The following is a 142585-nucleotide window of genomic DNA, read 5'->3' on the forward strand; positions in this document are numbered from 1 at the left end:
ATGATCTGAGACACCTGGATCTGGTTCCTGAGGCAGAGTACTGAAGTTCTGTGTGGCCATTATGTTTGTGGAAAGGGATTTCAGGAGCGCTGGTGCTGCAGCACATGTTGCTGGAGACGGGGTCTGCCCAGGGTGCTGCTAACTGCAACCAATATCTCAGGTATTCAGCAGAACTGGGAGCAGAGCAGATTCCCTGACAGTTTTTTCCCTGTAGTGTGAGCCCATGGTGAAGAGCAGCTTACAGAAGCCCTCCCAGTAGCAATTTAATTGTCTGTAATCAAACTTTCTTTAGAAGTTTATCATCCCCATTTCAGAGGTTTTACTTAAGGCAGAGTTCTGCTTGACCAGACAGGCAGTGTCTGAAAGCCCAAAAGCCACATAAAAGTGACACAAAAGGGACAGCGATGTCTGATAGCCCTGGTACCAAACACACCCGTGGCTGTAGCTGAGTTTTGAGTATACTGGCATTGCTTAAAAACTGCGCTCAGGCCAGGCTCTCCTTGATTAGGAGCAACCAGATGGACACCATAAATCAGTTGGAAAACCCTGGGCCAAACTCCACACTCAGACTGATTCAAACAGCTCCGTTTAATGTCACAAATGGGATTTGTGCAAAATGGAGCCCAGAGCAGAATTTGGCTTTTCATGTTTGTTTAGATTAAGAAATTTGGACAGTAAAAGCCTGCTTATATTCTGGCTAGCAGGCTAAGTATTACAGCACTTGAATAGTGGGAAGCCCAGACAGATGGTTGCATGAATCACAGGGAGGCAGGTCTGATTATCTTGATATTTTTCATGTGATAAAGTGAAGGGATGTGGTGCCATATGGTGGAATACGGCTGAGGGACCCTCGGCAGCTGGGTGGGATGTGAGCTCTTTCCAAGGCAAGTGGCAGAGTGCAACACTCGCTCCTGCAATGAGGGGGATGGACGAGGAAGGGGCAGCTTTCTGGGACAGTCAGAGATGCTGAACCATTAGCAGCATCCTGATGGGAGGATGGAAAGTAAAACGGGATGGGTTGGTCAGGTCACTCAGTGCAAAAGCACCTCAGGATGCAGGGAAACAGGGAGGGGAAAGGTAAATATGTGTGATGGTGAAAAATGGAGCAAAGAAGTTTTGCCTGGAGGGGGAGGGAAGCCAACAGCTCCTGTGGGACTGAGTGTCTACAGAAAGGGCAAAGGGAACAGAAGAGTGATGCTGCTGATGGGGAACAAGTCTGCTTTCTGTTTCCAAAGGCTGCTGTTGTTTTGCTGGGTCTCATAGTTATTTCTTACAGGCTACGCTGGAGTTGAAACAACCTATGGTTTGCTGCTCTGTCTTATCCTGAGTGAGGGCTGCAGAAAAAAGGAAATTGCTTAAAGGAGTGGATTTCCACAGTCGTCTGAGAGCTATTTCTGAAAGTGAACTTGTGTACAGAGATCATTTAGAGCCACTTCACTTTCATAACCTGTTGGCTCCATTTGCTAGTCTGAGGCTTTCCATTTTGCATCTCACAAATCTATTTGCAGAATATCACATTTTAAAAAAATATGCTGTGTAAAAGAAAGGAAATCTACCCTTCTAAACTGATCAAACGTGTAGTGGGTTTATTCTTTTGAACCCAAATGACAAGAGCTCCCAGTCAGATGGTGCCCAGGGCCAGTGGTGCACCAGGGCAGTGGGTGCTGATCACATGGAGAACATCAAAAAGATACCACAGTGCCATGGGACCCACCAGAAATAGCTCTGCTCTCACATTGACAGTGAATCCAGAGCACAGTGTTAACGAACACATTCAGCAGTTAAAAAATATTTCAGCAGTGACTCGTTAGTTAACCAAGGAAGCAAGGGACTGCTCACCAGGGCCTGGGCACCCAAGATGGGCCATGAGGGCACATGGTGCAGAGAGATGAGCAGTGTGCAACCTCACATGACTAAATTGGGGAAGTGTTGTAGATGTTCTTTGGGTCTGGTCAGGGAAATGAGGAATGAGTTTTCTTTTGTTTGGGTTCTGCGGTTCGCTTGCTGAAGTCAATGGCTGGCTTTATATTTAGCAGACCTCAAAAATAAGGCTAGATACATCAACGAGCAAGTGGAAAAGTACTGGGGAAAAAGCATGCGAGGGCTGCCTAAGAGATACCATGTGGGCCGGCTGGACTGCAGAGCAGGCACACCAGAGCTCGTGCCTTGTGGTGCTGGATCTGGCCACGGACACAAACCCCATGGGATGGAGTGTGTGAGCCCTGGTGACACCATGTCGGTGGCCCTCCATCTCCAGGCCATCCACCACTGGGAGCCAGCCCAGCCTGGCATGACTAACTGGAAAGGCAGCATTGGAAACCACTTCAGGGGGCAAAGTATCTACAACCTGAGCTGTAAGGAAACCACAGAGCACGTGACTCTATCCGGAAGTAACTGGGACAAACAGTTTCAAACCAGGTGCCTAACTTTACACACCCATGTAATCTGGCATGCAGGTAGCTGCTCTGATTTATTACCATTAACCGATGTCCAGCAGCACAACTCCAGAGTGAAGCCATAATTCTCACCTTTTTTTAACTGTAGGCATCTCTAAAAGCTGCTGGGAGCACACACGCAGACAGTGCAGGGACAATTCTTATTATTTTCAGAGTGGAGTTACACATTGTTGTTTCATTCTAAGAACAGGAGAGGACTGTACTTTATTGTTGTAAAGTCATTACCTCATAAAAGAGCTACTTGCCTCCTGCACACTGAGGAAATAGCAAGTGTCTCTTTTTTTTTGCTGTTAGATCAGATGGACAGATTGCACAACAGAGGAACTGGGTGCTTTGCATGGAGAAATAGCTGTGTGCAGTAAGTGATGGCCTTTCGAGTCAGCAGATGTCTTTGTCAAGAAATACAGGGTACATTTGCAGGGATGTGAAAATGCCAGCGCTTGGCTAACCTCTTACCAGAGACAGATAATAAGAGAGGCCCAAGGGAATGGCAGTGGTGAGGAGCAACCTCATCGTGCTCCCGAGGTGCAGCTCCTGTCACGGCACACGGCGTGGAAGGTAGGAATGATTAACTATAGTTGCCAAAAAAATCAGGATTTAGGGTGAGAAAAGGGAATTGATATCAGATTTAGTGTCTGAGCCATTTCACAGAACGACTCTGGCAATTTGTTAGCCAGATCAACACATGATTTCTTACTTAGAGAAGAAAAGTTCATCTCTGTTCAACATGCCAATGTGGGGATGTGTGTTAGTGGAGACAAGAAAAAGCACCGGTTTGCCTCATCTGGGCTACTTTCGCAAACATCTTCACTGTCAGTAGTTTATCACTTCCATCTTCTCCACATAATTCATAAATACCTCCAGATAAACCCCAAATTCAGAGGCCAAGCCACAAAATCACATACCAGCAGTGATCCGGCACACGGCAGAGCCAAGAAGCGGTGGCCGGTCCTCTGTGATTGCCACCACCAGCAAAGGCCATTAAGAGGCAGAGGTCACCTCCCAGAGCTCCTCTGAGCGCTCAAGTGACTTTTGCAACTTTTACCTGCACAGCTGAATTTTATGAATTAAACTGTGTTTTAGTAAGTTTCTTAACTAAAGTGATCTTCAGCATCCAAAACATTTTAAAATTTTACCTGCTTGGGCTGTTTCTTTTTATTTTTAATAATGGGCTTAGTAAGAGAGACTTCCCTCAGACTTAAGCCTGATTTTCCCCAAATACTTCCCCTCCCCTGGACATCACCCTTTCATTTTCATCCAGGTACGACTGTTTCCCATCCTGCTGCTTCTGACTGTATCACTGTGAGCTGAACTCATTTATCTGAGTGTTATGATTTCAGAACAGAAAACAGTTCTGAGATAATTTAGTGCCTGAGTCAGCAGTTTTCCAGAGGATAATTGAATTTAGAGACAGGATGCGAATTCTCCATCCCCAAGGTATCGAAAAGTCACAACCCTCTCATGGGTGACTCACTGCATGTCCCAGAGATGCCCAAAGTTTGCCCACCTGGGCCCGTGGGATGGTGATCACTGTGACATTCAGCCTCTCTGCAAGTGCAACAGACTCAGTGGAAAACATTTCTGGGCCAAACTTACAAAACCACTGAACTGCAGACAGCTGCTGTCCTTGCCCACAGGACAACTGATATAAAATACTGGTTTATCACAGACTTGCCTGTAGTGAAAATCCCACAATGAGGAAAATAAACTAACTGTTCCTGTCCTGATGTCCGATTATTGCCGCGGTGCTCTACGGCGCGGCTCTTGCCTCTCCTTGTCAAGTGGATGCCACAAACTCTAAATCAAGTAACACTATCACTGACATCTTGGCTATTATAGTACCAGTTCAAAAGATTTATATCTTGCTCAAGATAAAATAGTTACAGCTTGTCTCTGCTGAGGAAAAAGTCACAAGTGGAATTCGATGTCATTAAAAAAAAATCTTTCTCCTTAAATCAAACCCTGTTCATTATGGTGATTTAATTCAACCTATCTCCTGTCCTTACCACCAGCTGCTCAGAGATGCCTACTCAGCTTTCAGCTAGTAAAATAAATCACTCTAGCAAATCCCACCAGTGTTTTCATGTTGTCAAAGCAAAAATAGAGACTCTATTTGAAGAAATTCAACTTCAGACATATCAGAAATACGAGCCACCCCCTTCCAAACAACCAGTTCATTTTTACATTATATACTGAATATACATCTTTCATCTCCTCAATCAAACATGTTTGTAAGATTTCCAAGGACAAAATGTGTATACATATATATATGCCCCCAGGCTCATAGATATATGAAACTATAATGTATTTACTTGTCCCACTCATTTCTCTGTTAGGTATATATGAGTTTATTTCCAAGTCTGCTCTCCTTGCACTCAGTAGTAAACTATGTAGAAATAGCTGAGTATGCCCAAAGTGATCAAAAACTATGCAAAGGGAAAATTCTGGAGTGGAGATAATATATTTAAATCTCAAAAACCTCAATGTTTATGTCAACATCCAAAAGTTTTCTGATTGTCACCTTTTTTCTCCTTGCTGGGAATCTGTGATAATAATGTAAAGAATGGAAGTAAATGGAAGTAAATAGAAAATCTAACAGAAACCAGTGCAGCAAATCTCTTTCCCAAATCTGTCCCCCTCCTTCTCCTTCCTCCCCCCACCTCCCCTGGCCCAAGCACTGTGTTTTCAAATTGGCCGAGACTTGTTTTACTGATTAAAAGCAACGACTCTCTGCTAAATTGTGGTAAGCTGTGGTGTGGTGGTAAACCACAGCTCTGCATATAGAAAGCTCTTGAAACCATTACTGTGTTGGCATCTCTTATGCATTTTACAAGTATTAGATCTGCAATGCAAGTTATGAGAGAAATCTTTTTTGGTTTGCAAAAGTAATAAACATCTGGGGGAAAGGATGACCTTATCTCTGAGAATTAATGATAAAATAAACAAACAGCCTAAACCACATGGAAAAATAACATAGCTCCCTTGCATATGTGCTTTGCATTATAAGACGTGTAAATGCATAAAAAACAATTGGTCAGGTATGAAACAAATGTGTTTGTCCCCCACCTTCCCTCCACATTAATATAACATTAAGATTGAAAGTATAATCAGGAGACATCAAGAGAGTGGTGGAATTATGTGCAATAAGCCACATATGTTTCTAAATAAAAGACCTTGCCAGACAGTCTTGATTACATTTTATGATGGAGTTTTACCATTAGTGGACAAAGGCAATGACGTAAAGGAAATATTCTGGGATTTTAGTAAAGCAAATGATAGGGTATCTCACACCAAAGAATAATAATCAAAATTGGCCTGGAAATGAACACTGTCACAGGGACTGAAAACTAGCTGGAGAGCTACAAACAAAGCGCTATGAAGGATAACAAAACATCTAGTCGAGAAGCCTCATGAGGGACCTGAGAGACCAGCCTTTGATTCAGTCTTACAGAAAAACTGGGTCTAACAGCCAAGACCGGGAGTAGCCAACCTGCAGACTAGGGCAATACGCTGCTCAGAACAAAGCGTCTGGCCTACAGCCTCCTCTCTGGTGCCAGCTGTCCCCAAAGTCCCCCAGGCACAGGCAGGACATGAGCACCACTGAGAATAAATGACTAATGCTAGCGGCTATTCAGAAGGATGAACAAACAATAAATAAGGATGAAACGAGGAAAAATATTGGTTTTTAATGCCTGGAAAAACATTCCTTGCTGTAGGTAACAGCAGAAAGCAAAGAGGAGGAAGTGATTATGTGAAAAGAAAACTTTAACTTTGGAATCAAGCAAAAGCAAAGTTCTCAGAGGTTTTTGGCTACCACCATCCCTGTTGTGCCTCATGCAGGGCAGCTAAGAGACCAGTGACTTTATATCAGCCACAATTATTACACTGAGCTGCACTTCAATTTTCATTTTATATTTATCACCATCCTGTGAAACTTTCTAGAGTATTGTGACAATACGAGCTTTTACTCCAATAACCCTTCAGTACCACTCAGAAATGAACTGGTCATGTTACTGGTCATCATGAAAATGTGCATTGCAGGTGATACAATGCTACAGTCTGGGATCTGTACATTTATAATGCCTTATGAAGGGAGCTGAGTGGCTTTTGAGCCAAGAAAGCTTCTGGTTGGGATCATTCTCACTTGACAACAGCAACAACTAGCAGACAATATGATACCTGCTCCACATTGATCAATATATAGACCAGAAAGAAAATCAGTTTTATAATGGAAATCCTTCCTTGATGTCATTGAGGTATTAAATTAGCCATAGAATACTATTATTCCCTAACATGGCATTTATTTTGCTGCCACACTTCATTGTCTTCAAAGCCCTGAGTAAAAGAAGTAGCTTTCAGTAATCAGCCCACTCTGATTGCTAGCCTTTTGCTACAACTCTCTGTTGTTATCCCCATTACTATGCACATAATTCATTAGCCACTGCTCATATGCCAATTACACATCAATTCATATATGCCAATTAAGCAATAAAGCAATCAGAGCCACAGGCTGGCAAGTCAAGCTCACCTTCTTTCCCACAATCTCTAAGACATGGAGGTTAAAGAAATATCTTTTGGGGCTGGGCAGGAGATGAAAGCAGAGATGAAGATACTTGTCCCCTCGCTGATCACAGTTTTGTCCATAGTGAGTGGCAACTTCTCCAAAACCCAGGGTGGCCAACCCAGACTAGAGGGGATGGACACAAGGGGAGATGGGGACAGAGCATGCTGGTATCGTGGGGTGGTCAGGGATGGCTGGGGGAGTGAGACACCACCAGCAGATCTCTTTTTCAGGAGGTTTGAAAGCGGGGAGAGATGGGCAAAAGCTGCGATACTTCAGCATATCTTGGTTATTCAGCAGGTTATTGAGTCTACAAATGACCTTGATCTGTTGGACAGTGTGAGAAACTGGGGTTTAAGAGATGGACTTTCACCTCACACCTTGGAGAGTTGACATTAATCCTTCAGGTCAGGACTTATGAGCTGCAGGAGCAGCTCCTGTGTCCTGCAAACCACCACATCACCTAGGAAGCACCCACCAGCCTTCCCCACAAAGTCTTGCAAGGCTGCAGCACAGCTTTGCATCTGCACTCTGGCCTCTTCCCACTCACCCAGCACTGGAAAGGGGTTTTAAATGAAAAGCACCTTTCCTCAGCCCTTCACGCGGCTGGAGAGGTCTGAAGGGCCTGGCAGCTGATGGAAGCAGCACGGCTGCTGTGCTTTGGGACCCATGTGGTGGAGCAGCCAGAGCTCTGGAATTTGCAGTGTAAACTATACATGAGATGTGATGGGGATTTTTTTAATATCCTGCCAATAGAAATTTTTGAACTAAAGAGAACGGGGAAGCTCTTGCACTGATGTAACTCAGAGGGTTTCCACTGATAACACTGGAGATACACAACCATATATCAACCTCCTTTCTGGCGCTGGTTCCTGCTCAAACACAGTGTTACCCCAGAGTCCTCATTAACATCAGATTTTAAACCCCTGTTAAAGAAACGTGATTTATGAGCATCTTGCATGTGAATGCAGAGGTGGAAGTTTCCTGGACTATTTTTAATGGGTTTGCATTCAGATGGAGGAGAAGGCAAGGGGAGCAAGGAAAGGCCTGGGCTGCTGATGACTTCATGTGTGAAATAAACTTTGTCTGGCAGCTTTTTACTTTTCCTCATCGATCCAGTGAGGTAAATGCAAAATTATGGCATCCAAATAACATTGCAAAGCATTAAATAAAACACAAGGCCAGAATATGTTGTAAAATAAGTGGATAATGTGACATCAGTGTCAGCTCGACCTTTTGAAACCAGCAGAAATGTTCTGAAGACATAAAAATATGTGCCATTATGTCATACTGCAAAGCATTAAAAAATCCTGCAAAACCTAGACTGTACATTTATATGTATTTTAATTTCATTTCATTGAAATGGATTTTTTGCTGCCTTGGTTACCAAAATTGGCCTGGTAAGCATATGACTTGGCCAAAACCCATAATTCACTCGTTTTTCTTGACAGGCCTCTCAGGATCAACAGTTTCCATTGACCCGTAAGTTTTAGAGGCAACAGCAAACCTCTTCAGTCTAGAAGTAAGCTGTGAACCTTGAATGGCAGCAGAATCAATATGATAGTCCTGTGATTACCACTTCAGGGTTCTCTTAAAGAAATGCACAGTGCTCTTCTTGACAGTAATTTTAGCCTGTTTTTTAATTTAATTTTATTTCATTTTGTTTTTTTGTGGTCAAGTACACATCTCCACAGCCAACTATGCTTTGACAACTGCAAATCCATAAGATGTGAAGCTGGTAGGCTTGCATGCTGTCCTGAAAAGACACCAGGGCATCTAATAGTGATTATCTATACTACATTTTATTTCTCCTCATGCCTGCCATTAGCTTATATCCCATTTAGATTAAACTAACTGTAAGGTGTTCTTGTGTTCAAGTTGTGTGCAAAGTATTGTAATGTATGGTAATGCTATAGTGCTGATGCTATACTTTATGGTGACCATCTCTCCAACCCCACGCCTGAGTGAGAGGCCTCCAGAGAGAAAGCTCCCCTGAGAACTGGGTTGTCTAAGCATAATATTTAAAAGCATCTGGCAGGGAAAAAAGAAAAGTCATGCTCCTTTAAGAAAAAAGCATGGCTTTCATTTGAACATGCCTCACATTAATTAGTTGGTGGGTTTTTTTTTCCACACCCTACCCTTGTAACAGTTATAATTAATGCATGCACACTATTTATGTCGCTATTTTTGGGTTGAGGGAAGATCCAGTTGTTCCTTTGCCAAGCTGATGCTGCTCACTGCGGGGAGCAGGCAAAGCCGCACGGGGGTGTCCCATCCTCCCCATCCAGGTCACTGACCCACTGTGTGCCACAACAGTCTCTGTGACAGCCGTTCAGCAAAGCCCATGCTGCTGCTGAGGGTTCTCTGGGCTATGCCTGTGATGTCCTTGACGTCTCCTTGTCCCTTCTTGCTGCACATGGATTTCTTGACTTGGCAGCACCACGCTGCCAGCTCCGCAGCTCCTCTGCCCCCGCAATCTCCTTCCCACCCCTTCTCTCACTTCAGGTCCTCTCCTGCTGCTTCATTGCCCAATATGCTGAGCATTCATGGCAATGAGCATTTTCACTCTTCCAGCATCCTGAAGGAATTTTTTTTCCAAAATAGGTTAGCCATTTTTTTTTTAGATTACTTTTTCCCTGATTTGTGATCTAAAAAAAATTATTTTTTAACAAAGTTAACAAAACAGTTTTTGTTTTGAATGGTCTGGGAGTTATTACACCAACAATCCCTTTTTTTTTTCTTAAGCTTGAATCCTAAAATAATTCAAGCCTACCATTACTGTACAGCTTAGATTTCCATCCAAATGTATGCACTTCAGTAGTGACCACCTTTCTGTTATTTTAAAAGCAATAACCATTTAGGTTTGCTTGCTAACCAGGGCCTATATCCTGCTGATTCAGGAGAAATGCTGGGTCACAGCTTTCATACTGAGAAAAAAGTGATAGGAATATCTGCTGATATCTTATCTAAACTTACTCTATCACTTAAGGAAATGTAAAACTAATACATTCTTCCTTGCTAAATGGCTTTCTGCATCATGGGGAATAACAAACGTTTTTGTAAACTATTACGGATGGAACGTCAACCTCCCCACGGTTACACCTTTGGTTAATAAAAAAGCAGAGAAACCTTTGTTTTGGAGGTGGGGTGTGAAAGGAAGAGAAACGTGCACATCATCCTTACAAACAAAATGTATTCCGCTTTGGAAATGATGATTTAGAATGAAAATGTAACAAATGGAAAGAATTCAGAGAACAAGACTGATTGGAGGACCAGGAATCATCAGCTGCAAGGAAAAGCTGAAGGATTTGGTATTGTTTAGTCTGTAAAAGAGGACTGTGAGGACACAGAGTCCAAATATGTAGAAGGTAACTCTCAGGAGGAAAGAATAAACTCTTTTCATATCCCCTCAGCTTAAGACAAGTTGTCATAGCCTTAATTGAGGAGGAGGCGGTTTCAGGCACCAGGGAAAATAGTTCCCAGTTGTGGGGACAATGCAGGGACAGGCTCACAGGAGGCCGCACATCCCCATCGCCACTCTTTTCTATTAAGAAGTTACCCAGGAAGCCTTTAGGAGAGACACAGCTAATGCTGCTTGATGACAACATCAGATGATCTTCTGAGGTCCTTCCTAGACCTGCTTCTTACAATCATTGTGTAGGAGTAAGGAACAGCTCGGATACACCGCAAACCCATCATCAGAGGGGATGATGGAAGTAGCACTTGGGAGGTGTAGGGGTAACAGTGGGAGCCTGGCAGGGACCATGGGCGCTCCTCTGACCAGCTCTTGCTGCTTGCCCCTTTCCAGCAATTAAACCTTGTTGCAAAAAGCCAAACTCCATTTGCAGGTTGACAGTCCTGATTTGCTCGCATCCAGGAATTTCAGCCCTTGTATAACAGACCATTTAACCTGTAAACCCACTAGCCATGCAGTCAGAGACTGAGACAGGCAGGAGAGCCAAGTCCATGCTTGATGGAGTACAGCGAAGTTTGGGCTCCCACCTGGGCTTACAGAAGCTGAAGATATGTACATTAAGTTATATTGAGTAATTCAACACTGCGTGCAAGAAAAACAGAGCAGTTTTCGCTCGGAGCCCCAGTCAGCAGGAGGATGTCTAGCTCATTTTTTATTAATCTGAGTCAGTTCTGAAAGCATCCCACTCTTGCAGTGAAAAAATTTGCAGTGTGTTATGAAAGGACAACTAAAAATCTTGCCCATAATTTTTCTTAATGTCTGTCATTCACAGCTTGACAGTCCCACAAGTTGTTAGGAAAAGAGAGTTCTCTTGGTAAATGGAAAATAGTAAATCCGAGGGGGGATCAGAAGTGCAATACAATCCATCAGTGTGTTAAAAACACAAACTGACAAAATATATGGCCCTCTGGGTTCTTACACACACTTGCAGTAAAAACTGTCTAGGTTGTGAATTAGCGAGAGAGAAAGTGATGCCTGATACAAAGCCAGAACGAGGATGATAATGTGATAACTTCTATGGATGAGTGCATGTTACACTTGAAAGGGTCCCCTGTTCATGGGAGTTTCCTTCATTTTTCCTAAAGAGCCAATGTCAACAGCCCACTTTCCACTTGCAATAAATTTAAGTCCCATCAGCCATAAAACATAGATACCCTATTCTTAATGCAACCCCAATAACTTCCCATTCTAGTTAACTATAAATGTTCCTGTCATGAATGTATAAATTCTCACTGGGCACATATATGCCAACCTGACTCATGTTACCTAATTTATCGCTCTGTGCCTCAGCCCACTGAAATGGGAATATGGCTGTCTATGTGGCCAGTGCTTTGTGGAGCTCCAGGGAGTCTGTCAGCAACACCTGGCTACAACACAAAAAATAGTACAGGTTATTTATGAGCTGTATGCTGATAACCATGCTTCTCAATCGTATTTTTGAGGCAAACATCTGAAAACACACTCTCATCAAATTTTAGGTGATAAGATGTCTTTTCTCAAGAATATGTTGATGAATAGAAACAAACCCCCGTGCTCAGCATCACTGTGAGTGCTGTGGACTGTGGGTTTTCCAGGATTCAAGTCGGTGTGATGGGTACAGTGAGATCCAAGAAAGTTCAAGGTTGTACTAAAGAGATGTGTGCCCTGCACATACCTGAACACTTAGGTGGTGTTTCCTAAAGTCCACCTCTCTTCTCCTAATGGCACCTGCATTTTGCACTTGGGATTTCATTGCAGACTCAGTTCTGTGTGTTTCTGTTACTACCCACCTAGCTGAGAGCAAAGTTAAACAGCTCCAGCTGCAAGTGCTCAGATTTATTTCAGAAATGTTGCTCACAAAGGGAAGAGATTAGGCCTTATCTTAAATGAAATGCCATCCTTTCATGTCTAATACTTAGCTCCTATGCAAGGTCTCTCCTGGATGAATATCCAGTTACTGACTTTTAGCTTTGCCTTGCAAATTGCAATTGAAAGGTTAAACTCGGGATAATGACTGTAAGAAAATCTTCAGTGCCGAGAAACCAAAAATAAACAATCTTATGAGCATATTAATGTGAGCAAAGGAAATAATGCCTAAAACTTGGAAGTAAGATATAGGAAAAACAGGGAAAATGTGAATGGTAGGAAAATCCAAATGTCACTCGCCTATGGACAGTGTTGCTATCAGTCCATATGCATGTTGAGGTGCTTACACCAGCTGTATTTGCTCACAAGAATCATATTGGTTTAACTACACTGATTATAAAATCAAGTTTAATTAAATCAGAGCAATGTTTGCATGCAGGAAGCATGCAACCCTTCAAAGGCAAACTTCCCTTTGATGCGCTGGACTGGATTTCACACGGCATATGTAATAAGGCTGAAAGGGATATTAAGAATTGGTAGGTTTCTTGGTAGTTTTCTCTGTACAGCTGGGTCATGACAGTCTTTCCTCACATCTGGGCAGCAGGTAAGAGCAGGGGTCTCCACAGAGCATTGCAGAATGGAAATACCTGCACATAGCGGCGATATCATGTGGGGCACCTATCACCCTGACTCCCCAGCACTTGCACTGTGCCCATTTCCACAGCAGAGTTCTCAGCTGGAATGCCTATTCAATGTGCACACTTGTCCCTGCTGCTGGAAAAATGCCAGGTGCTGCAGACTCGGACTCCACATTCGCGTGGGGCCACCTTGTAGTTTTGGAGCAGAAAGAGCAGGTAGCTCCTTGTTTATCTGACAAGCTTTGGCAGAACTACCCAAGTGAGGTGTTTCTCAGCATTGATGGGGTCTCCGAGGCAGGGATGCCGGCACAAAAGACCCTGCAAACTTCAGAGCATGGGAAACAACAGAACAGGGTATTTCTTGTCCATGTGATGCTATCTGCACAAAACCTTAATAACTGCTGTGGCTTGAATCCCCGGACGTTCAAGAATCCCACTTAGCGATTACTCACATAGTATTTAACAATTTTATTATCAAGCTGTTATAAAAAGAGAATGCAGAGCTCAGTATCTGGACTTTCTTCTGTGCAGACCCTCCAGGACCACAGAGCACGGAGGATGCTCTCAGCTTACCACAACCTTTTTGGCACGGAGCAGCAGCAAATACTGCGAAGATGAGCAATGAGGGAGTTACACTGTAAGTAAATACCTGCTGCTAAAGCTCCTGTGCTGAATTCCAGGGAAGAAAAACCAGGAGGCATTCTAGTCAGCATTCCCAAGGGATGCTCTAATTTACACTAGGAAACAGCTAGATAACTGCAAGTTGAGGGTGATGTGGGGCTGCTAAGTCAACCATCCTGTTCTCCAGCTTTTCCTTTCAACACAGCTTTTCTCCATCTGAGTAGCTCTGATCTGCCCAGGACATGGCCCTATTTCTAGCTGCTTACAACGTATGAGCAGCATGAGATTCCAGGTATTGGGATAAACCAGAGAGTTGTTCCACCAGATCTCATTGAAATACAACTGCCTCTGGAGCTTCCACTTTGGACCTAGTGCATGGGTTTAATTGCATGAGGCACTTGTGAGATTCATAAAATTAGTGTTCAGGTAAATGTACCCTTTGGGGGCAGATTTGGTAGAATCACATCTATTCGTTGCAAATTAAGCACAGCTCACTTGTTTTTAGCCTCACATAGTTCCTTGGATATCATGATTTTCTTGGAAGGGAATGTCTGCTAGTGCTAACGTGTTTGGAAAGCTCATAAAAACTGGAGGTAGCCGCAGCCTGTGTATCCAGCATTTGCTAACAGTGCACTGTGGGTTTCCCTAATGTGGCAGATTTACAGGGGTCATATTTCCATCTGGATGGGTTTGCCCATGAATAATTCTCCAGTGTCTTGTGCACAAACGTGATTTTCCTACAACACCCGTATATTTCTTTGTCCCAATTCCCTCTCTGTCTCCCCAGTATTTTTCTTCACACAACACTGTGGCCAAGGCAACAGAAAAAAAATATCTTTCTATGAACATGCATGTTATTTTCTGAGTCTTGTATGTCTGTTTTTTAGGGCAGGGCTCAAGCAGGATTTTAGCTGGTGATGATGATAGTGCAGTTTGGTGATTTGGAGTGGTTACACACCTCAGCTTTTCATTGTTCAGCCTGACACGGGTCAGAAATACCCAGGATGATGTCAAAACCCCAGCAGGCCCCCCATGGGCTGGCACATGTCCGAGTGTGCACTGCGGGGTGGCATGGACCAAGGCTGTCTGCGTGGCGGCTGCCCCATCCCCATGGCTGGCTCCACACCAGCCCATGGAGGAGTTTCTGCATCCAGTGTTTTTTCCATCAGGAATCTCCACACAGACGGGTAATGGTTGGGCAGAAGCAGCACTGGGGATGCTGCATAGGCTGTGATTGCATCCTGTCCCTAGCCTCCATCACGACACCAATTTTCAAGTGTCTCTCAAAATCCAAACTAAAATCAATGAACAAAGTCCTGATCTGCCAGAAAGAAACTGGGGGTTAAGCTCTGAACAGTCCTTCAGGAAAACCTATTTTTCCTGTTTCCCGGTTTGGGCAGATCGTAGAGGCTTTGTTTATTTTTACTCTTTGAGATTAATCACTGTAAGGCACAGGACCTGCTCACTGCCAGCACCATCCCAGAGGTGTTTTTCACAGGCAGGGTGCTCCAGGCTGCCTGTACGTCACTGCTATACCCCCTGTGCTCCCTGTCTCCACTGTCCAGCCACCACACTGTTCATGCCGCAGCAAGGGGAAGACTTGTAGAGTCCTGCTGCCGCCCAGTCCCTCCTGCCAGCTCACATCTCCAGCACTAACCTTCCCCTCCGCTTTTCTACCCTAAAGAAAGGTATGGGAAAGTTAGCACCAGGGAAGTACTGCAGCTAACAAAAACTTAATGGTTGTATGTTCACATATGCACACAAACATATTTGTGCTAACGCAGAGAAGAAAGCTGCTTCTCCAGTCTTGCCTACCAAATGGCAATATTTTAATCTATTTATCTCAGTGAGTAGGTGAAAGAGTCAGTATTCAATGAAGAGTGTAGGAAATGTGCCCATGGTACTAGATAAAAGAACACCTCTAAGCATGTGCGAGCATTTTGGAAAGCTTATGTAATATTTCCTTTGCAAAATAAACATATACTTACAGCCCCATTTCCAAAATGTCACTAAGAATATCATCACTTGCAAATGTTTCTGGGAAGGAGGTTGCCAAATTGCTAAATACATTCCAGGCTTCAAATAGACATTTTGTACCTTTTCTTTCTATCCTGATAAATCCTTTCTTAGCCCTCTCACAGAAGCTCGGAGACCTGCCTGGGGATGGCATCCCACTGGGTTGGGTGTCATGCAGTAGTAATCAGAAACTTGCCTCCTGATTTTATAGATGTGGGCGCTGTGCCAGGGGAAGCCCATGACTGTTTTTTCTCTACTTGCCACTAACCCCACCAGGACCAGCACCATGATGGAAGGAGGGGAAACAGGGACACGACCGAGGGGACAGGAGCAGAGGGATGGGAGAACCTGCAAGAGCACCAGGACAAGGTCTGCATGGCATGTGGGGCGGCCACTTGCCACCCAGCCTGGCACGTAGCTTGCGCCAAGGCTCAGAGGTGCAAAAATTAGCTGACATCATGATTTTCAGAGACTCATGCTCCAAAAATTCAGGAGGTTTTTTAATATGCTGGGTTTGCCTTAGTGATGTATGGCCATCTGTCTATAAATTAGCGCAGACACCAAGAATGCATCATTTCAAGGTTTTTACACTTCAGCTGAAAGACCATACAAATTCAGTGAAGAGGAAATGGTGCAACTCATGACACGTTAACATACATAATGCATATGAACTTCTGCCATGACCATCCATTTATCTTTCCCAAGGATATCAGGGGCAGCCTGGTGGTCTTTCTGAAACCAGACATACTGGCATGGTGTCATCCAAGAGCCATCTCCTGGTGGCCTAATGGTCACAGATAAAAAGTTAACAGCAGAAGAGGAAAAATTAACAGTTGGTTCCAGTAAAATTCAGTCCTTCTGCACGAGGAGGCAGAAGCACTCAGACTGCATCCCAGGCTTTAATATTTAATCTTTCCTTTACTTACACTTACGTGACTCCACTGACTTGCAGAAATGAGGGTTCAAGGAGAAGGCAGGTGCCCACATCAATCTCAACAAGGAGATCACTGAAGCGCTATTGCAAGGACACACTGGGCCATAATAACCTATCCAGGTGGCCACATAACATGGAACCAAATTCATAATTTACTGCAATTTCAGTCATATATGGCAAGGGCAGCTGCCATCAAGTTATGGAAGCAACACCATACATTTCCGCATCCAGGAGAACCAGCCTGGGTTCTCCAAATGAAAAGTCACCTTATAAGAGCTGGATCAATTCTCAATCCAGTTCATCACAGGGATGTAAAATCTCTTCTTCTGGCAGGAGAAAAGTGGTAGATAGAAAAAGCTGCACATGAGATGGCAGGATCTTTTTCTGCTTTTTTTGTGATCAACACCAAAGAAAACGCATGTGGAGCCTGTGACAGCTGGGAAGGCTGGAGATAAAAATATCTCTCGCAAAGTATAGAAAAGACAGGATTAGAAAGAACCTCCTGGGTGATCAGCAGTAGACCCTTGCTGTTGAAGACACTATACTTAATGAAGTTACACAATAATGTACAAACACGACAGCTGTACCAAACCACCACCATTCACGGAGATGTGCCTTTTGCTCCTGGCTGGCAGGCTCCTCCACAACCTCCTCTCCTTACAACGGATACAATCAGTAAGTATGCTTCCTTCGCTTCTCCAGATGAGATTTATTTGTAGCCGTTTTACACCCATTTCTTCTTGAGCCAATGCCATCCGTTAGCTTAACTAGTGGGTCCTCCTCCTTACCATTCACAGCCTTCTGGAGCACAATGGCGTCCCCTCAGCATCCCCTGCGCTGCCCTGGTGGACTTGGAAAGCGTGCTACCGTGGCCGCCTGTTCCTCGTACCTGACCCCACACACACCTGCACTCACCTGCTGCTGGTCCTCAAACGGGGACCATTCCTTGGGAGAGCCCTGAAGAGGACCACGTCTTGCACTGACTTGCCTTCTGCAGGGACCTGGGCGGGGAGGATAATTCTGGGGCAGCATGACACCCAGGCCCCTGAAACACCCGCCCCAGCTCTGGGACTCTGGACCACCCACCTCGATCCAGGGACTCCGCAACAGTGACCCCAATCCTGGGACCCTGAAACACCCACCCCGGTCCTGGGACCTGCAGCAGTGCGCCCAACCCCGGACTCTGGAACCCCCACCCCAGCTCTGGGACCTGCAGCAGTGACCCCAACCCCGGACTCTGGAACCCCCACCCCAGCTCTGGGACCTGCAGCAGCGACCCCAACCCTGCACTCCGGACCCCCCCCCCGGGCCCGGGACCCCCCCCCCCTTCTCTGCAGCGCGCGCAGGCGCAGGGGCAGGGCGCGCGCGCCCCCTCCCCGCACGAGCGCACTACCCTCCCACCGCCCCTCGACTCCGGCTGCGGCGCATGCGCGTCGCGCTTCTCCCCCACCTGCCTCCGCACCCGTCCCCACAGAGCGGGGCGCGAACCTGCTGGGGGCGTGGTCTAGTGAGGGGCGTGTCACAACGGGGCGTGTCCCAATGGGGCGTGTCCCGCTGCAGGGGCGTGGCCGCGGGGGGCGTGGCGCGGCGCGGAGCGCCCTGTCCATGGTGCGGGCGGCGGCGGCGCGGGTGTCCCCGCGGCGGGAGGGCGGTGGCGCGGGGCTGCATGGACGCGATGTCCCCGCAACAGGAGCACCTCGGGCCGGGCCGCTCGTCCTCGGTGAGCGGCGAGACCAGAGGCTTCGCTGCCGCCGACAACAAGAAGGTGAGGCCGCCCCCGGGAGACCCCGCGGGAACGCGCCCCCTGGTCCCCGCCCCGGTCGCGGAGCCCCCCGCGGGCCACCGCAGGTCAGCGCGGCCCCACGGGGCACCCCGCGACCCACTCTCCCCGGGTCCTGAGCCGCCGCCGCCGGAGCAGCGGTCTGGGCGGCACGGCGCATCGGGACAGGGGTCGGGGGAGCTGCCGGGGGAGCTGGGGTTGCGGCGGGAAGGGCTTGCTGCACGGGAGCCCTGAGGAGCTGGGGTGCGGCGGTGCCCGCTGGAGCTGAAGGGTCTTTGACGGGTAGATAACCCCGGGGAGCTGGCGGGGGTTCCTGCACGGATGTCCCGGGAGCACAGGGAGGCTGCTGCCTTGGTGCCCGGGGTAGGTAAGGAGCACTGCTGCATAGGTGACCTGGGCAGACAGGGAAGGGTTTGCTGGGTGGTGGTGGTCGGTGGAGCCGAGGGGCTTTGCTGTGTGGATTTCCTGGTGAGCTGGGGCGGTGTGTGCTGCATGGATGTGCTGGGGAGACCTAAGGGGAGGCTTTGCTGGATGGATGTCTGGAGGTTTTGCTGGGTGGGTATCACAGAGGGCTGGGGGGAGGTTTACAGAAAGGCTATCCAGGGGAACCAAGAGGGATCTGCTGTATGTGTGTCTGGGGAGAGCAAGGGGAGGATTTGCTAGAGCTGAGGGGTTTTGCTGGCTGCTCTCGCACGTGCTTTGTGCAAGAGAAATGTAAGAGCAGCTTCCCAAAGAAGCGCCTTGTGCTGAGTGTATTATAACTGATAGCAGAAGAGCATCATCTCGTCTTCAAAACTGGTTGTAAAATCTGCTCGGTATCTTGAATTGCTTTTCAGCATCTGACACGATCAAGTGCAAAATGCTCACTTCTGCATACAGCCAAGTACTTGTTTCTGCCTTATACTTGGCAGTAACAAGTGAACTGTAATAACCACATTCTTCCCACTGTGTAAAACAAGAACTCTTTTTTTTTCTCCTTGCTTTAGCAAGTGCTCTAGTGTTTTTCTGCCTAAAGTAGAGCTGGTACCTTCTTGCCTTACCAATTTTGCCTCTCAGGGACATTTGAATCTGTGCACTGCCTTGTCTGTAGAGGTGCACAATACTACTGACTGCCAATTAGGCTGGCAGGATTAGAATGACTGGCCAGGTTACAGTGTCCTTTACTAAATCTGTCCACCTGGTGACATGAATTTAGGATGCGTGGTAGTAGAGGCTGAGCTTGTGTCCACTCCTGCTGCTGAGCAGTGGCCGGGGCTTTGCTGGCCATGGCACAGTGTTGTGGAGGGGAGTCTTGGGCCCTCTCCTCCTGCCGAAGCACCTCTTCTGGCTGGGGAACAATGCTTTTCATTTTCATGGGATGTGTCCATGTGTGCCATGTCCCACCAAGGCAGGTAGCACTCCAGCCTCACCACAGCTCTGGAGACCTCTTCTCAGGGCAGCTGCTGCCAACAGTGAAATGGTTGCCTGGAGAGTGTTTGGCCAAGATGTGTTTCTGAAGAGGGGGTGTGATACACCTACACAAAGTGGTGGAGAACCTTCTGCTGCCTGGCTGGACAAACTGATGAAGCAGATGCCCTCTCCAAGTACTGCGATCTAATTTGAGATGGCTAAATGTGCAGCTTTGATTTTCCTTCTATAATTTCTTTCATTTTTGCTGAAGACAGAGTACCGTGTACTTTCCAACCTGTCAGAGCCCTGACGCCAGGCACCTGTCTGAAATGAGAAAAGATGCATACGTACTGTGAAGATGAACATTTTTTCGTACAAGTTCTACTTCATGATTCCACATGCTGAGGACAAATATTAATGGTAGTACTTGTGTTACCTATTCCTGCTCCATAGACGCCACAGCCAAAGGAACTCAGACCTTGTTTTTGCCAGCGCTGACAAGGGAACGGGAATATTACTTTTTATGGATCTTGGCAGGCCTTTTGGAATTCCTCAATGTGGAGGCACATGCGATGGGGGTACAGATGGAGATCCTCCTGTAGAGAAGCAGCTTGAGACCCTGGCTGTGCCATGCAGTGTGTGGCAGCTTTGCACGCCCTGTGCAGCCAGCACAGGCGACCACCAGCACCCAGCTGCTTGTCCACAGCCACTCTGCTCCCCTGAGACCACCAGCACACCATCTTTCTGTGCCTGTCTGTGGAAGAAGATTCCTACTTTTATGCATGTGCAGCAGTGCACTAGTCCTAATTTTGCCTGAAGCTGGATCTCAGTGACAGTTTGAATATTTTTATTTTACTACTTGGGTCATGTGGACTCTCTATATACCTCTGTTTTGTCTTCCACTCAGTGCCAAAGCATCATATTTTTTTACAATTTAGAAAGTCTTTCTTATTACTATGGAGATTACACTGCTTGTATTGGTTATGTACAGTTAAATGGAAGAATGTGCTGGCAAGAAACCAGTTTTGATACTGGTGACACAACATGTGAAATTGAACAATTTTTTTGCAAATATGTGTTTAACATAAGTTATTTTACTTTCTGGCATGAATGCCTCCAAATATGCGATGCTAAGAGATCACTGAACCTTTCTCCCTTTTTATTATTGTGACTATACCTTTCTCAAATTAGCTGAGATTTGCTACATTGTTCTGTGGTTGTCCGAACTTCATCTTTCACTCGTCTGTCAAAACAAAGCTGAAGGATCACCTGCTTGATCACATCACAGGACCAAGAGACAGAAAATGTCTAGGACTTTTTAAATGTATTTTGTGTGACCATTTAAACTATTTTCCCGGAAACATTTCCATTTCTCGACATGCAAAGTGGTTTGAACTGCCAACCTGCCTCACAGACAGTGGCAGTTTCTCTCTTTGAAATGCGTACAAAGCGTTGGAGACACCCTGCTAAAAGGTGACATTGAGGTGCAGTGTTTTAGTTGATACTTTTGGAGAATTCTGGGCCAGATTCCCTCACTTGCTGGACTTACCGAAGTCACTGGACTATGTGTGGTTGACCTACAGAGAAGTTTTGTACCAAATGTTTAGTTTAGTAACCAATACCAGTAAATTGATGCAACTCTGAAGTGGATTGAAGTAACATGAGTACGAGTGATTATACTGATAGAGCTTATTTCTACAAATTTATCAAAACAAACTATTCAGCAGAGACATCTTTTATGCCAGTGTAACTATGTCAGCACTAGCAGCTGCGGTCATTTAGCCGTATTTATAAGTTCCTGGTGATTCACTTCTCTCTTCTTAAAGGGGCTAGATTCCAACCAACCCTGAATATTTTACACAAGACAATATTTGGTAACATAAGAATTCACTCTTAGGATTTTTTGCTGCCTCCTTGAAGTTTTCAAGTGACTACTTATAATTTTTTTGAGCCTCAGCAATTTTTTATATTTACTCATACAATGTGTGCAAACAATTAATCATTTTGCACACTAAGCAAAATCAGGTTTGTGGTTTGAGACTTGAAATATGGTATCCCATCACCGTAAAAATGTGTTTCTTTGTGATTCTGATCACTAATACAGCAACAGTTTACTGGTAGGGAAAGAAGAGCTATAGTGTTCCACAACAGTGTACTAAATGGATAAAATTGAAGCAAATTAACGGCATTGGAAGAGTAAAGGTAGTAATACATAATATTCATCCCCCCACTTATCTTGCCCTGAAAAGATGAAACAAGTATGTGTTTGCCGTTGTACCTGATGATACCTTGATCTGATGCCCTTGTATATGCGTTTTTTAACATAACGGTCCTTAAGCAGAGATTTCTTCTTCGTGCGAGTCTCTGTCCTGCTCACTGCAATCCTGGCTGAGGATTTGGGGAGTTGCTGTCAAAATCACACCTGGCAGTGCCAAGAAACTTGCCTGTCCAGGAACACTTCTGGCACTGTTTAGTGAAGCGATGAGCAATTCCTGTCACCCTGCAGACATATCCCGTAGCAATTTTATCTCTGATGAAGATGGAAGAAGACCCTAATTTAATGAAGTTAACCATGTAGTTGTTGCTTAGGTTGAAATCACCTTGGCAGGCTGTGCTGGTATATGATAAATTACTGTTTTGATGTGCCTCCTGATGCTGCTTTAATTATGAACTAGCATTAGCAATCCTTTATCTGTCCATGAGAGAAATTGAAGAAGAAAGATAAAAGAATGTGTTCTAGTTCTTCAGTTTCCTAGTCTTGGTTTGGTTTTTTTTGTCCCTCATGGTGGCAGTAGGAAAGAAAGGGACTTAGCAGATCATGTGGGATCTAATATCCAAGAACTGCATATATCAAATGATTGCCTGTTTACTTAATGCTGCTTGAAGTATCCATGTGGAATCTCCTCCCTCTGTCCTCTGTAAACTGCTCCTGAGAAAGCCTTGCTGTATAGACACTAGGACAGAATTGTGTCCATGTGTGAATCTTCCTGCTTGGACTTGAAAGGAAACTTTAAGCTTCATCAGAGGCACCAAAACCAGAGGTGCTGGTCTGAGCACTGTGGGCACAGTGCAGCTGGCAGTAGGACCCATGGGAGAAATATTTAGTGCTCCCCTCCTCCACATTTTTAGTAGTCTTACACATCTCCATCTTCTGATGTAAATGGGTGAGATCTTTTTAACACATCCATATCAGATATCCTTTGGGAGGCAGTTGGTAGAACATATTTTGCTGTTAGTTTCTTCCATCTATTTTCTTTCTATTCTGAGATGGCCTTTAGTCCCCGCTTTGCTGTGCTGTCCAACAGCTGCTCTTCCATTATTCTGTGCTTTTGCTTCCACTGTGTTGGTAGCTCTTTCCTCTTGTGCCCATGCAATTGTTTTCTCCTCAGTTATCCATCCAAAATAGCTTTCTTTTTAGGAAGGTCCTTGTAAGTAAAAGTATTCTGCCAGCATAAACAAAAGCACATAGTTTTGTCACCTGCTCTGCCTTTTTGGTAAATGGTCTCTCTATGAGACCTAGGCATCTCTGCTGCCTGAGCCAGCAGTCATCTTCTCACCCTGTTTGTAAGGACTTGGGGTTGCTATAGGTCAGTACAGGGCCATTTCTCGCTCTACTAAGGTACAAGAGATTCTTATTATTTCTGGTATTTTTAGATAACCCTACACTGTAAGCATAACAAATACGGGATTATACTATGTAGGAAAAAACAATTTATTGCCTCTTGTAAGTGGCCTGGTGATACAGGGGAAAGAGTGATGCCCAGTCGTCCTGGAAAATTAACTGCTGGGTGCTGAGGATTGTTTTGATTTTTTGATTGTCAGGCAGTTAGTTGAACTTTCACTTACAGTTTTTGGTAAAGATTTGTGTTCTGTGCTTTGGTTCCTGTTTAGCTAAACCAGAAATGCGTGCCACAGATATGTTTTGTTGCTCAGACAACAAGAGCAGAGTTTGCATGGGTGAAATCCCTCACGCTTATTAACTTAGATACTTTTAAAGAGTAGGCTTTGTTAAAATCAGACTTCCTTTTGTTAGAAGTATAAAGCAGTGAGAGGGAGAGCTTAGCCACTTGAGTGCAATCCTCAGCTCAAGGTATTGGCACATCTGAGGGTTGTCCCTGTCACCCAGTTAAATGACCCAGGCAGATGTCCCAGCCTTGACCCACTTCTGGAGTGAGCCTGTAAATCAGGAGCCTGAAATCCTTTCGTGTCTGAGGCAGCTTTTGCAAGGGTGTCTGCACATTGCTGAGGAGGCATTTCTGCTGCCTTCACCTGTCAGTCAGGAACTGAACACATTTTTCAGCTATTTTGTATACACCCAGTAATATAATTTTCTCGTCCTAAGCCCAAAATGCTCTCTGAGAAGACAATTGTTCCCCATGTTACTGAGCTCACAAACATGTCTGTTCCCTGTCCTTTGCTCGGATATTATAGCAAGGAGAGGATTGAGCTGATAATTCAATTTTCTTGGCCACCTTAGTTTTCTAAGAGTTTTCTTAGGTTTATTAGTCAGTGGAGGAAAACAGCATTTCTAGGACAAGAGGAAGTGTGTGCTGATTTTTTCCTTTTCCCTCTGTTGACTACAAAGGGAGCACAGGGCAAACAGCTCAGGTGTGCAAGCCAGAGGTTGCTCTGGCCTCCTACACCTTTGCGGTAGCTGCAGCAGGGTATCTGCTTGTTGCATAGATTTTCACTTCTCTAGTACTTGTAAAATATTACAGACACTGTATATCTGTTACCTAAGTTACTTGTCATCACAAGATAAATAGTAAGGACCATGATTTTTTTCATGCATTCTTTATTTAATTCATGCTCTGCTATTGTCTTTCCAAACTTGATATAGTTAAGGGATATACACAAAGTACAAGAGAGTGCTTTATCTTCGGTTCCATTTTTGTTAAGACATCATGCAGATGCTGCTATATGTTACCTTTTTCACAGAACGGGGCTTAATATCATAACTCAACAACATATTAGTTTACATAAATTCCCTATAATACCATTATCCAGTTCAACTGTGAGGCAAAATCAGTTGAATACTGGCAGTCGGGAACACATTTTTCCCCCAGACAATGACTTGTGAGATACTCGTGAAAGTTTTACCGTAATCCATAGGAGTCCTGATTCCTGAGGAGAGACAGCGTATTTTCGGTGGTGGTTTGCGAGGTCACTGTCCTCAGCATGGTGGGCTGATCGGCTCATAAACCACCTACCATCACAGTTTACAAAACAGTGTTTCAGAGCATAGATCTGATCGTTATCTGGTGTAAATTCATTCTTTTGAAATCTGTAGGCCTATGTCTGTTTATAATAGATGAGAAACTGGCCAAACACTGACACATACCACCAGTCCAACAACTGAAAAAGCAAAACTTTTTGTTTCTGTTGAAAAAAGCAGTCAAGACAACAAGCACCAGAAATTTAGAAAGTATGAAGCTAAACCTGAATCGGAGGGGAGGGGGGCGGGAGCTGAAGCTTTTGGATGTGAGGAAGGCAAAAATAACTCTAGTTTGTCCTGACTGGTACAAGATTACCATCTTTGCATCTGGCACACCATAAACATTCATTATGGATACTGATTTTATGATACATTTCACATGGGTGTGACTCAGCCAACAAGTATGAGGCTTTCTCTCTGTGTTGACCTTTCTAATGAAAAAATAGGAGGTTATGATGTGGGACACATGTTTGAAAATGCTTCTCTGTGTCCCACACTTAGATTATTGGTCATTGCATCTCCTTTTGCTCCCAAACATCTGCTCTCACTACAGCTGTCCAGGATGTATCTCCTCCACATTGCCAGGGTGACATCTTTGCACATATAAACGCAGTGAAACTGAGGAGAGCAGGCATCCGGGTCCAACTTAGTCAAAAAAGAATTTGTCCGCTTCCTTCTCAAAGTAAATCAATTCAAGTTATCATGATGGTCGCTTATTTTCTCTTCCCAAGCTCTGTACATAGCAAAATAAAAACAAAACCCCCCTTTCTGTCTGTAGTCAATGTCTCTGTGTAACATTTTTATTTGCATACAGCTGACCTGACTCACTTCACTTTTGCTGTGAAAATTTTCCTTTTCCAAATCTCATCAGTGATCTTTTTATGTTTTAAGGCTCTTTTTTTTTGTCAAGCTTTGCTTAAGAGCTGTATTAAGAGGCTGCCCGGAGAATCTGTGGAATCTTGTCTGCGGAGGTGACACAGACCTGGACTGGGGGTGACCCAGAGCCCTCAGCAGGTCCAGAGGGGCTGGGCCACAGTCCTCCTGGGATCCCCTCCAACCTGAGCTATTCTGTGCCTCTCTGACAGTTATTTAAGCTCTTATTAAACTTGCTGTAATCCTAATCTTTACCTTGGTCCTCATATATTTAAGTCAAGACTAGAATCTTACTGCCACAGGCACTATTCTCCACTGCTAACCCAAGCATGACCAAAATTACCATAACAGACAGAGATTTTTAAATGCCGCTTTTTTTTTTTTTTTTTGGTGGCTTCCTATTCAGACCTGAGAAGTCAAAGGGGTTAAGATCTCTTTGAAAACATAACCAAACCTCCACTGCATTTGCAGGAGCTGAGATGCTCTGGTTTTAACCACCCCCTGAAAGCCACCTGCCCAATAATGAAACTTGCAATAAATTTCCAATTGGGAGTTGATTCTATATATAAACTCCTAAAATCTGCTGGTTGCATGAGGTCTGTGGCTTGTCTTCCATAGGATGTTAGATTGCATTGTTACACAGGTCTCTTTTTGCCTTCATATTTGTAGATATGCTACTTTTGAAACTGCTAACAGCTTTTCAGCTTTGCTAGCAGTAAGACAAACTGATTTCATTCACTAGAAAAAAATAGCAAAGTATTCCTTTTTTTCTCAAAACCACCAAAAATGGGCATCTATTTTGATACTAATCTAGTAAGTTATTATCCAGTTATAGTCCTATCAAAGACAGCTAAATGTTCCCAGGCTTAGTTTATCAGTCTTGAGAAGGTTATTATTTGATAAAAGAAAGAGGAAAGTGGGATAATTTTGAAAGGTGAATTGGACTTACACAGTTGAATTTATAACAGTTGCTGTGCAATAGCTGTAACTGAGTATCTGACAAAACAAACAAGCATGCTCTACATAAATAAAGGGGGAACAAAAGAATGTCACAATAACAAATGCACTGCGATGAGTAAAAGAAATGCATTTGTTACAAGCGAGTAAAACACGTAGTACTGCCAAGTTTAATTTTTCTGAGGGGAGCACGCTGTGCACCCACCCAAAAGACATATGTGCCACATCCAGCACATACGTTGGCACAAGAATCAGTTGTTCCCTAACATACCTGTTCCTGGCAGTCAGTGGTTATTTTTAGTATGAAGGGAGAAAGTCTCGCTTTGCGATTAGCTGAGAACAGAGACTCCATGGCTGTCAAAGGTTCAGCTGTTGGTGTGTCCTCAGCGGTTACCGTGGTGTGCGGGACTGCTCCAGCACTGGAGACTGTCCTGCCGGGGTCTCAGGAGGAGTTCAACCCCAGTCCTTTTGTTCACCACTTTATTCTGAAAAATATTTGATCTAAATAAGGTAACAACCACCCTTCTGGCGGAGGGTCGGTGAGAGCAGGGGTCATGCGCCCTGGCCGCAGGCTGCACAACCGGTTCTAGAGAGCAGCTCCGAAGTGAGGGCCGGGACTCCCGAGTCCTGCTTCTGGCTGCAGGAGGGAGAGGATGCGGTGGTGAATACATTTGTGTGCAGGGAAATGTGTGGTTTTGTCTCCTGTGGGTGCTTTTGAAAATCTCTGCCTCTGGGAAAGAGTGTTGTTTATTTGCACAGTATTTTGACTGTAGTATTCAGCTGCACTCAATGGGAATCCGTGCTCCCTTGATAGCTGCTGACATTTTAATTTCTTTTTCCCGCTGCGTTCTCTATGTTTGAGTGTCTCCTTCTTCCCATTCCTTGCCTGGTTCTGTGCTAAGAGCTGCCCTGCCTCTCACTTTTCCTATTTTGTTCCATACATAATCAGGAATGAAAAAAATGTCGTAATTGTCTACTGAGAGACATGACGTAATGCTCCAGCTATATTAGTAGGGAAGGAAAATGCCCTCATCTCTAAGGATTTGGAAGAAAAAGCCCAATGTATTAATAGCATATAAGGTTAGGTAGGCAGGATCCACACCTTAATTTATAGTAAATGTCAGACCTGACACAAAAATTTATCAAGCATTTGAAATTTGAACCACCACCACCTGGATATTTGATTAATTTAAAGTACAATAGATTATTAAGGGACAAAAAGTGGTTGAGGACAAGCTCTAGGGGTTTAGTTCATGTGTGCAATGTGCCTCAGGTATCTACCTATAGACACTAATCATCAGCTTTTCTTTATCACTGTCTTTCTGGCTGTGCTCCTGTTTTTGTCAATATGTAATGTTTTACAAAGACTTTCCCCCTCCAGGTTTACTGATGACAATAACTCAGCCCTTTTCCTATGGTTTGAAATTGGAGTCAGGCTGCGAAAACCCTGAATGCATGCAATTACTGTTCTGAATCTCACCTGTGATTTCATTTTGTTTCTCTTTCCAATCAGAAAATGAAGAGTTTGGCCCAAAGACGTCAGTCTGCACCATCTTTGATCTTTGTCAAAGCACTTAACAGATCTCGATCAGTCTCAAGGTGAGTCAGTGCGCTTTGCTGGCTGTACTGTTTTGCACTTTCTCAGCCCAAAACTTGAAATGTTTTTGAGCTATTGTCCACACCTGGTTGTCAACCACAATTTAGGCTGCTCGGTAGCTGCACAACTCTAAAGCCTGCTGAAAGATCTGATAGACCCAGCCCAGATGCCGGCTGATCCCCTGAAGGGGATTTCCTCGGTGCTGCCACACTAAGCTGTTTACACCCAACTGGGCAAGCAGAGCTGCTCCCCAGTGTGTGACCGGGCACGCAACACTTGGGCTGCTCAGTTCTAATTAATTTGTGGCTGGCAGAAGAAGATGAACATTTCCTACTTTCTGCTTTGTACACTTAGGAGTCGTTCTTGTGGGACTGTACAGTTTAATTCGAGCTGTGTTTCTGTTGTGGACCACTGCATGGTACAGGCGCTCCAGGGCTCTAGAAGCACCTGCTAGTTTAGGACAAAGCTGTGGGCCAGGATCTGGTGGTCACAGCCTTCTCCCATCCAGCACTGGCAGCTTGCAGGGCTGTGTATGTGGGTGCCTGTGGTTGTGAAGCACTCAGCATTTTTTGGTCTCATCTTCTGCCAGGATCAGCCTTTCCTCCTCTCTCCCTGCCCTTACGTAAATCTACCATAGGAATGGGCACTTCTGTGGAGCTTGTCCAGTGTCCAGCCACAGCCCCTGACCTGCCATTTGAACCACACTGCATATATAACTTTTGTCTTCCTGCACTGCAGTTCATTAGACTTTAAACTTACAAAACGTAAGTGTTTATCAAGAAGGGAACCATCTGGTAGGCTGTTAACGCTTCCAGCTGTGTAGAGCTCTTTACGAAGAAACATTATTGAGGAAAATTAAAGTATGGCTTTTTAAGGATATTTTTTCCTCCTCTGTGGTGTGTTAAGTAATCAGTATGTGAGCTTTGGAAAGCTTTTTGTGTTTGATCTAACTAGTACCTGGTTTCATATTTGTCATCATGGAGAATTCCATGGTATTTCAGAAAGCTGTGAAAGTATTCTGGGAAAACATCAGAGTTACAAAATAGGAAAGGAAAATGAGTTGAAACTACTTGCAGGTCTTTTTGCTGGCTATGACATAAAAGAGGAAACTTAGAAATGAATTCCTAGAGGTGTTTGCATCTTTTTTGTGTAGTCTAGTGGCCTGAGCCTAGGGCTGAGAGCCAGCAACATGTATTCTGGTTCTGTCTGTAAAATTTCTTCTGTGTCCTCTCTCTGACTTTGATTCCAGGTCTTCAAAGTAACATGAATGGGTATTTTGTAACCCCTTCATAAGAATACTGAATTTGTTTAGATTGTCGGTATTACCTTATTTATTCTTCATTTGCTACTATGTCTTCATTGACATAGTATTTGTAGCTACGTTCATAATTGTGATACCACCTTTTGGGCATTGATGACAAGTTCATAACTGAGGCTGTGAAATTAGAGGTGGACTATTACTATGGGGAGTAATCGTAAATGGAGAATACAGGGAACAAAGATGGGATCTCTCAGCCCTTGGACTTTAGTCTTTCCTGAAGTTTATACACGTCTCCATAATGTCTTCCTTTTAAGCTGTCTTAATACGTGCTCCTTGATATTAAGAGAATGAACTATATTTGATGCTTATATTTCAGTCTTCTGTCATTTGCCTGCTAGGGTTCAGACATGAACATTTTTCTTCAATTCCACTTCTGTTTTTTGTTTGTTTGTTTTATTGCATGCTCTGTAAGTGTCAGAAATTGGTCACAGATGGAGGGACAGTGAGTGGGATAATACTCCGCATGTGTATTTTCACCTAAGAATTCTATGCTTTCTTAAGTGTAAGTATGTCTTGCTTGTATAGCTCAGATCAGAATTATTTCCAGGTCTGGCATGTGGGAGGATTTTTTTGGAAGGCCACTTGGCAGAAACTTTGTGGTGGAGGGGACTGAAGAGGGGAGAACGTTGCCTTGTTCTGCAGCAAGGGCAATGCTTTGCCTCCCTGACAGACCCTGCCAATTCCACGACTGATGGATGTTGCTTCAGCCATGTCTGTCCTCTGCCAGTGGCATGAAGCAATTTAGCTGCTCCTGTTCTGAAGTCTATGGCCATAGTGAGAGCTATTGGATGAAGTCTGAGTACTCCGGAGCCAAAGCAGGTGATTTTGTAGCTTCAAAATCTATCAGGTAGAGGGTAACACTTTGGATGGTGTTTACTATTGCTCACAGGAGAAGTAATTCTCACCTATGCCTGACTTCCTTGTTTGGCTGTACAAAACACATTCCTCTTCATCACCAAACTGATGGATGAGTTTGAACTTTCCACTTGGTTTGTTGTGTAAATGCTTAACTCTTGTGAAGTTCTTTCTCTTAAGGCAAGCTGAAGAACAACAAAATTGCTTCGTATGTTTTCTAATCTACTCCAAATGTTCTATCTCAGACCTGCCTTAGCTCTTAGATCCCTTTCTTGTAGACACAGCCAGCCTGCAAAATCCATTATTCTCCTCTGGCAGTGAACCTTAATACTAGGACTCCGTAACACTTACTTGTTAATGGTTGATTAATGACTTGTAGATAATAAAGCCCCTATCTGAAGTTAGCAAACATCTGTGAGGGATTTATATGAATCTTCTCACCTCAGCAGCTGGCTCACCTCAATATTTGTTGAAATTAATGAACAAGTGCAAAGTTTAAAAGGGCAGGAAATACTTAGAAGCACAAGTCAGTTTGTATTTTTATACTGCTTTATATGTCAGGTTTCCTTGGTTTATATACAGGGCACTTTCATAAAATGTGGTGGCACTCACTTTGGACAGACTTAATTTGGGGCATTTTAAAGTTTATTAATTGTATTTATTCAAAGAAACCATTGTGACATCTGGAGATGGCTATTTAGCATTCAGGGGATTAAGGTTTTTAATGGCAGCGTTGCTGTAGCTGTGACGGCGTGAGGTTATGAGGCAAGATGATCTAACTGGAAAAAGCAGTCACTTGTTTGTGCCATTGTTCTCTTCTTCAGTCCTCAAAGAAAAGGATATCTGAAAGTTTTGTGTGCTTAAAAGCTTATCTTCTTTTTCTCTAGCTATATCATTTGGTTTAACAAAAGTTAAGCCTTCCTTACAAATCTTGCCTTGCCATGTGAGTCGTATAAAAGGAGTTACAAGATATTTGTCCTACTGAAGAACTCTGGGATGGCTGTATGGCACAGTGGTGCACAGATGTGCAGCCATGCTGTAATCCCTGCCTCGCTCGACTCTAACTCCAGGCAGCAGAGGAACATAGTAAACAGTACAGATATTATGGTGGAATTTGGGCATTTACCTCCAAGATACGAAAATATGCAGACTATTCACTACTTCCTGTTCTTGCTCCTCTTCCTTTTTTCTGCACAGTTTCTCTTTCCTCACAAAATATGATGAATAGGCATGTAAGGACTGTTTCACATCATCAGATGTCCTCTTTGGAAGCACTTTGAGCAAAGTTATTCTAGAAATACTTTGGAAAAGTAAGCTTTTGATATTTTTCTTGGCTGATACTCAGATGCAGGAAAAATAAGTTTGATTGTAACTTCATGAATGTGTATGAAATCAGTGAAGGATTTGGGTTAGTTATATTTGGCCCTGGACCTGTTTCGCAGTCGTAATTTTCCTCTTACTTTTTCTAGGTGTCCTTTAATGAAAACCACAAAAATTACTTAACGATGTACTTCAGGGCAACACAAATTATGGGCTTGAAACAGAAATTTCTGAGGCCTGTATTTAAGCATCAGGTCTTGTCATCTCAAAATAATCAATATAGAATAATGAAGACTTGTTTCAAGCCAAATTTTCAGCCTTTGTTCTTCTTTCCCTCAAAACAATTTTCACATGCGACAAAACCCAGGCTACCAAGTTTCTGCTCTGCGTCGGTGGACTTCTGCTCACATCTCAGATATTTCACAGGGACAGCCAAATTCTGGGCTGCAGTTGCTGGCAGCTTCCCCTTTCCTAATGTGTGCCTCACCAGATCTTTGAAAGTGATGTTTTTACATACTGAAACTTATTAAGATAATTTCACAATTTCTGAGTCTGCGTGACCATTTATAGTTATGTGTCTCTACACACTAAAGGTGTTAAAATATTGGTAATGCAACTACTCTTTATTACAGTGTGAAGTGTGTTTATGATGTTACTTTGGTGTAAGTTAGAAGCAGGGGTTGGTTTTTATTAAAAAAACCCATAATTTTAAAAAGGCTTTATGAACAAATCTTTGAAGATCCTGAAAAGGAAGTACCTAAAGAGTCATCCCCACCTGATTTTATTATTTCATTTTATGGCCAAAGAAGTTACAGGTAAAACTGAGGATTTCAGAAATTTCCAAGGTGTTTTTTCCCTTCTATACACAGAAGCAGTATTATGCCATTCATAAAGAGGCTGCTTTTCCTTCTACTAACTCACAGTAAGTAATTCTGGCATGTTATCTTCTAGGGGTCCTGTGCCAAATGCTAAATATCCCAGATAACGAAGATCATATGTGTAATCTAGTAATACATTCCACTTGGCGCTCGTCAAATACAGAGTGTTCCCAAAGTCTTGGACATTGTGTTTTCAGGGTTTTAGTCAGAAGATATGTGGATGATCCAAGCTATGTGACTAGATGAAGATGAAAATAGAGACTTTAATAAATGCAAATTGCCAGGAGGCCTTAACTGTCTCTTTTGCACAGGGAAGATGAGTATTTGGTGTTTCAGGCAAATCTGATTGCAGGGAGGAAGGGAATAAAAGTTCTTTGCAAGTAACTAACTTGTTAAGTAGGTATTTCAGTTGTAATCATTTTGCTTATTCTTAACTTGTTTCCATGGTAGCAAATAATTTCGCCTAGCAAGTTAATCTGCACAAGGCATGTTTGGTTGGTGAGGCTCAGCACCTCAGTATGGTACGGGGGCATCGCAAGGGAGCGCCTGCCACCCTGTTGTGCCACACAGCATTTTATTTACTAGCATTTTATTTACAGCATTTTATTTACCTCACAGGGCGAGGCCTTTATGTGCAGGTATGGACCCCTTGGCCATCCAGGCGGAGGCAGGTGTTGCTCTCACACAGCCCCCTGGGCACCATGGCAGCATTTGCTGGAAGTGTGAAGCGGGGACGGTACCCACCCAGCTGAGGGCCACCCTGTTGCCAGGGTGTCTGTCCCCATCGGTCTCGACAGCAGAACCTGTCAGGAAGAGGAGTGGGACCCATGGCTGGGGCCACCATAGCCTGGGCCATCGATGGTGCCATTGCTGGTGGCACATGGGGCATGGCGTGGGGCCACCCTGCTGCAGGGCACAGCCCTGGGATGGTGTGAGAGAGGTGGCACCTTGTGGCTGAATTTGAGGGTCTTTGAGAGACACAGGCTGCTATATTGTGCCTGTGCCCATTCCTGTGTGTGCCTTGCACGTATCACAGCATGGGGTTTTGGCTCCAAAGCAGTTACACACCACCAGCAGAAAGAGAGAAAGAGAGAGAGAAAGAGAGAGAGAAAGAGAGAGAGAAAGAGAGAGAGAGAGAGAGAAAGAGAGAGAGAAAGAGAGAGAGAGAAAGAAAGAGAGAAAGAAAGAGAGAAAGAAAGAGAGAAAGAGAGAAAGAAAGAGAGAAAGAAAGAGAGAAAGAAAGAGAGAAAGAGAGAAAGAAAGAGAGAAAGAGAGAAAGAAAGAGAGAAAGAGAGAAAGAAAGAGAGAAAGAAAGAGAGAAAGAGAGAAAGAAAGAGAGAAAGAAAGAGAGAAAGAGAGAAAGAAAGAGAGAAAGAAAGAGAAAGAGAGAAAGAAAGAGAGAAAGAAAGAGAGAAAGAGAGAAAGAAAGAGAGAAAGAAAGAGAGAAAGAAAGAGAGAAAGAAAGAGAGAAAGAGAGAAAGAAAGAGAGAAAGAGAGAAAGAAAGAGAGAAAGAAAGAGAGAAAGAAAGAGAGAAAGAAAGAGAGAAAGAAAGAGAGAAAGAAAGAAAGAAAAAGAAAGAAAGAAAGAAAGAAAGAAAGAAAGAAAGAAAGAAAGAAAGAGAGAAAGAAAGAAAGAAAGAAAAAGAAAGAAAGAAAGAAAGAAAGAAAGAAAGAAAGAAAGAAAGAAAGAAAGAAAGAAAGAAAGAAAGAAAGAAAGAAAGAAAGAAAGAAAGAAAGAAAAAAGATTAATTACAGGCACCATTCATTTTATCTTGACTTGTGGTATTTCATAGCTTTTTCCATAAAGCTCCTTCTCCAGGAGTCATGTGGTTATAAAAATCACCGTTTCATTGGAAATTAAGTTTCTAGTCACCAGGATGTAGGGAAAATCCTGTTCCTAAAGACTCAGTTAACAAAGTAAATGAAGAGTTGTTTGCTTCTGGGTTTGGTTTTTAGGTTTAATTCAGCCTCACAACAGGATTATTTTCTGAGATTTTCTATTTTATTAGAAGTTTTCATACTTTAACATTTTATACTTAATTTGAATGGGCAGAAATTTCTGTTTGAGAATTTCCCCCCATTTTTCCCCTCAGTATGTCACGTTTCCCTATGTAAGGTAAGGATACATAAAAAAACCCAAACCCACTATTTTGTATCAAATTGCTCTTATTTTTTAAAAGAGCTGCACATAATTAAAATAACCTGTAATGATATTGTACAAGTTGCCATTTTTATAGTATTTCTAATTCATGCTTGATTTAAGCTAATTATGACACTGGAGTATTGTTTCCTTAAACAATGTGCTTGAGCACAAAAGTTATTTTAATGTAGTAATAGCTGAGGATAAAATTTTATTAACTGTTAACAAGGAACAAAGTGAACTTTCTGAGGCCTCAAATGGCCTTTTAACTCAGAGATTGGCATTCCTGTCCCCCTGCTGTGTTATTTCTGTTTTGTTTTGTGTGTGAGCATGTGTGTGTATGTGTGCTTATGTTTGTTTTTGATAAAACCCATCAGTTCTTCATTTATGACATACAAACTGGCTTAAAGTGATGTTTGTACATCTGGAGATGGAAATGAGCTGCGGCTCTCAGAGATATGCTGCCTTTTTTATTAAAAGAAAAGGACTAGAGGTAACAAGAAGGAAGGCTTGGAAGCAGGGTTTTGGAGGGATTGGAGTTTAAATGAGGGATTAATTTTACAATAAAGGACTAATAGTTTAACACTAGTGCTTTAAGCCGATTCCCCTTTGGATAGAATTGTGACAGTTTTAGGACGAAGACAGCGAGGGGCACTGCTCATCGGGATGAGCGCAGGGCTCTGCTTGTCCAGATGTCTCACTGTCCACATGTGCTTTTGGCTGCAGCCCATTTTGGGGGCTTTTTGGATTAGGCCTTGAGGTCTGGCAGAATGCAGCTGTTGTCCAGCCATTGTAAATCCCTGATTTTAGACAATAAAATCTCTGCCAAATGAGAGTCTGGCCAAGCAGTTTGGGCAGTGGCATACCTGAGGAAATCACAGACCGACTTGCTCAGACTGCTTTGCGATCGTTTATCTTGTGTAAACAAACAGAAAGCTTCTAATGATGTGCAGGCTGATGTGCAGCCTCTGGTGCTCTCACCTCTGACAAGGGCCAGCATTAAATATGCATTGAACTCTCCTCCTGGCTGACACAACATTGCATCTCTTAGTCCAGTTGCTTCCTCGTGGTGTACAAAACTACTGAATAGGAATTTTTAATTGTCATGGGGGTTAACAGTCTGCCCTTAGGCTTCTTCTGTGCCCATGTATTAAGTGTTTGAGGACTGGAGGCTACATCCAATAAATGGTATAAGCCTCAAGGGGAAGACATGGGAATAATTTCAGTACCTGCATGTAAACCCATGACTTAAAAAACATCCTCTCAGTGGCTTCTTGCCCTTCCAAGTGCTTCTGTTCTCCAGGCACTCTCCTACTGACCAGAGAGCTCCCCAAACACCTAAGAGTTGTGCTCTTGCACATCCCAGTACAGCACGACTGTTGGCAGCACTGAACAGCTCTGTGGCAGAGAACTAAGTGCTGCTCCATCCAGTAGTCCACAGACCCTATTTAACCCACCCGGGCAAGAGCAAGGCCCTCACAAAACCAGTTGCAAATGTTGCTCTCTTTTAGACCTCTGAGTCCACTTTTCTTGAGTGTTTTTTAATAATTGCTTAAGGCAGTGGTGTCCAAACATGCAATATCAGGGCTGAAATGGGAAGGAGTCTGGCTCATCGGGAATTTTGGCAGGGAGAGGCCATAGTCTGTGTCGCAACCAAGGTTTGCACCATCTAGCAAATTTAGTGTAAGCTATGGTAGGTGTTTCTAGCCCATTCCTTATGCAGGTCTCTACAGACCACCACTGCTCTTTGCAAAACTCCTGGCCTCGAAGTCGGTGCACTTTCAATGGAAATTAAGCACCCACGTTCAGCTCTCTGCCTCCTTAGACAATTCATCTTCTGCTTCCCAGAAGAGTGATGTAACTATGAAGGGAGGGTATTCGGAGTGAGTGGAGACTTCCCTTCGCCCTCCCACAGTTGAAGCTGGGCCACTGTGCAGGAGGACACGCAATGCTCCTAGGACCAGAAATTTTCTGTTCACAGGAGTGAGCTTGGCTACACAGATGAATGGTAAAAGCACTTACCTGGGAGGGGAAAGGCCTGTGTCTCTTCCCAGGATTATTTTTGCATGTCACCCACTGACACATCCATGTTCAGCCTGCCCTGTGCCCTGGCTGTAAGTGGTTGTGAGCACTGAGATGAGTGTGCTGGTTTGGATCCTTGTGTGCTCTATAGGGATACCTAAGTATATCTAGATATGCCCTAGGCCTTCATAGCAGGATTATTCAGAAAATGCAGAAGATAACGGTAAAGACCTTCACCTCAATGAATAAGCGGAGCTGAGGTGTTTTCATCCACTTTCCTTCCCTCTCTTTCCTCTGCATGTTCTGGTAGCAAAACTGTACCCAATATTTTGCAAGGCGTCTCACTTTATCAGAGCTCCTCTGGAAACACATTTGGTTGCTGAGCCCCTCGGACTAAGCATCCTCACACTCATTCTCCTCAGTTTTGATGTCCAAGGGCAGGACAGGTTTCCCAGTGGCTGGTGTGTCAAGCATGTCATGCGTTTCAGCAAGGAGGTCACTAATCAGACATGGGCAAGCTCTTCTGTCAAAGGCTCAAATAAATCATGGGGAAAAACATAATCATGTGAAAGGCTCTTGTGTTTCCCCCTCCTCCAGGCTGCTGTTCTTTGCAGGTAACTAGCCTGTGCCTGCTTCTCCCTTATGTAATTACCATCAGTGCAGGCATGTGGGGAATCCTCTAACAGCTTTTCTCCCCAGCTCAGATCACTGGTGGAATAGAAACCTCTGACTAACCTGCCTGAGTAGCTATGCAAAAAACTTATTGACTATGCAGGCAGTTTGTTATAGGAGAGCAAACAGGTGCATGTGGTTGCAACTAATTTGTCTGCTGGCTGTTCATAAGGAATCTGGGTCATTACACTTGCAATAGCTGGCAGCGACAGGCATATCAGGTAATCTCTTCAGTGTAATAGGATAATTCCTGTGTTGTAGTACTAGTATCAAAATATGGTTTAAAGCCCTTGAGGCAAACCAAAGCCAGATTTGTTCTGTTACAGCTGGGACAGGTGCACTGAAGTGACAATCCCGACTTCCATGCAGCACTTGTGTTGGTCATCCCTGGTAGGGAAGTGGTTCTTAACAACTTAAGCCAGTACAAGGGCTGGGCAGATCCTCCCTTTCACATCTGCAGTGGAGCTTTGTGGAGTTTACCCCACATTGCCCCACAGCTGTGGGGACACCGGCAGGGCTGGGCAGCAGCGGCTGCAATGAGAGCTGCAGCTTGTGGCAGGATAAAGTGTGGTGAAGGGGCTTATCTTTTAAAGGCAGTACTTGTGGCTATTTATAGGTCACTTTGGATGTGATTACTTTGTTTATAATCAGTGAATATTCTCTTGAAAAAGAGCAATCAGGGAACAGCAGCTAGTGGGTTCCAGGTTTGCTTTACCTGGCCATATATTTGAAGTCTTACCCTGTTTTGAATGCATTTGTTTTTCTTAAAACTCCTTTTGCTTAACTGTACACTCTACCTAGGTGGCATGAGCCAAGGAGGAAAAGAATCTAGCTGAATTACTTCTTGAAGAATGGGAAAATCAGAGGCTAAAGGGGGGTGACTGTTGAGCAATGATACCTTGAGAGGCCATGAGCTGCCCCTTGGTATTACCTGATAACTGAGGTGACTGACAGGCAATAAACTTACGCAGTCAGCTAGAAAATACTGTTTCCATGTTAAAAAGACATGGTCACACAAGAGCCTTTTTCTTGCCTGTCTACAGCCCTTATAACATGTAGCTGCAGAGGACAGGGCAGGCAGAAGCACGCAGGCTCACTAACAGCCATACCTGAAGGTCCAGAACAGATTTCTGAAGATCCACATGCAAATCTTTTTACCTCATGTGTGCTTCAGCTCAAAATCACCTGTTTCTACACAGGTTTCTGCAGCATGTCCTGGGTATTTTTGGCAGCCCAGAATTCCTGATATTACATGACCTGTACTAAACTCTCGTAATACAGTTTGCAAGAAGATATTTGAAACCCCCTTTTGAAGAAAGGTTAGTTTTGTCCGTGAATTAACTCAAAATCAATGGAGTTGAGCTAGGCTTTTAAATGTCCTAGTTGTGATTAAGTGGGATTAAATGTCTCAACTGTGACTGCTGCTTCCCCCCCAAAAAAATGAAGGTAGGACAGAAACCTTATCCCTTCAGGCTACTGAGATAATACTGGAACCTTCTAGGAGGACATGGGTGAAACTGAGATCCCAGAGTTCTCCCTGTATAGCTGCTTGGAATGGGTAGAAAGGAACCGGGGTGGAAGTGGCAGAGGTAGCCTGTGCCTCCAGACTTCTTGTAGGCCATGGGAAGCTCCAAAAAGCTTAGACAACCATGGTGCAGAGCTGCAGTGCTGGGGTGTTAAGTTCTGGCTTTTTTTTTTTTTCCTCTCTGTTCATCCTACCTTTTTTCTGACTTTTTTTTTTTTTGTCTGAACAACAACATCTTTGTTGGGGTAGACAATGCCTGGAATGACATTTCCCTGTTGTGACTGGAACAGGAGAGTAACTCAAGGTGGTGCTGCTCTGTCACCCAGTAAAAATTATGGGGAACTGCAGTGGGGAACAGAGGATCGATTCTTCCAAAGGCCAGAAAAGGTTTTATTGACTTCTACATGTGAATATGTAGAAGCTCCCCCAAAGCTCACCCCTGCTCAGGGGGTCTTGGACCAAAACCCCTTGGGCTTGTTGTTTGCTAGCAGAGCTGTATAGCAGGTCTGGAGGACACCCACATTACAAGAACTTTTCAATAGGATTTAAATAACTTGCACTAAATTATTTTCTGGTGAAAATAGGCAAAATATGACCGAAATGTGTGGTACTAATTTATACCAATAAAGAATTTTGCCCTTGTGCTAGATTTTCAGAGTAAACACCTTGTGGCTGTTTGTGAAAATAAAACAAAAAACCTTGGAAGCAAACCAAACCACAAGCATGTTTCCTGTCTCCAGCCACCACACTGTAGTACATATTTGCTCTGCAGAGAATATTGTCCTTTTGGCTATGTAGAAATGACTTAAGTGCAGCTTGTTTTCAGTTAAGCTGCCAAGCTTCCATCCTGAAATGTGTGAGGATTTTTTTTAATGATGCATTTTACCCTACAGCTATGTGATATTTTACTGCAAGTCTTAATCATTTACTCATTTTTGGAAGACTACAGAAAAATAGTACAGTTATGTGCCTCAACACCTTGAACATTCAGTGTAAACCATGCTATTAGTCATTATAGTTTTAATAGTTTTAATAAGAGTTTGACATCATGTAAAGATTATTTCAGATATTTACAAACCAGTTTTTAGAATTCTAGAATAATTCTAGTCGTATGGGGCTCTCAGCAACCTGATTGAGTTGAAGATGTCCCTGCTGATTGCAGGGGGGGTGGATTAGATGACCTTTGAAGGTCTTTTCCAACCCAAACTATTCTGTGATTTTTTCAGTGTATTTTGAATTTAAATGTGTACACTGAGTTTTAGAGGCAGAGGACTGATACCTAACTTCCTACATATAAGTGACAGACCTGATTTCTGCCCTAACATGTGAATTTATCTCTATATCTGAGCAAAACTTGCTCCCAATCACTATCGATATTAATCTTCCTTCCATTTGCCTGGCTTGTTCTTGCCCTGCGTATGCTGGAGAGGGGCTTGCAGTGCGTTTTGACCTGAGGGCTCTGTGCCCGCTCTGGGACTCGCTGTTGGACTGAGGTGCAGTGGTTTTGGGCGCAGCGTGCTGGGGTGCAGGCACTGCCAGGGGCAGGGCAGGACAGCCCCGGGCACATTCTGTCAGGGAAAACACAGGGCTGCGAAGGGACTGCCTCAGGTTTGTTCAAATATGTCACTCCTAAAAAAGGAATTGCAAACAGTAAAGCACAATTATAAAGCAGGAGCAGGCATTTTAATACTTTGTAGCTAACGCCCTTTGAAAAACTGGGCAGATCTCACTTGTTTTGTTGTAGAAAAGCTACTGTACGCGATGGTGATGGCCTAAGGGACTTTAACCGAGTGCTGCAGAAAATAGACTTGCTATTTCTGGAATGCTGTGCTGTTTTCACAAAGTGCTGCTTCAACTGTATAAGATTTTCCATAGATAACAGCAAGCAAACATGCCCAGCATCCTTAGAAAGAAGCTCCCTTAGCATAGCAGGGATCAAGTTGACAGCAGATTTTCAGAAATGGGTTGGCAGCCCATGTGATTAAAGGAGTTTTTTGCTTTTCTATCCAAGTTCCTTCTATAAATAGTCAGTGTAAGATTACAACAGCATTACTAACTTTGTGTCAGCCCATATCTTACCTACCACCTTCCTGGAAAACATGCCCACCCTCCAGGCTGATGCTTTTTGTGCTTACTTTCACTCTCCAGGTATAATTATTATTTATTAGAATAAAGTGCCATACAAACTTAGATGAAATGCATGTTCAAATCATGAGGAGTGGATGTGGGAAGATCCTGAGCATGTGGGTGACTCGCCGAGGGCACTGGTCGTGGCTGGAAAGCGGTAACAGTAGGGAGTAGTTAGCACCTTAAAATGCAGAGGATTTTATATTTATACATATATATATATAAAATCTGCCTGTCTAAATAGGGCTCTGAGCTGCAGATTGCTCCGTGTGGGTGAGCCCTGTCTGCGTGGAGCCTCGTTCATGGTGAAAGGAGCTGCAGGTGGCAGCCCTGAAGCCAGCAGGTCTTTGCATGGCCGTGCCAAACAGGTGGTGGGGACAGGGCAGGCTGGGCTGAGCAAGTCATGGGAACCGGGCACAGCTTCTGGCATCCCTGTTTTCAGCTCCTTACTCTGTCTATACATGGTTTGTGAGTTTGTGCCAAGCCAGAAGCCATGTCACAAGCACATCTCCACTTAGATAGCGTTAATGTGCAGAACCATGTAGTGTCTCCCAGTTTCTGCCCCCTTGCCTCTGCAGCTGATTTAAGCAAATGATCAAGCATCTACCTTGGGCTTTGCTTGTTCTACAACTGTTCTTTAAAGACAAAGTCTCTTGCTGATAAATTTCAGAAGCAGATCTGCTGTGTGTAAAGCAGTGGTAGCCTCCTTGCTGTCCCCAGCCTTTCTGGCATGGGGAGTGACTCTTCAAGCCTTGTGCTTTAACAACCTGTCATCATGATAGAGGCATCATGAACAGGACCATCTCTGTCATCTTGTGTTCAGTCCCAAGCATGGGTATTTGGTTTCAGTGTTCAAGAAATGCTCTTCTTTCACTCTGTTTTTCACTGTTCTCTGTTTGAATACAGATTATGGTGATCTGTTATCATGATTTTGAGTTTGCTAAGATACCAGTACCAGTCACGTCCAAACTATCATTTATGATGAAATTATATATTTATTGAAGTCCTGAAATGTTAATATTGCACTTGAGTGCACTATAAGCAAGGCAGATCAGTACTCACTGCTGTGTTACAGGTTTGGGGTTTTTTTGCCACCTTATCTCGCGGGAGACAAGGAGTTCTTGCACACCAAACTGGAGCTCTTTTCTTTTGGTTCATTAAAGAATTGTTCTCAATACTGTATTAAGTTAATTATCTTGAATACAAAATACCTTCTAGCCACACAATATGGGTAATATGTCTAATGTGTTAAAGGATTTCCAGAAGTAAAACATCTTGGCTTCTAAGCTCCAGTTAGCAGGGCCTGCCTCATTAGTAAAATATGAAACAAGCATCTATTAAGCTGCTGTTGAAGTTCTTTCTCACAGGATTTTTTAGGAGCTTAAGGGTCTGAGTAGGAGGCACAGAAAAAAAGTGCAAATATTGTACCTGATTTCCAATATAAGCTCTATTAAGAAAATGAAGGAACTTGTAGATCAGGGTTGCTTTTGGGGGTATGTCTGCTGGCCACAAATCACATGTCCTCCCTGGCTGATAAATCCATTTTGGCAAAAATCTGTAATGTGGGCTGTGCTGTAGACATTTCTTACTGTGCAGACAGCTGCTGTTTTCACTACCCTTGAAAGGATGTGAGTAGCTCCTGCTTCTCTCAGCGGGTTGCTCTAGGCCAATGCTGTGACTCAGTCATGGTAAATACTTTACTGGGAGGCACTGAAGTTGAAAATTCCTGGGCTTGATTTTTCCTAAAAGATAAATTGCTGGTTCCTTAGAGCCATCCAAAACTGGCCTTTGAGATATACAAAATCAGTGTGTTGTCTCTGAACACCATGAGGGAGGTTGTCAGGTGCTCTGCTTGGTGGCCTCTCCAGCCTGTAGCCAAAACAAGGTTAGGTTTATGCTGCAAGCTCTACATGTGTAGGCTCGAAACTGGAAAGAGCTTCCGGTCCTCACCTGGGCTTCAGCACTGGCATGAACACACAGGCAGTATTTTTGGTTATGGTACCCATGTGTGAAATTATATAGGCTAAGCTGTTCACTCTCAGAGGAATCTGGAAAGGTATGATGTGTGTTTGACAGGCCATGTGCAGCCTCTCACAGGGCTGGGCCGACTCAGATTTCAGCCTTTTGAACAGCCACTGCTTTACTGCTCTGCTAATGAAAAGATGCATTTCTCACCTACCTCTTGCAAAGGACTTCAGAGGCTAAAGAGCAAAATGATGGTTTATTTCAGTAGGTATCAGTCGTGCAGAGAGCAGTTGTGCTGCATCATTAGAGGAAATCAATTTCTGTGGCTGCAGAGATACCATTGGTGGCGAGAAGTTCTGGCAGAGGACAATAACCAACACGACAGAGTGAGATTTAGGATGGAGCATGAGCAGTCTGTGAGAGGGATGTCGGAGAGCTGAGACACCTGTAATAGCTCATTCCAGCTTGGGTACCTTGGAACAGATTGTTCCCCTGAGGCGTCTCATAGCTTAATCTAAATCACAGATAGTCTGAAGTCATCATTGACTGAAATCAAGGGAAAGCTTTTGGATCATGGATTTAGTGACCACTTACCATGTGCTGTTACACTCTCCTTTGGAAAGTATGATTTCTTGCATTGTTTTCACTACAAATAGGGAATAAAGCTGACATCTCTATATACCAGGGATAAACTTTTGGGAGTCATGCCATTCAGATATCAGTTTTACTGAGAAAACCCAAGAAAGCTCTGGAAGGGGAGGAAGAAGTGTTTTTTGTGCTTTTGTGGTTTCTGGTAAATACAGGATTGATGAAGTGAGCAGTGATGTGTTTGCTTTCACACTGAATGCAACGGGGATGTATTTTTCAGTGTTTGGCTGACTTCTTTGGATTTCAACTTCATATGTTACACCGGAAAAATTGAAGAGTTCTTTTAAATCATTGTGTCTTTTAAATAGGCACAAAAAGCCTGTTTTGATTAGCTTGAAAAAATAATAGGTGTAAAAATTTAGGCTCTGGAAATGCAAGAGAAAAAGCTTCAATTATCTTTCTAAGAATTTCAGCCAGAACAGTGATTTTATTCTTTTCCTGAATAACTCAAGAATATCTCTGTATATATCCTCAAATTACGGAATTTACTCAATGGAAATTTCAGACCCCCAAAATAGTACTTTTAGGAAGAAATGTCCACTTGATACTAGGGAGTTATGATGGCAATGCTGTCTAAAGATCAGTATCAGCCTTGCTTCTACCAAAGTGGAACATGGCTGACTGCTGACTCTGCAGGATATCCCCAGCTTTTGGAAATCAGCTCACATTTTTTTCTTAACAGACCCAGATGATGGCTTTTCTTCTGTCCAACTAGAAAGATGTTACTTGGTGGGATTTTTACATGTATTAATCGTAGAGTGACTTTTAGAGTAACACAGAGAAGGCCCTAAATCACTTTTACTTTTTAAATTGTATGAGAAATCACATTGACTTAAGTACTGAATTTTGCATAAGTCTATTAAAAGGAATTTTCAAAGAGTCAGTATTTGAGTGCTTAGCACTTTTTCAAAATTAGACCCATTTAATGCTAAGAAAAATCAGTGAGCCATTAAAAACTGAACTCCAGAAATACCTCTCACATAAATCCCTGTGCCTGAGGGTATAGTTGATCTGCATTTTCTTCAATGTAACAAAACTTGGGCTTCATTCATGTCTTGTAACAATGGAACATTAATTGAGAGCATCAAAAGCGTGCTTTCCAAAAGCCATTTTTGTCGCTACTGGTGAATTTCCTCCATTTTCCTTCATCCTGGGGCTTTGGAAGGTTCTGGTTGAATTAATGGCTTTGATATTTTTCTGGTTTGTTTCAAAGGAAGAAAATGTTTTCACTTTTTTTTTTTGATCAGGCTTATCAGGTAAACTCTATTAAAGTATGTGAGAATGCTTGTTAGAGCTCAGATCACAGAGAAGCTTGAAAGGCATTGGGTGAAAAGGCAGATTTTGTTAAAATAACTGATTTCTGTTATTGCATTTTCCTGTTCTAAAATCAAGTAAATTTGCTTGACCCTGCTGGCATTACCAAACCTACTGCACCTTCGTTTGCTTACCTGCATGACAAAGATTTTGCTTAGTTTAATTTGAGAGGTTCCTGTGCTTACAAATCAGGATGTAGAAAATGTACAAATGGGAATAATCAAATAGAGTTGGCTATATGGAGACCCAAGAGTCTGACCCTACAGGAATGTCAGTAAGGGAACGCACTTCAATACAATTTTGTGAATGTTTCTGCTGATTTAATTATAGCAGTGTGACATGAAAGGTTTTTTTCTAACTATTGTTGTTACTGTGTTAAAATATATTTCCCTGACTTCACCTTTGAGGTAAAGGCCATGCACGGCTTTCACACAGGTGGACCGGTCATCATTCCTGATTTCTGCTAAATTTCTGTGCCCAGTGCTGCGAGGGTGTTTATGAAATTGAGTCCCAGTAACCTATCAGTCGCTGAGAAGCTGGTGAATTCCCAGTCCCACGGAAGCGGCAGGGTAGGAGAGATGCTTGCTGTTCCCGACTCCCATTGCTGGCCACACAGTGTGTGTCACTGTTGAGCTGGACCAAAACCCCCCTCTCTGCTTTAACCTCCACACTCCTGGATACCCTTTCTGCTTAGGAATGATCAGGGAACTTCAGGTTTGCATTATTCATTCTGAAAGTCCTTCTTCTTTCTGTCTTCCCTGAAGAGGTAGGTAATGAAAGACAAGATTAAGACAGAGTTTAAGACAACTTAAGTTGAGGAATTCTTTCACAAACTCAGGCTCCCAGCCTGAGTTCCCCCAGAAAGGGGAAACCAAGGCCAAACAGGGCTCTCCCCAGCAAGTAGAGATCCTCACCGGCTCCTTACAGATCAGTGAAAGTGTGTCCTGCTAATGTAGGCCAATCTCAGAGCTTATCCTTTCTCTCCCAGCTGTCAGGATTTCCTAAATAATTTCCTGAGTAATCCAGCCACAGGCATCAAGGAGAGGAGGGGCGAGAATCATCCAGGCTCTAAGAGAGGTACAAGAGGGTTTATGACCTTCTTTGTAGGTTTTATTTGTTCCCTCTTCTCTCATATCTATCCCATTTGTTTTGTGACTTTCACATATAAGGTCCATTTATTTTCCCAGCAAAGTCCTGAGGTGTTTGTCATCCATTCCAGCAGGACCAGGAATAAACTATAATTGCAAAGCTGCTCACTTCAGCCTTTCCTTGCCAAGCTGATCCTGCCAGGTTTTAGCTTATTTTTTTCTTTTTATTTCTTTTTTTTTTTTTAACAAGAAAAAAACAAGTAAATACATTTGAATAAAAATTGAACTGATTAATTCAACCAAAGGGAAATGGTTCATTTGAAGTCATCTCTAGGGAAAGCAAATAATTGAAAAGCTGCATTTAAAAATAATGAGTAAAGATTCTGATGTGTCCTGGTTTTAATCCAGAAATTCATTATTTAAGGTACATGGGGTTGTAGGAGACCCAGGTTCAGTTCTTTCACCTGCCTGAGAGAATTTGAAGCCATGTCTCTGGCTTTCCAAGGGAGAGCCTGACCTGCAACCTGCTTTTAGAGATCCCTAGAGGAGCATGTCCCCCTCAGACCCTCGCGTTCTTTCAGTTCAGCTCCATATAAATAGACATTTGTTAGGGCAAGACTCAGAAACTGGGGATATCCTGTCCAGGTGAGTGAGCTGAATATTGTGCTTGAGAAACTCTCATTTCTGCTTTGATGACTATTCAACTACTATATGTCATGCAGAACAGTTAGATCAGGATGGGCTGAGGTCGTCATGTCTCCACCATCAGTAACCTCAGATGGCAACCTACTCAATACCTCCTTAGGAAAGATCAGTGTCTTCCAGAAGGGAGCCTGGTCTGCCCTCCATGGACCTGGATTTTGATTATCCAGCAGCGTCTGCACAGCACGGCCACAGACCAGCAGAGCCGAGCTCCAGTCACATAAGCAGACCCTGCAATGGGAACTTACTGCAGTGTGGGTCATGTGCTGGGGACAGAGGCTGAGCTGCCTCTTCTCGTGCTGCGTCTGGCACACAGTCTGTCTCTAGCAAGGTTCAGTTGTACCTTATGTTTGTCATTGCTTCTGAATAATTTCTATAAATTGCTCTTGACCTCAAATATGAGTCTCCTGATTAAGGCATATGTGCATTTACCCTTTTGTCATGTATATGTGTCCGCTCTCTTTATGGAGAGCCTACAGAAGGTGTGGTATTTTCTCTAAGATTTCAACACAAAGGGAGACAAATACAAATAGACAAAAAGAAGAGGGCTGTATTTCTAAACTCTATCCATGTGTTTGGGTTGTAAAAGGTTCAGTGAGGACAGACCTTAACAGATTTTGTCTTGGAATCAGACTGCTGAGTTATCTTCATTGTCCCTCTCGCCTTTCACCGAAATGTAGTCAAATAAAGTGCCTTTTGGCAGCAGGTGTGGGAAGTCGCTGCCCTGTTCTCGCTCACAGGCAATCGGCTGATTCACTTTCCTTTATCCCCTTTATTTCCTTTCGCAGGGAAGGCTGCTTCTCCCCCATCAGCCCAGAGGCATGTCCCCTTGTGCAGTCGTTCATGTGCCACAACCGAACGTTCATCCTGGATGGCCACGTGCAGCTGAAGACGGGTCTGCAAACCCAGGAGCGACACCTTTTCCTCTTCACAGACCTTCTGGTTGTTGCCAAGTCCAAGTGAGTATGGCACCTCCGGCACTGCTCCTGCAGAGCAGCCCCTTTTTGTCAGCAGAGTTAAGATGGATTTCCATGGTGCTTTTTTAGTAGCAAGTCTTCCCTAAATCATAGGGAAGCTTTTTATTTGGGGAATGGAAGTTAGGTGCCTGAAGTGAGGCACCTTTCAAGTTCCCATAGCCATAGAGGAATTCCAGGATGCAGCATTTTAAAGGAGTGGCAGATGTTCTTGAATATATTGCTTGCAATGTATCATCTTCCCTGCTCTTGGAGCTCAGTGTCTCAGAAAAAACTAATGGGTGTTCAACTGTGTCCATTGCGCTGCCTTGAACTCACTGTTGTGTTTTAGAAAGGTCATCTTCATTCCTGTGGTGTCTGCTTAACACTGGTGGCTGTGTCACAGAGGGGTTACAGGTCTTAACGCTCACCTGGAAGCTGCTTTGATACACACCAGGGATGAGCAGATGTATGAAAACAGAGATTGCAGGCGGCCTCACAGTCTGTCTCTGTAGGCTGTGCTGTGCCAGGAGGAGTGTGGGCAAGGGGAAGGAGAAAGGAAGCGATGCTGAGCAGTCTGGGTAGTGTTCATGTGTAATCAGGCTTGCTGCTGAGCTCTGATTATTCACTCTACCATTCACAATTAAATCAGATTTACAAGCTGTGTCTAGCATGCCAGCTTCGTACAGCATTTGTGGTTTAAGGCAATGTTAGAGGATGCTTTCACTTGCTGTTAAGGGTTATGAGGAAAGAATAATAAAAAATCATGATGCAGCTTCGTTCTGTGTTAGGCACTGTGTTTGTGGTTTCACAGGGTGGTAATCTCAATGTGAATCCTGGGCTTTTGAAATGTGTCTTTTCACTTAAGCAATTATTTCAGAGGCTGCTGGGAAAAGCCAGAACACATCTGTGTTTTCTGTAGAAATCTGAGCTGTGTCCGTTTGAATCACACATAGTAAATGTAACCCCCCAGAGCTGAACTCCTTCACTTGATGTAGTGTGACAACACAGAAGATATTTTATCCAAAACATATTCTAGTACGGGTGGGTGGTGAACATAAGGATATTTAGGGGAAATCTTGCTATTCTACCAGCAGTAGCAGTAATAGCATTGTTACTGTATTTACGTATGTTTCTGTCACCTAATTCAAGCTTTCAAATGTTAGATATTTGCAGCTTACCTAGGCTTCTAGGCTCCTTTTATAGGCACTGATGGAAAACCAGCACCTTCTTTCAGCAGACTCAACTGAAAGAATGGTGTCAGTGGGTGAGGGGAGTCATGTTCCTGGGGGGTCTCTCACTCTGTCCCCAGGCTATTCAGTGGGCATAGTCTTACTAGCTTAGATCTAAGATCCTGAACTGTAGAAGGCAAAAGTCAGGTGAGATGAATCCCTCCTTGCCTGGTGAACAGGCTGAGCACAGGCAATGTTAAACCCTGGGCTGAGCCACACATTACTGCAGGTTTGGCTGTGTCCCACTGGGACTGTTTGCATAGTAGAGCACTACTCTGTGTAGCCACTCCAAAATCTGGTCCCCAGTGAGCAGTAACGGCTCTTGCAGCATTTGATTTAGTGTGGTAAAGAATCTGCAATATTTGGAGAAGGTGCTTCTGCATATGAAAAAGAGCGAGGGGAATCAAGTATTTTACAGAAATGGTAAAAATAGTATTTTGAGTGATGTTACTTCATGTATTTTAAAGAACTACTTGCGATATTCTCTCTACAGCTGCCCTGTCAGCAATTAAAACATTGGAATTGTCACTAATGTATACTACTTAAAAATCAGCATTTTTAACGATATCTCACACTAAAATGCAAGTGCTGATTCCTAGAGGGAAAACCTGAGTGGTGTGTGTTTCTATGCAGCTGTGACTATTGATTGTTATTGACTTTTTAATAGCTGATGCAGAGTCAAGACAGCAGGTCCCCAGGACAGAATTAATGATACAGTTGAATCTGACTTAACTTTAGCATTGCTCCTTGTGAAGATGCTCAATATTTGTAATACTCTTTTGTGTTAAGTAGTTTTTCAGCTTGGAGCATATGAACACCTGAGATATTTTAGGTACAGCCTGCTGCTGTGCTGGTGTCAGCTCAGCTGCAGGTAGGCAGGCACTGAACAAAGGGAACTCGAGCATAATTAGACATTGTATGATCAGTAAATGGGTACAAGTTTTTCCTAAAGAGAGCAACAAGTATCTTGTGTCTGCTGAGCTTGCTGAGTGAACTCCTGGACTCCTGCTTAAAGGCAGCGACTTGGCATTGCTCCCATGGAAATTTGTGGAGTTTAATTCCTCTCTACAACCCGTCTGTGTATGACTTTGGACAAGGTGCCTGTAGATTTGTTTTCTGCTACTTTCAAATGATTTTTGAAATGTAGACTATTATCTTTTCAAACCACGCATTAGCCCAGCTTATAAAAAATAAGAATAATATGTATATGCTGTGCTTCTCTGTCTGCTCTCCCACGTCTTACTGCCTTCATGTGAGGAACAAGTCATAAATTTGTTGAAAGAATTTTTCTCACTAAATCAATGTTAAGTGTGTAAAATCTTTGCTATATATTGATTAGATTTCTTACAGAGATCATGTGTTTAAATTTGACAGAGTAAGTATTTCAAGGATCTGTCAGTTCAAGGATCAAGATTTTTTACATAATTTTTGTGTGAGAGGCACAGAGAGGTGGCTTCATCTCTCTCCTTTGTAAGACATAGATGCATATACGCACATATATTTTAAGGTTATTTTCCCAATGTGTCTGGCCATAGAATTTGATGGTTGAGTGCATACATGGAATTACGGTAGCAATCTCACAGTAGATCCATTAATGCTTTTGTCAGAGGGTCCTATTAAGGAGATTAGCAAATCTAGTGAGAAGTTAATCTTCCATCTGTTAACGGCTGCAAAGTGTCCAATTGCCACTTACAGAAAGCAACAGGAGCTGAGTTTACGCTGCAGAGGTGGCACAATTTGGGGTGTGTCAATGCTTACACCACTGATGTTCACAATTTTTCTGTTGATTTCAGTGGACTCTGGATCTGCCTGATATTTACCATGTACCATTTGCAAGGGGACTTGCTTCCTTAAAAAATAAATAAAATCTTAGATTGCTACTCTTTCTGTTTTTCACATGTTCAGTCATGCTGCTTCCTTAGTCAGCGATGATATATTCATTTCCAGAGGTAATGCTTTGGCACTTAAATAGAAGACCCACATTTTACAAATGCTGAGAACCCATGGATTGCATAAAGGACATGGCAGTTAGCGATAAAATTATACTTCAGGCTCTTTAGATGTTAATGGAGGCTACTGTTTCAGCGCCTCTGGAAACCAGGCCACTTGAATACTGATAATAGCTGAGAGCTGTGACTAGGCATGGCAAACGGGGTAAGAATATACATCAAGCATGACTGGAGAACATCTTAGTCCGTCTGCCAACACCCTGCTGACACCTGCTACTGGCACTGTAGGGGTCTGGCTTTATGAACTGTAAGTGTTAAAAAAGTGAAACAGCATGTAGAGAGTTCACAGTACTGGCTAATGTGAAAAAGAAATTGAGGAGAAAAGGAGGGTCAACAGATTGATTCGGTGGAGGCAGACCAGGCATCCATTTATTTACATCTACATTAGAATTCACAGCTGTGTGTTTTCGTAAATCTACCTTTTCACAGTTCATTCTGTGGTCAGTCAGTTACAGTTATTTCTATATTCTTGACAGATCTTACTTTCCGCATCATAAACTGATTTGTTGATGAGTGTGTTGAAATGTTCTCCTGTGCTTCGAGTTTCTCTTTGATGGTGTAATAAAACTTGATAAAGAGAGGTGAAAGCTACAGCTGACCAGGAAACACCATGGTATAGTTTAAAAAATACATTAACTGGAGATGGTATTTTACAGTATCTAATTGAAGTGCACTTTTTTGCCAGGTGTTATATGTACTAATGGTCCCTTCTTGCCCACCACTGTAAACGCTGCTGGGTTATTAATGTTGCTCTACCCCACTACACCTGTTTGCACAATGTCAGCTGGAAACCTTTGACCACTCAGAGCACTGCAGGTTCACCTACGTCCTCTTTAAAGCCGCAAGGTTCAAGTACTTTCATGTTTCAGACTGTATTAGTTCAGTCTGTCCCGAATCAAATACCTTATAAATGAGACTAATCTCAGAGAAGGTAGTCCATGTGTATCAAAGCTCTAAGAAACTGCTTACCTAGCATATTTGTTTATAGAGCACTAATCATCCTGGTGCCTGGCACTGTCCCCATCCACATTTGTAATGTGGTGATGAGCTGACATGCTCTTGCTTGCAGTCCTTGGATTAGGAGGGCACAATGTTTTCAGGGAGGAGACGCTTTTCCCCGCTGGCCCAGGAGAACCGTAGCTCAGGTAATTCCATCTGCAAGGCCTGTCCCGCAGTGAGTGGCTGTTGCATTGCTACGGAGCTGGACTGACTCTGTGAGATTTCACTTGTTGCTCACATAGCACTGGTGCCCACCCATCCTACAAAGGAAGGAGACTGATCATGAGAAATTAAGTGGAAGTAAAGAGTTGAAATAAAAGAGTGAAAGTCTGTAAGCTTGACTTTCACTGTACTCTAATGTTTAGTAAGATAAAATACAGGAAAGGCCAATTTTTTTTTAAAATGGGGAACTTATGTGTCTTCCTTGTAGATGAGTAGATATTTTGAGAATGCACCAAGTCCTGGCTCATTCTCCAAGGGGTGTGGGCCTAAAGGTACCTTGCAGCCAGTTCTTAGAGTCTGGATGTGACCTGTGCTGTAGTTAACACAAACGGCAGTTTTCTGCTTGTTCTTTCTTCAGAATTGCTTCATTTGCTCTGGCCTAGTTGTCACTGCTGAAACTCACCACAGTTGTTGACCCTGGAGCTAAGAAATCTAGCTATGCTGTGGACTCCTCAATGGCATTAAAGTCCTTGAAAGAAATGTCCAACACAAGTGGCAATCTTGGCCTCCTGGTGAAATTTGGAGGGGGCTCTAGACATTTGCAGTTCTCATGCGAGAAGGGTGATGTCCAGAGATGCCACAAGCAACCTATTTATCCCACATAAGATATCCATTGATGCCATTTAGATGAAAAATTGATATATTTTTATACGCAACCCAAATAAAACGTTATTTTCTTTAATTAAAGTGGCAGTGCTTCTGACACCAGTTCCAATGCAAGCTTCACATGTGCCTGAAGGAAGAAACTGAGATGTTTAACCTGCCTTGCTATCCATTCGTGTGTGTGACATACCTGTGAATTTCTGCCCGCAGGTCACACTCTCATTTCAAACTGAAGTGCCAAGCACGTCTCTGTGAGATGTGGACAGCATTTTGTACAGAAGAAGTCTGTGAAGGCAGCACAGACCCAGAGAGGTCCTTTGTTTTGGGCTGGCCCACCACAAACTGTGTGGCAAATTTCAGGTAAGAACTGAGATATGTTTTATTTAACAAGTTACTTAAATGTTTTTAGTCTGATAGGTAACAAGTCTATGGTGGATTCATTTCAGCACCAGTGAATGTGGGAAGCAGGAACTTGCTGATTCTTAAACCAAGTCCTGCTGCTGCTGTGAGCAAGTCACCCTCATGCCTCATCTTCTATCTCTCTGCAAATATGGCAGTGATACTCACTTATCACTTAAAAATTTGCAAAAATATGTGATTTAGCAAAGCACTGTGTGTGCTGCAAACTTGCCTAGTGGAAATTCTTTCTTTTTTTTTGGGGGGGTATAACTTGACAAACACCTTGGCTAATTAATAAGATGAACTACAAATAGCAAACAGCCCAGCTAATGAGGGGATCAAAGAGACTCTCGTAGGACACTTTTAAACAGAAGAGCTTGTAGTCGTAGTAGCAGGAAACATACAGTGAAATACCGACCTTGTCCTGTTTCTCTTTTCAGTTTAGTTGAGCCAGAGAAAATGTCAAAATTCCTCTTAAAGCAGAATCTCTGAATTTTAATAGAGAGAAGGATTTTTGGTCTGTCTTTGCAGCATTGACTGTAGGACACATAAGGGCTAATTTCAGTGATTAGGCTAATTTTAGTCTCAGCAGGAGGGCTCTGTCGTCACTTTGGAGAAGGGAGGGCACCGCCCCCCTGAAATCCCAGCTGCTCAGCCACAGTGATTTGGCTGGGTCTTGGAAAATGCATTTTCCTCTTTACCAACAGAGAGCAAAAGCTGATACATGCAGCTAAATTTGTATGTCACATTGTCTGTATCCAAAGAGAATGCTGCATACAAACTGCTCTCTATTGAGCTGGTTGTCCTGTGTATGTTTTTTTTTCAGTTAATAGTCCAGAAACAAAGCTGAAATTTTCTATTGATTTTCAATTGAACTCTTACCAATAAACACGAGCTTTGATCTAGAGACAGTATGTGATCCTTTATAGCTATCAGAAAGCAGCTGGATAGGAAAACTATTGCTTCAATCAAAACAGAGTCAGAGATTTTATAGAAGGGAAATTACTTTGCCTGGAGAGATACAGAAAAATCTAAAACACCACGCATGAATCCGCAGATTCATATCTGATAGAACTGAAGCAGCCAAAGCAGAATCATGTTATTAATGTTTATAAAGTACATTCCCCTCACAACATCTTTCCGTAGGTTTCTAGCTCCCTAAATGCCTGCTCTGAAAATTTGAAGAATTTGATTTAGAGAAGAAGCAGTGGGAAAAGCAGTGACTCCATCTGGGACAGGATTTAAATAGAGGAATTTGAAGAAAAATTATGGTAGATTCCTTCCTTGCACTATCCTTTTATTAATTACATTCAACTGGACAGTTTTGTATACTTGAAAGAGATAAAGATAAATGAGATAAGCCTTAAAATGTCCAAAGTTAAACCCTACTAAGTACAATGGGACATTTTTTCATTGTGGTTTATGTGTACTTTGTGATGTGGTGATAAACCAAGTAATAAATAAGAAGAGAATTAGAACAGTGAAAGCGGAAAGAAGTCTATATACCTGAGGAAATACTTCAAACTGTTGAATTAAGCTCTTATTTTAAAGTGTCCGCCACTTCTGTTTGGACATCTGTGACAAAAACTGGTAACTGGGACTTTTGTTCTCTGTGACAGGCTTTTCAGCTGATTTTACAGGGAAACAGATTTTTCATTTAAATCTGGAAAAACCTTTTTGTTTTTGCTGGTATTTATGGAAATTGTGACCAAGAAGCAGTCCGTTCCACCGTGGTTTGTACAAGGGCATTAGAATGATGGCTGATTTGTCCCTGTTTTTCTATAATTCTTGCAGGTCTGCAGAGCAAAAGGAAACATGGTTGTCTTTTTTGCAAAGGTACTTTACTATACAATCTTTGAAGACACTGAAAAAAGTCCCAGTCATCTAGAGCAGTGATTCCCAAGCTGTGGTGCCGATGCCATTGTGATAGATAAGCTCTTTCAAAGTAATATTAAGAAAAAAAAAATCTCATGTCTTCTCCCTACAGAAGATGTATGTGCCACGATCACTACGCAAGGAGGGAAACACTTCCCTGTGCCTGAACGTGGCTCAGCACAAAATTGGAGCAATTCGTATCACACGTAGTCCCTTCCCCGCAAAGTTATAGGAGCCTCTGCCACCATTGCTCTAGTTGAGCCTGCGGCTCTTTCCATAGTGATGGCATCTAAGCAAGCCCGGCTCAGGAACCTCTGCTCTAACCACTCTGCTGCTCATGGCTGGCTGTATTTTGGTCTTACAAAATGTACTCCAAGCTGGAGGGTATGGTGGGAGGGTTTGTGTAAATAGAGCTGTCTTATTTCAGTCAGTGTTCAGACAGAAAACTACTAGTGGTGGTTTTGTTTTCTGGTTACCTACTTCTGCTGGCTGAGGTTCGTGTCTTCATCTGATTCTTCAGAGTTCCTGGGGTTGTTTAAATCATCTTTGTTGTGGATAATTTCTCATTCTTTCTTCTGTTCAGCCCTTTGAATGGGTCTGTACAATGGGATGCAATGGATTCCAGTAAGAGCCTGTAGTGCAGACTGAGGCATCACAATGATGGGGAGTTTTAGCTTGAGTTTTTAAATCCAGTTTCTCTGCTGCTTACACTGATTCCTACAATGAACTTTTAATACAACAGGGCATTACTGGGAGCTGCAGTCAGCATCCCTTTCAGATACTGCTGGATGCTTTCTTGTCCTCGGAGATCTTTCTACTGCAGTACTTCTGCAAACAATCTGCTTCTTATCCAATTACCACTTGATTGCTATTTAAATCTCCTTCTTGCTATTTACGTTGGTGATATTAAAAATTTACTTGTTTTGTACTTGTTTTGTCAGTCGAATAAGAGAAGAGAAAGAAAAAGACTATCCTAAAAGCATTCCTCTGAAGATAATTGCAAAGGACGTGGGAACATGTGCATATGTAAGTGCTCTTGAGCTAAACGGGCGTCTAAATCCACATCACCTATGCATGCTAGTCACCTGTCAATCCTTTGGATATTGGGAGGGTTCCTTTGGTTTGCAGCCTTCTGTAAGTATACAGCCCTTTTAAAAGACTTGGCATATGCAGCCCCGGAATGTTTGTTTCCTGTGTTTAATACATGAGTTCCTTTTTAAAGACAGTGTGCTTGGTAAGAAATACTGGTTCTGGCACGCAATCTAAAGACTGTACAGTGTGAAGTCCCAAGAAACACCTCTAGCGGAACTTATGCATAAGCATCTTCAGAAATGCCCAGTACAATGTACCCTTTTTTGCTTGTAAATCTGATCTAAACCCACAGCTGCCTTCATTCAATTCTGTAAAGCTGCAATGTGTTTTATTGTTTATAATGATCGTAAGTCAGTAAAGCTGTGTATATGAACACCCTGAAATTGCCTTAAGCATGTTTTTCATCAGCTAGCCGATGCTGGTAAATTTATAGGCAGAAGGTAAATTGCCAAAGAAAGGTCATCTACAGGGTGATTTGCACCTTTTTTACTAAGTCCTTTTTTAACCAATTTTAACTAAATTCTTGTATGTAGCCAGTTCCCTAGGGATACCCTAAGAGTCAGTGATAATCCATCCATTCTTCCCCTGCTTCTCATGTATTTGTCCTTTCTTTCTAGCTGTGCTTGTAAGATCTGTATTTCATGCTCAGAAGCCTAAAGAGTATTTGCAAGGACACGATAAATTTTCGCAGAAGTTAGACTTCATTGGAGGTCTTTTCTCAACAGTGAATCTACACTTAGAATTCTGGTTTTGCATAGATGTAAGCATAAAGTAGTCTGCCTTTTTTCGGAAAATAGTTTTTAAGGTAAACAATAATAGTTAAAATTGCCAGGTTGCTAAGACAAATGTTAATAAACAATGATTGTGATAGTTCAAATGCAGAACTGCAGATCAAAGTGTGCTCAGATGTAGATGTCTATAAATCATTTACGTGCTCAGGTGTTGCACTCCTGTACCAGGGTTTGTTGTTCTGTCGTTGTTTGTTTGTTTGTTTAATGTATTTTCTCCTTAGCTATAATTAGCTCGTGTGCCAAATGTAGTTTCTTGATCTTGACAGTCCTAGAAACAGCACATTGTAGTCTAGCTATTATCAGTAATACAGCAGAGGAGGAGCAGATGGAAACTTTGTGATGCAAATAGTTCTTATGGCACTGTGGTCCTTGTGCTACAGCAGCTGGAGATGTCCAAGAATTATTTCATTTTTGGAGGGTAGGAAGGCTGAACACAAGGCATGCACCATTTTATTATATTCTAGCCAAGAGCAAAACTTATGCAAATGTGCTGACCTACTCCTGAGAGCCAGATGTCATTGCTTCAGGCAAATGTTAAATTTTTTATGGTGTGAGCATTCAGATATGTCCTGAAGCAAGATAATACAGTATTCTCACTACTTTCCTTTGATTGCCATGGCAGCTTGTTATCGTCAGGGACTTATACAAACGTACAGCTCAGATCTTTTCTAAATGCAGAATGTCAGGGGGTTGTTTCACCTGAACATCCTATAGCCAGTATAAAACTGATACGCTACACAGGGCAGCAGGTTATATAGCAAACTGTCTTGGGACTGGCAATGAACATTTACGTCCCAGCTCTGCCACCTTCCCTTCTTTGGGCCATTGGATACGCCTGGGCGGTTTATTGCAGCGGGCACGCATTTGTTCTGCCAGGGCTTTCGGCTGGCCACGAACCAGCTGCAATCCGAAAGCTGTGTAGTCTTGTTAGCAGAGCCAAACTAGCATGCCTCTGAAGAGGGCTGAGTAACCCGTGCTTGATGTGTGGGAGCTGCCTGTCGGCTTGGAAGTGAGACCAGCATGGGTGTGATGGTGCAAGCAAAAGCCACTCTGGACACGCTCTCCCCACTTGTTTTTGCCTCTGCAAGGTGATGGCAGCAGTGCTGCCGCATCCCAGCGGGGCTGGGGATGGAGTCATTAATCCTGGTGTGTTTGGTATGTGCTGCCCTGCATAAGAGCAAGCCATAGTGCAGAGGTACAGAGCATCGCCCAGCTCTGCAGGAGTGATGCTGGAGTCTCACTGCGAAAGGGCTGCCTTGCGGAGAGCCACGCTGCCTCCAACACAAAGCTCGGCACTTCGTGTTGCTCACCGTAGCTATTTATAAAGTGGTGTTTCTGCAGAACCATACTTCTCCATACCGCTGATCAGCAGGTTCTGGAGGATGCCGGAGAGGTAGCATTTTAACTGGATGAAAGATTACTGACAGGAAGCGGTTCTGGTATTAAGCCAAATCTAGCTTTGAGAAGTCTATACAGAAAGTGGCAAAGGATATAGAGATGAACAGCCTGTGTATAGTATTTCCTTACCAGTTAAATCTTCAATAGACAGGACAGAAATTATTAACAAGGGGAATGAGAACCTCTTACTGAAAAGCTCAATTTTTTCAAAGGAAACTTGTATGCTTTTAAATTAATAAAGCCATTGTTTCCCTCCTGCGGTGTCTAAAGTGCAGTTAGTGGTTGTGTCCTTTTTCATATTTTAATGTGGAGGTCTTGTTCCCAGTAGTCAGGGCACTCTTCCGTCTGATGGAGCTGTTGGGGAAGTGGGGAGCAAAACCAGAAAGTGTGTGATGAAGCAGAGGAGTCAAACCTTCGTCTCAGCTGGGTCTTTATTTGTGTACTATAACTAACTCATCAAGTAAAATTTTAACATTATTTTTCAACAATGACTTATGCAGAGCTGTTGTACTTCAGATACTCTTTGCAAATCCAGATTTTTAATCCTACTTTCTCCTTTCCTTTTTTTCTGTTCACAGTCAAAAACCCTAAGTGTAAGCAATGTTGATACAGCAAACGATGTAATTCTCATGGCCCTGCAGCAGCTGGGAATTAACGTAAGTCCTTGCACCAGTTCTAATGAGTCTTTTTGTAGTCATTTTAATAATCAAATCTTCTCTTGCACTTTTTCCAAGTTTGAGGATATGAACATTAATTAAATACTTTATCATAGCAATTGAGTGTTCGTGAAATGAAGCAACAGTGCTTAGTTAATATATAGACCTCCAGAGATCATCAAGTGCCTTAAAAGTTTTGAATAAAGTCTGTTGTCCCTGTAAGGGATCCATCATGTTTGAAACTCTTTTTAAAATCCGTTTTCCTCATGCCTAAGAGGAGATACCTTGACACAAGAAGTGAGAGTTTGAGACAGCTCCTATTGCATACTTCACTGTGAACAGGAAACCTACTGACATGCTTGTTAGTTGGTTTCAAAATGTGCAAACATGCCCAGTCAGCTGTGTCCCAAGATTACAAATACAAGCACTGCTCTCAGGTGTCCAGATCAGACACTCTAAATATCTATGGACTTTTAGTGTCATGTGAGATATGAATGTAACTGAGTGATTGCACAGAATCTGAATGCACCCAATTTAAGCAATGTCCTGAAACTGTTTTGGAAAAAGACTTTACAGGACTTACGATAATGCAGGATAGTGCAGCAAGTAAATGCAGCGATTCCTAGTAGACCAAGTACTGCCTGAACTGGCTCCCTTTGCTCTAAACTGGACAAGGTAGTACCTCAGGTGTGTTAATGAATCAGTGCAAGGGACAAGAATTCTGGGTCCCATATTCTGCTTTTCTCATTGTATCACAATGTGGCTCCAACAAACACCCATGGTCACAGAAGCTCCTGAATGACAGCTTTTTAACTGGCCTGTCAGTCTGCTGCATGAGTAACAAGATTTTTTTAAAATGTCTTAGTCTTGATGTATATACTGATCTCATTGTGTGGAATCTGACAAGTCTCTTTGTACCACAGCCTTCATTATGAAGAGTCAAATATGACCAAATGCCCCTTCAGAATTGGCCTTCCCTAGCATTCATTATCTCTAATTTATACAGGCTTTTAATGGATCCAGGGGCCTATTCTGCTAGTTTGGTATTTCCTAGGTACAGTAATTTCTGTCTGTCTTGTTATGACTCAGACATCCTATTTACACCAAGGCTATGGCTTGGGCCTGAGCTCAGAATCCAGCAGTTTATATATATATATATATATATATATATATATATATAAAGTGGCTCTGGAGTTGATAGAAGAAGAACTGTAAGGTGGAGAAGTTAGGATGTAAGTTACAATCCATCTCATTATCTACTACAGTCTTCACCAAAAATCGAGAGATTGTGCTATATTACAATTGCAAGTCTTTACTATTATGTGTTTCATTTTTAACCATTTTACCATAGTTTGAGTTTGAGTTTGAGTTGGAAGGGACCTTAGAGATCATACAGTTCCAACCCCTCTTCCATGGGCAGGGACACCTTCCACTAGACCAGGTTGCTCAAAGCCTCATCCAACCCAGTCTTGAACACTCCCAGGGATGGGGCATCCACAGCTTCTCTGAGCAGCCTGTTCCAGTGCCTCACCACCCTCATGGGGAAGAATTTCTTCCTTATATAATATCTAATCTAAATCTCCCCTCTTTCAGTTTAAAGCTATTACCCTTTGTTCTATCACCACATGCCCTTGTAAAAAGTCCTTCTCCAGCTTTCTTTTAGGTACTAGAATGCTGCTGTAAGGTCTACCTGGAGCCTTCTCCAGGCTGAACAAGCCCAACTCAGCCTGCCATCACAGGAGAGGTGCCCCAGCCCTCTGGCCATCTTTGTGGCCCTCTTCCTCTACTGTCTTCAATAGGTTCATGTCCTTTTATGTGTGTCATTTGCACTTCCTCATTTTGTGTGCAGAAAAAACAGGAAAATGGTATTGTTGGAAGAGAATATTTTGTCTGACATGAGCAGAAGAGGAGCTGATTAGGTTTTTGCTTTGTGTTCTTTTGTATGTATGACAATCAACACTTTCCTCAACTTTACATTTTCATTTTTAGTGGAAAACAAATGAAAGCCATCTGAAAGATGTAAAATCTTGCCTGCAGAATTATTTTCCACATTTTTTCACCGCATCTTCATAGAATAAAGCCTTTTTCATTAGAGGCATATCATAAGAGGAGCAATAAAATCAAACAAGCTAAATAAATTAAGCTGTAGCCAACCCCCTCTTAGGATTGTTCTGACTGTGAGGAAGCTTTGCTTTATACGCTGTCTCAAGGTTTTTATTTATGTCCAGAAAGAACCACTTGAAAGGACCTCTATGACTTTTCAATGGCAATTATAGAAACTACATTTCACATGTTGTGTGATTAATGGGGCTATTACTTTGGCTGAGTTCACTCTGGTTTAACGCATCAGAGTTTTTCCCTCTGTGGTTTGTCTGGTAAAATGACAACTAGTTCGTGCAAAACGGCATTGATCATCTGTTCCAAATTACCAAGTGGGGCAGAAAGAAGGGCCTTGGGTTTCGCAGCTCTGTAAGCACACTTGCTGATTTTTCTGGGACAGTCACATTTATACTGACAAATGGCCTCATAAAGCCCATAAAGGGCAACATTTGCAATCGAGAGATGAGCGGTCTGCCTCCTGAAACTGTGCTTGCTAGCTCTTCCCTTTCCCCTGCTTCCCCTTCACAGCAACGAACCCTTTCATATATATATTTAAAAGGAAAAGTAAATAGCCTTTCTTGTGCTCCTCAGCTGTATTTATTTGCTCCTGGCTGCTTGCCCTAAGGCACCAGGGATGTCTCCAAAGCCTATTTATTTTCCTTCTGGCCCCTGCTAGCTGACTTAACAGCAGTGCTAATATGGGCCAGAAAGCTCTGTCAGTCAGAGAGCAAACTGCGAAGGCTTTATTGGGTGTATCAGCATTACACCAGCTGCGTGCAGCAAGTAGAAAGAGTTTCAAGAGCTTTGGAAACACTGGATGAAGGTCCAGACAATGCAGGGTAGTAGGCAAATCTGCTTAAAAAAAGAGTAGGATTTCATTTTAAAGCCAAATAAATACTATCATGAGGTATTTATCACCTTTTGTAGCCACAAAACTTTGAGACTTTCATTATCCTGATTAGTAGTGTCACTGAAAAGGGATTTAAGGTATAACAGATTGCTTTTCATACGGTGTATTATCCTTGCTATTGCTATTACCTCTTGTCCTGAGAGTGGTTTATATTAAATGTCATTCTTTTTATCTCTGTTGTCTCACCGTCATATCTGAAAAAAATGTACTGTTCTTCAGCTAAACTGCAATATTGACATGTATATTTATGCTAAAGGCAATATTTAGAATTTGCTTTCAAATCAGCAGTTTTACACAGCTTTTCCCAAAGATGTTCACGTTCTCCAATCCTCTGGAAATTGTCTCCTTTGATGTAAATTTATCCTCTCCACTGTCAATTTTAAAAAAACGCTCAGCAGTCTTAAAGTACTATCCGGTTCTCCCAAGCCCTTCCACACAAAAGAGCTGCACAAAAGGGCCAACAACAGCCCTATGAGGAGATTTTGGGGCAGCGCTGAGTGCCAGGAGCCCCTTGGGTGCCATCCTCACCTTGGCATCATCAGTATGGGCTCAGGTCTCAGGCGAATCAGATCTCTTGAGGGCAGTTCTATTTAATGTCTTTATCAGTGATCTGGATAAGGGAGTCGAGTGCACCCTCAGTAAGTTTGCAGATGACATCAAGTTGGATGGGAGTGTTGATCTGCTGGAGGGTAGGAAGGCCATAAAGAGGGATCTGGACCAGCTGGATCATTGGGCTGAGGTCAATTGTATGAGATTCAACAAGGCCAAGAGCCCGGTCCTACACTTGGGTCACAACAACCCCAGGCACCGCTACAGGCTCGGGGAAGAGTAGCTGGAAAGTGCCTGGTGGAAAAAGATCTGGGAATGTTGGTCAACAACTGGCTGAACATGAACCAGCAGTGTGCCCAGGTGGCCAAAAAGGCCAACAAGCATCCTGGCTTGTATCAGGAATAGTGTGGCCAACACAACCAGGGCAGTGATTGTCCCCTTGTACTCGGCACTGGTGAGGCTGCACCTCGAATCCTGTGTTCAGTTTTGGGCCCCTCACTACAGGAAAGACATTGGGGTGCTGGAGGGAGTTCAGAGAAGGGCAACGAAGCTGGTGAGGGGTCTGGAGCACAAGTGTGATGAGAAGCAGCTGAGGGAACTGGGGCTGTTCAGCCTGGAGAAAAGGAGGCTGAAGGGAGACCTTATTGCTGTCTACAACTACCTGAAAGGAGGTTGTAGCGTGGAGGGTGTTCGTCTCTTCTCCCAAGTAACAAGTGATAGGACAAGGGGAAATGGCCTCAAGTTGTGCCAGGGGAGGTTTAGATTGGATATTAGAACCAGTTTCTTCATGGAAAGGGTTGTCAGGTGTTGGAACAGGCTGCCCAGGGAAGTGGTTGAGTCACCATCCCTGGATGTGCTTAAAAGACACGTAGATGAGGTTCTTAGGGACATGGGTTAGAGGTGGACTTGGTAGTGCTAGGATAATAGTTGGACTTGATGATCTCAAAGGTCTTTTCCAACCAAAACAGTTCTGTGGTACTATGATTCTATGAAGGTGCTCCTGCCTGGCTCTCCAGCTCAGGGCATGGGATACTGTCGGCTGGTGAGCCTGAGCTCCATAGGTGGTGAGATGGTGGAGCAGATATCTCAGGTGTGAGGCTGAGGTTGCCTGTGCTGCCAGAGCATGTCCCAGAGGATGCGATTACCCTGGTACTCAGGACGGAGCTGAAGGGTCACCTTTGCTTGCACCAACTGCCCGCCGTCTGCCACATGCTCTGCCCACGGCCTCCACTTCGCGCTGCTTACCTGTGATCTCTCTATGGGATCAGACCTGTCTCTCTGTGGGACTGGGTGCTGCTCAGCACCATTGGGGAGAAGCGGGACACAGACATTCTGGGGGCCAGGAGCAGCATCTGGGGCTGGAGGTCCCTTCCAATCTGGGGGCTGCCTCATGTCCGTCCTCCTGCGAGTGGGAGGCACGCAGGCCAGGGATTGACTCAGCCACATGGCGAGGCTGTCTGTCATGGGTAGCATCTTGGTTTGACCCCAAAAGCAATTCTGAGTCCTGGCAGACTGTAACCTCCATCCCTCTGCTTCCAGGAGCAGTGAAAGAACTGGGGTAAATCTCCTTTTCCTTCAGAAATGACAGGCTCCAGCCCCTCTCATAGCTCAGAGCTGGACCCTGGTCACACAAACCACATTGCACATGACAGACACACAGAATCACAGAATCACAGAATGTTAGGGATTGGAAGGGACCTCGAAAGATCATCTAGTCCAATCCCCCTGCCAGAGCAGGAACACCCAGATGAGGTTACACAGGAAGGTGTCCAGGCAGGTTTTGAATGTCTCCAGAGTAGGAGGCTCCACAACCCCCCTGGGCAGCCTGTTCCAGTGTCTGTCACCCTCACTGAGAAGAAGTTTCTTCTCATATTTAAGTGGAACCTCCTGTGTTCCAGTTTGTACTTACTGTCCCTTGTCTTACCATTGGTTGTCACAGAGAAGAGCCTGGCTCCATCCTCGTGACACTCACCCTTTACATATTTATAAACATCAGTGGGGTCACCCCTCAGCCTCCTCCAAGCTAAAGAGACCCAGTTCCCTCAGCCTTTCCTCATACGGGAGATGCTCCACTCCCTTAGAAGCTTTCCTGGTGGCAAATTTGTGCACTGCAGAAGTAAAGGCAAGGTGCAGATTATCCATATATTGTGAGAAGCCTAACATGAACCTGTTCTTAATGGCTGGCAAGCTTATTCTTAATTTTGGTTTTAAAGGGCTCTGAGAAAGACTACAAGCTGTGGGTGATTTCAGGAAGAGAAGATGCTCCTTACCCTCTTATTGGTAAGTTCTTGACATTTTTTGTTTTTCAACATTCACTCAGTCTTTAATGCTGAAGGAAGCAAGAAATACAGAGAAGTCTAAAATGCAGTTTCCTCTTTTGTTTTGGTTTGGTTTTTCCTGTTTTTTTTTTCTCTTACTTCCCTGTCACGCAAGTTTGCTTATTTGGGGAGCTAGTCAGATGCTGATCCTTTGTTTTGAAGAGCAATTGTTTGTTTGTATCACAAAGAGGTTGGAAAACACTCATTTATTTCTGCCCCAATTTTGCTGCATGAGCCTCAGTCTTTCTACAGTCAGCCTCTCCACTCACCTCCTCTCCTGGAGCTGGTCCAGCTTTACCGTATTTCTTCCATAGCATTGTTTACTGCCCCCTCAGCAAAACTCAGCAGAGTTTTGAGAAATGTTCTGTTCTTCCACAACACAGTTAACTGATTCAAGAGGTCCTTTACAATCCTGTGTTTCTCTTGCTGGCTGACAGCTCCCCTCTGATTACGAGCAAATTATTGCTTATTCACTTTCTGAAGTGCTTTTTGAAACATTTCATCCCCAGGAATCAACCCAAAGCTCAGAAGTGATTGGATGGAGTGATTTGATTTTGGCCCATGATTCACTGAGAACAAATCCCTCTCTGTTATTAAGAACCTTTCCCTGTAGAAGTCCAGCATTACTTGTGCTATATGAGTTCACAGATTATTAGAACAAGAAAAATTTGTGGATTTTCTGTTTTCCTTCTGCAAATCTAACCACAGTAAATCTTAGCATTCCTTCTTAAAGCAGCCTTAGCTAAAAATGCTTTGCTGGAGTCAGATAACATTAATATTTATAAAATGTCTAAATTGTGCACCTTATAGACAGAGCAAACTCCTTTGTCTTTGAAACACACCAGACTTTGTCTTTGCAACTCTCCATGTGGTTTCTTCAGATAAAATCATAGCCATGGCTTTAAACATAGAACCGGAGAATTCAGAAATGGGAAAGGCCTTTCTAATTGACACTCCCTCACTGTAAATTCAAGTTGCAATCCTTAGAAAAGAAGAATCTGATATAAAACTGTTGCTGTTCTTCATATTTATGCCAGGGTTTATTAGATGAAGCCAACTTTTATCATAGGTAGACATCGGAAGCAGAGTTCAATGGTGCTTCAGCTTCACACTGCCTATAATCTCAAATAACATCTCTTCCACTATCATTGTTCAAGTCTAAGTGCAAGCTAAGTAAAATGTCTTAACATTGCACCCATATTAAGTATATTTCAACTGCCAGGTCTTCAGATAAGTCCAAAAAATATCTTCCAGGTGGCATTTTTGAAAGCTCCTCCAGAAATGAATTGCCTCTGTGTAGTCCCCAAAGATGCTGGTTAATGCCGAGCATAGCTCATTTGCATTAGCCCTGTGATTAATGTTTCCTTCCTGTTTCAGCCTCAGACAGGAACTGTGATTGTGTCTTGTTTGACTGAGCTGATGGCTGTTGCATGGAGAGGGAGGGAAGGTCACTTTCACACTGTATTTTTCAGTTTTGCATGCTCAGCAAAAATTTGATAGGTGACTGCTCACAAAATCTCGTTTCTTACCAGAACCATATGACCAGCTGATGCCTAAACATCCAGTGTCACAAGAAGAGCAGAAAACATTGAATTTAGAAATTGTAACTTGTTCTTTTTCTGATGGGCTTTTATGCAATGCAGCTGTAGTAGGCCTGATTTTACTTTCATGTCTCTTTAACTACACTGAACATAGTAACTCCATATCTTCCAGTGTATGATTTGTGCTGGTATAAATATGCAGAAAAGCATCAATTCTGAGATTACTGAGAGAGAAAGTGCTGCAGGCCAGCATGCAAAATCTGGTTTTCCTCCAAGGCAGATGGAGTTTTGCAAGTCTCCAGTCAATCCAACACAGATTATGATGATTTCTCTTTGAACAGGACATGAATATCCCTTTGGAATTAAAATGAGCCACATTCGTGACGCGATGCCCCATGGATCAAAGCACTGTGCCTGCCCCAGGCAGCTTCAGGGGTCTTTCTTGACGGAGCAGCTGCCCCAGGAGCTGCAGTGCCAGTTTGTGCTGAAGCCAAGCCGCCTGGCTGTGTGCCAGCAGCTGAACGGTACGTCCCAGCATCGCTCACACACCGCCCGGCCACCCCCCGCCTCTGCTCTAGAAAGCAAACGTGCCGGGATGGGGAGGGTGGTGGAAAGCGAAGAGGAGGATGCAGATGTACCTTCCATCTGCATGGAGGATTTTGCAGTGGGGCTCTCCCTGATTTGAGTGTGCTGTTGTAAGTGTGTCATCTTCCTCAGTTACGTTTTGACAAGCTGCCTGTCAAACGGTTTTTCCAAAAGCAGCAAAAGAAAGACAAGATCTCTCCCCTGCATTTTTTTTGTAAGTCTATTAGCTGAGCTTCTCTCTGCGGCGCTTGCCGTGCTCTGCAGCAAGGCAGGGTGGTTTACGGTTCAGGAGTCAAGGCTTGACTTCGGCACAGAATTCCCACGCAACGTTTGTCAGCATCGTTTGTCTCTAACAGCTACTTAGGACTCACACCTGCCTCACTGGGACCCTCACGCAGCAAAGCCCAGGCATGTGCTTGAGTACCTAGATGAAGTGAGCAAATATGATTTCTTTATTTCACTTCTTTTTGAGTAAAATGGAAACAGTAGTATTTTCATCTGCCTTTGGCCTTGATGCTGAAAAAAATTTGAGCACCTGCTCTGTGTTTTGTACTCTGCTGTCAATGACATGATGGCTGCTCACTGCTCATGAGTAAAACAAATGACATCAGACCAAAAACTCTGTAGGGCAAGGATGCATCCTGTGGTGTGTTTTTGTTGTCCTTAACACAATGGAATACTCTGCTTAATTAGAAACTCTACCCAACTTCACCATTAATGACCACATAATAGTAAAAATAACATATGCACACTGTTATCCTGTGCACTCCCCAACAGCTAAGATCTCCCACAATATATGAATAGAATCCATTTGTAGAGTTTTTAGAAATTAAACATAGTGAGGCTATAACAGTGTCTATTACAAATTATTCCGGAAATTGATTGCATTTTATATAAATTAATTTCCTTTCCGCACTCCTTCATCCCCCCCTCCCCACTAATTTGTATCATATATTACTTCATGGCATATTTTAAGAATGAGGCAATCTAGCAAAGGGGTGTAATTAAGTTTACAGGCCTCACTTGGCAGCTGACGTTGACTGGCAAGAGAAAATAGAAATGCAAATCAGGCCTGTAAAGTTCTAATGCAGATGTGCTGTCAGCGGTGCTGTGCGAGCCGCGGGAGGGGAGGCCAGGCTGGCTGTGGGGCAGCAGAAGCGTGGGGCAGCCTGCGAGTCAGGCACAGGGACTGCCATAAGCGCGACAAAGAAGCTTTTAGTCCCTTCACCTTTCCTACTTTCATCAAACAAAACCTTTTAAACTGATGTATAGATCTGGCTGCTTGCAAACCGGATTTTCTTGCATACAGCACTGTTTGTTATGCTCTTCCTAACTCCTTCTCACCTATTTCGGTTTTGGAAAATCGCAAAGGGTACCTGTGCACAAGCCTGGTCTGTGGCCTGGCTTTGGGCTCATCTGCAGATCAGCAAGCCAAAATCTGTGTGGTTGTTAGGTAACCACTAGGCACACTGCCACATACTGGGTAAATTGGCAGGGAGCGAAGGCTGTAACCCCACATTTCACTGCCGCACGTACTGTGCTGTCCTCCCTGCATCATTTCTCTGCACCGATACCGCTGTGCTGGACACGCTGTCCCTTCTGGAGTCAGCAAGGGGTAGCTGCCCACTTGTACCAGCGTGCACCATGGTTAGGCAGCATTGTAGGTGCTGACAGGCAGGCATGACTGACAACTGGCCATCATGTCAAATCAGTAGCTGTGTGGACACCAGCTGTGGTGGTGTAGTTGTGTCAGCTGTCCTGGCAGGATGGTTAAGAAAAGTACAGAAGAATTTACTGTGTGGAGGAACTGGAGTGTTTCTGTTGCCTCTCCTGCAGCCTTTCAGCACATAACGGGAATGGTCGCCTACCAGTTAAACATAGCCATTAAGTAATGTTTGTGAGCACATGTCTAAAAAGTATTGTAAATACTGATTTGCTTAAAGTTTAACTTGAAAGAACTGACTGCTGTCAGAAGCTAGTCTGTAATGCAAATTATTATTCAATCATCTATTAAGAGGGAAAGCAAAATTTCAACGAGTTGGTCTCAATACAGAAAGGAGGTCTTTTAAAACTGTTTGACAATGGTTTGATCAGAAAGAATGCTACATTGTTAAATAGATCTGAGGTTCTATTTAGAAATTTCTGATTAGTTTGCAAGAAGAGGAAATGCCGCTTGCATGGCTGGGACACTACCTATGCATAGAAATTCCCTGTGTGTAAAATATGAGCACAACAGATGGCTGCTGTGAGCTCTGAGCAAGATCTGCAACCAAAGAATTACTGGGTTTTTTTCTGATTCTGGCCTAGAATAATCACCAGAGCAAGGCCCTGATGTTTTTGCGTGTAAGTACTTCTGTAGAACAACAATTGGCATCTGTCTTGGCTTAGAGGAGACTGGGCTTCTAGTGTTGTAACTCTGCACAGGTTCAAGAAAAGAGAGTGTACATCCTCCCTTTCTCCTCTGCTCTTTACCCTAAGACTTCTCAACCCCCTTAGAAAAGGGCATGTGAAAAGGATGAGTTTTCCTGTTGTTCAGTGAATGTTAGTTTTGTAAGTGACATGGCATTTCATTGCCATACATCAGTTTCTTGGTTCTGCTCTGGTATGTTGAAGAACACAGATTAAGATTTCCTTTCTGTCCCAGGAGGGAGCTGCAGCAAATCACAATTACCCCTTGCTCACATTGTCAGTTTGGGCCATGGCTTTTAAGAGTAGAGCAAACAGTGAGAAACTAAGAAAACTTCCTAGTTTTAAGGACTTTTTTTCCACTTCTGCTATTCCTTGTTCTCCAAAATAGCATTTCTTCTTAATTTTTACTTCCACTGAGATCTACAAGGTTGCCAGAAAAAACACCAATATGTATTTTCCATTGTGTGAATAGAACTCTAAGTGAAGCAAACCATATTCATGTGCTAATATCCAGCTCATCTGCAAGAAAAAAAAAGCCATTTTGAAAGGTCTAGGTTAGTTATGTTCTCCCAAAACGTGATGTGTCAAGTAAAGCCTTAGACACTGCCAAACTTAGATTTCACGAAGCCTTAGACTGCTTAAAATGTATATTCTCCTTATTATTTTTTATTAAAAGATTTTTTTCATCGAGCTTTCATATGTTCACATTTTGAGTTAAACTGTAACTTTCCTTCCTGTAAGCCTCTAATGAAAAGACTTCCACCCATTCCCAAAGGCAGCATGATCTACAATGGAATGACGTATAAAGAAAATCACTGTTTGGGCTAAAAAACAAGTGTAGTAAAGTATAGGAGAGAAAAATCTGGTATTATATCATATGCCACAATCCTTGCTTCTGCAAGCCTTGCTTCTACCCTCTGCCCTCCACAACAGCAGACAGCAAAATGTTTGACCAGGTGGAAGAACCAGCTAATAGAAAGGCGCACAGGGTAGGTAAACTACTACATCAAAGCTGACTGGCTTTGAAAACATCTAGAAAATGAAAAATATAACAGAATAAGTTTTTTTCTGGTTAGCACTTCCATCAGAAACAGTCTCAACACACCCTGAACAATAGCCCGTGCTGCTAAGAAGCACTTACACTGGCTGATGCTGAGAAAGGTCATAAGAAAAAGCCCTTTTTGTATCCTAATACCAGTATTTCCTTCTCTATGCGCTGCAAATAAGAGCTTCAATTAGTGATACAATTTAGTTGTCTCATGAAATACATTAAAATAAATGAAGAGAAACGGAGCCCATCAGTGTGTTAGCAGGACGCTGAAATGCCATCTGGGAGGCGTTGATTAAAGGGCAGGCACTGTCCACGGGCCATGGTCAGCAAATGCTTGGAGCGAGGGCACTAATGGTACATTTACTTTGTGGAGAAGAGAGCAAAGGCTGTGACTTTTCCTGGTCTGAAAACATCTCACCCCACTAGCTGATTCTCTGGTGCTACTTGTGGGGAGAGCAGGTGCTCTCCCGCTTTGCCAGGGGAACCAGGATGCCTCTGGACAGCAAGCCAAGGTGTGGGCAGTGGTGGTTATATGTTACTTTTCTCCGAAGAATGTCTGTGGTTCTGCACCTGTGGATGGGAAATGAGTTATTTAGCAAGCCCAGCCCTGTGTGAAGTCAGAAGGCTGAGGTTTTCCATCCTGCACTTAGTGGTAAGTGCTGAGCCTGTGGTCAGCAGTGCAGGGCAGATGCTGGTGATCCTCCGAGGAGCCTGGGTCAGGCAGCACATTCCCCACACACACAGGTATGCGCATGGTGGATTAGGCTGAGCCGAATGCCAAAGAGTTGGTTGAGTTCATGACGTTTTTTCGTTTGAAACCATAGCAACCACTGCAAAACAAATACTGGAATTAGAATTGAAATGCATTTCTTCTAATAAACACCTTTCTCTTTTCCCAGACTTAAGCCAGAAGTCATTTAAAAGGAAAAGATCTATCATAAACTGGGCTTTTTGGCGTGGCCCAGGCACTCACTTGGACAACGCGCCCCTCTCCTCAACATCTGCTGCTCCTGGGAAGCTATTTGGCCTCTTGCTGACAACCATCTGTGAGGATGACAACCTGCCCAAACCACTCTTGGTGAGTCCTAGGCTCAGGGCTGGCTCTTGCAGTGGCGGAATTTCTTTGTGTAGTGAACAAGAACATGGGGACACTTTGTAAACGGGACACTGAAATTATGCAAGCAGACAAACCGGAAGGAAGCCTCATTTGTGGTTCTCAGCAAGAACTTTGGTTTTTAACATATGCTGTGGTCAGGCCTGGTTAATACCAAACAGCTTGAGAAATGTGTGTGATGGTTCTGCTGCTCCAGGCTATTTCTTCTTTATAGTCCATGCTATAAGGCTGGTTCTTCCCTAATTCTCACTTACGCAGTGTAAATAAATACCACGTTCACATACATATTTTTAAACCGCTCCCATCTGTGTAAAATCCCCAGCTCCACGAATGTGGCATCTACTGTCCCAAATAGCCAGCCCATACTCACGTGTAAGTGCTACCTGCCCTTAAGAAGACCATTTCAGGGCACTCACGCACTGGGGTCCTCGTTTTTGATTTGACAGCAACACTGCAAAAATGAGATGCTACGGGAGCACCTCAGTATCTTTTCATCTTGTCATGGGGAGCGCTAGTTCTGTGGGTGCTCTCAAACCCAGTCCAGGAACATGAAAAGGGTTGTCCTAGGGCCCATTCGTGTGCATAATTAAGGCAGATGTGTGGCATTTTTGGTCAGGACTGAGGACTATCCTGCTGTCCATGCAGCAGCTGAAACATTTACAGGGTGAGAGTGAGCCCCGCAGGATTGGACCCCTCATCCTAACAGACCAGCTTTCAGGTGGAACAACTTGCCAGAACCTCACTGAAATCAGTGAGATTACACGAGTTTACAGGAAAAGATGGTTTGTCTCCTACGCTTGTGCTTGATGTGCTGCTTTATCATGGCCCGAATAGTGAATCATACCAGGACTTTTCAGGTCTTTTTTTTTTCAAGTTTGTTACGTTCTTTTGAAGGAGAAGTGTGCATTTTTATCATTTAGGTCATTTAAATAAGCCCTCTAGAGATGGACTCTGTAAGAGTCTGGTCTCTCATTCTCTCTGTGCATTTCAGAATGCTGCATTTCAGAAATTTCTCCAAAACGTAAATATTAGTAAATTTCCACCTACCTTACAGCCCAGACAAGGGAAGTCACCAAACCTCACTGTTTAGCCATTACTGTTGCAGTAACTTGGTTTAATGATGACAGACTCTCCCCCAGTGACCCTTTTCATGCCATTTTGTATGATAACTCAGTCCTCAGCCCACTGTGTGCATGCACATAGTCCCAGAGACTGTCTGCACTCATTTACCCCTCAGAAGAGACAAATATGACAAATTCCACATTGCTTGGAGCAGGCCTGGGGAGAGGTGACCAGCATGTCTGAAAAACGACTCACAGGAGGCTGCAGAGAATTAAGCAACTGGAAAATATCATGTACATGTTACCTCTGGAGAGATCTCTGATTTCAGAATTTCCTTTCTGCTCATTTTCCTCTCTTATTTAGCAGAAAAAATCAGGCCTTCCTGTTATTTTAAAAGCTAGGCAAGAATCTGCTTACTTTCCCTTTCCTTTTAAATACCTCATATAGTGAGTTGCTTGCCTGTTTACTCATTTGCAGCCTCATTGGCTTTGAAGGAGCCAGAATTCAAGCTTTAGCCTCATCTGAGTGACATCCCAAGCAGGAGCACTTTGTCCCAGAGGTGGTCCTGCTAACAGCCCTAAGCTGCTTGCTCACAAGAAGCAGAAGGGGTAAAAAACTAACTCTGATCTGCTGTAGAAGTGTAGCTAGATATTAACAAAAGAAAGCACTTCCCAGCTTAGATAAAAGCTCATTTTTTTCAGACATCAGGCGTGGAACAGAAGTCTTTGTCTATGGTTGTTGATAATACTGAACACACTGATGAGCAGTGAGGTTCTCATACGTTGAGGCAAAGTGGTGTCTGGCTGAGGCCACTGTCAGATGCAGGGCTTTGCATTAGGTAGACCACTCTCCTTTTCCCATACTACAGTGTTTATATATTTAAATGACTTGGCTAAAACTTGCACAGATCCTGGAAGATCATGCAGGAGGTTAGTGCTCAACAGTGGTGGCACAGTATTTCTGAGGGGTTGTTTTCCAAAATCAGTGCCCCAGACCACAGGTTTGCTGTGCAGTTTGGCATAGCTTGCAGGGTCAGCCTTGATTTGTGTTTGATTTGTGAGCTTTTTTAGGACTCAGAGGTTTTCACCTGTGGGAAAAGTGGCAAAGCTACATTTTAGTGGCACTAGACAATAAAATGTATTTCTGAGAAAGCCTCTCTGCCTTTTATTTTTCCTTAGGACATGCTGTCCCTTCTTTACCAAGAGGGTCCTTCCACCGAGGGTATTTTCAGACGCTCTGGAAGTGCAAAAACCTGCAAAGAGCTCAAGGAGAAGCTTGATTCAGGTGCTGAAGTGGATCTAGCCTGTGAATCCATATTTGTGACAGCATCTTTGTTTAAGGTATGTGAAGAACGCTTCTTTTGCCCTTTTAGAATGAGAGCAACGCAGATCCTGGGCATAAACAAGCAGAACTTTTCCTCAGGGACAGGCCCAGAAAGGACTTAGTGGGCTGAATTAAGAAGAGTGGTCTGGCCCACTGAAATAATGAGGACCTCTAAAGGAGGCTACCACTGAATTAGGATGGGACAGAGGGCTAGCCAGCTTGTTTTGCTGCCAGCTTCTGAGGTCTCAGTTACAACCTGGTCCTGTAACTTTCCTTTTCTCTGTTTAAAGTCAAAGAAATACTAGAAAAGCAGTAGTGCAGACTTGTTTCCTTACTTGTCAGTAATAACTGGTGATTATATAGTGTTGCCCTACATATTAGAATTAATTTTCCCATGGATTATCTTTTCTTACAGACTTGTACATTAAAAACAATGCTACTTGTGCAAAAAAGCATGCCAGACCTTAAGTAAGATTTCAGCGACAAGAAGAATCAGCGTATTTCTTCTTACTTTAGTACCCTGCATCTGTTTATGTGTAGGTTTTGCTTAAAAGAAATAGTAATCTCCATTGTTAAGCAAGCACTGCTTCGGTGGAATATTTTTATTGCAGAAAGCTACTCCTCTTGCTACTATGTGAGAGGTTCTCATGGGTGAGATTTACACAGTGACTTTCCTCGTAGAAAATTTAAGACCTGCGTTTAGGGGCAGGACAGCTGCACCGAGCAAAGTGCTGGTGTGCAATACTCATCCCATGGGAACAGTTTCACCGAGGGGCAATTGCTTAGTATTTATCTCAGTGAAGAGTTACGACAGAAGAGAAAATGTGTTATTCATGTGCATCATAGCTTCCCTTACCCTGGCTTGTTTGGGAAGCTAGGATTTGGGCTTCTTCCCCAGTTGCAACAGTTTGCCCAACAATGGCTGAGTTATCAGGAAACAGGAGCAGCAGGACTACCCATGACTAGTTAAAGTTAAGTACTCCGTTACCAAAAGGGATTGATTAGGGGAAGGAAGGTGAGGGTGCCTTGGAGTACTTATGGTCTGGTGGTATTAGAGCTTGGCAGCTCAAGATGAAGCTACAGATGAAGTTAAGTGATAAGGAAAGACAGACATTATGCAGCATCAACATAACTTGCCCCACTGCAGATTTTTAGTTCAGCAATAGCAGATGAAGCATACCAGTACCTCTGTTTTGACAGAAAAGGGTTAGGAAAGGGCAGGAAAATATTCACTTTAAGCATAATCCAAAGATCTTCTTTATCTCAGATGATTTTCTTTTGGTTTTAGTTGCTGTGTGGAACAAGATGCTTGTCAGCTAGTGCTGTCCCACTGATACATCCTCTTGTATCTGCATATCTTATTCCTACTCCCTCCCACGCTCCAGAACAGCTGTTCATGTGTTTTGTTCTTCTTTTCTCTTGATAAGGATTTTCTTCGCAACATCCCAGGCAGCATTTTGTCATCCCAGCTCTGTGATAAGTGGGTCTCTGTGATGGATCAAGGAAATAATGAAGAGAAAATAAAAAGCATCCAAAGGTAGAGTTCCTTATGTTCTCTGCATTATTTTCCCGTAAATTAGTATCCCAGAATGCAAAATCCCAAATATTAAAGTTACGACTTGTAATTAATTATTTTTTAATTAGATTATAAAAATATCTTTGTATATGACAGAGCATTCGAACTTACATATATACTTAAGCTATTGCGTGTATGGGACAATTTTCTGACTCTCTCTTGTCCTGCTTTTCTGCCTTTTGTGAATACCAGTAAATAAATGAAATACGCTTTCATGAAAAAAATATGTATAATGTTTATAAATTCACTGCTCAAGATCCGGATTTCTGCCTGATACCAAACCCAAAATCATCTGCAGGGAGCTTTGGGGTCCTAGGTGAAAAGGTAGCTGAAATCAGTTCCTCATATATTACCCTTCATTCATGTCAAATTTTAGTGACTGTTTTGAAAGCAAGATGCAATTGCGAATGAAATACTGAAGCACAGTGACAAGGAAACCCTCCACCCCTGCAGGTGATACAAAACAGAAAGTGGGCGAAGTTGATGCCATGGGAAATGGAGCTTTGTACACTAGCTGACCTCACACATACTTACATACATGTACACTTATGGCAACTAGATGGCATGGAGAGAGCTGAACTGTTTGGTTAAGTGAATAGTGAATTATCAGGTAACTTAAGTGAAATGTAGTTTCATGTCATGCATTATACTTGGTTCATTAGTTTCACAGAGTGTAATTTTAATTATGTGTTAGGGTGTTTTCTGTCCTCCCATAAAACTGTTCAGAGATGTGCCATAGCGAGGGAAGCAGCTGAACAAAAACACTCCCTGGTTTATAAGTGGGCCACGTCACACTGTTTCTGTATGTTTTATTATCTTGACTTGTGTGTATCTATGGAACGTGGTTTTATTTTGTCCAGTCACTGATTTGAAGAATTACATTTGTGTATGTTTTCAGGTTAATAGAGCAGCTCCCCAGAGCTAATGTCGTTCTCTTACGCTACATCTTTGGAGTACTGCATGGTATAGAAATGCGATCTGAAGAGAACCAGATGAATGCATTTAATCTGGCCATCTGCATTGCACCTAGCCTGCTCTGGCCTCCTGTTTCCTCCACTCCCGATGTAGAAAGTGAATTCACAAAAAAGGTAAGAGACACTGCAATGTAGTGAAAACGAAACCAACATCCATCCTGTCTAACCAGGCTGTTGGTTACAAATGTGAAAACAGTCAGCACCTCTTCAGATCAGGACTTGTCCTCTTCTCACAATCTGCCTGGAAGAAGGGGAGGGAGACCATAAAGCAATACCCAGTGTATTAGCAAAGCGTTTCTGTCATCAAAAAGATCTCTGGCTCTGGTGACCTTGGAACAGGACAGTAGAAATGGAAAAGATGTATGCAAGGATGTATACTGGGACATTTTAATGGGGACAGACTGTTTTCCTCAGGCCCAGGAGATCGGGTGAGGAGTTCCTGGCTGTCAGGTCACATCACGGATGGGCAGTTTGCTGCTCTTCCTCATCTGTATGGTGAGCTTACCCTGAATGGAGTAATGGAAGATCTGACAAGACATCTCTGTCCAATTGCTTTGTTGCAGATTTCTAGTCTGGTGCAGTTCCTCACTGAGAATTGCTGCAGGATTTTTGGAGAGGAAATTACCACACTCTTTGGAGAAATACTGATGACGTGCAAGAGAGAGAACAGCTCAGGTAATACTGATGATGTTTTGATCCTGATGGACAGCTAAACGCAGCCAGGCAAAAAATCAGTATATTCCATGGAAGAATGCTGTTCCCTCTTCTTGTGGTGTTCCCAGATACTGCTAATCTCTTTCCATTGACCGAAGTAGTGGTGATAATCACTGATTGAATGTATCATAGGCCTGGACTGTATCACAAAATACTGTCCCAAAGAATCACTTGCTCCTATTCCAGTCATGTGAGCCACTGTGTTAAAGAAGGGCAGAGGGGAAACAAAGAAAAAGAAAGAAAAAATTCTGCAGAATGTTTCATATCAAGTCTAGGTCTTTTGCCTCAGCCTATTTTTTCCCAGAGTATCGAGAAGTCAGTGATCAACAAAGGTGATGATACAGCTGTCACACCATTGTGTTAGGATTGAAAGCATCTATTCTTCGTTATCAAAACAGATAGATCTCCAGTGTTTCAACAGGGCATCGAGATTTTGCTCCTAGCACAGGAAAATCATGGAACCGGTGACTGAAAATGTCTGACAAACTAGTTGGCAGAGCATTCCATAATATCAAAAATGCTCTTTTTCTCTCCAACTCTGTGATAGCATAAATTTTAACTGGAATTTTGGGTCTCTCCTTGAATTATTTCTAATGCAGCATTTCTGTAAAATAAATTTTGGCACAACTGGCCTATACTAAACGCAGTAATGGCACGTGCTCCGGCATGCCAGACTGACTCAGTGTGGCTGTCCCAAACTCCTTGTGTTCAGCCTCCAGTAAAATTTGGTGAAATCCAGTGAAGGTGGACCTGCCCCCTCCCCAAGAGTGGAAGCTCATGGGATCTGCTGTGCTGTGCTGCGACTGGGAGCTCAGATTCACAATAGGTTACGGCAGCTGAACAAGTTTTCGGCACGCACTGAGGCGTGGTGACTGCCCATGCGTGAACTCTGTCTGCTGCAAATGTGAGATAAGCCAGCTTAGCATAGCCCAGAACAAAAGAGATTTAATGTAATTCCAATTATCGCATATATGGAATAGTGCCCAGGTGTGCGCTGCTCAGTGGAAATGAGGCGACTGTTCAAACAGCGACTAGAAATTTCTTCATAATGTTGTTCTTAAAGATATTGTATATTCTGAAAGACCTTAAAAGTACAAAGCATGCCCTGTTTTCTTAATTTGTTTAAAAGAAGGTGTTGTGGTTTAACCTGACAGACAGCTGAACACCACATACTGCCATCACGCACTCCCCACCCTCAGTGGAATGGGAGAGAGAATCAGAAAACAGGTAAACCTCATGGATTATGATGAAGACGGTTTAGTAGGACAGGATGGTTAAATGTTGCTTTCAATGTTCAATAACAAAAAATTGATAAATTGCTGATTCAGTATACTGTTTGTAAAATATTTTTTACAGCTGGATTACCTACTAGTAAAGTTCCCCACTTCTAAAAACAGCATAAAACCCCCTAACCCTTATTTGTGCCATTACCCTATATTTCTCGACTGCACTGCAATTTAGAACTTGTTTAATTTTTTCCATTTCAAAATTAGATAGTATTTTTTTCCGAAATTATTGCCATTTCTGCTTGAAGAATCTTCAAAGGGCAAATGCTACTGAAAGCAAAGGATAATTGCCAAAAAAAGGAAAAAGCAGCTGCTTGTCAGCAGAGTGGTTCAGTCACTGATGTAGCACTTGGTTTGTCCTTGCAGATGCTGCTTCTCTCCATCTGAACGACTCTTCCTACGATAGCCTGGAAAACGAGGCGAACGATGAAGCTGACTCTTCTTCCAGCGACTGGATTAAGAACCGAGATCAGGATAACAGGAGCAGGGAGTCTGTCTTCACTCTGAGCGATGGTGATTCGGAGCAGACTGAAGTGGATGAAATCCAAAGTAAAACCAAATCAAAACAGTTGACAATTTCTGTTGACGTATACCATAAGTTTTCATCACAGGAAAACTCAGAGAACAAGTCTCTCTGCTCCAAGGCACTGGGCTTCTCTGCAGCAGCTACCTCAGGCACCCTCAAAACCTTGAGGAGACACAGGCGCTCCTCAGAGCCAGCAATTGGCCTTCTTGCCTCCAGCTTTGCCCGCATTGGGGACAGTCATGAGAAGGCAACGCGCAAAGCCAGCTGTGATGTTGTCCTGTCTCATGAAGATGAAGACTATCTCCATCAGCTTCGGTCATTGCAGATGGAGGGGCAAAAGCTTATAAATCAGAGCTTGATTATAGGGATTAATGTTGGTAAAAGTGACAACACCAACCAAAATGTTGAAAAGAAAGACTTGTCCCATTGCCTCCTGCCTCCAATGCCAGAGGGATTAAATATTTGCTCAGGATTTAGCTCTTCTAGCTTATCTTCTCCTGGGACATCTCCATCTGTGTCATCAATGAGCTCTCTGGACAGTGCTTTCTCTCAGTTTTCAGACCAATCTGTGTTTACCCCAACTGAAACCTCCTCCCCTTTTGACAGCACTTTTCAGTCACTAAAGAAACACGAAGACACTGCCGCTGAAGTGGCTGATGACTGTTTGGTTATACCCACCAAGGTGCCACCACCTCGACAACCTACCATCGCTTTGGCTGAGGGGGGCTTGGTGGAGCCCAACAGCAGGCCAGCGCCCCTGAAACCTACTGATGGAGTTGACAGCTATTTGATTAAGCCTGACATTCAGCCGTTACCTCTGAAAGTCACAGGAAGAGACAGACTTCATGATCCAAGATCAAAGAGGAGGTCTAGAAGAGCATTACAGCTATCCAAAGTTTGAAGAGACTGACCAAAGCTTTTTTGCGGAGGAATCTTAACACTTAAAATAAACACCATAAAGAAAATCCCTTTGGTGTTAATGTGTGTTCATTTTAAGTTTAATATCCAGGTCGGTCAAATTGAACTGCACCGTCCCCAGATTCACAGGTTTTCTGTTTTTTAGGAAACTGTCTGAGTAGTGTTCCCACATAAAGCTTTGCAAGAACATTGTAAAAATAATGAAAATCGCTAAAAAGCAAGCGAACAGAAATCTCTTGAAAATCTGGAAGGGTCTGAGGAGGTAACTGAGAGCAGCACCCTGTTGTCTGAGCCTGCCAGAGCAGCAGGGTGTCTGCTGGGCTTCTCCCCCTGACCGCTTGTGTGTTGAGCCTTGCAGATGTCAGTCCCAGTCCTTTGTGGTTTTGGTGTAGCGTGCAAAGTCAGCATAGATTCCATAACTGTGGTATTATACTACTGTTCTGAAACTGATAGGTATTACCTTCATTGTCCTCCAAGGAGTGTGTTGTTTTCTGTATGTTTATAAGGTATGTTCGATAAGTGTAGTTATTTCTTTCACACTGCAAAAGAAAGAAAAAAATAAGCTCAAAAATGTGTAAAGAGAAGCGCTGAACCTTGTAACTAACACCTTGCAACTGTGTGTTTCATTTATTGTGCTTTGTTGGCTGTTCTGTTAATGTTTAAGTTGTGAATAGTTTCTTAATATTGCTGTAAATGGCATTATGTACTATTGCAAGCAGAACACATGTAATTTTATTATGCAGCATCTAAAACATCATATAATATATTAAAAGTAATGCATTATCTAAATGCTTTGAGTTTGTATAATATATCCTGATAAATTTTGCTATTATGTATGTTCTGAAAAAAATGTGTATTTTTGTACTTGCAAAAAACTGCTGCTAATTTTACGAGTTCTGTTTTGTTGTTACCGCACTAGTATTGGTGTGTATGCATTCAATGCTATATATTAAATATCGTTTGTTATGTCATAAATTCAGTTTATATTCTGTGTAATTTTTTTTAGGTGTCATTTCTACAAGCTGTTGTTGAAGCAAAAATCCCGGTGATACCACCACAAATCTTGTGTGAGGAAGTATTGCAGCATTTTTCTTTCTCTTATGGTGGCATCATTCATACTGTTTGTCATCATCTTGTTAACTTTTGTAGATTTTGTGATTTTCACACCAATTCCTGCCCTTTTGCTCTTCATCTAAAGAGAGGAGGGTAATGGGATGAAGTTAATATGGAGGTGGGGATGCAGGAATATGGAGATGCAGAGAGCTCTTTTCAGGTAACAGATATTGGAGTTGGGAGCAAGGAAAGGAGGGTACCAAGGCGCTGGATGAGAGCAAGATTAATTCTTTAGTATTGGCAGGGTTATAGAGAAGGCAGAAAGGAATGGCAGGGCTAAACTATACACATCTGGGCATGTGTGCATGTGTACGCTTCTGAAATTGCATTGATTCATTCATTAGCTTCCAATTTTCAAAAGCCATCCCCCACTCCAGTGAATACTGGCCAGCACTGGAGTTTCAGATCCTACTCTGCTTAACTGGTCTCTGGTAGAGGTGCATGTGCTCCTAAGTCACTACATGTGTCTCAAAAATGTAAACACTGTCTATTGCACTAAGCCGTTTACAAGTATTATCAGCATAAAGCGTTTTCAGCTCTGTATCAGACAGAATGGATACTCTGCAGCAGATCTGGAGCAGGAGGAGTTGTGTTAACAAGGTTAGAAGTATCCTTACTTGAAAATACATAATCATAATTATTTTGGGCTCTCATCCTGCAAATGTTGTAACTGTAAGCAGAGAGCGACATTTGTGGAGACCCACATAGCGCAATAAACCATCATGCACTCAGAACTACACCAGCATGTATAATTGTGTGCAGGCTCAAAGACTTCACTGCATTTGTTCTTTCTCATGTTTTTAATATTCAGCTGTTTTAATAAAAATGGTAATATGCAGAATCAGCTCTGTAGGAATCACCTTCCAAAGTTAAAGTCCTTTGTATGTATTTTGAGACCTGTCATATAATAGCCCTACATATGCACTCACTTTAAAACAAAACTAAACAAAACAAAAATAGATGCCATTTTGAAATAAAACAGCTACTCTGCATTTCTTTTTTCTCTTTGAAACAGTAAAAAGCATATTGCCGTGCTGCCAAGATTACATCAAGTAGCAAATGCTGATTCATTGCAACAATAATAGAGCTTTAGAAACATCTCTGCAATATAAATGTTCTGTCCTACAAATGATATCTTCCAGCAAGCCGTTTATCTCTGCTGGTCTGAAGTAAAAGTATATCCAAGAGTGATTCGATGTGAAACAAATTATGTGTCTGCCTTTGAGCTGTAGCTAATGCTAGAGTGCTTTCAGCTTTAAACATATGGTGAACAAGCTGGATGGAGACCCAGTACAATTTAAAATGCTCTCCTGGCTTCCAAGACACACACCCTGGTGCTGCACGAGGCATCGTCTGTGACAGTCACGAAAAAAGAGCACTGATGGAGAAGATCACTGCCTGCGACTGAAGGAATTAAATGCTGTTAAGATCCAAAATGGATCAGATTGAACCTTTTCAGAGTGTCGGATGTGACTCTGAAGATGGCAGTAAGCAGCAGCTTTAGGTGTGCTATTGTTGGGAAGCCAACATCTGATGTACGGGTGTCCCGCTTGCCATGGGCACCTCCACGGGCTGGGATGGGATCTCTGGTCCGGGGAAAGTTCTGTGACTTTTTTCATGGCTCTGCTGATGGCCTGTGAGAAGGTGTTGGGCTGAGGGTGGTCTCGAGGGCTGAGCCCCCGCTCCTGCCCTGGCTCCAGCTGGGTGCCCAGCGCTGTGGTCCCTGGTGAGGTCCTGCCCAGACAACACATCTACCCCAGCGCCTGCCTCCTTACACTGGCTGCTTTGGAGAAGGTGCCCGAGTTTTGGGGACAAATTGTAGGCAAGATGTTTCCAAAATGATTTCTTCTTTCCTGAACCAGCAAAGCTTCACAGACAAGAAAAAAACAAAACAAAACAAAACAGAAAAAAACCACTGAATTGGGGAAGAAAGAGTGGCGATGACTCCTCATTTGCTGCTGTCAAGCACACAAAATGAAGCAAACTGACAAATCACCTCTCTCACTTGGACTTTCTGTTCCCACAAGGGTGCATGATCTCATCATTAATGAGCATCTTACCTCTGTTTCACAAGTAATAACCATCATTCCTTTCAGGTGATTTCAGAGATTAATAGAATGCAAATTTAAAGCAATATTTCTTAACCTGCATTGAAAGATTTTGACTTTTTTTTTATTTTAGCTAAACCTTTTGGCTAAAGCTTTTTAGCTAAACCCTTGCTAAAGGTTTTATGGGCCTGAAATGTCATGGTTTGTCTTTTGTTAATTTTTTTTTGGGGGGAGAGGGGGAGTGGACTCTTCTGATTCTTTCCATCAGTCTCATAAATGCTATTGCTTCACCCCTGCAAGCTTTATCTCTCCAGCACAGCCCAATTCAGGCAGCAGGAAGACAAGTCCCATCTACTTTCTGCTTAAACCAGTTTTTAGAGTTCAAGAAAAACAACTTATAGGTCCTGGGGCTAAAGGTCTCCCTCTATCCATGCCTCCAAATCACCAGATTTCTTTCAATACCTGCTAGTCCAGCCCCTTTCTTGTTCTGGGGACATCTGTTGTATGACGTTTGGCAAACATATTTGCCTCCTTCACTCCCTGTTTTGCACCACCATTCTTCTCCCAGTTTACTGGGACAGGCTGGTGGTTGCTGGTGTTGCACAGCGCCCGGCAGAGCGGAGTGCTGCCTGTGTGGGACAACGATGCTGCTGAGGAAGGAGCAGGGTGAAACCTGCTTGCAGTCCCGAGTTTATTGCAACTGTGGTGACCTCTGCATTAGATGGGGAACTTCCTAACTGAGCGGCTTAGTAGCATGGAGCTGTTATTTAATCTCCTACCACATCCACAGCCCCATTTGTACCCATTCAACTGACCTTACTCACAGATGCAAAGTCCAGGAGAGTGGTGGTGATAAGCTCTCTCTTGAAAAGAAAGAGAGCTGCAGATTCTGAATTTTTCACTTTCATCCGTGCATGACCAGACATGATGGATTTTGAGATGTCAGGGCGGGCTGGTGCTTTAGGGAACCACATGCACATGTGCACTCACACGTATGTGCACATGGTGAGGCTGCCATGACCCAGGCACACAGATCGGCTCCGCAGGCCTTGCAGGCTCATCTGTACATCTACAGAGTTTTCAAAACAACCTCAGTGAGCTGGACCTGTCAACCTCTTCTCATTTTCATCCTTAAAAACACAGGGATGTGGAGTAATTAATGCTGGAGGAGAACTCAGAAGGTCTCTAGTCCAGCCTCCTTACACAGGTTTGCACATCCATGTAGCTCATGTCTGGAAAACGAATGGCAATACTCCAGCAATTCATTGCTATTCATGACAGCTAGGGAAATCTAGCAAAAGGTAGCTGGCTCAGAGAGGTAAATAAAATCTTTTGGAACAGATGATGATGATGATTTTTTTAAAGAACCCAGAAAATGCCTAAGAAACCAGCAAAAGCTATAATCTTACACCCAGTCTTCAGGTTATCCCAATAACCTTTTATATTAAGAGCAGAAACTGTGATACACATCTTTCCTCGATACTTAACGTCTCACTGCATCCTGGATCCAAAATACCTGAATACATGTAAGAAGATAGCCTTGGTGACACTGCTGGACAACATCATGCCCACAGTGTTTTGAGGAATCGTCTAGGGGAGGACCCAAGGCACTGGCCACACTGGGGGCTTTTCCCTCGCCAGGGGCTGGTGCAGGGAGAGGCTGAGCCAGCAGCCGTGTTAAGCCTCGTCTTTGGCATTTGTGCAAGGCCACATCCCCTTGGAAGAGTCCTTTGCTCCTGCCAAGTGTAAGAGGCAGTGGAGCATGATGTCTGTCGGCTAAGCGGAGCCCTAAATAAACATCAAGGGAAGCGAGCCAGCTCTCTCATTCACATAAACTCTTGCACGATTTCCCTTACTCTTGAGATTAGTTACCGCTGTCTCTGTATTGAGGCCACTGTCAAGACAAACTAATTGACCCACCAGTGTCCAAAGGGGAAAACTCTTTGGTTAAAGGTGATGAATATTTCTGTCAGGACATGGTTGCCACACAGGGCCTAAAGATTTTGGACATCACTTGTGTTTCATAAATATGCACAGTGCACTCTGCAATGCTTTTTCCTTGATTTGCTTCAGGCCTTTTTTTGTCTGGGTTTCGTAGTAGCTTCGCTGCAAATGTCAGCAGTTCCTCAAGGACAAGTACTCCAGTAGCTGCTGCCAGTTGCATTAAGTTAAATATTTCAGAATTTAGCTATTCAGTGACCCTACATAGAAGAGGTGTTTTCAAGACAGAAATTATTTCTCTGCACTTGATTCTCTTGTCACAAACTATTTCCATCAACCTGATACAAAACTGCTCTCAGATGCAGTTGTAATTCCGATGTGACCATTGAAGGCAAGGCTGTCCACTGCCTCCTCCTCCTCCTCCTCCTGGGTAGGGAGAGCTTCTGCAGGGTTTCCTGCTATGCCAGGGGCCAGGACAGGCAGGGGGTGATGGGGAGAAAAGGGACAGGACCAGGCTTCTGACATGCATCAGATGAAGGTTTAGACAACGAGCCCTCACCGTACCAGCTGATGAAGAAAGGATGATCTGTGGAGGGCACCTGCTGGTGGTTAAAGCCTGGCTGTGGAACAGGAGGATCCCCCAGGGATCAGGGGGCAATGCTGGGTGCAGGTTCCCAGACACCCCACCTGTGCCAGGGGAGCCCCAGCCTGCTCCCTGAGACCTTCACAGGAGGGGGGTCAGCCCGGGGTGTCGTGGTTGAGACGGGCAAACGACATGGACCAAGTTCTTCCAGGATGAAAGCAGTAGACGCCATTTATTGCCGCAAGTGCATTTTTATACAGTTTTACCAATTCATGTGTCTCTTCACTATTGGTTACAAGTTACAGCACTAACATCTCATTGGTTAATTTTTCTATCATCCATGTTATTCTTCTATCCCCTTCTCTCTCACTGGTACATCTCTCCTCTCTCCGGATACTCCTTTACTCCCATCCTTCTCAAGGGTAAATCTTAATATCTTCAAGGCTGATCTCTACTCCCATACTTTCTGTCAAGGATTCCACAGACCTGCTGTAGTTTCCCACACTGGGGTCCCTGGGTGAACCCCACTGAGGAGCCAGTGGGGCCACCCCCTTCCCAGAAGGCTCTACAGACTGGTGGGGGTCAGTGTCTGCAGGGGTGTGAGGCTCATGGGGGGCTGTGGGGGAAAAGCATTTGGAGACGTTGCACAACTTCTCATAAGGTGTTTCAAGGGGGAATGTGGGAATGTGCAAGGTTTGTTATGCAACGTTTAGGGGAAGGATCAAAGGCAGGGAAAGGGAGCGATCAAGGTGGACTGGGGAGGAATCAGCATGACAAAATAGATGTGTGGGTACATATTTCACCAGTGGATGCTAATCCTGATCAGACAGAGAGGAACAGCACCTGTCACCCATGCTGTTTCATGTGTGTGCAAGCCCTGTGTATGTGCAGCCACCTTACAACATGGTCAGCAGTTTAAAATAAGAAGGTTTTTTTAAATGTCAAGTGCCCCAAGGACAGCTTGCACAGAAGATGTGATGTAAAATGTATTGAAAGGACTTAGGGCAGGAGACATGATCCCCCCACATCCAGCTGGTGCCACCAAGAGATCAGTTGCCATTTGCTATGGGGAGCAACTCATGTGGATCCCCAACCTCACAACAGGCTATAGCAGCTTTGTTAATGCAAGCAGCCTACTTATAATGTTTTACCTGAAGAAGCATTTTTATCTGAAATACCACTGAAATCACCAAGATGACCCATTCGCCCGGCAGAGCTGGGGGCCTGGCTTTCTGGGGGTGGGAGGAAGGAGGCAAGGCTGCGGTCAGGTGCTTTATTGGCGCATCTGTTTAAGAAAGGGATGTCTGACACCACCGACCCCTGTCCACAGGCGCCTTTGGCTCAAGGAACCTGAGGTGACCAAGCAGCCAAGGAAGTTCATGCCCCAAAGTCCCCTTTTCAAGCAGGACTTGGTCTCCACGGACTAGAAGAGTGAGGACAGGTTGGCACTGAAAAATGTTCTCGGTTGCTCAGGCCCATCTAAATACTTCCATGGCATTGCTATCCCTCTACTATCAATAGTAGAGGGATATCAAAATATCAAAACACTTGCAGAAATGTGCAGCATCTGAATGATGTTGTACTTTTCATGCAGAGATAGCATGAAGAGTCTGGAAAGTCAGCTTCAGCAGTGTGTCTGGTCTTGGGCTTAGCTTAAGTGTGTAAATAGACCCAGAGAAGTCCAATAAGATTGTTTATGTGCTTGAATTCCTTACAGAGCTGGAGCACACATGCCCATTTTCTAAATAAATTAGAAACCATACCAGGTGTTCCCACATTGCTGGAAAAATTGCTCCCTATTGAATTTCCATTTAGAATTTTAATTTCCATTACTGAGGTCTATCTATTATTTTACAAAGTAGAGACTTTGAAAATACTTTTTCATTGTGCAAGAACTAAGAAAAAGTATTCAGTACTCATGTGTCCTGTCTAGATGAAAAAAAAAAAAAAGAAAAAAAAGAGAGAAAAAAGAAAGAATTTGTCCAATAAAATGTTTGGCAAAGCCAAAGTTTGAATTTTTTTGCATTTTTTTCCTTGGGATATGAGTTTACAGTATATTTGTCTGAGGTAAAGTCAACAGTATAGTAATTGGTTTATTACACACAAACTGGAGGCTCCAACTTTGCCAAGAATTTTTACTGCATAAATTCTTCACTTTTCTCACCTTCAAAAAGGCTATAAAAGCCACAACTGTGAAAATAGGTCTCTGTGAGCAAAATCCCAGCCCTGCCTCGTGGTCAGGAGACCCACACGATGTGGATGAAGAGCAGGTCCCATAGTAAAATGGGTTGTTAGTCCAGGCATATCACTCCAAGGTATTTATAGCCTTAATACAGTCCCCATATGAATTCACTTAGCTTTCTGTTAGGAATGCATAGGGTCTCATCTCATCAAGAGATGGATGCTCTCAGATCTGATTGTCTTCCATGACTAGTGCAGAATTTGGCCCTGAAAACTAATCATTTTAAAATAAATTTATTTTATTGGGGTTTATTGGAATGAACTGAGCAGGTAAGTATGGCAGTGCTGGGAGATGAGTGGGCTGCATGGAGGGCTGAAAGGTGCCTGTGGTCATGAGAGGGATTAGGATATAAAAATGCTCTGAGTGTCCAGAGGTGAGAAGATGCTGAGGCCATGCGATGGCAGGCACTTGGGACATGACCTTGGTGCCCTTGCTGCTCTGGGCAGAGCCCTGTGGAAGTCCTGGAGCAGCACAAGCACTGCAGAGAAGGGCTCGAGGTGGGATCAGCTGCTGAGCTGAACAACGTCTCTCTGCTCGTCAGGTCTGGGTCCCCCGCTGGGATGTGAAATACCTCCTGAGGAGGGACAGGGAAAGGACAGTCCTCCAGAGCAGGACAGGGACACCTGAAGCCTGGATTGAACACTGATCTCCTTGTCTACCCTTGAGGCATCCCAGGAGACCTTTTGCTGCTTGTTTGCAACAGAGAAATAGCTCTAAAGCACCTTCTCCTGAATTATTTTCTAAAAAGAAGGAAATAATCTCACTGTCAACTGCAGTTCCTCCAGGCCAGAGCATGGGGCCAGGAGCAGGCATACAGGTGGATTGTGTCCACAGCTCTGCCTGACCCTGCTGCAAGACCTCGGGTGCTCAATCCCCTTCCCCGGGGCTGTTTCCTGGCCATGCTGTAGATGTACAGTCCACACAGGATGTAAGGGGGAGCTGGTCTGCCCTGCCCTGGTCTATCCACATGTATTTAGACACCTACATTCAGCAGACGCAGGTTCCCACCAAGGAGCTTTAAGGCCACTTTCTTCTCTCCATGCCTATAGGGGGAACACAGACACTACCTATGCAAGGAATGATTTATTAGTCTCCCAAAGACTTTTATAAAGAATATGTCTCATCCATGGGAGGGACTAGCTCCCACCCTGGGAGGGAGAATCTGTCTTGTGGCATGTAGATTACCTACCTCAAAGAAGAGAGTGTCCATCACACCTGGAGTTACCAGTTACTAGTGCTGTAAAGCACCAGCCCTTGATGCTTTTTATATCTCGAGTGACAAAGTGGCTCTGATATCAGATTTTTCACCTTCACTAGCAGAGCTCACAGTCCTTTTGTTGTTACAAACACCTGCTGGTTCTGTTTCTGACAGTCTCTCATCCATTGATCTCCACTGAGGTGACCCTGAAATGACTCAACTTCACAACGTGGCTGCGTGTGCCAGACCCAGCGAGTTGGTTTTGGTTCCAGCAGGTGAGTCCATGGGGAAATTCATTTTACCATAAATTTTCAGACATCTGCAAGTCAAAACTAAAATTAAAATATCTCACATCCTACAGGGGTGTGAAGCAAAGGGACTTCAGGAATGATGCATGTTTAGGAGGCTCATTCCCAGGATGGAGAAACGTAGTGTTCACCATCTCCTGAGCAACACGTCCCGACTGGACCCCAGCCAAGGTGTGTGAGTGCTTTCCTCACTCAGTGCTTGGAGGGCATTCAGGCAAACACCCAACAAACCCAAGATAATGCATCAGGTTCGAGGAAGGAGGCTAGATTACTTTGTTTTATTTTCCTCTTAGTAAATGTGATTGCAAAATAGGTCAGCCCAAATGTTATGGATTCAGCCTGTTACCTTGTTGATGCTTGATTTCAGCTTTTTTTTTTTTTTTACGTAGGTATTATTGATTACAAGAGACTGACAAAAACATGCACCTAAGATTTCTTCTTCTGACAGCATAGCTATTTCCAAAGGAGAACAAAATGCGTGTAATGAACTTTTTGAACAGGAAAACAAGCCCTCCTTACAAAGGTGACCTTATTCTTTAGAAGAAACAAACAGAAAAACAACAGCAAAAAACAGCAAGCAAGAGTTTTGTGGTAAAATCTTGGAAAAATCATGATTTTAAATTGTGCTAATTTACCATGAGACTTACACTAGAGATTTAGTGACATATTGCCATGTGCCCAGTGTTTCAGCTGTAGGTCAGGGAATTTCCATGTCCAGCCCAGCTCTAACACCCCCTGTGGGGAACTGTCCTCGAGAGGCTTCCCGGTGGCCACCACATCTGGGTGGTTCACTGCTCATGAACACACAGAAATACACCAAATATTGGCAAAACTGATGCTTTTGACAAAAGTGCCTGCAGCAGCAACTCTTTCCGGAGGTGGGACTGTTCATGAAGGGCCAGCTTACAGCACCAGGGCTGGAACCTGCGCTGGCTCTGTCCCCCTCATGTCCCAGACATGGGAGAGTGGCACCAGCTGTGGTGGCCTTTGCTTCCTTGCACAGGTAACACCAGGGTATTTCTGTGTAGGCGAATTAGGCAAAAAGCTTTTTGGGTTCATGCCAGCTTCTGGCACCTTGAGCCTGCTGGTAGCAGCAAGGTCACTGCTGAGTGCTGCCTGTGTGGAAAAGGCATCCCAGGGCTTTCTTTGAAACCTGGAACCCACAGCAAAGTGCTGATGAAGGACTGGCTGACATCACAACTGGTGTCATCTGAATCCCTTATTTGTAAATTTACCACATGCAATTGGTCCTAACTGGAGTCTGTGCACTTTGTGAACACCAGCACATGCATATGAAAAGCTATATATATGTATGTATATGTGTGCTTTCATCTGTGTGCAGAGATGAGGAACATGTTCGGCATTGCTTATTGCTATCTCTCCCATTCAAAGGTTTGTTCATCCCATTGACAGTGTCCCTGGCAGCCAAGAGGCCACCCGTGTCCTGGGTGCATCCAGCACAGCATTGCCAGCCGTGCAGGGAGGTGATTGTCCCGCTCTGCTCTGCGCTGGTGCGGCCTCACCTGGAGCTCTGTGTGCAGTGCTGGGTGACACAGGATGAAAAGGATATAAAGCTACTGGAGAGTGTCCAGAAGAGGGACTCGAAGTTGGTGAAGGGTTTGGAGAGGAAGCCGTATGAGGAGCAGCTAAAGTCACTTGGTTTGTTCAGCCTGGAGAAGAGGAGACTGAGAGGAGACCTCATTGTGGTCTACAGCTTCCTCACAAGGGGAGGAGGAGGAGCAGGTGCTCGTCTCTTCTCTTTGGTGACCAACAATAGAACCTGAGGGAATGGCAGGAAGATGTGCCAGGGGAGGTTCAGGTTGGACATTAGGAAAAGGTTCTTCCCCCAGAGGGTGCTGAAGCACTGGAACAGGCTCCCCAGGGAGGTGTCACAGCCCCAAGCCTGACAGTGTTCAAGAAGAGACCGGACAACACCCTCAGACACATGGTGTGAACTGTGGGGTTGTCATGTGCAGGGACAGGAGTTAGACTTAATGATGTTTGTGGGTCCCTTCCAACATAGGACATTCTATGATTCTACGATCAACAAGACTTTGCGGCTCTCACCCTCCTCCTGCTGCCGCCAACGTGTGCACACACATTCTTAATTAGCAAAGAGCAAAACGAGCTGTGGGATGGGCACTGCTGGCTATGGAAAAGGCCATCAAATAAAGCAGGCTGGGCTTGCAAACTGCACAAAAATAAGGAGGACTGTATTCTTCAGATAATTTATTTGCAATGAATAATTCAGCCAGCTTTTGCTGTGAAGCTGAATTAAATACAGAGCATTAAGCACACTGAGATCCTCAAATAAAGGGCACTATTCACTCCTAGCACAAAGGAATATTATTTACTATCATTAATTAACTTCCACACAAAGCCACAGCCATTTCTTTAGATTCTGTGAAAGAGTAAAAGGAGAATGTGCGCACAGAGCTGCTGTAATTTCCCTTCACTTTTCTCTCTCCCCGCAGGCACACACTGGCTGCAGGCTGAGCTCGGCTCATTTTTGGCAGCACTGTGCTGGCAGCAGGCAGGTTTTGGGGAGAGGTGCACGGTGTGTCCTGCCCCACGCTGCCGCAGCACTGGGCTCCCATGGTGGTGGCTGTGGGGCAGTGCCCACCCCCCCAGTGCTGATGCAAAAACTGGTAGATGGTATAAACTGGCATTCCCTGAGCACAGGCAGCTTAAAGGATTCGGATTGCTCTGAACAAAGCCTAAGCAGGCAGAGATGCATTTGGCTTTGGGAAATAGGTTAACAGCCTGGATGCTCCATCTACCTAGGCAGTGAGATAACTTTAGCATTTAATGAGCCTGCGTGCTAATTAGTTCTCTGAAGTCTCTCATTTGAAATACCAAGCTTTAGGAAAAACAGAAATGCAAATTCTTGGTGATATCGCAAATTATTATTACTGCTGCAGTGACTAGAGAACAGCTCTTTGCAGCACAAAGGGAGATACAAAGCTTCTGTCGGGTGGTTATGGAGCTTTTCTTCAGCGGTTACATCACGCTCTTTGCAGGTGATGTCGCAGATCACAAAAAGCCAGGTAGAGATTTTTGGCCAAAATATTTTTCTGCTGAAAGACAAGGGTTTAAATGATGTTGAAACATTTCATTTTCCCTTTATCCATGGAAATCCACATATTCTTCTGACATTTTAGATGGAAAGGGCAAAATTAAATTCTACATCATATCTTGCTTCAAGTTATGACATACTTGTAGAAAAGGCAAGAAAGAAGTCAGAAATTCAATATCTCAGGTTGAGTTAAATGTTCCACTTGATTTCACGTTATTTCCTTCAACTTCTCTGTTTGTTGAGATATCTCCAAGGCTTTGCAGCCTGAGCAGTCTGCTGGGAGGAAGACATGGGGTGGTTGAGGACAGAGCCATGAGCGATCACTCAGCGTACACCGGCCAGCCCATCCTGTATCTGGAGATGCACTCCTGACAAAGAGCAGGTCAGGGAGATGAAAAATGGCTTTTTTAATTGAAGAAATATCTGTCTAGGATGTAGTTGGAGAAAGGGCTTAACTCTCTGCCCTGAGTCCAAGATGGTCACCTAGTCCTCCTGTACTGTGATCCAGGATGTCCTACAGCATTTCGTGGCTGAACATGCTCTTCCTGATGCCTTTTTATTAGTTCAGCGTCATCAGGTCATTTTGAATTTAGATTTTCCTGTCGAGATTCACTTCAAGATTTAGACCCCTAATTTCAGGTGACTGCACATGTGCCAGGCGTCCCAGCTCCTGGTGCAGTTGGTGCAGTCAGTTAACGCATAGACAGCAACTTGATCAACCATTAATGGCATGAAGAGTTGTTTGGTGTGTGAGATACCTTGCCCAAACATGGGCACTTGCTGCTATTTAAAATGTTCTAGGACAGCAGATGCAGCTATGCAGCGCTGGCAGATGCCACACGGGCGGTGCAGGTCCCTCATGCCCTGGGACAGCGCCTAGAGACAAGGCTGTGTCTGTTGTCTCCAACGTGGCACTAGACACCTACACTTCGGCAGTCAGACCCTTCCCTGGTGCTTGTTCAAGGGGACCTGAGTCACTCTCTGGACTTCATCAACCATGCTGACTGGATCTCCAGTAGATACCATGGGAGGTCAGGACTTCGTTCACCTGTGGACACATTCAGCCTGAATCCCAGCCTGCCATCCCTTTTACCTTAGCACTGTCTGCAAAAGCATCTTCACAGAATCACAGAATGTCAGGGATTGGAAGGGACCTCAAAAGATCATCTAGTCCAATCCCCCTGCTGGAGCAGGAACACCCAGATGAGGTTACACAGGAAGGTGTCCAGGCAGGTTTTGAATGTCTCCAGAGAAGGAGACTCCACAACCTCCCTGGGTTGTGTCTGTCACCCTCACTGAGAAGAAGGTTCTTCTCATATTTAAGTGGAACCTCCTGTGTTCCAGTTTGTACCCATTGCCCCTTGTCCTGTCATTGGTTGTCACCGAGAAGAGCCCGGCTCCATATTTATAAACATTAATGAGGTCACCCCTCAGTCTCCTCTTCTCCAGGCTAAAGAGACCCAGCTCCTTCAGCCTTTCCTCATAAGGCAGATGCTCCACTCAATCATTTTCATTGCTCTGCACTGGACTCTCTCCAGCAGTTCCCTGTCCTTCTCGAACTGAGGGACCCAGAACTGGACACAATATTCCAGATGTGGTCTCACAAGGGCAGAGTAGAGGGGAAGGAGAACCTCTCTGGACCTACTAACCACCCCCCTTCTAATACACCCCAGGATGCCATTGGCCTTCCTGGCCACAAGGGCCCAGTGCTGGCTCATGGTCATCCTGCTGTCCACCAGGACCCCCAGGTCCCTCTCCCCTACGCTGCTCTCTAATAGGTCATTCCCTAACTTATACTGGAACCTGGGGTTCTCAGCTCTAACCTCCAAATGATCTGGAGGTGCAGAGACTAGCAGGGAAGGATAGATCCCTGTGGAGCCCCTCCCAGAGCAGACACCCACAGGGGCTCTCATCTGTTGGTGACTGCTTTCCAATTGCAGCTGTTTGTCCATGCCTGTTTGCAGTAGGCATGCCATGCTGCTCGGCATCAAGAGTCACGATATAGAGTACCTACTGCCTCCTCCACCTCTTTTTATCCAGGTTGTAAGAAATTAAGGAGAAGGCAGAAGAACCAGACAAGTATTTTTTACAATAGATTTTTCTGAATCAAATAATATTGTTTTTCAAATTTCTACCTAGGTTTGAATTGGGCAAAGTCTGAGCAGGGGAGTGAAATGCTCCCGGTCAGGACATGTGTGCCTATGGGGCAGAAGAGCTCAGCTGGGCTCAGTCAGGGAGAGCTGCTCTGTTCGGGAAGGGAAGGGAAGGGAAGGGAAGGGAAGGGAAGGGAAGGGAAGGGAAGGGAAGGGAAGGGAAGGGAAGGGAAGGGAAGGGAAGGGAAGGGAAGGGAAGGGAAGGGAAGGGAAGAAGAGCTGTCATCATAGCTGATGTGGTACAGCTGTGCCAGAGGAAACAGCCAGCAGTGGGGATGCAGCCATTTACTCCTCTGCCTGCCAGTCTTTGTAACTGCAGAAAGTCTTGTTTTCTAAAAGCTAAATCCAGGGAAAGCAGCAAACATTCTTGTAACACACCCTTAACTAACTGCATAAATCCAATTAATTTACGTTTCACAGATCCTTTTCTCCAGAAAAAAAACACCCTGGCCTCTGGCTGGAGAGTTACATGAGTTAATCTCTGGCTTTCTCTCTCCCTGCTGTAAGCTAACAAGAAATCGAGCTGCTGTTCATTTGGCCTGTCCCCTCATTACACTAAGAGCATATTTCACTCTCCTGGGGTGGCCACAGGACTCCCTGTAGCCTAAATGGTTTCTGTGCTCATTAACATCTGGAAAACAGCTCAGGGGTTCAGGGGCAGTGAGCCAATTTTGTGTCAGACTTTCTTAACCCCTTTCCATTTAAACTTTTGCTGATGCCAGTCAGTCATCACGTGTAGGACAGAGGTCATGTTCACCCATCTAGTAAAGAGGTCATTCCTAATGTGACTCCTTATCTGTCTAAACAAGATATTTACAAAAGGGGAAAAGACCTCACTGAGGATGCTTGGATGTAGGACAAGAAAATTAGGCAAAACAGATCAGAGAATAACAGTAGGAGAATCCAGGGCTGAGTACAAGATATGTGTGGTAATTGAGAGGATACAAACTGCAACACAAACAAGTCAAAGTTGCTGAAGGTACCACACATTGAAGACTTAATGAGGACATGTGCATCTATATATAATTTCCACTTTTTTCAGACCATTTGGTCTGAAAACCTCAGGTTTTCTTCTGAACCATCCTGCACTATTTTCACTTAAAATCCTGCCTAAAGCAGCACTGTAAATCAGAGGCCTGACATCCATGACAGCCTCGGGGACCATGGAGCAGAGACAGGATGGTCATAACTACCCAGGAATGGGCCTTGATAAAGGAGTCTCCCAGTTCTAAAATGACTCAAAACTCCATAATGGCCACTCAGTTTGTTCGGGTCAATCATACAGGGCAGTCCCAAAGAAGAGCTAGTTATGGACTTAGTGTTTAACCAGCAAACATGCAAAAATGCATTTTCTTTAGTTGTGCCTGCATCAAAGACAAAAACAGGCTCATAGTGGGGAGCTGCCCAATGCAGGTGTTGCTGTCTTCTTGCTGCAGAGCCATGTCATTAGGCATCTACCTTATGCATATATGTGCCTGAATTTTAGGCTAATAACTGAAGGAGAAGGGGATGACCCATTCTCCTAAAGCCTGGGTGAGATTGTAGCCATCCTAGAATTACTGTGAGATCGGTGCTGGGTTTCTTCTACAACTAAAGGATCGTTCATAGGTGCCTCTTCCCACCTCAAGATGTTTTTCATGGTGAAATGAGTGCCTCCTTCTCCACTCCCCAAAAAAGGAGCCTTGGCCACCGATTTAGTCCCGCCACCTAACTGCCAGGTGGATGGATGTACCTCCAAGTACAACCATAGAATCATAGAGTGGTTTGGGTTGGAAGGGGCCCTCAAAGCTCATCCAGTCCAAACCCCCTGCAATGAGCAGGGACATCTTCAACTAGATCAGGTTGCTCAGAGCCCCATCCAGCCTGGCCTGGAATGTCTCCAGGGATGTGGCATCCACCACCTCTCTGGGCAACCTAAGCCAGTGCTTTACCACCTGCACAGTAAAAAAATTCTTCCTTAAATCTAGTCTGAATCTCTCCTCCTTTAGCTTAAAATCATTCCCCCTTGTCCTATTGCAACAGGCCCTACTAAAAAGTCTGTCTCCATCTTTCTCACAAGCCACCTTTAAGCATTGAAAGGCCACAATAAGGTCTCCTTGGAAATACATGATTCCAAGGCTCCCATGCAGTCAGAGAGGAGTTTCCGGAGTCTAATCCAGGACACATGAAGTCAAGCCTCTGCTGCTCTCTGTTCACCAGACACTGAGCTCAGGTGCCTCCAGAGAGCAATTTAGACCAACTACATTAGGAGCTAACTCTTCTTGTTCACTGTGCAGGCGAAAAATAGCAACACACCTCCTTCCCATTGCCACTCAAAGGAAATAGATGACTTCTGTTAAAAATATTAGATTTTCTTTTCAGAGTTACAAGAAACCCTCTGGATGGCAGTAAACTTATGTGAGAGAGGACACCCTGGAGCAGGGCATCCCAGTATTAACCCACTCCTGACTTCAGGCACAAGGAAACTGAAGTTCAAGCAGGGAGACATCTCCTGAACTATGTGTTATGCCACATAGGGTTAGATAGGAGGCTAAGTAGTTCTCTAGGATTTAGGGGGAATTTAGGTGCCTTTAGGTGGAATTTAGGTTAAATCCCATTTTAAGTGGGATTTGAAAGGACCATCTCTAGCCATGGTCACCTCTGTTTTGCTGTCTGCAGTGCACCGAAGGGTAGTCACAAATCCTCTAGATGTGACCTAGGCATAGTGGGGTGAAGTAGGAAGGGTTTTGTGCATTGTACATTCCAGAGGCTGTCTGAAGCCAGAGGCCCCTTTGGCACTGCAGCCCACCCCTTGGCAGCAGAAGCCACCACCAACCACGTAAACTCTGCTTTGATCTACCAAGGTGGCTACTGCATGCGTAGGTGCCTTCTGAACCCCTCAGGCTGCCGAGGGGAGACTTCAGGTCTTGTGGAGGTAACAGGAAGGTGTGGGTGGGTGGGGGGAATTTCTCAGTGAGAAACCTGGCATGGAGCAAGGACCAGGTTTTCTCGTATTTGCCTCTTCTGGCCCTATGCAACTGTTCCATCGTCCCACTGAGTTTCTGAGATGGGGAACAAGCTGTGATTCTTAAGAGTAATTGCCTGCAGCTATTAGTTCTATTTTTATCCTTCCCTGTAACAAAAGCTTTTCAGTAATATCCTCACCACTCATCAGCATTTCCCACTAAATACTTTTAAATAACACAATTACTGTATTACCCCTTTTTATTGTATTAGTCTTTTTAATCCCTGTTTGATCCTTGATGTTTGGCCCAACAAATAAATGCCACATTTCTGTTTTCTATTCTATCTTATTTATATGCTCTCATGGCACCTTCTAAAGATCATTTCCCGGGACAGAAAGTCTCTTTTGTGAAGGGGACTGTCCTAACCTGACAAACAAGAAAGCAGCAGACACACACTGACCTCACAAATAAATTGAAAACACACACTGTACAAAACAAGAGATTATGGATCCATTTGGGTGGAGCTTCAAATTCTATTTGAACAACAAAGATTAAGTGGAGAGGATGTACTAAGGCACCAGTTTACGTAGCCCCTGATAAAGCTGGGATTAGTGAATATTTTGAGCGTACAGATCTATCGAATATGAGATGTAAAACCACCCTAAACCACTCCCAGGCACAGCAAACCCCCCAGGGAGGTTCTAAGCTTGACCTAAGCTGACTGTCACTGTTTGTCAATGCTCCCCCTAAAAAATAAAGAAAAAAGTAGGCTGCAACCAGAGATTACAGGGGAATAAATGAACTATAAAGGCTCTTCAGGTCACCCCTCATCTTGGATTTAGGTTGGGCATTAGGAAAAGGTTCTTCCCCCAGAGGGTGGTGGACACTGGAACAGGCTCCCCAGGGAGGTGTCACAGCCCCAAGCCTGACAGTGTTCAAGAAGAGACTGGACAACACCCTCAGACACATGGTGTGAACTGTGGGGTTGTCATATGCAGGGACTGGAGTTGGACCCTTGTAGGTCCCTTCCAACATAGGACATTCTATGATTCTATGATTCTATGCATTGCTATTACGGACTTTGTCAGAGGGAAGGTGTTGGAGGGAGATATGTACCACATCTCACATAGGTGCTGGCAGCAAATCCTTGCATCATCCCCGAGCTGTGGCCTCCCATGATGGGCAGTGCAGGCAGGGGGGTTACATAGAGGTGCATGATGTCAAACATGCAGACAACCAAACTAGCTCAAGATCCCCAAATGGAGAGGTTAAGAGTCAGCCCTTCAGTGAGAGCACACAGATGGAGCTGCAGTGATGCAGCCACAGACACAGGGTTTGCACCCTCTGAGGCCCAGCAGAGAAGCTTCTTGCCCATGATAAAGATGAATCATGGAAAAAATCCCTGGGTGCAGAGCCAGAGGTGATTAAAAATGTCTCTAATCCTCCCACTCTAATTTCCTTAATTTCCCAACAGAAATGATAACATCTGAATATTTACATACTTCATGCAGGCTGACAGGAAAACAAAAAGACCCATCTTCCCACCCAAGATAGTGATTTTTCTCCTCCTTCTGGGAGTATCTTGAAAAATGTTGGATAATTGCAACCTAGGTGAAAGATCATGCCTTGAAATAGCTTTTCTTAGAACTACCTTTTTACCCACCACCTCTCTAGACCTTCAGGCACCTCCCACCCGTTCCAATGTCATCACCAGAAGCAAGATACGTCTTGCCCAACAAACACCAAATAAAGACCGATCTTGCCAAAGCACATACAAAACAGACTGATACAGCTCTATAAACGTGTCCTCCTGATAGAAAGACCAAAAGCCATGGGTGATGGTGGTGCTCAACCAAAATGCTTTTGTGGAAATTCTTCGGGTGAAAACTAAATGACCATTAGTCACCAAAACTGATTAACTAGGAGAGCTGATAAAGACCCAGAAGTATATCCAGATACCCGCAAGAGATGTGCTTTCACAGCACTCCATTTCTGACTCTTGGCTTCTGATACTGTGGACTCCGTGAACATGGCTATTTTTCCAAGTGGGTGGACTGCTAACAAATATTAATTCTTCTTCTCAGCCTTGATCTTTGAAAAGCTTTTTCAGAATTTTTTTCTTCTGCCAGGATGCAATTTCTTCCTCCTAAAGCAGCAAGTTCCTCATCACACCAGAAGCTCTACACTAAGATTAATGCTTGAACTAACTCTTTAACTAAATCCTTGCTCCTGGGAATGATGTTTGAAAAAAACAGCAACAAAACCACTTTCATAGCCCCAAATACTTCAAGTTTACCAACCAACTAGTGCAAAATTACTGACTATAGTTTAGGGTAAATTTGGGATTTCTTGGTGTGCTGTCTCCCTATGAAAAATGCTGTTAAGAAGCCTCTTCCAGTCTGTGGTCAACAAGAAGTTCCCACAGTGGCTCATGCCCTCAAGGGCACTGGAGACACCATCCAACATATTGCTGAATCTCTCTGTTAGCATAGAGACAAGCCAGGGGTTGGCTAGTGGCCACCATGGCCGCCTGCCATGGACTCACAACCACTCTGCCCCAGCTCTCCAGCCCCAGTGAACCCTTGGCCAGGAAGACTGGATCCACGCCTCTACTTCTTTTTGGTTTACTCATTTACTAGTGGGGTTTTTTTAATAGAAAAAAGTGTAATCTTTTCCCCCTATAGATAAAATTGAGCAATACTCTTGGTATCATGCTCAATTTAAAAGAAAAGTTAATGACAATTTCCACTGATTTCCTCAAAAAATCTGGACAATTTCTGCAATAAACTTATTTGAAACACTGGAAACTTTACACAATAAACTTATCAGATGCACAAAGTTTAAGCAGTTGCCTAATCAAGTGTGTGCAGAGGGCTGGAGTAGATGATTTATGAAGGTCTCGTCCAACCCAAATCATTCTGTGAGCATGTGACTCCCTGATCAAATATTCCATGTTTATAGCCCTGTGTCTCTCATTTTGGAAAACAATGTAATGTTAGAAAAGATCTTTCAGGGCCTGTACCATAGAGGGTTAAAGACAATTTCAATAATTATCAGATTTGGAAAACATTATGAACAAGCTTAACAGAATCAAGTCGTATCATGTACAAGCCAACAGAAGTGAATTTCTTCACATGCCTTTTAGATGAACAGCTTTCACTATATAAAGATCAACATTAAAAGAACAATATTCAAATTTCACACTTCTTTCAAGAAAAAAAAGAAGTTTTATTAGTGGCTTATTTTACATTTTCCATGAGAAAATAAAAGTGGTAGTTGTGAAAATACTGTAGCCTGAAATTCAGTTTGGAAGTAAAAAACTCCCAGCCAGGACCTCGAGAAGTTATCAGCAATGGGGATTTTTTCAGATCACTAATATCAAGGCTATGAAAAAAGAGCACATTGACACTACAGATGGCATCAGAGCTGTGGATAACCTGGGAGAAAACAGAGATTTCTGCTGCTTCATCTTTTCAGAAGTAATTATGAGACTTTTTTTTTAGAGAGGTTATCAAAGTTAATGGTAATAGAAGAGAGAGCTGTGCCTGGCAGAGAGCGTGCGAAGGATACAGTGCCAGATGAAGCTGTTCAGACCTGAGGTTTCTAAGTAATGTTTCTAATTAAGTTGTCTCTTGCTCTGCACTCAGCCACCCAACGCATCTTCAGCACTTTGCAGGAGGAGCTTTGGCAAAAGCCACACAGCAGAAACATGAGGTTTTCTGGCGTTGCATGGCTCTGAGAACACGTGCGCTCTGCAAATTCATTTTGGCTGCTCCTCTATGGCCCCATGCACCCAGCCGTACCTCAGCGTTATGCCGGGGTCAAGCCCCAAGTTCCCCCAACACCTCCCGGGGATTGAGGAGCCACAGTTGGTACTGAACACAAGGATGGGGCTCAGGAGCTGGGAGCTGCTCCTGCGCCCTTTCCCTGCGCTCCTGGAGGGGCTTTTATTTCTGCCAGCATTTTACCCTGTCAGGATGGCAGGCATCATGGTTACTCATGAAGTATGAGAAAGCTGAAGAATCTCATGACTATTGAAACAAGCAAAGCTTGCATTTAGTACAAATATTGACTTGCGTGGTGAGGAAATCGCTGCAGGATGCCTGATGTCTCTCTGACAAAGAAACACAATAAATGGGACAGAAACTGAGCAGAAAACAAACAAACAGAAAAACCACAAGGAAACAACAACAAAACATTGTTGGGTAGAAAGATGTACCCAACAAGCGAGCTGAAGCCATGGGATCATAGGATGTTAGGGATTGGAAGGGACCTCAAAAGATCATCCAGTCCAATCCCCCTGCCGGAGCAGGAACACCCAGATGAGGTTACACAGGAAGGTGTCCAGGTGGGTTTTGAATGTCTCCAGAGAAGGAGACTCCACAACCCCCCTGGGCAGCCTGTTCCAGTGTCTGTCACCCTCACTGAGAAGAAGTTTCTTCTCAAATTTAAGTGGAACCTCCTGTGTTCCAGTTTGTACCCATTACCCCTTGTCCTATCATTGGTTGTCACTGAGAAGAGCCTGGCTCCATCCTCGTGACACTCACCCTTTATATATTTGTAAACATTAATAAGGTCACCCCTCAGATCTGAGTGAGGAGCTGCAGGCAGCAGAGCAGAAGGGAAACAGCCAATAAATCAAGGAGTCTCGGCAGAAGCATCACAGGATGTAAAAGAGGAGAGGGCTGGGAGCCCAGTGCACGCACCAGCAGGGCCTGGCTAGGTGCTTTATTTTATATATATTCTGCGTGCTTTGGAAGCAATATTGCTGTTTTCACTTCTGAAACAGTACTGTGACTTGTATGAAATGTAATTTGTTTCAACATTTTTGCTGAACCAAACCATACCCGTCTGTTTATTTTGGAGAGGTGGGAGCAAGTGGCAAGATTCATCTAAAGGCTCTTTCTTCCCTCACTGGATTTGGGTCAAGTGTTTACAGATTCAGACCTGCTGTCGGAGCAGCACCCACTCGAATTTGCTGCCAGGAACGCACTCCTTAAATAACGTAGATTTCCTTCCAGGTTTAAAGGTGACCACACGTTTTCAGCAGAGGACCTTCTTGTGTATTTTTGAATGCACTCCAGACTTGAAGGAGCAAAAAAAGTCCTATTGTTCTGGCAAATAATGTTTCACTGCAGAAACCGTGAATCACTGACTGCGTCGGCTTCATGCAATACCACAAATTTTGGGGCAGTTGTACTTGCACTGATTACACTGCAGCTCAAGCTCACTTTGGGATAGGAGCGGGGATTCATTTTTCACTCACTAGCAATAGGATTTGAGGAAATTATTTTGCCAGAGAGTAAGAGTTTCTGGCATCTGACCCTCAGAGAAAGGTTAATGTTACAAAATTCCCGTGATCTAGAACCATTATAGAGGCTCTTCAGCTGGAAGGAAGCAGAAATGCATCAAATGTATTATTTATGGTGAAGGCCGGGCTTTATGGCAAAGCAGGAGCAGCCCAGTGCTGGGCAGTTGACAGCACTGATTAACCAGTTATATAAGCAATGAAATATCATGGCAAATATCCTGCGGTTATTATGTACTTTTAATAATTAACTCCTGTTGCCTAGTAATCGTTTTCCCCCCCTTCATTTCTGTGTGCTGCTGTAAGGGTTTCTGATGTCTTGTGCCTCCTTTAGGCACTTTCACCTCCAAAAATAAGTACTACGATAGGGAAATCAGAAACTAAAAAACCTTCCCACCCTTCTTATCCAGAGACAGGTACCTAATAAAATGCAAAAGTGGTAGAGGATAGAGACTGGCAATGAGATGTTTAATTAAGGTCATTTTAATGTGAAGTTCACATTCGATGCTCAAACATGGGCTGTTTGAGTTGGATATATGATATTTTCTATATACATCACTCAGAGGAGGGAGATCCCAGTCTCCTGAGCTTCCCTGCCAGGACAACACTCACCCTTGGGGCAGCTCTGCTCTGCTTCCCCAGATCTTTGCCCCAGAGGCTCCCGTGCTGCCCTTCTCAAAGAACAGCCCAGAAGGGCAGGAAGCTTCAAGGCAAGGGACACATTGTTTTTCCTTCTCTGTGCCAGGACAGAGTGTGTTTTTCCTAATTTTCTGGTGAAAATCCAATGGCTGTGATGATCATAACAACTCAATTAGAGTGGAAGAAAAAAAGTGCTGAAATCTGAAGCAGAAACTCTCCTGCTCTGGCCATCCCCTGCTGTGACCCCTCCTGACAGCCATCAGAACCGCAGCCTGAACCAGCCTCCCCGTCACTCCGAGCCACCATATGCCTTGTCTCTGTGACACCATTTGTTTTCTTCTACAGCTATTTTCATCTGTTGTTAAACATTCCTCTGAGATGAGACCTTCTACCTTTATCCTCAGCCAAAACCCATCGCTGGCTCCCTGGGTGGTGTGTCTGCCTCTCTCCTGGATCCAAGAGGCTGCAGCTGCATCACTCTGATCCTGCATCAGCTCTCCCTCTCTCCCCTCCAGTCAAAGTTTTCTAGGAAGGCTATGCCCTTCTCCTTCCAAACCATTACCAGTAAAACCTGTGAGTGCTCACCAGACCAAACTAGCGCTGGCTTACCTGTGCCAAGCGGGACTGCTACTTGAGCAACAGTAAAATGAGAATGAGCTTCTGAGCCTGTTCAGATGCACTCAGATGAAATAAGAACATCCAGTTTATGTGGATATTTGTCTGATACAAACCCCGATTCTTAAGGAGAGTCACTTTCGATCAAACACAGCCTGAAGGAGAAATGCCATCTACAGCCTAGCATGTCCTTCAGTGAGACAGGGCAGACTTTGCCAAACCCAGAGATTTCAGCACACCAGATGCCAGCAGCATTTTGCTGCCAGTGGGAAGAAAACTGACGCAGCCATAGCTGTAACCTGGCTACAGTGCCACAGGTACCTGCAGACTTCTCCAGAGTATCTGGAAGCAGTTACTTGTCACCAGTGTCCCATGGTGTTATCACTTCTCACATGTAACGCATCCTCTGTTCCCTGCTGCAGCCTGGGAGAAACTAGAAGAAATGTCCCATCGTGTCATTGAATAGTGTTAGGTGGTGTGATTGATGGCTCATCCCTGTGAACATGAAGGAGCAGAGGCACCAGGACAGGCAGGGGAACCCCACAGCCTCACCAGAGCCAGCTGAGGCCCTGATGGGGCTGCTCCCAAGGCTGTCACGGGGAGCCACCAGCCCACAGTCAGTGTCCCCCAGCCTGCGGGGACACACAGGGCACATGCAGGGGCATCGCGATTTCTGTCTGCAGCAATAGGCACAGCTGATGCGTGTTTGTGTGTCTGTCTATGGGACCACATGCTGGGCACAGGAACCCTGAGACATGGCAGCCTGGCCTGGCCCAGCAACGGCTCTTTTCCACTGTAACACTGAACTGACGGCTCTCTCACAGCCACAGACACCTGAGCTGCCTCCACAGGCACCAGCTCCACCCAAAAGCTGCAGCTGAGCTGCACCCACATGTGGGGCTGCTGCGCTCTTCCCATGCCCAAATTGTAACCCCTCCTAGCACTGGGGTCAGCACCAGCTGAGAGAATTTCAGACCCTACCCTGTTTCATCTTTTTCAGATGTGCTCTAGAAGAGACAGAAATGGGAAAGCAAAAGCTCCCCTGTACCTGGGCAGACATATGGATGGTTGTACCAAGTCTGTTCAAAACCTTTTTTATCTCTAGCAGATGCAAGAGATGCAGCCTACTGCCTGCTTGGGGAAAGGAAGGCGCTGTGCTACAGAAGGAGTTAGAACACAAGGGATTACACTGGCCTGAAGCAACACTGCTTGGGGAAGCACACAAGCAGTGTTAGTGCTCAAAATAACGTTTCTGCTGCTGGGCTGAGGTCAAGGGAACTTCCAGAAATGTGCAGGAGGAACCCAGTGATGCTTCTCAGCACACAGCAGGGTCACAGCTTTAGATGAACACTTCCCCCAGCTGCAAATGTTAAATCACTGCTGGGCAGAAGCTACATTTAGCAAGACCTTTTTGAATGTGGACTGGTTCATGTGAAGAAAAAAAATAACAATTATCATAAATAAGGAAGAGGTAGTCAGTACATTAGAAAGTAAATCTCAGAATTACTTTTACTGCTTGTTTTATGTATGAACCGCACGTGTTGCTCTTTGGGCAGCACAACAGGAGAGAGCTCAGGGCACCTCAGCCCGCTGCAGCAGTGCTGATCTGCACAGGCAGCCACACAGGAAACTCTCTCCCCAGGACACAGGGGAACCCTGTTCCCCTTCCACAACTTCTCGGTTCATTTGAGGAGAAACCAAGCCGCAGCAACTGCAGTCTCTTTCCAACATTTTCTACCATCCAGTACCTCAGTGACTTGGCTCGAGCATCTCTTTCTCCTCCAAGATTTACTTCTCCTTTTCCCTCCCAAGGAATGGGGATTCTTTGGTCTACCTTATCTTTGTACACCACATCATCCTCTGGGAGGGCAAAGCAAAGTCAGGTTGTAGGGAACCTCCCTCCATGACCAGACCAGTGCGTGGGAAAACACTGGCACTGTCACTGCAGCTCTCTCGGATATCAGCTTTTCAGCTTGCTGCTAACTGGGATGTGAAGTAACTGTGGACTTATCTGCCTGAAACCTTCTGAGCGCTGCAGCAAAGAGCTGTGAACTTCAGATTTTGTTACTTCTTGGTTAGAAAATCTAACTGCCTGGAGAATGTGCCTTTTCCTCTCCCCAGTGACAGCTTGCAGTCCTGATGGTGGAAACGTCCCCTGCAGGGCATGATGCAGTGACGCTGGAGTGCAAGACACCTCCTTCTGTCCCCTTCAGGCATCACATTGAACACTGACAGGTACAGCACTGACAAAGTTCTGATTTTCTCCTCATTTTTGACAGGAGAGAGGCAGAAGAGACCCACTGACCTCATGTTTTGACAGAGAACGGAAATGCCTTTAGAAAATGAGTTACAAATATATATATTTAACTAGTTTTGATGCCATGAATTATTGTGCAATGGCACACAATTAAATTTATACTTCAATGGTATAAAATACAGAAATACATTCAATGACTTGAAGGGAAGAAAAATCAATACAAACAAGGTATGTCAGAAAGTGGTATAAAATATGATTTATTTGCAAATCATTTTGGCAATAAGAAAACAAGTTTCTCTGATATGTGCATTTTGGGGATTACATGTCAGTCCCTTCACCTTCTGGTATTTCCATTTCCATGCAGTATGGGATATCTCTACAATTCAACACAAACTTTGGAGTGCCCTTTTTTTGCCTTGCTGTGCTAAGTAATTCCTGCCACAGGCACACTATGGGAGAGTCAAAGTCTTTACAAGAAGCTGCCACTGGAGATGCACAATGAAAGAGCCTTGGCTTAGAAAGAGAACAGTTGCGAGAGCTGTTTCACATTTGTTTAAGGTAGCATTAAAGCCCTTCAGGATTCCCACAAGGAGAAGTGTCTGGTGCTACAAGTAAAACAAACACACAAACACACAAACAAAAAAAACCCACAAACAAAACCACAAACCCCAAACAAAAAACAAACAAGAAAACACCAAAAGCCGAACACCAACACTTACCCCCAAATGCCAGCATTATACTGAAACCTTGGATTTCTTTCCTATGTAAGAACACACAGTACATGTGGTTATGAGTCAAGTTCCCCCTCTTGGAAGCTAAAGAGCTGTGTCCCACATAAAAAATAAAAGTTCAGGACTTACTAATAATCATTGCATATAACTGAACTCAGGACAAAGGCAACACAAAATGAGAACTGATTTACCTTAGTGCCTGATTGTGCGAGGTAACCTGGAAATTATGGTTAGAGTCACAGCTGCTGAAGAGGAAGACAGCAGTATCTTCAGAACATTTCTCCAATTTATTTCTGCCCTCTCCCTGACCTCGCTCCCTCCATCTTTCAAAAAGCCAAGAAATTTCAACGCCGAAGTCATATTTTGAATTAGATGAGATAGGAAGTGAGTTTTGAACACCCTATATGATTAAGTTCTGAGCAGACACATTAAGAATATCTTGTTTTAGGGGAAAGGCCAAAGGGAACACCAGGAAACAAATAGCTACTCAGAGAAGAAATTAAAGCATCTGAACTAGACCTATTTTCAACACAGTTCTAGAAGATATTTCTTTTTATAACAAAGAGGGACATTTTTTTCTCTTTATGAATTTCAAAATAATCCAAATATTTGACACGGGAAAAATAATATTTTCTTCACCTCTCCCGTAAGTATAGTAATGCAAGAAAAGATGTCTACATGTCATTGTCACCAGTTCAAATAAGGCATTAATGAGTGCATTAGACCATTCAAATGTAAACAAACAAACATGTTATATATATACATGTGTATATATATATATAACATACACCACAAAATATTAGAATAACCTTATAAGCATAATAGCTATTGTATTAGTGACAACCATTTCATTTAAGTATTTAGGCAACAAAAACTGGAGAAAATAATAAAGAGTATTAGAGACGTTATTTTATTTTGGTCTACTTTAGAAGACTAACACAAGATCAAACCAAAAGGACTTCATCGTCAGTCCACACACCATCCCACCATGGGGGTTTCCCTGCTTTTGGGGATCATAGCCTGTCTTCATGGAATAAATACTTGGTCATTACACATCAACCTTTACTGACATCATCCCGAGAGCAAGGCCCAGAGTCTAGGGAACTCCTGAAGCTGAATGCCCCACCTAACAGCAGACTGCCTCCTGAACAGGCTCAAAACTGAAAAAGGGATAACTATTTCAGAACAAATTTTACATTGACAAACAGTGCCCTCTTCAATCCCAACTTGGTCGTCTTCAGAGAACAGCAATAATTCACATTTACCTCCAGTGGTTCCGCTCTCCCATTAGACAGCTTCCAGCTTTACTCTAAGCCATGTGCATCCCATATTTGTGGTGTAATTAAACATAAATGAGGTTTATTGATTTCTATTCGGGCAACAGAGGTGCACTGCAGCAATTAAGCTGCAGGTGCCAACATTCTGTACCTGTCCCTAGATTTCATAGTTTTAACAGTATTTTTGCAAGACAAAATTTGCCACATCTCATGAAGATTCCAAAGTCTGGAAAATCCCTACCCTGGAAATCCACTGTTTGCTGAGGAAGTACCATAATGAGAATGTGAATTAGCTCTGAGCATTCCACCTTTAATGACAACACTTTTACAAGAGCCCATGCAGTCCTACAGATTTTGTTCTCTTACATATCCAGGTCTGAAACCTAGAAATGCAGATGAGTTTTCTGAAGTCTTGTAGAAGTGATCCAGTTTTCAAACATCATTAAAGGTTTTGGCAGAACAACATTACATGAAATCTGTAATACACTTGCTAACATTTACAATCAAATGATCAGTTATAAGAAGTATTATTGCATTTTAAGCGTAAAAATATAGGAGGTTCTATAAAGAAAATTAAAATAGCATTAATCTAATATTGATAGTCATATAAAATAACTCACAATTATGGAAGTTTCCGTATTCAATTACACATTTAAAAATAAGTTATAAAAATAATTAAGCCTCTTTAAAACCCCCAAGATATTTTCTTTTAGGAGTTTTTACTCATATCTATTGATTGTCTAGCATCAGCAACAGCTTCTGGTACTCGAACAGTCATATTATCCATCAATTTCTTCAAGCAGATTTGGCAGCCTAACCGTGATCTGTAAGGAAATAGGACATTGTTTTTAGTTCTAGCCAATCATATATATAACAGCATTTACCCCTTTATGCCTCCAACATTCAGCCATCCCAAACACATTATGATCCAGAAACAGCCAACCCTTGTGCATGGTCTTAATCAAGACCCGTAGTGAATTGCACGCACCAATGCAAAGAGATAAGTGGCAATAATAATGATTTACATTAAGTAACAGAGCTCGGTACATTGGAAAGTTATACACTGAGTCCCTCCTACTTGCTGAGGCAATGTATAATAAGGGTGGCTCCTCCATCTTCCATAGGTCACTAATAGTTCAGTCAAGTGTAGGTAATGACACTTGATCTCCCAAGGGACATTTGGCATCTCTGAAGAGGTGAAGGCAATGAATCAGAATGAAAGCCTCAAAAAAAGCACAGCCTAATCCATTCCAAGGCCTGAAGGCAGCCCAGTGTTTTCAAACTAAACAACTCAAGATTGGGTCATTAAGCCAGAAAGGTAAGAGTGAAAAGATGAGACACATAGGAAGTAGAAGGATAAAGTACTCGTAACACCTGAGGGGATGCAAACCTTCATTTTTCTACCCATCATTCAGTAGGAAAAAGATCTTGTACGTGAGCAATTAAAATAAAAATATCTGATACCACCACAAGATTCTGCAGACATCACAAGCCAGTTTTATTGCTGGGAGATGTTTAATTCCATGTTCATGCCTTGGTACTTAAGTATAGAATACTTAAACATCAGAAAGAATGGGCAGTGTTATGCAGTTACCAGTTGAATAACTTAGTATAGGAATGTGGGCAGAGATAGTCTAAAAAATGGTACTACATTAATATCTATACAGAATTCTTTCAAGCATGTAGTGATCCACTGCTGTTAACACTCCCGATTAAGTACTATACTCAAAAGTAATTCTTATATGTAATTGCTGTATACATCAACTTCAAATTACTGGAACATATGTATAAATACATATATTAACAAATGATTTAATCTCCTGAATATGCATCCATAAGAATAGCTTTAGAAATGAAATCTATTAGAGAGATGTGATTTTTGATATTTACATATAGCATTGCCTGTAAGGCTTAATTTGAAGTGTCTGCTACTCACTAAAGACCCATGTGGAGTTGTCATATGCAGGGACAGGAGCTGGACTCGATGATCCTTGTGGGTCCCTTCCAACTCAGGACATTCTATGATTCTACAATGCTAATGGACTATGTACTCTGCAGTGTGGCAATGGATTCACTTCCTGTGAAACAATGCTGCCCTTTGTTTTAAGCCCGCTACACAGCAGAATAAAAAACCTAACTAGCGCTAAACAACAGTGTGAGAAACAAACTATCACCCCAAATTATTCCACAGCATTTACAATTTTAAATATATATAACCAGATTCCTCTACCCCTTAAACCTGAAGAAGCCTGGACCTTAAAAAAGGATGATTTAGTCAGTCCCTGCATGAAAGCCATTCCACCTCTAACCACTGCCTTCCCTTTATTTCCTCTCACTTTGCTACTTAAAAAAAAAAACAAAAACCAAACGACACACAACAAACCAGGAAATCAGAGTTGCACATGTATAAAGGTATGGTGAATCTCCATTTTGCCATATAATAGTATTTTCTGTTTTTCTACCTGTTCCTACCTAACATTGCCAATGTTCCATTTACCTTTTTGAAGTTTAGGGTTGGTTTTCGTGTTTGTGTTTGTGTTTGTGTTTCTGTGTGTGTGTGTGTGTGTGTGTGTGTGTGTGTGTGTGTGTGTGTGTGTGTGTGTGTGTGGTTTCTGTGTGTTTGTGGGTTTTTTGTGGTTTGTTTTTGTTGGTTTGCTTTGTTTGGGGTTTTATTGTTGTTGTTGGTGGTTTTTGTTTGTTTGTTGGTTTGGTTTTGCTTTTTTTACACCAAACCTTAAGCTGACATTCCTGGATGCTAGCTAGCTGACAGCCTACTTCAAGTATGCAGAGTTACTACTGTTCTACTCACCTCTCCATAGGCATTTATCTACACCTTTTAAACACCAAATTTCATTTCCTGCCATGCAATGGCACAAGATCCTTGTGCTTGTCTTCACTGACAGTTTGAATTTACCACACTGAGCTAACACAGCACATACACACACCTTACTCTTCATTCTTTTTTGCAAGTCTTTCACAAATCTGCCCTCTACATAAAACTTAGCACCAATCACTTTAAGATCGCACTGTTGATCACATACTCTTAACAGACACTCAAATAATACTTTTACCTTGTTAAAATATTTTCTTTTTTTTTTTTTTTAACCAATTACTTATCTTTCACAATGCCTTTGCTCTTATCCCACTGCACCTCAAAATGTAAAGGATTTCTGGACCTAAGTAAATTATATTAACTGTAAGATCTTCCTTCATGCTCTGTGACTCATTTGAAGGACTCCCATACCTACAACTTCCCTCTACAAAAGCTCTGTTGAATTCTTTCCTTACTACTATTTAGTAGAAACTATAAAAAAGCAGCAGCCCATACATACAATTAATGTGTCCAGTATGAATGCAATCAGACTCATTGTTCTCCAGTTCAAATGATCGAATTTTAAAATCTGGGTTGCTATCTTCCATTCCTTTGATGTGGAAGCAGTTTCAAAGTAGCTAATTAAGCCTTACATACAGTAGTTCACATTGAATTCCATATAGAAATCCTGTAGGAATGCTACCTAGTCATTACCTTTCGTTACTACTCATTTTACTTATTTGCTGTAATACTGCTTCTATGGACGCATCTGTTTGAGACTGATACTTCAGTAAGTCCTCTGCAAAGAAACCTTCCAGTGCATGGACATCCCATAACAACAATGCAAAAGCAACTTTGCTTTTATGTTTTATTATATCTTTTTATGTTTTAAGTACACCTTCTACAACACCTATTGGCTCTTCACACAGACAAGTTTCCTGCTTCTGATAGGTTAGAAACAGAAATATTTTTCTACTTTTTAGCAAGCTATTTCTCATGTTATTTTTTTCTTCAGTATCCTTTTTAAACATTCAATTTGCCAGGTTTGTGTCCCCCAATCTTACTGCTTTTAATAATCTCTACTGCTCTGCAGTTATTCAAAACAATTTTGGTTCACCTGTTTTAATTAGCCCCTCATTTTAAACAGCATTATTCTTCATGGCAGCTGCCAGCTGAAACTTTCCCAAATCCAGATAGTCACTGACAAGAAAAAGCTTTTATCCTTATGACAGAGTGCATCTCCATTACACAAGTTTATATCAGTACAGAAGACCAGGTAATTGGTTTGGCCCAGAACCTAAAAACTCACAGGAGAATTATGGTAGATGTCAAGAGCAAAGTAAATTCACACTTAGTACACTTAAGATTTTTTTCAAGATTGTAAATGTTTTTGGGGAGACAGGAAAAAGGATAAAACAAAAGAAGCTGAAACAAGTTTCTCATAGCTTGCCTTTTTTGCCTTTAGAACATCCCAGAAAAGTTAAGATTTGGCTGAAGTGAGGAAAAGCATACCCTTATGTAGAAACTATTAGTACAGGTTTCCCATTACTGGTAGAAGGAGGTAAACAAGTTACTTTGGAGTACTCCTTTGCAGATACATTAAGCATCCCATGCTATACGGCTCACGTATAAAGCCTTCTGACATCAATGGAAATATTTTTAAGAACTTTTACAGGCAGTTCCACTGAAGCATGAAGGTCTTATGAAACCTTGTAAAGCACAGCTGCCTGCTGTTCACATGAGTATGTCCTACAATACAAGCTGTGTGCACACCAGCAAGTGATGCAGCCCCCTAGGAATGGGGAAGTGACACCCTATGTACAAGGCATGTGATGGTGGGGGAGAGGGACAGACTTTAGACTACCACCAGTCTACTCCTGCGCACTGAAATGTCCATTAGCAGCTCGAGCATACCTTGGGATTAGTTTCATCCAAAGGGACTCTGGTTTGTGTGCTTTGAGAGCCCTCTGACATGAGTCAAAACACATCAGGTGCAGACACTGGTTATTCTAGGGAAAGCTCAGGAGGGGGTTCTTATCAATGTACATAAATATCAGAGAGGCTGTGGAGTCTCCATCCTTGGAGATATTCAAAAGCCGTCTGGACATGGTCCTGGGCATCGGCTCTAGGTGGCCCTGCTTGAGCAGGGGGTTGGACCAGATGACCTCAAGGGGTCCCTTTCAACCTCAACCCTCCCGTGGTTCTGTGAAAAGAAGATCTGACCAAAACTAAAATACTAGTGTAAACACATTCATAAAATATATTAACTAGCTACAGACTAACGAAGACAGAAAACAGAAGGGAAGGGAAACAAGAAAATTTACACATGGCAGCAACAAGATTTCTGTTGAAAGAACTGAGGTTTTGGTCATACTTCAGTATCTGACACTTCTGTATCAGACACCTCTGAAAAGTACTGTCAGGTGCAACTCTTCAGCTGACAAGAGCAGTACTGACACCTTTTTAATATGAATTCAGACAAACAATATTTAAACTTGACAGTCCCATTTGTGTAACAGAATCCAGCTATTTGTTAAAAGCTGATTAAGCATTCCAAGAATACTGGACTGCCCCATCTGCACACCCTTCTTTCCATTCTTTGATGTACTGAAGTGTTATGCCTTATGTTGCCTTACGTTTCTGTGAGGCCATATGCCAGGTCCAGCATGTCCATTTCTTCATCAGTAATTTTATCTAGTTTCTCAAATATGTGGTCTTCAAAGATTAAATGACAAGTTGAACAGGCTAGCGTTCCTTCACATGCACCTAAAGAAAAAAAAGAAATATATGAAGATAACGGAACATTCAAGTTTCAAATTACAGCAGAATTTCAGAATAAATCCTTCGTATATGTGTCTGTCTCACATAAGTATCTCTGTTGATTAGTAAAGTTAATGTTTCAAATATTCCCACATTCATATATCTACTCTGAATTCAACTGTCAATAACATTCCTGCAGTTCCTACAACATTAAGATTTACTTGAACACTGTAGTTAGTTAAAATACTTAACCAATTCCCTTTCTACCATTTAAAGAGAGAAAAATTTTCTACCGTAAGAACACAAAAGCAGACACTGTCAGTCAATGTCACCTAATTTATTTCCAAGGTTGAACCTTCTATCCTTCTCTTTCCCATTGCTTTAAGAAGGTGTCCTCAAGAAGTGCAACAGAGGCCACATGCTATACAAAAAAAGTGCAGGAAGGAGAGGTTTTGTACTTGGTATTCTTTCCCACTCAACAGAACACTAATTCCCAGCAACAAAGGTGGTCAGGCTGGAGAGGAATAGTTTTCTCTGTGTTAAAGAGGCCTACAGGTACTACTTGACAATCCAGCCTGAGCCAAGGATCTAATAATTTGCTAGGGAAGAACAGAAGATGAACAGAACAAGCACCAACTACATCTACATGCTGAAGCAATTAGGTCATCACCAGACAGTTAAAGTTTGAAGACTAACAAATTTGTCTCTGCCACCACATAGAGCTACACTGACTTCTCCACTTTGTTGAAAAGGAAACATGCAACTTCAAGAGGAGGAGACAGCTGAACTCTTCGTACTTTTGTGGAGATTGGGCTCAGGGCATAGAAACCCCCACCTCCGATTTGAATTGATAAGGGCAAAACAGGTAAGACATTAGCCAAGTTTAGTTTATTTACTCATTTCCATGGAAAGCAGAACCAGGAGTATTGTGACCACATCACCTCTGCACACATACGGAAACAAAGGGAAGCAAGGCTGCACATACAGCTACTGCTATGAAAAGAAACAGCGGGATTCATCATCAGACCACAAAAACCACACAGGTAGCACCGCGCTGTTACATATAGTAATGGTATCAACAGCATATATTCCAAGTGAGCATGACACTGACCAGAAGAGTTGTTTTTTAAAATATATCATGTCTTCAAGTACATACAAATGCATGTGAAAAAGAGTTTAAATAAAGTGCTAAATAATGTAAAATTTGTCATATCAGCAATTCAAGTGTTTTAACGTTGGGCAAGGTGAGGGGAGAAGGAAAGAACACTGACCAGTCTATTTGAATAGTGGAAGGTCTTTCTGCAACTGTAAAGCTAGCAGCAGCAAACAGAGTGCAGCTGAATCATTCAACAGTTTTGTAAGTCTTTATACAAAGATATTTCTGTTATTATTACTGCACATGGGATGCCCCCTAGTGATAGAAGTAAATACGCAAGATTTACAGATTACATTTTTTTCCTCATTACTTATTTTTTCTAAACACAAAACATACATTTTTGTATTATTTATATTGCATTATTTCTCTGCCCTAGTACCAGGTTTCATTAGCAAATGATTATTGAAGTGGGATTAGCATACATTATAATTAAAGATTGTCACAATATCTCCAATTCTTAGTATGGCTTCTGTTTATTGACAGTGTTATGTTTTTCTTCCCACTTTACTATAATGTTTTAACATGGCCGCTATTTACACAAACTGACAAAAAAGTTACTGTAGAGTACAAGCAGACTGCCATAAGCCTATATGACACATCTAGTAAGTGATACATGAAGCTAGTTATCCCAATGTATTACAGATATTTAAGAGACAATTCTTCCCAACATGTATGCAACTCTAGTCATAAGATTTGTCTCAAATATAAGTCTGAGATTTAAATTTTATTACTAGCAGTGAAATTTATTGGCACTTAAATAAAACACACCTCAGATTTAAAACTCTGCTACGCTAGCCTACTTATTTTTTTCCTCTCTGATTGCTCCATGCCATGTATTCAGCCATGCAAATTATACTTCTGTGTCCTGCTCTAGTTTGTACTATTAATTCTTAAGCTCACGTTCATGTAAATACCCATCCCGAGGTATTTAATTGTTATTACCACATACCACTGCTTTGCATGGGCAGAATCCTACAACTTCAGTGGAACTAACTACAGAAGGTGCTGTAGTTTGAAGGAACAGGGAGGTGTTATAGCTTCCTCCTATTTTAATTTTCATTAGAACTTGTACCAAGTTAGAAGTTCACTAGGCCATTGGTTTCTTTTACCCCAGTCCTTTAATAAGAATTAAACTTTCTGCTCTTCCCTGCTAACTGACATGGATTTGGTTGTTTCTCTCATTGAGGACTCAAGTACTACAGCAATTTGTGCTACAAAAAGCCTTACAACAAATTAAGACAGTATGGCAACACTGAAGTAACCACACGCTGTCAGGAACACACCAGTTCTGTGTTGCCTCCAGAACCTTCAAGCTCAGGGGAGTCTTGACAGCACTCTGTCCACATTCCCCTCCTTTAACATTCAAGCAAGGCTGACTGCAAATATTTTTTTGGAACTTGACCCAAAATATTCTATGCACCTGCAGGAAAGAAAAAACACCAAAAGCGGGGGGGGAATCCAAATAAAGTACAGCTAAGTTTTATAAATAAATTAATTAATAAATATTCGTTTACAGTTGGACTCTGTGATCTTGGGGTTTCATGTCAACCTAAACGATTCTACAATTCTACAAATATTTATTAATAAACTAGTTACAGAACAATTTCTAGGCACTGGATACATACAGTATTCAGTGAATCTACTTACCAAAACCATCTATGTCTAGGTTATTGTTAACAACAACATCCAGCAGTGAATCCCCAGGTTTTCCTTTGGCCGTTAGTTTGTCACCATCACGATTTATGAAATGAACAGTTATTTTATCTTCTGAGCTGAAAACCAAAAGTATATAATGGAATTAAAGAAAGAGTTGTAGAATTTTTTATATCTTTACAAATTATTGAAAACTACTAAACCAGCAATCACTTTCAACTTTACAAGCACAGAAACCTAACTTATTGACTTTTAAAAACTACAATAGGTACAGGCATTTGCTGCTGTACATTGAACAAAGGTCACGAAATTAAGGAAAAAAACCAAACTTGGCTTGTGTTTTGTCACTATAAGCTGATCTTATACAGGATCCTTATGTTTTGCCTTTCACTGAAGAGTCAGAACTATTCTATTTTAGGCACAATATTTGCATTTACACCAAATATAAGAGCCTATTTTAAATGCTTCTTTTCACTCCTTTCTGTGGAGTTTTGTTTTGGATTTATAATATTTTAAGTTAGGTTCTCACCACTGGCATTTAGGACAAATTTTAAAATTCTCCCACTTCTGCTTAAACTTTTAAGCTTTTTACTTTATTAGTTCCAAAATTTAATCATCCTCTCCTCCCATGAATTAAAATACTCCAAAAGCATTCTGCTTTTTTTTGCGCACTGATTCTCTCAGGACTTCACTTGGTAAATATTAATTCTACTGAAGAAGTTTTGACATTGTGTTCAAATAAAGAAGTTCTGTATTTTCCTGTTTTGCTTTTCAGGCAATTATGTTTATTTAAGAAAAATTTCTATTGCTGTATGCGTAAAAATTTCTTAAGACTAATGCTTCTAACATGAAAAAAAAAGGTTTTTGGTGTTCCATAGTACATCATTTCACATGCAAGTTAAAGGAAAGCTGTTAAAATACTGACAACTAGAATACAGTTCGTTTGTTTTTAAACTGAGTAAAAAAATAAAAACTTGTTGGATGGACAGCAAAGAAATCTGCCAGGAGGCAAGAGATACAAATAAAACAACTGAAAGTTAAGCAAAAATCCATGTTTAAATGTGAAATCCATGCTGAAGAACAGCACACTTAGTATTACCTTTACTCTTTTCAGTAATTGGGTCTTTGAGTGATCTATCATATGGAAAGCATACAAGCTTGAAAATCAAGTCACTCCCTGGAAAACTCTAACCTGAAGAGCTGAATATTAAAGCAAAAAATTTGGAAGTGGCCATACTGGAGCATCAGTAAACAGCTTATTTTTAGAACTGGCTGTAAAAGAAAATGTGTTTTTAGCAATCTGAATCTTAGCTTGTTTTGAAAAACAACAAATGTTTGTTGCTGTAGACTTAATATACTTGTCACAACCGTAAGCACCATGATTCATTATGCTGTTGTGTTCAATTCTTGTCATATCATCCCTCAGTCCATTCTCCGCAAGGCACCCACAAGCTACTATTAACCATAAATTCATTCTGAAATTATAATTGATAATGAAGGACTGACCTTGCTGATCTACAGATTGCAACTGAAGCATGCACTATAATAAAATTCAGAAACATTGAGGATCTATCTTTACAAAATGGAATCAATGTTGCACAGCCACCTGTGATATCAAAGGACCACCTCCAGCAAACTGCTCTGTGGGGGTTTAAGTTACCACTCTTCTTTTTGCTCCTCTGCTGTGTTAACACCTCCCACAGCACAACCAAAGAAACAAACACCCACTTCTTAGATACACTAGTAAAAAAAATCACCACCTTCACTGGAAGTTTAAGACTAATGGGTTTAGATTGCAACCAGAAAGGTACAGATGCACATTCTGACAGCCAAAGTAGACTGCTGACAACGTAACTTTAAACTGCTTCCAAAAAGCCCCTTCAGAGCTCACCAAAACACTCTCATTTACTGAAATATTGCTGTCAACATGACAAACACAAAACCCTTACAGGAGACACAATGTAAGATGTATGTGCATTTATGGGGATCCTCTGCCCGAGGCACAGACATTGCAAACACTAAATATTTGTACAATATTCAAAACATGCCCTTTCCTCTATTACAAGATGAAGTAATCACAAATAACACGGACCAAACAGCAAGCTGTCTGGCCATCCATTAGATCACCGGACCTTTGTAAAAGACAAGTCATCTCCCTCCCAGTTTTCAAAACACACCTCAAACTGCCTTTGCCTGTGATTAGACTTTAATCTGGCACAAGAAGAGTCCTGGCCATACTCCTTTATTCCTTCTATCCCCAGCACTCACACTGTCATGCAATAAACTGGGTCTGGAAACAAAGCTGTTTGAAACCTAGCCTTGGCAGGTAAATGGCCATATGAACATCAGAACTGGTACACAGTCAGATCTGCCTCATGTGAAACTTGCAGTAACACAATTGTTTAAACTGGTGCAACTTTATGATGCAATAACACAATCTAACTTTTGTGTACTGCAAGGCAACTCATTTTGCTAATCTAGATGAAAATCAACCATAAAAACAAAGTAGACCCATCTGAACCAGCAAGTAAAAATGACAGAAGTGCAACTGCCCACAACAAAAGTGAGGAAACAGAAGCTGGATCCCCTTTTCGGTAGTAACAATCTTGCATAAGCTTCAGACAGTCGCAGGACTGCACCATAGCTGTGAGTGCCTAACTGGTGTGGCCAAGCAGCAAGGGTACAAACCAAAGTACCGCTATCAAGTCACTGACCTCTGTTAAAGATCACTACAGTAATTAACTGGACCTAATCCACCCTGCTTGACAACAGCTTTCTTACAAATAATTAACTTTAGTTTCTATCTCTAGCTTTATTAAGTCTTCCAGTAGAATCTGGTTTTCTGCTATTGTCATCTTTACCACTCTTCACATAGTCAAAATGTTCAAATTAAAAAAACCAACCAAACAAACAAAATCACTGAGGCTTCATTGTGCACAAGCTCAAATGGTGAAAATATTTTTAGAAGTGTGTGTGCATAATAATCAGACTAGACAGACATTCAAAACACACACTGTGCAGATCTTTGCAATGACTACCAGATACCATTAAAAAATTAGAATCGCACCTGCATGAAACAATGTTTAGGATTTAGAAACTCCAAGTAACATGGCTTTGGTCTACCCAGACATTGTTTGCATGGATTAAACAAACAAACAAACAAACAAACACACACACACCACCATAATGTGAACTAGTTACAGGCAATTAACATGAAACACGTACCAGGTCTAGGCAAGTATAAATAGCCTCAGCATTATTGTGAAGAACAAAACATATTTTGTGTAATCTGCATAAAGCATAAATATCCCAATTCATGCCCAGATTAACCCTTTTCACCAAATGTAAAATATAATTTATTTCTTCATATCATTGCCACAGTACTATCAGCTTTGTTATCAAGCTTCCTTAGGATACCCTAAATTAAGCATATTACAAATACACAGAAGAGCACCAGAGAACTGTAAATGCTGTTCATTGTCCCTCCCACAGAACAAAGAATACAGCAAGAATCCTGACAGCTGCCTCTTCCACCTTTAAAGAAGTATGCTTTTGAATCTTCAGTTATTAATTCCAAGTTAAGAATCACTTCTCACATTCCTCTAAAAAAAACAAAGATCACAACTGTAGCCTGGTGTTGCACATGGTGAGACCAACTCCATTAATTCCAGATCTTTTATTATATAGTAAATCTAACAGTGCTACCCAATTTTCTGAAGAGTTTCACAAATGAAACTGTTATACAAGCCTCAAAATACAGAAGTTATAAATCTGAACTAATCTTTAGAATATGTAATACAAAAATACTGTACAGCTATCTACACTGGTACTGAGGTAACTACTAATCACCATGAAATGAAAAGGGAGGATAACTGATAAAAATGGAGCAAGAAAAGGAATGAGATGGAAATTAAAACATAATGCCTGATGCTTTACTGATATGCTTGGGAACCTCTCCTCACAAGAATCACCACGGCTGATGATTTATTTAACTAGGTCTTGATCCTCTTGACACAAAAACAGCTAAACTTTACATATACAAACAATGCTGTATCTTTTTACCGGAATAACAGTCTGACTATATAAAGTTCAGGAATTTAGTCTCAAATAATACGACATCCAAAAATGGTAGGACTAGAGAAAGTAAGTTGCACATAAATGGTGAAAACACTAATATATGAAAAAAATAAGGATTTTTTTTTTCCTCCTGACTCACTCAGCCAGGTTATGACATGGAGTATATAAACAATACATTCGCAATACTTGCTTGCATGAGCTTTTCTGCTGGCATGCTTGCACAATGAATGTGAGTAAATTCCAATCTTGTGTTCAGCCTGTTTGTGAAAGGCCTGGGGGATTACAGGTCCTACAATACTATTACAAAAAGAAATGTTTTCACTTTTTAGTATTCTTTTTCCTCCCATTTTTACACTGTCAAATAATTTTTAATAACTTTTAAAACTTGAACAACACTTTACAAAAACATTTTGATTTTTGAATTATAAACTGCTAATGAGGGACTTCAAATATAACTGATGGTCAGGGCACTCAGTGTAGCCTTTTTTTTTAAATTACACTCAGCAGGGTCATTCAGATCTAAACCAGTAACTTACCTATCTCATATGGGAGTTCTAGACTAAAAAATTAGTTTCTCTCCATATTAAAAGTATCTGCTAGAACAAAGCAAAAGAGCACCCACAGAAGAGTTTAAAAGCAAACTACTGAAACAGCTTTGATGGTGAGGGCTCAAGCCAGCCCTCTGGAAAAAGGCTAGCCTATACCACTGATGTTGGGCAGGTCCTGTTCTGAGTCAAAAAAACTTCTCTGGCAACCAAGTATATTAGGCCTTTAAAATTTATGGATTTTAAACACTGAAAGTTAACTGTACGTTCTGACCTATCTTCAAATATACAAGCCAGAAAGCCATGCATAAACAGTCTTTGACTCAGTACTAAAGTGGAAATCTATAGTTGTGGGCTGTGGAATATTTAATGTCTACAGATATCATGCATTTTGAAACACCTACTCATACATACTGGTGAGGATGAGTTCTGCACACTTAGATGCATAGTGCTCTTCAATAAAGAAAAACGATACCAAAGGCAGAAAAGATCTTCAGTGTTGGGATCTCTCTGATGTGCTGTACGTTCTACCACAGGCCCTGTCAGACTTTAACAGGAAAAAAAAAAAAAAAAAGGGAGGGGGGCAAATGCTGTCCTTCACGAAAAAGCAACATTGATAAGGTCGCAGCCTTTTAGAAAACCAGTTTGAACATTAGGAACCCTAGTTTCGCTTTCCGTAACATCGTAAGCTTTGCCAACAGGATTCCAGGTCACACAGGCTTAACGACAGTCCCAGCCCTGCCCGGCCCACAGGCACCTCCAGCTAACGGGCCCTGGCACAGCTCCCGAGCCTCGCCGAGGGCGCTCGGCCGACAGCCCGGGGAGGCGGGTGGACGGTCAACCCGCAGAGCACTTCGCGGCCACGGCAGCCGCAGGCGGGACGGCGAGCGCCGGGCGAGGCGCGGCCGTGAGGGGGGCGAGGAGGCCGGGACTGCCCTGAGCGGGCCGGGCAGCGGCGGGGCCGGGACAGCGGGGCACCGCGGAGCTGCGAGCGTCCGGGAGAAGGTCACGCAGCGCCAGCCGGTGGCACAAGCGGCCGTTGGTCCCGGGTGCCCTCAGCACCAAGGCCCGAAAAGGCACAGCGCTGCGGCGGCGGGAGGGCGGCCGCCGCCGTGAGGAGCCCGGCCGGCGCCTCAGGGCTCCGACCCTCTTACCTGAGCGCCGCCCGGGCAGAGACGCTGAACAACCGGGCCGCCCTCACGGCAGCGGCGGCGCTGCCGCAGCCCGGCCTCGTCCCGGCTGCCGGCGAGGCAGAGAAAAGCCAGCGGCGGGAAGAAGCAGCAGCGGCCCGGAGGAGCCGGGCCGGCCCTGGGGCAGCCATACCGGCAGCAAAACCAGAGCGCGAGGTCTCCGCGTCGTTAACGGAAGAGGCGGGGGCAAAGTCCCAGCGCTTACGCCTCCGGCGTGAACTGCGGCGATTCTCGCAACCATCTACGTAGCGCACGGCTCGCCCCCTTGTGACGGCGGTGAGAGGTGACTGCGCGATGGGAAGAGCGGGGTTACGCAAAGTGCGCAGTGATGCGCTGAGGGAACGGGCCGGCCCTTACGGAAAAGGGCAGGGCGTCGGTCGCCTGAGGCGCCGCCGCTGTCTGCTCGTCAGGTCCCTCCTGTTGTCACAGGCCGCGCTGTAGGACGGTCAAAGCTCTCTGGTTCCCAAATGCAAGCCCTATCCCGAGTCTTCCCGGGAAAATGGTGCCGTGGAACCCCACGTATCCTGCCCCCCTCTCAGGTTGGGCCTGTGAGGGATTTCTTGTCACGGCTTGGGCCCAGCGAAGGGCTCAGCTCAGTTCGGGCCACAGCGGGTCCCTGACACACGCTGTGGCACTGGTGGCCAAGGAGTCGTCACCAAATCCCAAATGCCCCTTAAGGAGCCTAGCCTGGGCTACCTGGCCCTAGGTATAGCAAGAGCAACAGCCCCAGGGCAGTGGGGATGGCAGCTCAAGGATCTCAGTTGTTCAACAGGCTGTCCAGGCAGAACCACCAAGAAATTCCCAGTTCCTCATAATTATTTATTATGACAGAGGATCAGCTTCTAAAACCCAAGCCTTAGCAATGCAACAGCAATGCTACCCGAGGTTTTAGCAGCAGGTGAGCACTCATGGTGAATGGCCCAAATATCAGTATATGCAACAGGAAGTTTTGAGATTTCCTGAGTAATTACAGGCTGCACATGTAGACTTACTTTGTCTTTCTGCAATGTACACATTGCTCTACAAATTTTTATTAGATGGTTATGTAGATACCCTTCATTCGGCCACACTCAAACTGGGGAGTGCTGAGTGAATGAGGAAGAAATCGATCATTTTCTTCAAAATAATTTATTCAAGCAGGAGTGGAAATAAATGGGGAAAAGGAAGAAATGTTTACCTCTGATGTTCTTGAGGTAGCTAAGATTATTCCTGATGCCTTACGATTTTGAGAGTGTGGTTTTGTTGTGCCAGAGTAAGATCAAAAAGGGAGATAATATAATTTATATGCCAAAAGGCTCCAGACTGTCTGCCCATAAACCAAGTTACCTGAATGTGCCAGTTTCCTCTGCTTCTGGTATATAACTCCCACCCTCTAAGTTAGACTCAATGTTGTTAGAGCGTTTCCCTTTACCCATTACAAATATGGCCAACACAAGATTTTACATAGTTTGAATCTTGCCTTTTAGGCTTTATTTCAATTATTGCTATGTCAAAGAAGCTTTTATAGCACCTATGCTATATGAATCCTGTTATACTAATTTTATTTCATGTCATTATCCTTTACAATCAGTATTCTTTCCATAAGAACAAATTTGCTGCTGTCCCCATCTAGATTTAGCATAGGATTTTGAAAGTGTTAAAATTACCGACATGCATAGTGTATCTCTAAATTTCAGCTGACATGAGGCTGACCATTTTTTCTAGGCAATTACCTTAAAACCAGTACCTGTCACAGATGATGCAGTAACTTTACACAGGCTTCCATTGGCAGAATAGCTTCCAGCTGTTATTTGGTTACTAGCAAAATAATTGCATTTGTTAAAATATGCCATTTGTAATGTTTTAAAATAGAAATGAAATCAATGCACTCAATATATCTGTTAAGTCATATATTAATATAAATGCAATTAACATGTTGTGGGAATATAGTGGAAGATTGATGAGAAAAATTGTAAATATGCCCTAGCCAGTGCAGCTGGGGTGTAGAAAAACACATCACACTAATTGTTGTTTATCTTTGTGTGCTTCACAAGTAGAACCTCTGTGTTTAGATAACATAGGCCTGTGAAAGTCTTAAAGGGACCTTATCAGACATCCTTGAAATTCCTGCTCTACTGCAGGCAAAGATCAAAGCAGCATGATAAACTGTGCCTGCGTGAATCCCTGGTGTACAGGCAAAACCAGCAGGCTCGGTGATCTTCTCATAAGCACTGACCTCCACAATGCCTGCATTCCCACTCGCGTGCCCCCGCCTGGGTGCGTAGCTGCTTTTTCAGAGATCCCCTGGTTAGCAAGATAACGAAAATAAATTTACTGTTTGCATTTCATCCATGTGACTTGCCTGTGTCAGATGAAACGCATATGAATGTATCGTAAACCAGTCACTGAAACAAATACTCTGAGGGCCAGATCCTTAGCTAGTATACTGGTATCCCCTCAACCATGCTGAATTGTTTTTCATCAGGTTTCACTTTTTTTGCAACAGAAGATAACGTGGCCAAAAATAATACAGTTTATTTCAATATTGTCACTACAGCATAGAGTCATATATGCATACTTGTAAGGCAATATTTAGCTAAATACATACAGTTTTATGTGGACTTCTAAAATTGCAAAGCTGAAAGGGTGTATCAGATAATTTAGTCTGATTTTAACCAGAAGGCTGTTTGTCATAAATTAATGGTTAATGCAGGAAATAAATCCGAAAGGGACCCTGTGGACCTTCTAATCTAAACCTTTGCTGTCACATACCACTCAAGTAACTACATACAGAAGTATTTATCAGTTTCTTAAAGTTTGCTGCTGTTACAAACTGCTCCGAAAAACAGCCCCAAAATTTCACTCTTTGGAAAGATAGAAGGCCTAATTATTAATTTTCAAAGTATTAATTTTCAAATTATTAATTTTATTAGTTTCATTCTTAGTATAGGATTATTTATACTGATGTATCTTTGGCTAGCACTGCCTGTGAGTTTAAATATATTTTGTTCTCTGTGATGTTCACTCCTCTGGCCCTTTTTATTTTAGCCTCTGATGTTATTTATCTCCTTTCATAAGACAGGAGACTCTTACTATTCTCCTGCTTATCCCACTGAATCATTTGTGTATATATTAGTTTGAATTCACCCTTGTTAAACACCCGCGACTAGTTAGTACATTCACTTTGGGTCTTGTACAGTGTCTGTAAAGGAAATGTGTGGCCCTGATACATCCTAGTGTTGTATTTGGGTTTTTTTTCATATACACATCAAATTAATACCCTCAAATAATTCTGTGATCAGTTGATAATCCATATGTCCCTTGTTGCTTTTCATTAATGGAGTCATCGTTAACAGCAAGAGTTCTTGATTCCCCCAGACTGAACACAATAAGATCTTTGATCTACTTTCATGTGAGATCTTCATTCAAACACCCTTTTAATGAATAAAGCCATTTCCATTAACCAACTTTACCTGTGTCAGATGTGTTCCAGCCCTTAGACTTCCATGGCCCTGAACACATTACTCCTTACACAAGTTCAGCTAGCAGAGTCCAAGGTCATCTCCTTCACTGATAAGAGCAGTTGTGAAAAAAGCCAGGGACCTGCCTCCACTTTCCTTTGAAAGACAGTTCTAGTCTGAGCCTTTACACTGGCCCTTGCCTGGGCCACGGTGCAGCAGCTCTATTTGCACCATGTCACGCCTCTGCGGGTCTGGTCCTGACCCAGCCTCACTGATTTGGCGTCCTGGCTTGGCCTTGGGCCTGCTTGTCACTGCAGGCCTGCTGGGTGACCACTGGACTGTGTCTCCCCCTGACCACTGTGTCTCAATCCAGTCTTGACCCTGGCTTGCTGCTCCACATCCTGAATTGTTGGCGAGGTGACAGCTTTCAGCTGCCCTGGTATTGTGCTTATCTCCCAGCACACCTTCCACTACAGAGCATCCAACTCTTGCTGTGCCTTGACTCTCCCCGCCCCCAAACACAGAACCCTCCTAATTCTGTCATAATTTCTATATAATGTTCACTTTTGGATAGGCAAGCTCAAAGAAAAAGGTGGAGCAAATTAGGTCAGGACACCTTGATGAAATAAGAGAAGCAGAGTGAAATAAATGAGAGAAAAATTACAAACAGTGTGTACCTGACATCTCTCTGAATCTTGGTTGTGTGCAAGTTTTTGTTGCTTGTCTCCATGGCATGTTCATTCTAATGGTAAACACCTTGCAAGAGGCGCTTAATCTTTCCTATATATTTGTATAGGCTCTTGCCCATTGGGAAACACATGTAATACAAATGTGGGGTTTTTTTAAATTAGGTCCTCCAATTCTTTACTATTTTTAAAGGTTATTTTTGTAGGAGGCCAACAAACCACTAGATGGCAAACAGTTTCAGCAAGATAATACGCAGGTATTCACACAATCTTCTGCCTTCAACTTCATCATTGAGGCCATGGAGTGGAGCCCCATGCAATTTACAGAAGTCTTGGGTGAAGCTGATATGGTCCTTCTCCTCTTTGCTTCTCCATCTCTTTTGCTTGCTGTTATAGTGTGCATGAGCCAGGTGTGGAGTGGATTCATAGAAGTGATCTATGCAAAAACTAACCTAGAAAAAAAAGAAGAAATTAAGTGATTTCCAGCCATTTCAGTTCAATCAATCACGCTACAGCTGCCATGTGCGAAATGAGAAGATGTATCCTGGGAGAACAGCCATCCCAGCTTGCATGATTTTATGCTGCTAAGCAAAAGTACTACATATTCTTCCATTTGGCATAAAATTCCAGGGTTCAGCATTACATATGTATACCAATGATCAGTAGATAATCTCTGTAAATTACTAGAGATGATCTCTTAGAGTCCTCTTGGATGATCTCTTCAGTCCTCTGGTTAGAGTTTTTCTTTGATTAAAACGAGGTTTATTCAGTGCAGCTAAGCTCTCTCTCAAAAAAATAAATAAATAAAAAAAAAAGATGGGAGAGCAGAGGGCCACATTATTTTATCTCGGCAGTCTCCATGTGATTTGGGGCAGTGGTGATGTGAGCTGCTGACACAGGACATTTTCTACATGGTTGTTTCTCCAAACTGTTTCTCCAACCCTGATTTTTCTAATTCTGAGACCATGTAAATGACCAAGGTCTTTCTCTCTACCTGCACTTGGCAGTTCAGTAACACAGCCCTTTATCTAATTTTTAAGCAATCAAAAATGTAGTCATTGATCACGAGAAGCTCCAGTGAGTCAGGAACTGGCAGAGGTTTAGTCTGTAGCCCAGAAGCGTAGGACCCGAGAGCCACGAGACTGAAGTAATCCATGCCTGAAAGAAGGCAAGATTGTCAAGGAGTTTTCGTCAACCAATGATGGATTAATAGGTAAAATAATAATGAGGCGGTTGTTTTTGTTTGGGGATTTAAAGTGGTTTATAAGCTTTTCTGTAAAAGGCAGGTAACCTGAGTACCATCAAAGCCTGTGTGTAGGTGCCAAGCGATTCTGCAGCTAAAGGGAGATATGGGAACTTTGGCAGTTCATTGGTGAGGATCCGGTAACTGCAGTGCAGCAGGTCAGGAGAGTGTTTTGTTTGGCATTGCTTTGTCTTTGCTGGTTTCACTACAGCACCTGAAATACAGTGGGAAACAGATAGAAATGTTTGGAGTTTCGTCATTCAAAGAGGTTGAGCTCTGGAAATAAGCCAGAGCCTGGCGTTATCCACTCAGAGAGGAAGGCTGAGGAGGTGGGTCTGTCTTAGAACAGGAAGGTGAATTACTGCTGTGTAATTCTGCTAAGCTGTAAATAATTTGTTGCTTCAAAGCCATGGTTCTGTCATACGTAAGAGACCATGATATCTGAGTGAGACTTTGCATCTCTGAGTTAGGGGATTTTAGAGTTAGTTGTCTGAAAGCCCTCATACTCTTTAATAGAAAGACGTGAGTTTTTTCACAGGAAAACTTTGCTGACTGTTCTGAATGTCTAAAATTCCTCTACTTCATGTTACGCATAACATTTCATAGCAACAGCTCCTTCTTATAGTAAGTTGAAAAAGTGTGTGGACAGTTTAATATGAAACTTTTAAAACAAACTAGAATTTGTCATTGCTGAATTAGAGCCAGATTTCCATTGTGAATATTTGTCTCCATACAGGGGATCTTAAAGTGTATTCAAAATACAACTGTACAAGGTCTTGAGAAGGGAATCCACTGTAGGCTATTAAATACAATACCACCATGTCCAGCTCATGTCTGAAATACTTGATCTGCAAGTTGTTGGAAGATGGGAAGGTACACCAGGGAAGTTAGTGCTTCCTCCATTCTCACATTCTTTCCCAGGTATTGACTTTCACAGTTGCTGAGACAAAATACTGGACTTGAGGCACCTTTGGTATAAGAAAATGGACTCTTCTTTGATCTAACTCCTTCCTCATTTTCAGGCATATAATAACTCCCTGAAATTTAAGTTGTAAAGTTCTCACTGGAGGAGAGGAGTTGAGGACCAAAATCCACCAGACCTTCCCCAGTGAATTTGTGCTGGGCAATCTTTTCCACTACTACCTGTGTCCCAGCTCCCAATCAAGACAGTAATTAGACTCTCCAATTAAACAAAAGAGACGTTTTCTGACTGCAGAAGATTGGGGCTGACAATGAATTACAGCCCGATATCTACTTCTGTGGCCTACTGGTGCCTATTTATCTTCTCTGGATAATGCTGTTATGAATTTTTAGAAACGTATTTTTACTCTTTTCCCAGGAGTCTTTGCAGTTGTTTGGTAAGAACACATGCAACAAAGTGTAAGCAAAATCTCTCCTTTAAGCAAAGGTGTTGATTGCTGTAGATGCTTCAAGTCCTGCTGTCCTATCAGTAGCAAGTGGAGTGAGTATTGTCTGAGGTCCTGCATGCTGGTCTTTGCTACTTTTGAAAAATACATCTTCGTATAGCCTGCTAGGAAGGAATGCATTTACCTTTAGTTGTAGCCTGTTGGTTTCTAATGAGAGGAAGCTCAATTACACAAGAGAAAAGCTTTAGTATAAGATTGTCAAAGAGTGTGAAGCACAAGGGCAGTGTACTGAGGCGGGAGGTATGTGTGCCCACCAGGAGGCAGAGCAAGGCAGGGTTCCATCTTGCTCACAGCACTGAACATACTGCATGCACCAGCAGGGAAGGCACGCAAAAGTTTTCATCAGATTTTTACATTCAGAAGTAGGAAATTGATAGATTTCTAGTGAATAGATGGAATAAAAATGAGAGTGTGCTGAACTGGCAAGAAGCTGAAGTAATAAAATGCATATATGTCAAAATGTTCTCTGGTCAAAGACTATAAATTGAAATGTATTTTTCTGGTCCTGTTCACAGTCGTTGGAAGTCATAAATGGTATGACTGAAAAGAAAATTCTAGTCAGTGTCTAAAGCAATACTGGGGATCAACTTCTTAAGGTCTACATCAGCTGTTGTGTAAGAGGCCAAATTAGATACTTCCATGTAAATGTGGAGAAGGATGAAGTTTTGATGCTGCAAACACTTATGCATGTGAATGATCATATCTGTTACATCTTTAAAATATTAAAGAGATTACAAAAACAGCCAGAGGCTTACCAGTAAGTACTTGCACATTTGGGACTTCATGGGAATCCAGTTTGTAATAAGCTTATCAGTTACGCTTCTCCTCCAACAGTGTAACTGGAGTTAGAAACAATGATCCTTTTCTCTGATACCCTAGGAGCACATATATCACATTGGGAATGTGAACAGTAGTGCTTTCAAAGTTGCTAAATTTTGTGATTTTTAAAGTATTGTAATCAAAGCCTTCTGTCATTTCAAAATCAGGTAATCAGCTAGGAATTGAAAATCTAAAACTAAGCAAACAAAAAGCTCTCTTCCCTGGCTTGAAGAGAAACCTGAATATAAGAGCACAGAAAAGAAAGAAAGAGAATCCCAAACTATTATTAAAGCCTTGTGAGGTAGTGTATTGGGTTTTGGTTTTGTTTGGTTTGTTGGTTTTGTTTTTTTTTTTTAATGCCAGTCTCATGACTTTCTGGGAACTGATTTATTGAAAGCCTTGGTTTGGCAGTTCTGTGCTTGGCTAGCTTGTGCTTGACCCAAGTCCCCTTTTCTCTTGGCAGCATTTAAAACAGTCGAGATGTAGCCTATACTCCTTCGTAATCCAAGACTTGTGTGTGCAGTCAAGAACCCTTTAGCACGGGAAACAAGCAAAGTGACCCAAAGCTGTGGGGCCTGGCTGGCAGCGCGGGCTGTGAGGCTGGGCTGAGGAGCCGAGGGCCTGCTCTGCTCCCCGGGACCCGCTCCTGCGTGGGCTTAGCGCAGCTGACATGCTCTGACTGGTGTAGAAATCCGGGTTTACTTTTAAATTGCACTAGTTTAGCTGGCAATAAACCAACTGCTGGAAACTCTGTTGTGTAGAGAGAACTCGTCTGGTATTTCCAGTTCTCCAGCATTTGCAGGAGCCGCTGCTGCACTCCAAACAGACACTCTGCAGCCGTCTCCTTCAGCAGGTCGTGTCCTGCTGGAACTGTGCAGCAGCAGCACCAGGCATTTTCGTGACCGTTCAGCAATCTCAGCAGTAAGGCAGCAATAAAACAATGCTTCCAATGTATTGCACTGGCTTTGCTTGTTGGCTCCTATTTCAAGGCAGAGCACTGCTGGTGTATATATATCATAGAGTAGGTTTCTCTTGCACTGCTCCTAGGGCTCTTAGTCAAACTGCTGGCACAGGGTTGGAGTTAGTAACCCATAGCACCACCGTTGTTCCAAACTGCTGAGGTAGCAATCTACCCTATAACTTTTTTACGCATTTCTGTTTTCTGTATAGAAATAAGGATAAAAGAATCATGCAGCTATCAAGACTTAAAACAGACCAAATGATTTGTTTTAAACTGGCACAGCTGTGCAGTTAGCAGAGTTCTGCTGCATTACACCAGCACAGACCTGGGCTGACCCTCATGATGCAGAGGCCTATACAAAGACAAGTAAATTAGTATCTGACTCTGGTGTTTATGTCCTATGTGATTAAGCATGATACTTCTTTTAGTAACCCCCTTAAGAGCAAATTTCTTTTAAAGTTTCCTTGTAACATCCTGGTCTCACTGATTTTCCTGCAAATTTCAGGACTAATGTTTGTTGCACTTGACAGCTTTTATCTGTAAACCACTGTCTTACTAAGGTGGAAGAAGCTGGAACTATTCAGTTATATAATGGAGAAGCAAATGCTTTTCCAGAAATTACTATTTGTTTATCGAGAGAGGGTGGGGGGTGTGTGGGCTGTTTCCTGGGCCGGCATTGCTGCAGTCATTGCAGACCTGCTCTTGTCTTTGTCATTTGGTAGCTGGGACATCCAATTAATTAGGCTGAACTTGTTTCCTTTTGTATCTACTTATCCTGGGTTAATAGTTTAGAGGGCGTGTATGAAAGACTGAAGTCCCTGTCACTGCAAACATATGAATAGTGTTATTCAAAAGACTAGTCTCACTGCATGACAGACCAAGATGTCACCACACACAGCTAAAGCAGAAATACTCTGATTTCTGCATCTTTATTATCAAAACCCACTAGATTTCACTGAAGCAAAAATACTTTGATTCAAACACAAGGTCACAAGAGTTCCATGATTTTATTTCCATTTCTTATATTTTAATAGAAGCACAATAGAAGTTAGCAGTTATAACAGCAGCCCCCTATATACCAAAGCACAACCCGTGTTAAAGTGTGCTTGTCCCTCGTGCAGATGTCAGCTTCTCAAGCAGCCCGTATGGCACCTGCAGAAATGCTCATGGTCAGCCCAGGGGCAGCCTGCCTCTATACTGATGCAACGTGGTGCCCAAAACTGAGATGTCCTTCCACTGTCCTCTGAGGTGTGCTTGCTTGTCTCAGCTCCCCACACTGCAGCACATGGCTTGACATTGCACAGCTGGGTCTAGGCCTGACAGGGTGCATCTATTCTAAAGGAAGAGTGAGGCGAATCCCTCAAAAGGGTAGCTGAGACAGACCCACTCAGACCAAATATGAAACCAGAATTACCCACATCCTTCTCTGCTGTATCAATGTCTCAAGTGTATCTTCTTCTGCTTCACAAGAAAAAAAAATCTGGGGGAAATCCTGTGTTCTCTTCCTCAGTTTTTTTTTGCTAGAGCTCTGACGTCTTGTGTAAAGAAGTGTAATGGTCTCAGCTTTATTTAGGTCAACAGCATCTTGTAATCTATCTTTGCTTGATTTGCTGAATTATCTTTCTTGTCCCACAGATTTGTTAGTGACTTTGCTTACTCTACAGGAAAAATACCAGTTCAGCGGTTTAGATTACACTGAATCTGGAAAAATTTAGATTGTCACTTCTGCAAAATGCATATGAGCAGTTCTTCAACTAAAATGATCAGGACTATTAATGAGACTCATAGGTCTTGTGAGACTAACTTTACTCTGTATTTTAACTTACTGCAATGGAATGCAGTGAGCCTTTGATTATGTTAGGTGCTACACAAATATTTTTGTAACTGATTTCTGAATATATTAAGATACAGCTAAGCAGCTTGAGTATCTTAAACTGATGAAGAAAAATGTTAGCAGTTAAAAATCTCTTATAGGGATTTTGAAAATGTGATGAGAAGCAAATGACTAACATCTTGAAGAAGGCCTGAACCTTTTATATAGCGTTGCTCTGAAGGCTCTTGTTTTGATGGAGGAATTTCACCAGCAGTGCTCATGTGGCAAGGTGAAGAAGTGAACACAGAATGCACCTACCTATCAGTGCAGGTGACAATACAGCTGCTGGTTTTACTCACAATATTGGGATTAAAAGCCCCCATGGAGACTTTGGTCATATTTTCATTTTGCTTGTAAAACCACCTTAACAAAATAGCCTACCTTGCTGTATTTTCCAGGATGTGATGTTTCAGTGTTATCATAAAGCTACTAACAAAAAAGCCACATAAGCAAAAATGTTGTATTCTGCTCTCCTACCATTAGCAATAATAGTGTGACTATGCTACCATTGAAAAATAAGTAGGTTACGTTAAGAGCTGGATTCTATTATCCATACATATTTGTATAGTGGGACTACTGCCATCAGATTTTGTATATGTGAGAGAATGAACATGAAAACAAGCCTTTGCAAATATAGTGAACTTTAAAGACTATTGTGTAGAACAGTGACAGACCCATAAGAATGGTAGCGCTTTAGGATCTTAACAGTTGGTGATTGCATTTTAAGTTGGAAATTTTAATTACAAAGCAGAGCTATAAACAGCAATCTAACTCACCATTTTCACAGTCTGTTGCATTTGCGAACAAGGTTTTCTGAGCCCAAATAGTTGTACAGTAACACCTGAAATTGGTCTCTGCATAAATGAATTTCCCAAAAGTCTAAGTTGCCTAGAAGAACTGACTTCCTACAGAAATGAAGGGTTTTCTGAACAGTTGTGTAGCATATATTTCTTACACCCTTCTAAAGGGAGCTAAAAATTGACCTTTCAGAAAGAGGGAGTTTGGAGCAATTACTTGTTCTTCAGTAGTTTCTTTGAAACTTTGCTTTACAGAATTAAACCTTAGAGATTCCTTCCCCTGTTTTTCCTCAAGGCATGTATAGTTTGATCACTGACATGCTTTCTCTGTGGACTAAACCTAGTTTTATTTCTAAGAAAATGCTGAGTTCACTGGAGCATATAACTTGCCATGCTGCATTATGTTCATTTAGTCCAGTCGTGTATTTCTAACTGTTGTCAATTCCCAATGCTTCTGAGAAGATACAAAACCAAAACAAACCCAAACATATTTTTGATGGAATTGGGGTAATGGAGACTCTATCCTAATTCCTACCTTGCTTAAACTTTGTGTTTCAAGCTTCTGTTCATTTGGGGTTTTTGGTTGGTTGGTTGTTTTTGGTTGGGTTGTTTTTGTTTTTGTTTTTTTCCTTTTAATACTTCCTATGTAAATAACAAGATTATCTAGAAATACAGTAATTCAGGACAAGATAATATTACCCTCCCTCTTAAACTCTTGCTGTGTGTTTTGACTACAATAACAACCTGGAGCAGTGAGTTCCACAGTCTAATTTGTTCTTTGATGAAAAGACCACACTCAGTTTGAAATATACAAGTTGTCAGCTTCAGCTTCACCGTCTGCCTCCTCTTGTATTACAAGACTAAGAAAATGAAAGCTCACAAACCACATTCTCTATTCTATTTTTATGTTTGCAAGCCTTTTGCTAGGTCTTGACACAGAATTTCTAGGGATTATTTACTAAAATGTGACCTAAATAATACTGTACTTTGCAGTTACAAATGGCAAATCAAATGGTTTGGCAAAACAGAACGGAACAAAGTAAATGAATTGAAATGGACAGCAACTACAGTTTCCCTAAAGGACAGTAGTTATAATTTAGAGTTGTCCTCTAATTTCTTAGGGCAGCTGACAGCTACTTGCCGCCTTGGGTAGGACTTTATTCACTGGTACTTAGTGTCAACACCAGTGGATTGACCACCTGCCTCAGTTGAGGCTGCTGCATGCCAAAGTGTCACCATGTAATTTAGGTTAGTTGCTCCCAGTCACCTGTTGTCTTTTCCTACTGACTGTCCTGCTGGCTGTTCCTTTTGTTCGTGAGTTTGCGCTTTTTCACGAGATCACATATAAAGACACAAATAACCCTTGTTGCCCCAGGAAGATTGTTTTTCACAGAGCTTTCCATTCCCCTTCTAGGAGCTGCTGTATCCCCAGGCTGACAGGGAGGTTTTAGATCAGGTTGACTGCTGGCCCCGAGTGCATTTACACTGAAGTAGTTTGCCTGAGCTTTTCACACATTACTGTAATTACATCACTGTTTCAAATTTATACCATGTTTTTTCTCAGTGGCTGACTTGTTAACAGAAATACAACACAGCATAAACTTCCAACAGAAGGTTTCAAGCTTGCCCATTTCTGTTCAGCTCCTTTTCTATCCACAAGATGCCAACTGAGCACTCACCCCCTCTTGATTTTCCATTCCTCTACAGTGCTCAGTAAAGAGCTGGTTTGGTTTGGTTTTCTCCCAAGCCTCCGGCTTGCATATTTGAATCTAATTTATTTCATTTCTTAGGCAAAAAGTTCTAATTCAATTAGATGCCTTCTTTTTATGCTCCTTCGGTGTCTGCAGATGTATCCTGATTCTGCAGTCTTTTAGGCTGCGGAAGAGCTCTACACAGATTTCAGCTGGGGTTGTATGATTTGTACATATAGGAATCTTAAGCATTTTCTTGATTATAGCCACACACTGTACTGTCTACATCAACACCTCTGTCATGTTCTGGAAACAATATTGTTAACATATAATGGGCAAGATTAAATTTTTACCTTCTCTACCTTGTACAAACTTAGTTTGCCAATGTGCTCCTTGTACACCAACACTGATGAAATTTCCCCAGTCTTTTGTAGATTGACAATAGAAATGAAGTTTGCAAGGCTCAGCTGAAGCAATGAGGAAACAAAATCTCAGCTGTCCTTACATGATAGGAAATTATGTAAAGAAGCAAGAAAGGCTAGATCTTCATGCTACCAAACCTCTATTTTCATGTGAAGTCTCAGTGGTTTTGACTGCCTCCATGTAGAAGAAACTCCATATAGAAGATGATGAGCAATCAGCAGGGCAACCAGCATAACCCTCCTCTTGATCTGTTAAGTGAGAGCAAGGAACATACTTTGTCTAAAAGAAGTTAGAAATGACCAAACCAGAGATCTGAGCAGCAGGAATGCTTCATCTCATCTAATTAAATTCCAAAGATAAACATCTGGTCTTTAGAGATGTTCAAACTACTCCCAGAATTCATCAACTCCAGGATGTAACAAAAGTTTGAACATTCAAGTGGAAAAGGTAGTAACCAAACCAGCTGGTTTCAATGTAGGCTGCGTGTAGCAGTTAATGTCAAATGTTGAACTTAAAAATGTGTTATCTACGGTCTAGTCTGAACATTAGTTCAGAAATAGGAAAAACCGTTCATTGTTTAACAAGTTAAATAACTTGGACTAATACTTCTGCCTTCATAGTGGAGCTCAGTTTTATAACTATTTTCAGCCCAGCTTTTGTCATCAGACTAGGTTCCTCTGCAAGTTTAGTTGATAACTTTAACACCTATTAGCCAGCCTCAAATGCAACAAAGGTATGGGCCTTGAAAGAAATTAATATCCTACAAATTCCATGTTATCAGGAAAGAAGAAAAAGAAAATTGCGGTGTCCCCAGATGGGTAGGATTGACTGAGTGATCTCATAACTTTGTGGTCAGGGGGGAACCACACTGGGCAGAGCTCTCAAGTTTGCCTCAGCCACAGGAAAGAATTCCAGCTATACCAAGTGAGTCGGTTACAGGGCCCTGTTTCCAAGAGCACACAACGCCAATCTATCTAGTTTCATGGAGCAAAATATCTATTTTGTAGTTTCAGCTTCACCAGCATCTGAAGTATCAAATCTGTCCTTATGTGCCAGCCTTTCAATCTCTGTTCACCACTCCAATTCATGCATGGTATTCCCTAAAAAACAACATGTAATAGACAATCTTTAGCATAATTCAGACCCTTAAGGGGACTAAGTAAAACTAATTTCCCATTTCAATTTAATCATATTTCATTGTTTGGGTATTCTTGTAATACTCTAGTCCACCTGGTTTTTCAACTGCCTTTGAGATATCCTTAAGGATAGCCAAAGACCGTGTCTTTTAATATTTTTTCTAAAGGCAAATAAATACTCTTAAGTCTTTCAGACCTTCTGCATACATAGCAAAATGAAAAAGGAGCAGCCTTTAAAAGTATACTTGGAGAAGCAGCATGCTGAAATTCTTAGCATCCTAGAATTATTTTGCCTTTCTCCCTTTCCTGCCTTTGCTGAACTTCAGTGGAGGGTGATTTGTCCTGATAGGGTTTGATTGCAACATCGTAACTGCTGCAAGAGCAGGTGCCCTCTTAAGGCTAAATCACCTTCCAGACTCAAAATTGCATCTTTGTAGGTGTGGGTGTGCCGATGAGATTCATGTAGCTCTGCAAATCAAGTGCCTTGATACATTCCTTATTTGCTATGCTTGTAAGGTGAAAAAAAAAAAACCAACAAAACATCTATGGGGGTATCTACTGCAGCAGTAGAGCTGCAGCTGGTTTTCATGACACAGACTTTTGTTAATAACAGCTCAGCCTTTTTCTTGCTAAACTCCTTCAGAACGCCAGAATCACTGCGGATTTATGACTTGTACTCAGTAGCAGCAGATTAACTCTGAAATAAGCCAGTGATTTCAATGGAGGCATAACATTTACAACAAGAGAGGAATTGTATTCAGTCTCTACTTCTTTACATAATGTTCATGCTGGTACTTTTTTTTTTGCTATAGTTTTTTTTTCAGCAGAACTTCATGATTAAGGGCTACACAGGATTTAGCTGAAAGCAACTTTGGCAAAAATTGCCATCTGTTTTCTTCTAACTAAACTGTTTTCCTAATAAAAGTGAGTTCTGGAGGCTGTTGTGGAATAACTCCTTTAAAGAGGTGATGGGGTGTTCCCTTTGGTTCTGCAGGCATTTTTTCATCTTTTGTGATGCTACTGGCATGCTATCAAAAATGTCCCCTCTCTGGAACACACAAAACTGGACAGTTTACTTCAATTTTCACTCTTTTATTTTTTTTTTCTAAATATATATAAATATTCCGGAAAATTTCTGTCTTAAAAAAAAAAAAAAAGGAATCTTAACCACTCCATTTGGAAAGAGTTGAGGGGAAAGATGGACTTCTATTTTGAGGTTTTGACATGTCCATTTTGGTAGGACAGGGAGATGACATGAAGTCTTGAGAATATATTTTGGCTGAAAAGTTGTACCTCTGCTTCCACAGTCTTGTTAATAAGGAAGCAAGTAAATCGAGAAAAATTAGAAGGGGCCAGGACCTAAAAATACGTCAGTGACTGGTTCCTAGTAAAAAGCTCTACTTTTTAATGTGATTTCTTTTAATTGACAAAGTTATATGGCCGTATGTCAGAACAGTCCTTTAGGGAGAACAAAAAAAAAAAAAATAGGAAAACAACACACAAAAGCATTTGCTTTGGCTCTAACTTTTGTCAATATTTTTCAAGCTTTCAAACACTTGCATCCAATTCCTTGGTAACCATACGCCTTTTCTTCACCCCCAGAAATAGTTCCATCTAAAAAGTTGTTGTCTGGATTGGTGCCTTTAACTCTGCCTAGTACCTTGCCTCCTATTTTATTTCATTATAAACACCTAACATAATTTTGCTGAAGCGAATACCTCCATGATTATCAGTGGCTTTGACTTCTGATGCTATGGACATGACCCAGCTACACCCACATTATAACTACAATAAATGCTGTCACTAAAAAAACAATGCTGTCACTGTGGAACAACTTGCACTTGTCATAATAATTATAACTATGAATGAGATAAAAACATTAAGTGGCCAGAAGCAAGAACTGCAGCTAAGTGCCAGCTGTTAGATGACAACCTTATGTAGCAGTGAAGGCATGTTTGGGTGACATGACACAAGAGCAGTGACATAAGCAGGTATGTCCTATCTGGGATACAGGAAACCAGACAGCTTGCCCCAACCTTAATTGCAAAGCAGCTTAATTTGTTAATTTGTCTCTTGTGCAATTACCAACGCTTACAAAAACAAATCACAAAATTATAATGGTGGCTGAAATAATAGATGGAACATAAAGTGAAGAGAAGCTGCTAAATTAATGTATACTGTGATTAAGTTATAAAATACGTACGCATTATTAACCAATTGACATAATAAATGCTTTCTGACCACCTGCAAAATGAGGGGATATTTTTCAAGTTTTAGATGCTTCTGCATGACAAGAGGGAGACAGAAGATTAACTAATACATTGTTTAGAAGCAGAGTGCTTAGTTTATATTTATCTAATAATTAATAGATGTATCATAGGTAAGAAACTAATAAATAATAACTAACTTAATCAATTACTTCTTAGTATAGATTTATTGTATATTAAAAAAATCTAAAAATTGTAATTAGTATGTAATAATTGTGTGAATATAAGCAACACAGAGCATCCAGTTGTTGGGAATACTTATGGAGGATGATCCCCAGAGCTCCCCAGCGCTGTCAATAAAGAATGCCTGCTTAACAGTGTAATTTGCTCTGCTGTTTATTTTTTTTCATTTCAAAGGACTGTGTAATACATAATTTGTGTGCAAAAAATAAATTAGCAAATTATTTCTATGGAGATACAAATACTGATTCACTTAGAATGAATTGTTACGATACATATTTGACACTTTTAAATAAACACACTTCTCTACAGGTGGCTTTACTACTTCCAGTCCTTAGCAGAAAAGGTATTAAAATTTGTCCCTGAGATAGGCTGACAGCACTGTGGTATCTTTGCTGAGTAAACACCTAAGAGAAAAGCAAAGACATGTCATTGGAAGGGATCATCATGCTTGAGGGGTGGTCAGAGGTATAGCCTTTGGGCTTCTCACTCACCTAGGCCACCGCCAGTGTAACGTGTCTGCTTCTGGTGGCCACACTCATTGAGAAAAGCAGTCTTCTCCTTAAGTTTTTCGTCAGCAAGAATTCATTGGGCTGCTGGGCAAAACTTTTGTAACCAAACTTACAGATTTTCAACAGTAAAGGCATCTGATGGCCAGCCAGGTTTCAATGTCAATGTTAAAGGCTTAGCCTCCTCAGCCAGGTTATTAAAACAAAAGGTAGAATGGCCTGACACCAAGCCAGTTGCCAACACAACACGGCAGTTGATTAGTAGATTATCCTGACTGCTGCTTTTCAGATGCTTTGATCCAGGCTTTGGGGTTCTGGTTTATTCTTTCAGTTTCCTGCTGTCATGGAGGCATCCCGAAATCAGTTTTAGGCGGACAAGTTCCAAAACAGACTTTATTCTAGCCGGAAAAGTATAGCAAATAAACCAATGAGAAACAGGGTTTATGCAATTATTTAGCACTCCAACAACATAAAATACAGGTTCAGATATCAGCTGAGGAGATTACTGGGGTACGACAACATAAGAATACTGAGGATCCACAACGTGCATGCATACACTTACAGGAAACAAAACTGGAGGCCTCTCACTCAAGCGTACCCAGAAGAAACAATCACTTGCCTGGGTTAAGCAAGGACTCACTCAAGGATATATCCAGTAGAGAAAAATAACCACTCACCCAAACAAGGAGGTGAGGTGCTCTGAGTCTCAGGAAGTTTCCTTAGATGGCATCCTAGTCTAAGGGGAGGGCTCCAGTTCACAGAGCTGCTGCTCCGAGAAGACCACTGCAAGGGCATCTTTGGGGACCCTGTTTTATAGCCTGGTCAGATCTGGCTGTGGGCATTACAACATGGTCCAGAAGCTTCTCAGCTTCTCTGGTCACCTCCTTTGTTGAGGACCCTGTCAATTGACTGAGGGTGCCACCCCTCCTGCCCCATGTTACTGTCAGTACCATCCTAGGGTGTGTATGTGGGCACAGGCACAGTGGGGCACACTGCCCTACTGAAGGCTCCGCATCTCAGGGGGATGTGCAACTGCCACACCTGTGTGTCCCTGAAGAGGAGGGAGAATCCCCCTTCCATATAACTTTTTGAACTCTGGGGCTGTCCTCCCTCTTCACAACATTTGTGCACGGGAACATCCAGCTGAAGAGTCCTGGACCTGGACGTTCTGACTTCTTCCCTGGAGCTGAGGCTCGTGGAGGTGCTGCGAACTGCAGGACCATGGCACTGAAGGACACCTCAGTGAGCTTCACATAGCTACCACGTTTCAGAAAGGAAAAGGACAAATCCCTCCAGAGTCATACCATATTTTGCCTTTTGAACTCAATCAAAACCAAGGCTATATATATATGCATGCAATACAGGCAGCTTGAAATGCTCAGTGTTGCTACTGGAACCCTTATATTTTTATTGAAAATTGGTATTTTATTAATACATGAAAAATACTTTCTGCAATTAGATACATTTAATGTTAAATGACAGACAAATTTAACAACAGACATTAAAACTATTACTTCAGACATTTATTGTAGTTTCACCAAATATTTAAATCATCTGTGAACTGGATTCATCTAATGACCACAAAATTCTTTCAATTCTGTTTCTTTCTAGCAAAGACTTTAAAAGGCATTCTAACATACATGTTTGAAAAAGAAATACAATTAACATCCATTAAGGTAACACAACCTATTCATGTTGCTCGAATACTAACAAAAGAATAAACAATTTGGGTTTAGACCATACAATTAGTAATAGTAAAATTACCCTGCAATAATTTTGGTCTATGTAAGGTCTGCTTCTGTAAACATATTAATAGAAGAATATGTGCGTATTGAGTCATACGCATAAATATTCCCAGACAGAGTGGCTCGCTTCCAGGCTTGTACACTAAGTCCCTGTATAACTTTCCATGTTAGTGGCATGGTACAGGCAGAACTGCACTTCTATTCCAGATTATGACATAAATCTTAATTGAATTAGAGGTTAAAGTAAAGGTGTGTTGCACACCATTTAACATGCCAGAAAGTTTAAAAAATTCCTCAGGGTGATTTTTTTTCCTTAGTTCTCCTTTCCAAAATGCCTTGTCCACTAAATGCCTCTTGGATTGCACATTTAGCTTTAGTAAAAGTAGATTCTGACACACAACTGGGTCTTCACCAACTAGTGCTTTATGGCTTTGCAGGTGCACTAAAAAATAAGAGCATTGGCTCAGAAATCTTTACTTTGAAAAGTGAATCTAGGATTGATTCCTAAGATAGGTCAATTAAAGTTAAAAATATGTTTTGTTTTTAATAAAGAGCTGTATTTTGGCATTACTGCTAGAAGACAAACTTTTATATCTTGCAGTTACAGCATTCTTATCACTAACTTTATCTTTACAACCTACC

At 42.7% G+C, this 142585-nt stretch overlaps 2 protein-coding genes across 3 annotated transcripts; one reads left to right on the forward strand and one right to left on the reverse strand.

The window, feature by feature from the left end:
• Positions 1 to 18194: 18194 nt before the first annotated feature.
• On the forward strand, positions 18195 to 81028 carry ARHGAP20 (Rho GTPase activating protein 20). Of its 2 annotated transcripts, XM_082065387.1 has the most exons (15): positions 18195 to 18311; positions 28274 to 28359; positions 47723 to 47893; positions 53163 to 53312; positions 55146 to 55187; positions 56168 to 56252; positions 59086 to 59163; positions 64936 to 65002; positions 66923 to 67105; positions 71526 to 71704; positions 73981 to 74142; positions 75553 to 75662; positions 76600 to 76789; positions 77239 to 77350; positions 79042 to 81028. In XM_082065387.1, the coding sequence occupies exons 1-15, from the start codon at positions 18213 to 18215 to the stop codon at positions 80100 to 80102; spliced, it is 2775 nt and encodes a 924-aa protein (XP_081921513.1). In that variant the 5' UTR covers positions 18195 to 18212; the 3' UTR covers positions 80103 to 81028. The 2 variants fall into 2 exon arrangements, with proteins under 2 accessions (XP_081921513.1, XP_081921514.1); XM_082065388.1 differs by lacking the exon at positions 66923 to 67105.
• Positions 81029 to 106778: 25750 nt separating this feature from the next.
• Positions 106779 to 122934, reverse strand: FDX1 (ferredoxin 1). The gene is made up of 4 exons (XM_082069469.1): positions 122711 to 122934; positions 116929 to 117053; positions 114002 to 114131; positions 106779 to 109377 (listed from the first exon to the last, which is right to left on the reverse strand). The coding sequence occupies exons 1-4, from the start codon at positions 122875 to 122877 to the stop codon at positions 109263 to 109265; spliced, it is 537 nt and encodes a 178-aa protein (XP_081925595.1). The 5' UTR covers positions 122878 to 122934; the 3' UTR covers positions 106779 to 109262.
• Between the last annotated feature and the right edge of the window lie 19651 nt (positions 122935 to 142585).

Source organism: Streptopelia decaocto, assembly GCF_964273445.1.
Source record: "Streptopelia decaocto genome assembly, chromosome: 1".
NCBI lineage: Eukaryota > Metazoa > Chordata > Aves > Columbiformes > Columbidae > Streptopelia > Streptopelia decaocto.

Bases quoted from the DNA above. Each gene is read 5' to 3' on its own strand.
- ARHGAP20 (XM_082065387.1), top strand. From the start codon at position 18,213: ATGGACGCGATGTCCCCGCAACAGGAGCACCTCGGGCCGGGCCGCTCG. The intron at 18,312-28,273 runs GTGAGGCCGCCC...CTTTCCAATCAG, and splicing joins CTGCCGCCGACAACAAGAAG to AAAATGAAGAGTTTGGCCCA. The intron at 28,360-47,722 runs GTGAGTCAGTGC...TTCCTTTCGCAG, and splicing joins AGATCTCGATCAGTCTCAAG to GGAAGGCTGCTTCTCCCCCA.
- FDX1 (XM_082069469.1), bottom strand. From the start codon at position 122,877: ATGGCTGCCCCAGGGCCGGCCCGGCTCCTCCGGGCCGCTGCTGCTTCT. The intron at 117,054-122,710 runs GTAAGAGGGTCG...TTTGGTTTTCAG, and splicing joins TCTGCCCGGGCGGCGCTCAG to CTCAGAAGATAAAATAACTG. The intron at 109,378-114,001 runs GTAAGGCAACAT...ATTTCCTTACAG, and splicing joins GCATATGGCCTCACAGAAAC to ATCACGGTTAGGCTGCCAAA.